The sequence below is a fragment of the Taudactylus pleione genome, unplaced genomic scaffold (assembly GCF_031769625.1).
Source record: "Taudactylus pleione unplaced genomic scaffold, aTauple2 ptg000017l, whole genome shotgun sequence".
NCBI classification, from domain to species: domain Eukaryota; kingdom Metazoa; phylum Chordata; class Amphibia; order Anura; family Myobatrachidae; genus Taudactylus; species Taudactylus pleione.
In genome coordinates, this window is record NW_028284419.1 from 2,252,369 (window position 1) to 2,396,547 (window position 144,179).

Below are 144,179 nucleotides of genomic sequence, written 5' to 3' on the forward strand. Positions count from 1 at the left end.
ACAGCCCAGATGCAGTCGTTGGTCTGGATGGTAGGAATCTTTTCTCAGTTCCCATTTCTTTCCAGATTCCACCTATACAGTTAACTTTTGTTGCTCTTCATCAAGAAGAACTTTCATTTCTTCTCCGCCAGTGTCCATTGGCCCCTGTTGTACTGGGTTTGCTGTGGCTTAAGAAGCATAACCCAGTTATCCAGTGGCTGACTGGGGCGATTCTACTGTAGAATTCCTCCTGTTTTGTTTATTGTTTGTCTCATCTAGTTCATCTTGCAGCAGTCATTTCAGCAGAAACTCCATTGCTTCCCGCTCCGTATTGTGATCTGGTGGAGGTTTTTTCTAAAAAGAAAGCCGATGTTCTACCACCTCATTGGTCCTTCGATTGTGCCATCGATATGTTACCTGATGCCAGACTTCCCAAAGGTAGTTTCAGGTTGCTGCCTAGGATCAGCCGTTACTCACAGTGGTGCCAGCTTCCCCTGATTCCTCGAATAGTCAAATGCCAAATGCAGAGGTGGGTGACGCACAGAGCATTATCCCTGGTGTCATGTGGACAGTCATGTACCACGCCGTACCTTGGTCACTGTGGTCACCATCATGGACGCGGGCATGACAGTTCACATCACCTGACTGCCCTTTACCCAATGGTAGCATGGTAGTGGTCAGCTGATGCTGTCCACCTAGGGTATAAAGCCTGTCTCCGGATGGAAGGAAGTTGCCTGTGCTATGTTGTCGCTACCAGTGTTACTAGTGCTACCTCATTCCAGGTTCCCTTCTCATGATCTCCTTGTGTCTAAAAGCCCCAATCCTTGTGCAGCAGTGAGTCATAACATCTTGCCTGTGTGCCGATAAATACCAACTCCTCAAGCAACAGTGCATCATACAGTAACATCTTGCCTGTGTGCTGATAAATATCAACTTCTCGAGCAACAGTGCATCATAACATCTTGCCTGTGTGCTATTAGATACCAACTCCTTGAGCAACAGTGCATAACAACATCTTGCCTGTGTGCTGACAATTACCAAACTCCAGGTGCAACAGAGCCTGTGTGCAACTCATTGCCACTTCCGTGTGTAAAAATGCATCATATACACCTTTCCTGTGTACTGAGCCACTGCCACCTTGGTATGCAATTGTGCGTCTGGACCTCACTCCGGAGTATATTACCAGCGGCCCTTGGGGCAACTTTGCATCGAACCACCCTCCATGGGTATTACTTCAAGTGCCACCTCTCGGCGCAATTGTGCATCCAAAATACGTCTCCTGTGTATTAGATACAGTCTCTCTCTTGTACAGTCTTTTTCCACAGAAGTAGCTCTCTAGCGCCACGGTAGTAATGTCTCTATTCCCATGGGTACCAGACAACTGATCAAAGGATTGCAACCTGCCAGCTGGGTGCAGCTAAACCCATATCCTGCTTGGAGAGGTCACTGGTGAACACCTCTCAGCTGGTTATACTCCGCACCTTTGGTCAAGTCTCGCCAACATCTGGTATTCGTGGATGAGGAGATCGTACATACAGGCCCCACACCTCAGGTTCCTTCCTCAGCCCGGGAACCCAGCTTTCATCCCCTCAGTAGGGGAGTCCACTCAGCTAACCATGACAGGTAGGCTATATGCCTTGTCAGTCCCTGAAAGTAAGACAATGCAGGAATATATCCAGCATGCTCTAGAGAAAGGATTAATTCAGCCATCCAAGTCCCCGGTAGGTGCTGGTTTCATTTTTGTCCAGAAAAAAGATGGATGTTTCCGACTCTGCATCGACTTTCAAGGACTAAATAAAATTACCATGAAGAATGTCTATCCTTTGCCATTGATATCTGTCCTATTCGACCAATTATGGGATGCATCTATCTTTTCTAAGATTGACTTGCGCAGAGCCTACAACCTTATCTGCATCCACCAAGGAGATGAATGGAAGACAGCTTTCAACACCCACTCGCGGGATTTTGAGTATTTAGTTATGCCGTTTGGTCTGTCCAATGCTCCAGCCATCTTCCAGGACTTTATTGAGATCTTGAGGGATTTCCTTGGGGTCTTCACTGTTGTTTACTTGGACAACATTCTCATCTTTTCAAAGTCCATGGAACAACATCAACAACATGTAAGACTGGTACTGCAAAGACTCCTGGATAATAATTTGTACGCCAAGTTGGAGAAGTGCGAATTTGAGGTGGAAGAGATCATCTTCTTGGGTTACATAATTTCCTCTTGGGGATTCTCCATGAATCCATGTAAGGTGAAGGCTGTCCTAGATTGGAAACAACCCACATGCCTAAAGGCCATTCAGCAGTTTCTTGGATTTTCTAATTATTACCACCAATTCATCAAGTCCTTCTCCACAATTGTCTCTCCTATTGTGGACTTGACCAAGAAAGGGGCGGATGTCTGTAATTGGCCTCCCAAAGCTGTACATGCGTTCAATCATTTCAAGACGGCGTTTGTGTCTGCTCCTGTCCTCCGACATCCCAATCCTGACCTTCCTTTTGTGGCAGAAGTAGACGCTTCTGAGGTTGGAGTAGGGGCCATTCTTTCCCAGAGGGATTTGGAAGACAATAAATTGCATCCTTGCGCCTTTTTCTCTCAGAAATTTCAGTCAGTGGAGAGAAATTACGATGTGGGCAACTGAGAGCAACTGAGGCCATCAAGTGGGCATTTGAGAATTGGCAACATTGGTTAGAGGGGGCTAACCATGTAATGTCTGTGTTGACGGATCATAAAAATCTGGCTTATATTGAGTCTGCCAAAAGATTGATTGCCAAACAAGCGCGATAGGCCCTGTTCTTCACCGCTTCAATTTTACCATCTCTTTTCGGCCCGGATCTAAGAATGTAAGACAGATGCCCTTCCTCATAGTTTTTCAGTTGACCATTGTCCTACTGATTGGGAGGAAACCATCATCCCGTCACCTTGGATTCATTTGGTCTTGACAAAAACCTTGGCAGACTCTCTTAGACAGTGTCAGTCTGAAGCTCCTCCGGAAATGCTTAATTTTTGTTCCTGAAAGATCTCGTAAGGCAGTTTTTCAGGATTTCCACTCATCCAAGGCTGTGGGTCATCCAGGCATCACCAAGACTCTTGAACTTTTTTCCCGCTCCTTCTGGTGGCAGTCCCTGTCTCAAGACATTCATGAGTTTGTGGCAGCTTGTGATGTCTGTTCTAGAAACAAGACTCTCCGTACCTCTCCTGCTGGCCTGTTGTGTCCATCACCAGGTCCTCTCAAACCAAGAACACATATTGCAATGGACTTTGTGGTGGATCTTCCGTCTTCTTCCCGCTGTACTGTCATCTGGACCATTGTTGACATATTCTCCAAGATGGCACATTTTGTTCCTCTCTGCAAATTACCCCCAGCCAAAGAACTGCATGTTTTTAGACTGCATGGGCTTCCCTTAGACATCGTTTCTGACCGTGGTACTCAATTTGTTGCTCGATTCTGGAGGAGCTTATGTGCTAATCTAGGCATCAATGATCAATGTCAGCCTGTCATCGGGGTATCACCCGCAGTCCAATGGGCAGACGGAGCAGGCCAATCAATCTCGGGAGCAGTATCTCCGTTGCTTCATTGCCATATGTCAGAACAACTGGGTATCACTTTGCCATTTGCTGAATTCACCTACAACAACTCCTGCCATTCCACTTCCTCAGTATATCCATTTTTCTACAATTTCGGGATTCATCCTAGGAGCAATTCCTTTGAGACTTCATCAACCACAACTCCTTCTTCTTCGTCGGTCTCTGGAAGAGAGTTCATCAGTCTCTTCTTCAGGCATCTGGTCATTCCAAGGTCTGGGCAGATAGATATCATAGGGCTTGCAGTCTCAAAGTAATAATAATACACATAAAACAGCTACACAGACCACTGGTCATTCCTCTGGCTTATGTCCCAGAAAAATAGCACTTCAAGGTTCCAAGTGTATTTTAATCTATACCCTTTTTATTGGGTCAAGGACCAATTGTATAGCAGTACTTTTTGTCCTTGATGGTTGAGAGAGGCTTGATCATAGATATGTGTAACTACACGATCTCATATATTTTCTGTCCATTTAATAGTTCAAAAATTTCTCTTGGAGAGATAGGGATCCTCCCATCACCCTTAATGGGATATAGTGTCCAGCCAGGTTGGCATAATATCAGCTGTCATTCATCCATTTTGTATGCAGAAATAATTGGCAAAAGTCTTATTATTGCCAAGATGATGATATTCACTGAGAGTTGTTTTTAGTTGTTTTTAAGATTATACACAGTAAAGCTGATCCAACAGAGGATGATAATGTGGAGCTGAAGTCTGTAACGCATTTTTCTGCCTTGTGGTATACCTCAGCGGCTTCCTCAGACAGAAAAGTACTGCTATACAATTGGTCCTTGACCCAATAAAAAGGGTATAGATTAAAATACACTTGGAACCTTGAAGTGTATTTTTCTGGGACATAAGCCAGAGGAATAACCAGTGGTCTGTGGAGCTGTTTTATGTGTATTATTTATATGTATATTATTCACTTCCACAATACAGCAACATGTGTGGAGGTGTTGGTGGCCTGCTATATCTTGTGGCTGCTCTACAGTTATATGCTCAGATATTGTCCAGGGACACCAGGAATTTATCGTGGAAAGAATCTTGGGCTCCAGAATTTCCAGAGGCTGTCTCCAGTTTCTTGTGCACTGGAAAGGGTATGGACTGGAAGTGCACTCCTGGATTCCTGAAAGATCGCTGCATGCTCCTACCCTGATGAAATATATTTTTTTAAACTTTCCTGACAAACCAAGGTCTAGAGGTTCCTTAACCCCTCGTCAAGAGGCGGGGGGAGTACTGTCACAAGCCACTGCACTGCTAATGCAGTGCGAGGCGAACGCCTACCTACTGTCCGTCATTCTGGGACTGATCCGGATTGGCTCCTGTGTCCATATTCTGCTGCTGTGGACACTGCTCCAATGCCGGTGATAGCATTTTCATATGTTTCTGGTTGTGACCAGTCTCCTGTTTGTTCAGTGAAGTTCCAGTCTCCTGTTTGCCTTATTTCTTGTCTACCATTTGTTCCATCCAGGTGGCACGGTCCCCATAATATCTGCTGTTTGCCGCTTGTGTCATCTAGGAGGCACGTTGTGCATCTCTGTTCCCAGCCGCTTGTGATATTCCGGCAGCACAGAGTGCACTCACAGTCCTGAGTGTGCAATCCAGGTCCAGTGGCTTGTGTCAACTTGGCGGCACTGGTAACACCTCAGCATCCCAAGTGCACAATTCAGTACATCAATGGCTGTGTCAACCCGGCAACCTCAGCATCATCAGTGCGCAAACTGGCACCCCAATGCCAGTGTCAACCAGCCAAGACATACCAGCAATCAAGGCTGCCACACAGCCCAAAGGCTGCATCTTGCTCTCGGCCCACAGGATGCAACCAGCCAAGACATACCAGCCCTCAAGGCTGCATCTAGCTCTTGGTCCACAGGCCACAACCAGCCAAGATATACCATCCCTTAAGGCTGCCACACAGCCCAGAGGCTGCATCTTGCTTTCAGCTCACAGGCCACAACTAGTCAAGAGTTCAACCCTCAAGGTTGCTATACGGCTCAAAAGCCGCACCGTGGTTATGACCTTCAGGTCATTATCTGCCAAAGAGCTTCACCTCTTAAGACTGTGCTCAGCCTAAATCTGCCTCACTAACCCTCTGATTCCTAACAGTTATAAGACTTGGGCTGTGTAGGTGTATAAAAGTTTGTACAGTAGCTGCCAGATACTGATTGAATATTCCAATCTCATTATGAAAGTAAATCAATAGATGTCTTATCAGCGCTGCACATGGGGACCAGTCATCATTTAGCATACCTTACACCGATACGACTTCTATAATCTTGGATATCTTGTGAAATTAGTAAGTATACACCAATTTTCAATGTATTCAATCTGAACTTCATTTTCTCTCTGTAACAGTGCTTCCACCCAAGCCTTAAGCTGTGCACACACTAGAAGGTATATTGGATGATTTGTTGTTTTGGAATGAATCAGAGCGACAAATCATCTACATCGACCAGAATCGATATGATTTACCACTGGACCCAAGGCCGGCGGTTCAAATCCCGACAGCGGAAGCCCAACAAGGATGAAAATCCTGATCGTGCTAAAAATAAGTATTCACTAACCTATTCTACCCCCTAATACTCCCTTAGGGGTGCCTAACCTTAACCTTCCCCCCCAGTGCCTAACCCTAATCCCACGTCTAAGTGCCTAAACCTAACCCCTCCTTCCTCGCTGCCTAAACCTAAGTTCCCCAGGGGGGGTGTCTAACCCTAAATCCCCCCTGGGGGTGCCTAACCCTAAGCCTCCCTCCCCTAGCCTAACCCTAAACTCCCAGGGGGGGCGCCTAACCCTAAATCCTCCCTGGGAGCCCCTAACCTAACCCTCCCCCCCGTAGCTATCTGCACTCGGCGCCTGGCATCACTTCGATCGGGATGTCGGGCGCCGGTCTCCCGGCATCGGTAAAATGACAGACGCTTATCATTTAACCCTCACCGGGATTAAGCAGTCAGGAAGCCAGCTGTTGGGATTAGGTCTGCCAGCTTCCCGACTGCATACCCATCGACCTGTGTGTAAGCACTATTGCGGGCTCCCACACATTATTCATCGCATCTTCAGATCCGAAAATCCGGCAGCCAACACCATGTTTATGGATGCAGCGGTAGAACAATGTATTGGGCGGTCGTACACCAGATATAACCAGTGTGTACGAACCACACGATATATCATCCAGTCACATCTGCCGTCACTGGGTACACACATTCTCTAGAGTGTACCCAGCATTAGAGTAGTTCTCGTAATCCACCAAGGGTTGGCTTGGGGAACCTCAAGTAATCTATAGATTAGTACAGGGAAAGTACTTTCCAACTAATCCCAATAATTATTATTATTATTAGCTGGAGTACCCGGCATTGCCTGGGGTTTTAAGAATGTTTGTTTATACATCATCCTACCAAAAAAACTCTCCCTAGGCAGGCCTCACGAAAAGTGTGACAAACTTCCCCATCAACAGTCCTAAGGTCTTCGAAGGAAGTAGGACCTGTAATGGTGTAAAGAAAACTTCGGAGATAGAAGCATTCAAAATTTGTCGGTTGTACAGTGTAAACACGGCCAAGAGCTTCTGTTGCTCTGATACCAGGATAACCATCTACAGCGGCTCCCTGTTTTCTGCGCATAAAAACTTTTCGAGAATCATTCCATGTGTAATATTTTGGCAGCTCACAGTACAGCAGGGTCCTTGCAAAGTCATCATTTTGACACAGTTTGAAGAAAGAAGTCAATGTTGTTGCATAATTTGGTATAGTCAGAGAGCTGAGAATGCTGGGAAAGCCTGCTAAAGCTCTCTTCGATAATAAACATTAAGATCATGACAAAACATGACAATACAAAACACAGGCTCCGAGGCCCTACCCATATGCCGTGAGGCCCCACAATGAGCGTACAGCAAAAATGTGTTTTTTAATTAATTAAAAATGAACAGTAATTAATTTCAATTTCACATTTTTTTCGTTGCATCGGCCATGTTTTAATACACTTGTATGTAAAATTTCACGATCTTGGCTTGATAACTGTGGATTTGTATAGAAGGACACGTTTTCGCTTTTATATAGTAGATTATTCCATTTACAATTGCATAGACAATTTACTTAGATTACCTACCTTACAAAAACAACCCTTATACTTAGGCAGACTTTTCAATTCAAAGTTACTGTGTATTTTGCAATGCACAAAATACAGAACTCATTGCTTTATTTTAAAAACAATGCAATTGCAATTAGATTTTCTCCATCATGCTTATGTTTATTTAAAAGTGATTTCAGTTATTAAACTATATTTTAATTAAATTAAGAGCTCCAACTGGTCACGTCTGGGAGAGATACATGTTCAAAATTGTAAGCCAAACATCTAAGCGGGCAGAAAGCTGTATGCTCTGGGAGGGGTGCATGTTATATTTCCCAATATCCAATATGCCCTGAGCAGACCAGTCTAGGACTGGAGTTTACTATGCTGGGGTTATTTGAGTATTTGGGAAGGGGAAATACAGGTTTTTAATTTTTTTAATTTTTACAGGGCTGCTCCTGAACTAAGGACTAGGGTCAATGGTATTTAATTTTTAGAACCAGCCAAATGTTGCACTATGAAGGAAAAGTGTATTTCTAAGCACACTCCAACTGATGTGTAAACAGCTAGACAGAAGTAACACAACAAACTGTATATGTAAGCTATAAAAAAGGTTAAACCAAGCCATATTTTAAGAGAGAATTGATGGAGAACCGGTAACCACAGGTGACCATGCCACACACATGGCAGACATGGACTGGACCTCCACCAGTATTTGTGTTCAAAGTTAGGGGCAGAAATACTGATTGGTTCCTGGCCTGTCATTTGTGCACATGTTGCCCAAACTGGATTCTGTAAACATTACGGAGAAATTAGGTGGTTTGGTTTACATTATGTCACAGGATCCCTGCAGTCATTTTGCAGTTGTAATGTAAAAATGTGAAAACCCCATCTCCCAATGTGCTGCACATGCAGAGGTTTAAGAATAATTAGGCCCATATCCCCAGGGCCAGCGCTACCATTAGGCAATTTTTGCACAGCTGCCTAAGGCCGTCGGCACCTTAAGGGCGGCACTCACTGCGTCTCCCTAACAAGAAAATGAGACCTGCATTTTTTTCTCAGCACCCCTGCCATCTCCGAGTCGGGGATGAGGGATTAGCAGCTCCCAGCACTTATGTGGACATTGCACCCAGCCGCTCACCGCTGCTACAGTTGGGGAACAGCTGGCAGACAGGCTTGCTCCACAGGGCTGCCAGATGCACCTCCCCCAGCTGGTACCATTTTCTCTTACCAACTTCCCACTTGAAAATGCACGCACATGGCCCCTCCCCTGTGTATGCCTCTCTGCTCCCTATTGGTGAAACTAAGAGAGGAGACTTAGCAAAGCTGCGGACCCCTCCTGGCTCTGCTACACTGAGTTCAGTTTCAAATTATTTTGTCTTCATGCACCAGTACTGCTACCCCTGCTGTGACTCAGAGAGGCCCTCCTTCCTTTACCTGACCGCCGATGCCTGTTTCTGAGGAGCTGTGATGGAGCCGAGGAAGAACGTGCAGAACTGTAGGGGAACTAAAGGGGTGGCATATATGGAAAGAGGGGGATGTGTAATGAAAGGTGTAAACATGCAACCGGTAAGAGAGGTGAGGGGGGTCGGTGCACATTAAGAAACATGCCGGTGATGGGGGACTATAGCAAAATATGTTTGTTACTAAATGTTACTAACAAGGAGGGCGTGTCTGATACTTACTGATGGGGGCTGAGTAGCATGATATTGAACAGATGGGAAGGGGGTCACTAAACAATAACATCAGGAGGAGGGGGATATGTCTGTATGTGCCTCCTCCATATCTCTATGTGCCACCTCCATGCCTGTCTGTGCTCCCTCTGTGCCTGTCCGTGCCCCTCCATGCCAGTCTGTGCCCCTCCATGTCTCTGTGCCTCCACCATGCCTGTTTGTACCTCTACATGTCCATGTGCCTCCTCCATGCCTGTCTGTGCTCTCCCATGTTTCTGTCCCCCCTCCATGTCTGTCCCACCGCCATGTCTCTATGTGCCCCCTCCATGTCTATTTGTGCCTCCTCCATGTCTGTCTGTGCCCCTCCATGTCTCTGTGCCTCCACCATGTCTGTCTGTTCCCCTCCTTGTGCCTCCATGCCTGTCTGTGCTCCCCATGTTTCTCTGTGCCCCCTCCATGTCTATCTGTGCCCCTTCCATGTCTATCTGTGCCTCCTCCAGGTCTATCTGTGCCTCCTCCATGTCTATCTGTGCCTCCTCCATGTCTCTATGTGCCCCTTCCATATCTCTATGTGCCTCCTCCAAACCTGTCTGTGCCCCCTCCATGTCTCTATGTTCCCCTCCATGTCTCTATGTGCTCTGTGCCTCCACCATGCCTGTCTGTACCCCTCCATGTTCATGTGCCTCTTCCATGCCTGTCTGTGCTACCCCTCCATGTCTGTCCCCCCTTCGTGTCTCTATGTGCCCCTTCCATGTCTATTTGTGCCTCCTTCATGCTTGTCTGTGCCCCTCCATGTCTCTGTGCCTCCACCATGCCTGTCTGTACCCCTCCATGTGCCTCCTCCATGCCTGTCTGTGCTCCCCAATGTCTCTCTGTGCCCCCTACTTGTCTCTGTGCCCCCTCCATGTCTATCTGTGCCTCCTCCAGGTCTATCTGTGCCTCATCCATGTCTATCTGTGCCTCCTCCATGTCTCTATGTGCCTCCTTCATGTCTCTATGTGTCCCCTCCATGTCTCTGTATGTCCCCTCCATGTCTCTATGTTCTCCCTCCACATCAGTCTGTGCCCCTCTATGTCTCTGTACCTCCTCCATGTCTGTGCTCCCTCTATGTCTGTCTGTGCCCCCTCCATGTCTCTATGTACCCCCTCCATGTATTTTTGAATGTTTTTGAGATGCTCTTCACCTACCCCCACCAGTAATTACTATTTATACCCTCCAGACAATCATCCCCACTCCTGATTTTTTTGTTTATTTATTAACATAATTATTTAGCCGCTACAGACTCTCAATAGATTCATTCTGTAGCTGGCAGCTTTACTGAGGGTGGTGTGGGGGGGCTAGACGGAAGCTATGCCTAGGGTGCCAAGAAACCTTGCACCAGCCCTGCATATCCCAACCAGTTCTTTAGTGCTCTCAATCAAGTGGAATGTATTCCAGTGTAATGAAGAGTGTGGGGTGGTGTTCAGTTTATGGAACATTTTCTCATTACTCTGAGTATTATTTGTAAGACTTGGAATTTTACCATGCAGTATTATTTTGAAAATATGAGATACTTACTGTAATAATAAAATCATAACTCACAATTACAATTTTTACCAAGGACTGAAAAATTTGTGTAGCTTTTATTATACAGCTTACAGTTCCAATGATCAGAATGATTGTATAGTTGCCCATCACTATAGGAAAATTGGTAAAAAATAATAGTTCCAAATGTACAAAAGCAACATAAGCATATGGGATTTGCACCAAGCATTAGTATAAGTGGGTAATGCATCTTCCATCACTCCCTATAATTCCATTGCCCCATTTACAGCAGTGTCTTTTTAAGAGTTTGGATTTTTATGCATTAAATGTATGTTCTTGGTTATGTTCTACTATTTGTTCTTTTATTGTAAGGTCATACAGATTGGTGATGAGACTCAAATCTTCTTAATGGAACCAGCTTCAGAGTCGGGAAGAAATCAGGACACTGACCAGTACGGCTGTACACATTATAGACACAGAGGCCTGAAAGACAAACCAAGGACAAATTTAATGACTTAAGGGCAATCAGACACATTACCATGAAAAGTATTACTGAGTCACTGTCATAGTATTTACTGCTATATATTATTTTAATTATATGACCTCATAGAGAACCAGGACCAATCATGTGTAGCACTGGGCTTTTGCACAATGAAATGGGTAAATTCTATGTTATATATCTGGTGTGTCCTTTATCTCTATGCCCTTGTAGGCAGTGGAGCAGTGGGTAATATTTTAGGTATCAGTCCTACTCATTACACTCTTCTAGTACTATTTAAGGGAAATGGAATTGAAATTCCGGTGGCTGTTTAGCCCGACAGGAGGATATCCTGGGGTTGGTAAGTATAACCTTGTTGTTGAAGCATATTCCTGGCAGTACCTTGTCTATTGGGGAGTTAGTCCTGTACCGCAGTGTTTGTATGACTAGTTGTCTCTATTTACCATCCTGTATTGCTATTGTTAAGACTGGGGTATTATTTAATGTTTAGCCAGAGTACGCAACCAATATTTTACTCTCTCATAGGAGATTTGGATTAATTTTTACACTTCATAGATTATAGAGGTTTTAAACAAATTTAAAATAAATACCTACTACATCCTGGTATCCGAACTGTTCAACCAATTAAAGTTTTTTTTTTTTCTAAATCTGATTTCCATAGAGATTAGAATATTGTTAGGATTAAGGAAACTGATGAGTGGAAAACAGAATTGAATACACACACTGGACATTATGAATATCTTGTAATGCCATTTGGCCTTTGTTAGCCCCAGCAGTTTTCTTGGATCTTATTAATGAGGTACCAAGGGCTTGTCTGTGGAGGTTTATTTAAACAAAATCCTCATAATCTCCTGGTCCTGCTCTGAGCATTGCTAGGACATCAAGATGGTTCTTCAAAAGCTGAGAGAGAAACAGTTGTATGCTAAATTGGAAAAACAAACAGACCAGGATAGCAATAATTTACACCCCTGTGTCTTTTTCTGTATGTGGACAATTGTGAACTTGAAGTAACGTAGGCCTTCCAGAAATTCAGGAACTGTTTGGATAAGTATCGTCCAATTATTATATATAATAAATTACAGTATACTGAGTCAAAAAGGTAAAGTCCTAGACAGGCATGGTGAGCGCAATACTTTCTAGATTTAAATTTGTGATTACCGTCAAGATTGGATTAAAAAATATGAAAGTCAATGCTTTGTCTTAGAGTTTTCTACATGCACATATGGAAGCTACAGAATTTTCCTATTTTTCCTCAAATTCAGATACAAGTAGCCCTAATTTAGAATCCATCCAACCAGACATTAGCCCTGGTTCAGGCTCCTGTGGAAACTCTTCTATTGTCACTAAAGCACTTAGATGGGCAGTTTTATCTGAAGGACAAAAAAGTAAGCTTACAAGTCATCCTGATATTATTAAGACAACAAACATTCTGATGCTCATGCAAACAGGAATTCCAGTGATTGGCAGCCAGAGAGCAGTGCCACTCTCCAAATGGACATGACTTGTATCATTGGGCGAGTGTCTGAACTGCAAATACATACCTGTGACCTAAAGTGTACACCATGTATTAGATGTGTGCCTGAGGCATTACATGTCAGAATTGTATATTGAATGGGCATCATGCTTACAGTGAGCAGGGTTTTCCTATAGCAACTCTTCTTATGCCTCTAGAGATACCGCTCCCTTTATTGGGTGTATGGACTATAACCTAAATCCTGTTCTTTTTTTGGCTGTCCAAAACTCTCAGATTCATGAGGTCAGGCAACTCTCTTTATGGTTTCAGTGTATTTGTAAGATGGTTCATATCACTTTGCTTAATGCTGTTTCTCACTATAAGTATTTTCTTCTGCCATGGAAGACCATTTGCAGAAATTTGATTAAAAAACTTTAAGATCCAATAACTGCCAGGTAAATATGGAAGGGGAAAGGGAGAGGGAAAGGGAAGGACCACTTGTTTAAGCTTTTTCTTAAACAACAAAAATTATAGTGATTCTTTTAACCCCTCTTCAAAAAAGGTACTGACACACTTAGGCAACCCCCCATAGGCAGCTAGGCAATCAGAGAAGTGTGTTCAGATGATCACACTACAGCTAATACAAGAGTTTTAGAACAGTTTAATTTTTCCAGTTTTATTGAAATTTAACCAATTGGAGTAACCTGAAATTGTAAATGTACAAAGGTAAGCGGTAAACTGCTAGAGGTTAACAAAAATTGTATAGGTTACAAAAGATTTGTGTAAATTTGTTCAGAGGTCGTGGACCTGATTCAGTCTCCTGCTATGCCGATATTCATGCAAACGACCAATGGTTTTTTTTTAGTTGCATTTACCTTTTGTGACCATGTTTTGAACTATTGCTTTTATGTGCAACAAACACATTCAATATTAAGCATCAAGCAAATTACAAAGCTCTCAGTAATACATCTCCTTGCCTCTTGTACACAGTAAAAAATAACAGATTAGCTTAAACATGTTCACAAAATATAAATATATGTATACCAAGTGACAAAGAAATCCCACAGCCAATAACCCCCAATAATATGACTTTCACAGGCATATGTGTGTCTGGTCTGCATGTATTAGCAGTTGTGCAAACACTCGCTTACTGTAATTTACCTTCATAAGAAAACCTGATCAGCTCTAACTGGAAGTTCCCTCTTTCAGTTCTCTAATATACTGTAATGGGCTTTTATTCAGTCATTGGATTAACAATAAATACCCATATCTTTAGTACAGTAGAATCCATACTATCATGTAATGAACCAATCTAGACAATTATATGACTTTTTGAATAATATAAACAGACATTTACCTCAATTTTAATAACACTGTTTACTTTACTTTTCACATTAATCTTGAATCTTTTTATTTTAATATTTTGCCTTTTATGAAAAGCATTTATTCTCCATTTGATCAATTTAATGAAATTAATTAAATATTAATTTTAATGTCTGTAATTTTTTCCTTAGTGCACCATGGTAAGACTATTTATTTTCCCTTCTTTGTAGTAGATATGATGTTTATTAAATATTGCTGAGCGCACCCTCTAACATTATATATGTAATAAGGAATCTATAATTTAATAAAGGGGTAAAGGAGATGGGTAAGAAAATGGTTACTAGTGTAATAAGTACAATCTTGTTTTATAATAGTGAGAAATAATGCAAGATACTTTACACCAACTGGCATGGTATTCACGCTGCATGGCTACAGCTCCCAGAATATTCTTGCTGCATTGTATTTGTATGTCCCAGCCTCAGCTGTATTAGGTAAATGACTGCAGCTCTGAACAATTAACTTAGAAGTAATGTTAACTTAAGTAGTTTATCACTGCATACTATCTGTAATTGATGGTTTTGAATATAGTTTTTTGTGTTTTTTTTTCTTTGTTAGCTTCTAGATATATAGACCCAGATGTTAGCTTAATGGGATGTGCTCTTTGTTTGTTTAAGGTAATTTATTCCTAGCAATATTAGTGGGAGTGTTTTGGGGGTAGTTAGCAATCAGTGGTTTCACATGCCAGGTCTCCTATGTAAGGTTCAAAGGTTCATTAGTAGGCTGGATAGCCTATGGCTGGAGTGCCCTATCTCATTAGTGCCCTATTTAAAAGTGCCAATTACATTTTAAATCGATTATTGGTGTTATATCAATGTTAAACAGAAGTAAAACAGAAGGAAACCCACCGATCTACAAACAAACAACAACCCAAACATTAATTGGACAAAGTGGGATGAACAATTGTGAGTTCACATTCTCCATACTACAAGATCCTGTGGACTACATAACCAGGACCTTCATTACTGAACTCCCTGTTTGGTGGCTACATAAACCTGGTGCCTCCTTTGCTACTATTTGTGCTGGCTCTGTGCTTTACATATAATTCTAATGCATACTTATCTATTTTAATGTCAGTTTACCTCTATAATAATGTACTTTTACCTTAGCTCGTTTTCTAAGTCTTAGATCATCAAGCTCCAACCACTGTCTATTTTATTATTTAATTTCTGCTCCCACCAAATCTCCACTTTTATTATACTCAATAATAAACTTTTGTTTTACAGACACATTTTTCCCACACTTGCATTTCTGGAAATCTGCACTCTCTTACATTCTTTCTTCATTCCTACTTTCAACTTTTTCTTCCCCTTTTTACATTATCCTTACCATTGCCATGTTTTCTTCAATGCCCACCTTCACTCAGTGTCTACCTAATCTTTTGTTCTGCCCCTTGATTCCACCTTTATCCTATCCCCCTTGTCTCCTCCACTTCCTCTTCACCTTATCTCCTCTCCTCTGTTTACCTTCCTCCACATCTTCTCCCATTACTCCACTTTCATTCTCTTATAGTCCACCGGGGTCCTACTACCTCACTACTAATCCCTCCTCCCACCCCCCTCTCCATGTCACTTCACCTCACATCCATCCACATATCATTAATCTCCATTCCTGCCCACCTTCTACTGGCTCCCCTTCTAGCACTAGAGACCGCACCATCGCTACACTCTATTCATCTCGGTCCCCCAAATTAATCTCACCTCCACGCTACAGCAACCCTGATAATCTCATTGAAATCTCTCCAGCAAACTTTGTCCCTCTATCCTGTGCCCTCTGGAATGCCAGGTCAGTCTGTAATAAACTGGTCCCAACCCATGACCTTTTTATCTCCAACTCCCTGAATCTCCTAGCATTTACTGAAACCTGGATTTTACCCTCTGACACCACTTCTCCTGCAGCTCTCTCCTCTGGGGGCCTCACCTTTTCCCACACCCCATGACCTGGGGGTCACCATGGTCTTCCACCCAGTACACCTCCGAGTAGCTGTCATTTACCGTCCCCCTGGCCCTCCCTCCAAGTTCCTTGACAACTTTGCTTCCTGGCTCCCTCACTTTCTCTCTTCAGACCTTCCCACCATTATCCTAGGTGACTTCAATATTCCAATTGATGTCCCCAGAGAATCATCTGCTTCCAAACTCCTCACCCTCACATCTTCACTTGGTCTCTCCCAATGGACCTCCTCACCCTCCCATGTAAGTGGCCATTTGCTTGATCTGGTCTTCACTCACCGATGTGATATTTCTGATCACTCCAATTCCCCATTCCCACTTTCTGACCATCACCTTCTATCTTTTAGGAAAAAACAAAACAAAAAGTAACAGCGCTCCAATGTAAAATTAGAAATACAATTTAATTAGTGCATGAGCTGATAATAAGCCTATAAAAACACATTGATAACATATAAATGGTTAAAATAACAAACACTTCACTCCTTTACCAACTTGGGTTGGTCCCAATCATATTGGAAATATATTGAAAAAAGTCCATATATATTGGAAATGGACTAGTAGTTAGAGACAGGCCAACCGAATAATTACCCAGTCCATTTGTCAGCAGATGGGTGAGAACCATTCTACAATGTTGGCACGTGTTGATTCTGGTGGGGTACCCCAAGCCCAGGTAGATAAGGACCAAAGAATTGATGCAGTGTCCAAATATATGTAGGGTCCAATCAGCAAGGTGTGCACTTCGCAAATTTGAGGTCCCCAGGGCACAGGTCCAGTGCTTGGCTGGCATGGTGATTTGCGTATGTGGGAGAAACTCTTGGAGAGTTTCTACTGACAAATGGACTGGGTAATTATTCGGTTGGACTATCTCTAACTACTAGTCCATTTCCAATATATATGGACTTTCTCAATATATTTCCAATATGATTGGCACCAACCCAAGTTGGTAAAGGAGTGAAGTGTTTGTTATTTTAACCATTTATATGTTATCAATGTGTTTTTATAGGCTTATTATCAGCTCATGCACTAATTAAATTGTATTTCTAATTTTACATTGGAGCGCTGTTACTTTTTGCTTTGTTTTTTCCTGTCTGTGGAGGACTTACTATCCTCTTTTTATACAGCTGCTCTTTCCTACATAGTTGAGCACCCTCTATTGGCGCTCCTTCAGTATTTTTACTGGCCTCTCCACGTTACCTTCTATCTTTTAACCTGTCCCTCTCTCCTTCCCCTCCTCTACCTCCAAAAGCCACCATCACTAAGCGTAACATTGACGCTATCGACAGTTTTCTTTTCTTCCCTGCTTGACTCACTTCTCTCCCCTATACTCTCTCTCTCCTGCCCTGAACAAGCCACATCCCTATACAACGCCTACCTTACATCTGCTCTGCACTCTTTTGCTCCGTCAATCACTACTCACACTTGCAGATCTACACCTCAACCCTGGCATTCCAAATGCACCAGAAACCTGCAAAAGTGTTCTCTAACCGCCGAGCAACAGTGGAGACGATCACACTCTAAGCAGATTTTCTCCATTTCAAATTTATGCTCTCATCCTATAGTGCCGCTCTCTCCCTCTCTAAACAGTCATATTTCAAGATCCTCATCTCCTCTCAGTCCTCTAATCCCCAGCGTCTATTCACCACTTTCAACTCCCTCCTTCGCCCACCCCCTCCTCGTCTCCCCTCCTCGCTCTCTGCCCTTGACTTTGCTACCTACTTTACATCAAGGAAGGCATATTCTCCCTGATTTTCATGTTTGTAGGTCCAGCGGTGCGGGCTTAGCGTTGATGAGTCAGTGATACAGTCAGTCAGTGAGTCAGGACCTTTGATTTTATATATATATAGATGATATGAGGTTTAAAATAAAATTAACACTCATTAACTGTTTCTTGATCTTTTTTCCGGTGATTTGAAATATGTAGTAACACTAACTAAAGTAAATTTGGGCCCAACTAAATGTGGGACTTTTTATCCACTGTTATGATGTTAGTGATTTTAAAGGATAAAAATACTTTCAATACTGAAGTTGAAAATAACTCTCTGCTACAAGTAATACATATTTAAGCTAATTATAGAAACAGCTGATTTTTCATAAATGGATGAACACAGCTAAATATTACATTAATCTTATTGTATATTTCAATAAAACAATACACTTTAATTTATATTAGATACACAATCTGCCGACACTCAATACTGAATAATTTGCTCAGGTGCACTGTTAAATCATCATACAAGCTCCAACAAGTAACGGCACTTCTGCTATAACTCTCACTAATGTGTCTTGTTGTGGGAAAGAACATTAAATAGATTTTTGATATGACAGTAAATTGTCAATCCCTGTTATTTAGCTTTGTTTCTTCATGTGTTATTCACTTTAACAGTATATTATATATATAAATGTCCTGCACTCTCATCCACAATAAGACGTCTTTGGGGTGCTTCCAAAGACCTAAACAGTCCCTAAATAGTCATACATTTTCCACTGAAGGAAGGAAGCACTCGCCACTTAAATTGGTTAGCCAATTTCATTCATGATTGAACATCACACTTGTATTGGTGAATATACCAAAAAATATGGTATTAAGATCTGGTCGACGTTTTGGTTCCAGTATGAACCTTTATCAAGACCTCATACAATGGTAGTAATGAACCAACGAAATACAATAATACAATATGATCTGTGAAAGAAAGAAAACACAGTGACATGTCTATCAGGCTCCTATATATATTATTTTATATAAAATGGACAAATAAAAGCATCACCCCTTAAAATCCACTATCACCTAATGTATCAAATGAATGCATCGTGCCACATATGGGTGATTATATGCACTAAATGTCATATAGTGCAACCCCTCACACTATGACATCAAATAACAACCACATGTGGAAAATAATACCTCCAAATTGTGCTGGAATAGGCATCAGTAGCCTCATCATAGAAATAAACACTCAAGGTCCAAACAAACCTGCAAATATATACTAAAGGTCACTGCCATGCAGGGTGCCACATCACACCGCTGTGTGCCTGGACAATGCCTACCTCGAGTGCCAGATACAGCGCATAAGTGATATGTTGTAACAGCGTGTCATCCACCGTGAGTTCTGTATAAGAATCCGACCGGTGGCTCACGCTGCATGAACGCTGGTTGGCCTTACTCCAGCTTAAGAGCCGTGAAACCGGAAGTGCACGGAGATGATCATACTTACTTCCACGTTCCAGCCTGACATGCAAGCTGGTGTCTGTTACCATAAGACTCAAACATACAATACATAGGAGCCTGATTAGCCACAAACAGCACCAAATATGCATAGACTAAACTACATTATAAACATGCATAAAATAAATCCTAAGCCTTATGGAAAACATAAAGTGAATCTCATAATGTGAATAACTCACAGATGAATAGTTTCTAATAAAGAAAAGCTAAACAATATGTAGAATTACAGAAAGTAAAAATTTAAATTGAGCAGACAAATATAACTACATTACCCTCGTTGAGGGAAGATAAGGGCACCAATTGGCTAGAGAGAATGCAGACACAGGTTGATGCGTATAAAAGAGATCTCACTTCCTTTAAAAGAAAGAAACTTAGTGTTGTCACATCAGATTTTCAAAAATCATACAGTTTACTGATGGCTGTTGGGGGACAATACCCAATCAAGATCTAGGCAGATGGCTAGACCATCTCGATGTAAACGGATTCCACAGTTTCCGATAGAGTCTGGGTCCTCATTTTCTACATCTGACACTGATGCTAATAATGATATGCAAAAATCTAGCAGTCATTTTTTAGATTGAGGCATGGATCAGGAACAAATTCCCACAGACACAGACGAAGGGAGACCAAGAGACCACATCCAAGGCGGGGTGGTCACAAGAAGATGAAGACGAGGATTTAAACTCGGTTTTAACCTGTCCAGTTCTCCACTTGGAGAAACAGAATTGGGGTTATTGGCCAAAGGTCTATCATTTGTTCCCACATACAGACATAGTGATTTTAAGCGCTCCTTAGACATGTACAAGTTCTCGGATAAAGATACTACATTGGAGACCAAGAAGTTCAAAAGACCATCAATGTTTGACCCCCCATCCAACATTGCGAGTTTGAAAAAAATCTTAGACTGGTCAGTAATGAGGTCATTTCCAAATTGCACCGAAGCCATATAACACTTTGACAGGAAATGAGAAAAAGGCATTGCGGTCCCTTAGAGAAAATTCTGATCTAGTAATCTGATCCGCTGATAAGGGAGGGGCTATTGTAGTACAAGATTGGGCAGATTATGATGTGGAAATCATGTCACAGTTAAGTGACAGAAATGTATATATGAATATAGCTACCAGACCAGTTGATGAAATCAAAGCCCAAGTGGATGTTGTCCTGAGTCATGCCCACTCACAGAGGTGGATCGGTGATAATGAATTTAAGTTTCTAACGGTGGACAAACCACAGTGTCCAATTATATATACACTGCCAAAGGTTCATAAATCATTGGTGAAACCACCAGGCAGACCGATCATTTCTGCTGAGGGATCGGTGTTACAGCCTTTAGCTATCTTTATAGATAGTGAACAACCATTGGTGTGTGGTAATTCCACTCATCCCCGCGGCACTGGACATTTTTTTGCAGTCAATTAGAGACACTGGAGTCTTAGAGAATGTAATTTTAGCCACCATGGATGTGAATTTGCTCTATACTATCTACAGATATCCGGAACGGCTATGGGCTCAAATTTAGCTCCGTCGTATGGCAATCTGTACATGTCCAAATATGAGAGGGAGCACATTCTATCCATCTATGGTGATAAGATTAAGGACCTGATTCAGACCCACTTGCTAGATGTGATCGCTCGCACCCAGCATATGCAAATTTGGCTAAGTGATGGCATGGCAGGCGCTCGTTCGGAAAGACATAAGCACGCCCACTTTGTTTTGGTGAGAGATCAATTTGTCTATTTAGATGCCCTTTAGCTTATGTAGAAACATCCACTAGCGCACGTCATCTCCAGGAAGTGTATTAAAGCATTGGTACATCAAGGACAAGCGGAAGCGATTGCAGCGCTTGTGGTTGCCGTACCCTAGCGCAAGCACTACGAGTACTTCAGTGTAAAAAACAGGCATGTGATGTGTACTGTAATGCTGTCTGTTAATTATGCACACCTCTGAAATGGCATTGAGACACTCAGGCACGCCTGCGTTTGCACCTCCACTCCCCCATTATTAGAGTCCTGCCCCTGTTACCACCCACAAATGGCCTCTCCTGTCACTCATTACACTGGGCTATCTTTGCTGGGTGAGCAAGCAGATACCATTTGCTCTGAGTAGTTTGCACACACGCAGAATGAAGCGTACGCATGCACGGTCACTTATCATCGGCTGCGAACAAACGAGCGGCCGCTTGCGAGCGGCTATGAATGAGCTCCTAAGTTTTATTGTTGCTTCACAGATGATATTTTTTTTCATCTGGCAGGGCACCATTGAATTTTTTGTGCAGATGGTAACCAAGTTGAATACACTAGACAATCCCATTAAGTTTACATATAAGATGGATGGCAGAACAATCAATTTTTTGGATGTTACATTAGGTGATAGTGGTTTTTCAGGGGTGATGCTTTTATTTGTCCATTTTATATAAAATAATATATATAGGAGCCTGATAGACATGTCACTGTGTTTTCTTTCTTTCACAGATCATATTGTATTATTGTATTTCGTTGGTTCATTACTACCATTGTATGAGGTCTTGATAAAGGTTCATACTGGAACCGAAACGTCGACCAGATCTTAATACCATATTTTTTGGTATATTTACCAATACAAGTGTGATGTTCAATCATGAATAAAATTGACTAACCAATTTAAGTGGCGAGTGCTTCCTTCCTTCAGTGGAAAATGTATGAATATATATATATATATATATACAGTATATGTCACAAAGTTAATTAGAGTATAGGCACCAACCGCATTCTTAAAAGGTCTAACTTGATTGCAGTACCGACAAACCACACAATCTCTAATTGGTTCAGTCACACCCCTGAGGAAGCCATTAAACGGCGAAACACATTGGGTGTATCCTCCTCTCCATCCTGTAAAGAGTTTATTCCAGAAAAGTGACTACTGGTGTAGAATCACGGACCTGGTAACTAAATCATCGTGGATAGGCTAAGAAACCTCATTTCGGTTTTTATGCACGTTGTTATCCAGCCTGCTTATGTGCAAAATAAATACTTTAGTTTATAAAAATACTGCACTATGGAAACTTCTTGTACTTTTTGAGGTTGTATGCTGACATTAATTGAATCAGAGGTCAGAGAGTTCCCATCCTGGGCCATCGTCGGTACGAAGTAATAAAGATCTCTGCTGATATGCTTTCCAATAGCGTCATTACGGTACGCATAATTTATTCTTAGTGTGCTACAGTGATTGGTAAGTTACTACACTATTAGGCGCTCGCTCTTTCTCTCTCACTCACAACATTATATATATATATATATATATATATATATATATAAAATTATATATATATATATATATATATATATATATAGTGTGATGAGGGGGGTTGTCTCTCTCCTGAATTGCCCACATTCATGGGATCAGCTCACTCCAGGGGAGGCTGGAGGGAAACCTGTATGTTCTGCGTTAGCAATGGTGGTGTGGAATTCCAGGTTTTCCACAGACCCAACTGGAATAACCACTGGAGCACAGGAAGGATTTAAAACTCTCACATGCCTGATGCTCCTTGCTTCTCATGCCAGACGAGCTGGCCAGGCGATAGGCCAGGGGCTGGTGGTTAGCATTAGGGTGGTAGGACCTGGAAGGTCCACAGATATCGTAACTGTTGACTGTTAAGCACAAGGAGTGGTGGGACATTTACTTTTACATGTATTTGCTTATTTTCTGTTATGTGCCTGTGTGCATCCAGGCCTTTGCTCACGTATGCTAAGGTGCAGTGTTTGCTGCCATTAAAAGCCACTGCTTTAACAAGTACCTGCCTGTCTGGAGTCTTCATTTCTATACTCCGTGTTATATGTGGTGACACCTACGGCGTAGCAAAGGAACTGACAAGGCAAAACATTTGGTATACGTGAGTATGGTTGGCGAACCAGAAAAACTGCAGTTATAGAAAGGACATTGTGTAACTTACTGTGCACTGAAAGAAAAGTTGTTTGTGTTTCTACTAAAAAAAAAAGTGACTTTCTTTTTTTTTTACTAAGGCACTAAGACACATTAAAATGTTGATTAGTGTGTTCACCAGCTAGCGTTCAAGCTGTGTAATTAACTTAACCTGTTGACTGAGAAGAGCAAAGCACACATACTGCGTATGTGTTCTGTTTAACCCATGCATTGCTGAAGATAAAAAAAGAAGTTCTTTCTTTTTCTGTGTTAAACTTGCTTTGCTGAAAGAAAGAAATATATTTATTTGTATACACTGGCTTGTTATCTAAAAGCACCTATACTTGTACATACACCTCCCACTATAAAAATGGAGGAAGTTTTTCATACTATAGTAAATTTGCTAGCCTCCCATCAAAAAACAGAGGAGCAAATGTTACAATTAGTGACCCAATCAATGGGCACAGCAAATACTACAGGGCTTCTGAAGAAAATATCTGCCTCAGATGACCTAGAGACATATTTGTTAATATTTGAAAGGGTCGCACAGCACTTAAAGTGGCCAGCAAATACTTGGGCTGATAGACTTGCCCCCTATCTCACTGGTGAGGCTCAGAAAGCCTTTGCTGATTTGTCCTCTGCTGATGCAGAGAAATATGATCTAGTCAAAAGTGCCATTCTAGCTAGGTCAAGTCTCACCCTTCTGGGAAAGTGCAGCGCTAACATGAATGGGCCCTACTACCAGTGGTCCCTATTCAGACACAGGTTGCAGAACTCGCCAGACAGGGGCAGAGTTGTCTCCAGCCAGAAGACCGCGCTTCCGCTCAGATTGTAAAGATGGTGGTTGTTGACAAGTGTATAAGAAAGAACCCTAGGATGGAATATGCAGCGCTGGGTCATACATGCTGATCCTCAAAATCTAGAGGAATTAAGTACAGTGTTGGACCGGTATGAGACCGCAGGAAATATGACAGAAATGTCAGAAAAGAAACCAGGGAATGAGCAATCTGTTAAGATGGCACCCCATTGGCCTGTGACCCCAACTGTCACCCCTCCTCAAGTAAACACGGCTGGAGATGCCAAGGTAATTTGCTATGAGTGCAGAGAACCAGGTTATATAAGATGGGACTGTCCCAGAAAAAAAGAGTCTTTGGAGTGTGGGGTTGCTAGTGTGGGCGTGGCCATGGTGGCACTGAGATAGGACGCTGGTTCCTGGGCTTTCCTGCTTATTCTCCATACCTTCTATCCTGTTATCCAGAGCCGGACAGATGAGTAGCGGCAGGGCTGTGTGAGCCTAAGGGGCACCTGGAGGTAGCGTGTGGCGGCGTTCCCAGACCCGTGGTGATCGGGACCCGCCGGTAATATCCTGAGGCTGTCTGATCACCTGCGTCACGTGACCACACCGGAGGTCTCAGGCGGCTTTTGCTGACTGGAGGGGTGTGGTCGGGAGCCTGAAAACTGCTTGCTGAGGTTTGGTAGCCTGCATATTGCAGCTGCCCATACTCCTAGAAGTCCGTGCTCTGTATAGCTGCATATAATATACTGTGCTGCTTCTCACCTCCATCACATGGCCCTGTAGTCACATAATTCAGCCTGTTGAATGCCTGCTGGGGCTTGCCAGAACGTGGCTTGACACTGCCAATATGGGAGACTTTGCTATATAAGCATATACTGTGGTATACCCTGTGCCTGCTTTAAACTATTATACAGGCACTATCTAACCTGGTAGCTGCTTGCTGGAGCTAAGAGGGCGGCTTGAAGCTTTCTGCCCTGGAGGACCCTGTTGTATGCATAAGACTGGAATGTGCTGATTCCTGTGCCTCACATATTGTTAGGTTTCAGCTGCCCTGCAGTATATCCACATTTTTTGGTGTTTTTTTTTGCTTATGCTTTTTCAATTGGTTGGTGCCACCCACTTTGATACCTATAGTCATTTTCACTATGGGAAAGACAAGTCAGGCTACAACTGCAGCAAAATTAGAGTGCTACTCGCGTTCTTCTACACCACAGCCAACTGTAGGGGGTAAGGCTTCTGATCCATCATTATCTGTTTCATCTGCCCCTACAAGCCCATCAGATGCAGCTACAGTCCCTGAGGTCACACTGCAACAGTTAATGGAAGCTGTTAAGGGCTGTGAAACTACACTATCCGATAAGATTGGGAAAGTGCAGTCTGATGTATCATTGCTAAGGCAAGATCTTCAAAAAGTCAGAGAATGAGTGGGGGAGGCCGATGACTCAAGTGTAGTCATTGGTCGCTCAGATATCTATCATGCAGAATAAAATATCGGATATGGAGGGCTGCCCGAGATGCAATAGTATGTGTTTTTTGGGCTTAAAAGAGAAGGAAGAAGGCTCTACCCCTGAAACATTCTTAGAGGCCTGGCTAATCGATACATATGGTCAGGACTCTTTTATGCCCCAATTTGCTGTGGAGCAAGCACATCGAATCCCTAGCAGACCTTTACCGCCAGGAACTCCACCACGGACGTTTATTCCTAAGTTCCTGCACTATCAGGATAGATATGCAGTTCTCCGTCTGGTCCGTACTAAAGGACTATTGTCAAGGAATGGAGTCCAGATATATCTACGTTTCCAGACTTTGCTATGAATGTACAGAAGGATAGGGCTCAGTTCTTGCCAATTAAACAGTGTTTGAGGGAGTTGAAACTGGCCTATGCTATACTCTTTCCTTCTAGGCTGCAGGTCGAGGTGGATGGGGCAATAAAATTTTTTGCAACACCACGTGAGGCTGCTGCCTGGCTGGACTTGCGTGCACCTGGGCACAGACAAATGTCTGCGGACTGATTGTTATACTTTTTGGGGTCTCTACTGTGTTTCATCAGATCCGACACGTAAATATATTTAATGTTGAAATGTTAGTCTGCTCATATATATCTGGTTAGCCCTTTTTTGCTTCAATCGTTGCACAGGCAAAATGCTGAGGTGGCTGTGTATAAATATATAGAGTAGGCTCTATTGGTTAAAATTTGCTGTTTAGGTTTAACATTTTATACTGATATTTTTGATATTTGAAAAATGTGCAAAGCAAGTGGATACAGGAGGTTTTGTGTCTATATATATATATATATATATATATATATATATATATATATTTATATAATCAATCCAATGTGCTGCATCCACGTTCCAGAGTGACACCTTTGGGGTGCTCCATTAAAGACAATACCATCCAGAGTACAAATAGAAATAGAATGTGCACTCACCAGTTAGTAAAAATGGCTTTTAATTACTCACACGTCACTTAAACATGGTCGACATTTCAGTCACATACGGACCTTTCTCAAGACTACTGTCCATCGCAAAGCTGCCACCTTGGTAGCTTTGCGATGGTTCAGTAGTCTTGTAAAGGTCCGTATGTGACCGAAACGTCGACCATGTTTAAGTGACGTGTTAGTAATTAAAAGCATTTTTTACTAACTGTTGAGTGCCCATTCTACTTCTATTTATAAATATATATATATATATATTGAGTCAAAGCTGTTTGGCTCCATTTAGCTGAGTGCCACCATGCTTGTGTGGCTATTATTATTCATTGCCTCTCCTATATAATAGGGGTTAGTTAGTTAGTGTACTTAATTGTTTATGGCGGCCTGGTAGGCCAGTAGGTTTTGGGTATGCCAAAAGTTCGGGGTAGTGTACAGGGAGGGCAGGGTGTGGGCTATTTTTGTATGTAAGCTGTAGAGCATTGGTTGCCTCATGTCTTTGGTATAGGGGAGTATATTTTGGGTGTGTTACTGCAGTTGATATTAATAATCAAGTGTTATTATGACCAAATTCTTTACTTGGAATGTTAGAGGGAAACGATAAAATTAAGCGATCTTTGGTACTTTGGCACCTGAGACGATATGACCCAGATGTTGTATGTCTTACAGAGACACATTTGGTGGGAAGTAAATTATTTTCTCTTAGGAGGCCGTGGGTGGGTTGGGGATATCATGCCTCCCACACGATGGCTTCTAGGGGGGTGTCAGTATTGATTAAAAAAACAGTCCCTTTTGTCTTGACTGCAGTATCCACTGACCCGAGCAGACGCTATGTATATTTAGAATGTGAAGATCAATGCAACTCCTATATTTCTTTTAATCGTATATATATTCCTCCTCCTTTCTCTTATGAGGTGTTACGAAAGGCTGTAGAGTTTATAGTGCACTCCCCTGCCACTCCAGTTATTTGTCTAGGGGATTTTAATAATGTTATGGATTTAGCTCTGTATAAATGGCGGGAAGTGGCTGGATCACAGTTGCCAGGTGGGAGTGGATTTTCTAATTTTGTGGCTGGACTGGGTTGGATTGATGTGTGGAGAACCAAGCATCCAAATGTTCGTCAGTTTCCTGTTTTTCACACACCTACCACTCCTTCTTGAGGATTGATCTGGCTCTGGCCTCACATGACCTGCTACCCAGGATCTTGCATATAGCTTATGAAACCAGGGGTATATCCGACCATTCCCCACTTAGTATGGTAGTTGATATTGTTTGCCTCGAGGCCAATCCTTTTGGAAGTTAAACCCATACTGGTTACAACAGATGGGGGCGGGATCTGAATTGGAGGCGCTGTGGTTCAACTATGTCTCTGATAACAAGGGCTCAGCTACAGTAGCTATAACATGGGATGCCTTTAAAGCTTATTTAAGAGGCACATTGATAAAGTGAATATATGAAATTAAATTATTCTATAGAAGGAAGGAGGAGGATCTTGAGGCTACTAGGGTTCTCTGGCTGTCCTTCCAGGCTGCTTGGACATCATACTTACAGGATAAAGCCAATTGTAGACTATTATATGCTTCACATTCACAATACTGTACTTATGCCTTATAGGACGGGGAGCTGTTTAGCTCGCTTGGTAAATACAGACCACCGCACTAATATAGTAGCAGAACTAAGTAATGATAGCGGTTCTGTGATGTCTACTACCCCTGAAATAGTGGAAGTATTCTTATCTTGTTTTCAGTCTGTATATCCCTCGAGATTGTCCAGTAGCCAAGCCGAGTTAGTGTCCTAAGTTAGAGGTCCTTCCTTCTTTGTCAGCGGAAGATATTGAATATTTGGATGCTCCCCTCACAGCAGAAGAGATTGATATGGCCATTAAATCTTTTCCAGGTGGAAAGGCTCTGGGACTCCAAATTACTGATTATATATAAATACATTATGCAATAAAATTTTATTGCATAATGTATTTATATATAATCAGTAATTTGGAGTTGTGCACCTGTGATTTGTCTGTTCCTGTGCCTGCAAGAAGTCTCAACAGGTAGCATCTCCCATTATATATATTCAGGGTGTGCGGTCCAGGAATCTTTCCTAGACATGCCCACAGGTACAGGTTTTTTGGAATCAGGTGATTCGTGTGATTGCCGTTACTGGTATTTCTCGGTCTGTTCTTACACCGGTAGTTTGCATATTAGGTATATTGAACGAGGATACCAGTGATTAATATACCAGACAGTATGTTATTAATTTGTGCTCCCTGGCTAAGGTAAGCATAGCGCGTAAGTGGATGGCTACCACAGGTCCTGAATTTTGGGAATGGGTGTACCTTGTAAATATAACGGTGTCCCATCAACGATAGCTATATACTGCCGCAAGGATGAATTTAAATTCAATCTTATATGGCAGAGGTGGCTAAAATCCAGGTATGCTAAAGTATAAGAGGATAGGTCTGATGGTAATATAGTCTGACTAGTAAATAATGTGAAGGATTTGGGGATGGAGATATATTGTGGCTATATACATGTAGTTTCTTTATGATCCTTAAGTTACCCTGAATAGAGGTACTGGGGTGATTTACAATGTGCTATAGTACTGCTATATGTAAGAGTTTTGGGTATAAATGTTCCATTACAATTATATCAATATGTATTGAGGATAAGTTTGTGTAGAAGGGTACCAAGCCTTTGCAATTTGTGCTGATTTTTCTGCTTAATGGTAAATTTGTTGTTTTATTTATGTTATGTGTTTTATTTTATGTTTATGTATATGTTGTTTATGAAAATCAATAAAAGAATACTCAATTTAAAAAAATTTTAGGAAACTGTTTTACTGAATGGCCGAGAACTCCCAGCTATTATAGACTCACGGAGTGAGCTAACCCTGATCTCAGAGGCTGTCCTGCCTATGCCAGTGGAAAAGCTGTCAGGGTTAGTTGAAGTACTCTGCATTCATGGATCTACAGAAAACATTTCCTGAATGCGAGTGAGCCTCACCATAAAGGGGTGCACTTATGAGGTGGTCGCCGTTGTTGTTCCTAAGCTCCCATATCCTATCATATTGGGACGCAATTTCCCAGGATTTGTTGAGCTTTTAAAGGAACCACAGAGACAACGATAAAGTAAAGTCTCCAAGGCCCTACCTTGGAAAAGGGAGGAGAGTGGAATAGCAGGCCTAGTCCTCTTTGGAGAGAGAACCTCTGTGCAATTAATGTCAGAAGAAAGAAATCTGCAACACTTTGTCCAGTTATGGAAAAACAAAATTTTGGCAGAGATGTTATACTCAATACAGATGTTGTCATGGATGTGCAGGAAACTGCCACCCTCAGGTTTCTAGGGGCCACTCTAGTTTGCTTGGTCCTACAAAAGTTCCGCTGGTGGGCACCTTGTCAGCAAAATGACGCAAAGAAGCAGAAGCCTTAGTTCGCAATAATTACGATTTGATTTCTTCCCTGCCTGGGTGCACTGTTTTAATAGAACACGAGACAAATACACTTGGAGGAGTAGGCATAAGCAGCAACCGTATCGCATTCCTGTGGCACGTTGATAAGCTAAGTCCTGTCCCTGCATTTCTCGCTATATATATATAATTATATAGTACCTGAAAAACATTTTTTGTTTGATTGTCTAGAGCACAGGTTCTCAAACTCAGTCCTCAGGACCCCAAACAGTGCATGTTTTCCAGGTCTCCTCACAGAATCGCAGGTGAAATAATTAGCTCCACCTGTGGATTTTTTAAAATGTGTCAGTGAGTAATGAATACACCTGTGCACCTGCTAGGTTACCTGCAAAACGTGACCTGTGTGGGGTCCTGAGGACCGAGTTTGAGAACCTCTGGTCTAGAGATATGTTTTTGGATACATTTGTAAGTAACATGCATATACTGTAAATCATCCACATCCTCTTTTACAGATGAAATTTTCCAGTAATTTAATTTCATTCTTATACAGTACGTCTGATAGGCAAATGCAAAAACATTACACGTAAAACAGAAACATTTTAAGATTTGCTTACCAACATCTTGGATCCTCCGGAGCCAGCATATATGAGCTTTTGACCAACAACATTTGTCCAGTAAATAGACAGATTACTCACGACTGTGGCTCTATAAAGAAGTAAGTAAAATGATTATATGAAAGAAACCAGTGACTCTTTTCCTTTGTTCATTTTAAAGTCTGCTGAAGTTCCATAGTAAGGTCTGAGAGATGTTTGTGTTACAGGCCATCCACCAATATTTTCAGGATACAATTTTCAGCTGTGAAACTTGCAGCAAAGCATAATATACATTTATGCTGGGACACTGATAACCTCAAACTAACCCTTATTACAGCACAGATGTTTAATTGTACAACCACACTACAAATAAAATTAATTTTCAGATACAAGATTTCCATATGTCCATTTCACTCCATCACCTGAGCTGGATGTTTGAGATGTTGGTTCTTGGCGCTACCCAGGTCACCTCTACAACACTTTTTGCGATGTCAGACGTGTGACTCACTGCGCTCTGCAAAATAACAAAAATTACATTGACTATCAGTTTCTTTATCTAAAATGTTACACCTTAAAATAACTGGAATGTTATGAAAGTGATTCTAACCATATGATTTATACTATTGTGGGAGTGAATATACTAACTGTTAAACCTGCCTATTTTATCCATTAGGGGATATATTGTTAATGATTAAATATGATCACCACAAGGTAATTATTTCATACACAATTACAGAATGTCTAATATATTTATGTGTGCTTATTGATGGATATGATATTTATGTGTGCTTATTGATGAGTGACTCTATCATTTTTTCATAATCAGAGTCATAATAATTCCCAATTTCTTTTAACGAAGAATCCGATTAAAAGTTATGTTTTAATTATGTTCATATTCTGATATCAACTATATGGTATTTATGGATGTTTATTGATGGGTGACTCTGTCATATTTTCACACTCAGAGTCAAAATAGTCCCCAATACCTTTAAAGAGGGAACCGATTATAAATTATATTGTAATTATGTATATTTTCTGATATCAATTAATTTATTATAAAAGAGGGCCCCACAAAGGAATCACTTGCTGCACATTGGCCGAGGCCAATGGAGGGTTTTTCTCTGAGTACTTGATATTCGATTCCAGGGAGCACCTCCAGCTATATACAAAATTTGGTAACTAATTATTAGAATGTACTAAATTGCTGGTGTATAAATTGAATAAAATTCTTGTCCTGGGCAGGATGTTATTTGTGTTTCTTGTGAAGCTATACACAGATCAGCCATAACATTAAAACCATCAGCCTAATTTTGTGTAGGACCCCTTGTTCTGCAAAAACAGCTCTGAATCATTAAAGCATGAACTCCTTCAAAGGTGCCCTGTGGTATCTGGCACCATGATGTTAGCAGTAGATCTTTTAAGTCCAGTCAATTTATGAGGGGCCTTCATGGCTCAACTATTTTCCAGCACATCCTACATATGCTCAATCAGATTTAGATGTGGGGAATTTGGAGGCCAAGTCAACACCTTGAATGCTTTGTGATGTTCCTCAAACCTTTCCTGAACAAGTTTTGCAGTATGGCAGGGCGCATTATCAAGTTGAAAAAGGCCACTCCCATCAAGGAATACCATTTCCATGAAGGGTGTACTTGATCTGCAACAATGTTTAAGTAGGTGGTATGTGTCAAAGTAACATCCACATGACCGGGCCGTCCACATGACGTAATAGAAAGTATGATTCATCAGACCAAGCCACCTTCTTACATTGCTTCATGGCTCAGTTTTGATGCTCACTTGCCCATTGTAGGCACTTTGGATGGTGGACAGGGGTCAGCATGGGCACTCTGACCGGTCTGCACCTACGCAGCCCCACACTCAGCAAGCAATGATGCACTATGTGTTCTGACAACTTTCCATCATATTCAGCATTACATTTTTCAGCAATTTGTGCTACAGTAACTATCTGTGGGATAGGACCAGTTAGGCTAGATTTCGTTCTCCATGCACATCAGGGTGGCATAGAGCATTGTTCCCGGCCCAAGACATAACTGAGAGATACTTTGTGGGAAATGTATTGTGGGTAGAATAACTTTTTGGATTGCTGTGGGAGAATTTTTTTATCATTACTGTTTAAACTAAACTATGGACAAACTTTATATTTTGCATGCTTACTTGTACTTTGAGGGACTAGTTTCATGTTGAATGTAAGACCATGTTGACCATATAAAGGGCCCGATTTAGAGGTGGAAGCTCACTGAACACAATGTCGATGTTGATGTTGTTTAGCGATTATTTGCTACTACGCAAAAAAATCTGAAAACCCCTATGGAACATGTGTACCACTGATTGTATGCTGGTGTGTATGGAAGCGCTGGCATTAGGAACAGCGAGGCAAAAGTGGTGACTGGGAGGTAGCCTGAAGTGAACACAAAAAAATAAATTTTTTAGGGCATTATAGGATTGTTGTGGACGTGTCAGTGCAATTGACTGTGTTCTCAGATGCACAGCCACAGCCACAGAGGCCATGTTTATCCAGAGTTCAGAAAAGAGACACTGCACACCTCATAGGCAGGTGCAAGTGTTAATGTATAATGTGATGATGTGAAAAATGTGTTTTTTTTAGTACCACCAGGGTGTATTACTTCATCCACGGGCATTGAAAGTGGTTGTCTCAGGGCTTCCACATTATTGTGTATGCTTGTACATGATAAGGAGGCTGAAACAAGCATTTGCATATTATCACCGCTGTGAATATGTGAAACCGAGGCTGTGATATCATCCATTTCTGAATCAGACCCAAAATTTGCTTTGACAAAGTGCACATGCACTAGAGCATGTTTCCCAAATTCACACCTAGAAGCATCCAAACAGTCCTGGTGTCAAGAATATCCATGCTTGAGTACATGTGACATGGGATGCAGTCAATAGACTGGTGGACGAGATGCCGCCGATCTATATGTTGACTGCAGAAGCCCAGCACGGGACTTAAGATAGGCGTCAAAATACTGAAAAAAACCATGAACGCCAAATGTCAGCTCGAATGAGGTAAGTCCGGGGTGCCCTTAGCGTTAGCCGTGGGAGGGGGGAGATTTAGGGTTACAGTAGGTTTAGGCACCTCTGGGGGGGTTAGGGTTAGACAATAGAGGGGGATGTTACTGTTAGACACCACTGAGGAAGGGTTAGAGGGGGGAGAGGGATAGGGATAGGGTACTTACTTTCTCCCTACTGGCTACCGGCGTTGTGATACTTCATATCCATTCCGTGTGTTCATGTATGTTTTAATAAACTTTAACTTTATATGGAGTGTGTGTCTTGTGTTTATTTTAATATTTTTTTGCTGTGGAACTACAGGTACCAGTGGGCCCGTAATGCCCTGCATGCTGGTACTTGTGGTTCTCCAAGTACCAACATTAGGGGGAAGCTTGCTGGGACCTATAGTTCCACAGCAAGACAATGGGCCTGATTCGGACCTGTTCGCTGGATATGTACGCTCACTCCCAGCATATGCAAATTCGGAAAACACCCAGCAAAGCAGGCGATAGCACGGCAGGGCATAAGCACACCCACTATGTCCTGGTGTGGAATCGCTTTGTGTATGCAGATGCCCACCAGCCTGTCTTAAGACGCTCAGATGTGCATGTCATCTCCAGGAAGTGTATACAACCATCGGTACATCAGGTACCATCGGGAGCATTTGCTGCACTTGTGGTTGCCTTTACCCTACCGCAAGCACTGCGAACAGTTCAGTGTAAAAACCAGTCAGGTGACGTGTACTATGACACTGCCTATTAATTATGGATGCCTCTGAAACGGCATTGAAACACTCAGGCACGCCTGTGTTCGCACCTCCACTCCCCCGTTACTGCTGGCCTGCCCCTGTTACCACCCACAAATGGCCTCTCCTGTCACTCATTCCACTGGGCTGTCTTTGCTTGGCGAGTGACTGCTTCCCGATTGCTCGGACTAGTTCACGCACTGCGATGCATATGCATGCGTACATTAGCAAACGTCGCCAGCAACAAGCGTATGCTTGCTAGCGTACGGGTCTGAATCAGGCCCTATATTTGGCACTATTAAAAAAAATAATAATAATCCCATTCCAGGTCTCAAACCTGGGATGCCCACTCTTCAAAGCGGTGCCACAAGTGTGCATTTTAAAATGCACAGTGAGTTTGTGATCTAGGGACCTGTCTGTGACTCAGACCCCACTATTAGTTTCTAAGACATGTATTCACTACAGTATCTGTCTAGGACAGTGCCGCAAGTGTGCACCTTAAAATACACAGTCAGTTTGTAATATAGAGACACGTATTTCTGGGTTGACTTCTAGTTCAGTGATGGTTTTATGCACCACTGTTAAGACAACACTACAAATTTCAAAAATATGCCATCACCGATGTGCTGACAGTGCCGCAAGTGTGCGCGACTGACACATTCATTAGTTGTACTAGCAGATGGGGGATGGTGTCCATGGCAATGGCCACCATTCCTCATCTTTTCAGGACACAAGGGCAAACCTTGAGCTGACTCGTCCTTTATTGTGGTAATGAAAGGCTCTTGTTGTTTTGGGGGAAGGGACTTGATGCACTGTGTGTGACTCCCGACCAGCTCAACTGGGCATGCACCACAACCTAGCGTGACTAGCAGGGAGCTAAATGGCATATGGAGCGGTTCCACTGGGCATGCGACAGAGATCCCAAAAGCAACCCCCGAAGTTCGCAGCCACCACAGCGCCAACATGCTGACAGTGTGGCAAGTGTGCGGATTAAAACATATAGTCAGTTTGTTAGACCCCACTTTCACTCAGAGCCCACTACTAGTTTCTAAAGACACAAAATCACTATAATGTCTAAGTCTGGGATGCACTGTGCATGACTCCCGACCCACTGGGCATGCGCAGTACTATGAGCCTCCATAAGCCACAGCATAGCATGACTAGCAGGGCGCCACATGGCATATACAGCGCCACACATAGCTTTCTTGTGCACACAGAGCATCAGCAGTACTGTTGACATAAAGTAGCATAGAAATGCCAGGTGGTGGGAAGTTGTGTATAATGTATTGAGTTCAGTAAGGGTTGGATAACAATACTGAACTTCAATAGCTTGGTCTTTATGCAATGCTGGGACTGCGTCTTTTTGGTCAACACAGTGGTCAACACAGATATCTGTATAATTGACAGAACTCACATACCACCAAGTGATTTCTTTTTAATCCTGTAGTGAAGATTTAAAAAAGAAAAACAATGTTCTTTTCCAGGTCTCGAACCCTGGACAAGCACTGTGGCAAGGTGATCACCTAACCTCTAGCCCGCACGCCAGCCATATCAAGAACTGCACCTGTCATGTATGTGATGTGACATCTGCAAATTACAGAAGGCAATGTGTACAATGTCAATAGTGGGCTCATCTTTGTGCACTTCACCCACCCACTGCTGTTTTTAATAATAAATGTGTCTTGCTTTCAAAATATTATACTAGTACATTTATACACAGTATCCCACCATTAGAGAATAATTCATCCCATCTTATTGAAAGCTGTGTGTGCTTCTCATTAATGTATGGTATCGGTTATACCATCTTAAGAACATGGCAATTACACTACTGTACAGTTATAGTATGTGTACTGATTTGTGTCCCGTTCTAAGAGCTTATATGATATTAAAAAGATATGTTTTGCGAACATGCAATATGCAAATACACTGCGTGAATGTGATATCCATCCAATTTAACAGTATGGTATTCAGTACAATCTACATCAGTGGAGCACTCGCCACCCAGCAGTTAATCATTATATTACATGCCGTAGCGTATCTTTAGTTGGAGAATACCACAGTACCCCAAAGTACAGACATCACGTAACGTTCCATGGTGTGACACAAAGGCCTGAATGGCGCGCTATGAGCAACAACTAGCTGGGCCCATCTGTAAAGTAATACATCAGTCAGTTTGATTTAACAATGTGTGTTCAAGTACGGATATCCATAAAAACTGAAGTTTGGGAAACACTGCAATGTAGCATGTAACCGAATTTACACTTACGTGCTTCTTGCATTAGTGAACCCAGACTGGATAGCAGATTGGGACATTCATGTGCGCAGTATAGTTAGGTTTACTAAATCCTCCTTTTAAACTGGGACACTCATGGATTACACAGGTTCTGTGGCTCATGAAACCCAGGTGTAATCCAGGCTTGAAGTTGCTCAGTGTCCAGGTTTAAAGGGATAGTATTGTAAGCCTAAGAATAGTAAGAGAATGCACAGGCAAGCAAATGCAAGGCATTTTGGCATCATAGTTAAAGTGCCTCTTAGAATCATCCACTGATGATTGTTGCAGCCTTTATTGATGTTCCCAGTCAATTGAAGACAATGTTATTGGACTGGGTGGTTTTAGGCAGAAATTATTGCTGTGTATTAGAGGTTTTGTTTTATTTTTTCTTGACTACAGTATATTGTGGAAAACAATTCTTGTTGGACTACATTGTGGAAGAACATTTTAATTTTGAAGGTAAAATTATCACAGTCTTTATTGAAATAACATTTTGTTTCTATTATCTACTTATAATATAATAGTATTATAAGTAAGTATATTTAAGTATAATAGGTTAGTGACCTCAATCCCACTATACTGGGTCATTAGTGTAGCAAAATTAGCACTTATGAGTCTTAATTGTTATTACCAATACCATGATACTCAGAGCCCAAGAGTGTTGTAAAATGCCGCATAGCATTTCAGCATGGTGCTGTCGGTTTTTATGCACCCTACCATATAGATTAAGTCTTGTACTGAGCAGGCTGGGCCTTGTTCTCATATTAACAGGGGGACTCTATGCCATGGGTTTCCTGGTTATAGTGTGACCAGACCAGCCCGTGTAGCCTAGTGCTGGCTATCACTTTATTATTTGTTATTCCTCTACTATACTGGCAGCCAACCCAGGTTGTATAGCACTGTGGATGGTTACTGTTTCAAGGGTCTATGTCAATGATAAAATATATTTATTAGAGATGTGAGCCGACCCCCCTGTTTGAGTTTTGGGTTTGGATCTGGATTAACAATCGTGTTTCGGTTTTAGTTGTGCAAAACCACCCTCACGTGTTTTGGTTTTGGATCTGTATTTTGTTTTTGTTTTTCAAAAATTTATAAAAACTGCTAAAATCATATAATTTGGGCTTTTTTTGTTCCTATAGTATTATTAACCTCAATAACATTTACACTCATTTCCAGTCAATTTTGACCACCTCACAGCTCACAATATTGTCTTCATCCAGTTTAGGCCAAAAAATTGCACCAAGCTATCTGGCTGACTAAACTAAGTGGCAGGTCCGGTGCTAGGTGTCTCGGCACCCAGCATCATCTCATGCTTCCCCTCTGCCCCTTCCCTCACTGTGCCCTCCCCCTGTGCTTCAAATACTAACAGCAGTGATTGGGTGGAGGCAGGGATCTTCAGCAACCTGACCCCGGTGCCCTTGTGCAGCCGCACGCACGGAGCATGTCTGGAGCTGGCCCTGCTAAGTGGCAGCCATGCACAGCACAAACACATAGCAGTTCAACTTCCAACATGGCACATCAGGAAACATACGTTTTCATTAAACAAGAGGCCAGAGAGAGATGGAGTATGTATGTAGTTGAAGGCAGGGACAGGAAGGGTTGATTCGTAGTAAATTTTATTAAATTTTTTTATCCGAAGCAAATTTATGAGGTAGGAGGGAGAAGGAGGTGAGAGCATGGGTGAATATGTGCCCCTTATTTTGCTGGTTCAGAATATTTTTTAAAATAAAGGGACATGCAGGAGATGCTGTCTGTGGCCATAAACATTTCTTGACATTTTCGGCATTCAGCAACCACATGTCAAAGATTTCAATGGCTGTGGCTGTTGAACTTCCAACATGGAACATTAGAAAAAAAAATGTTTTTATTAATCAAGAGGCCGGAGGGAGTTGGAGTATATATGTAGTTGAAGGAAGGGAAAGGAAGGGTTGATTCATAGAAAATTTAATGTAAGTTTTGGATTCCAAAGCAAATTTATGAGGGAGGAGGGGAGGAATTTACAAAAAATATTTTAATCATTCACATCAGTCCTTGCCCCAGTTGAGCTCTTTAGTGGTTCCGCATTTGTTTAAAAAAATTAAAGGGGCATGCAAGAGATGCTGTCTGTGGCCATAACATTTGTTGGATATTTTTGGCATTCAGCAACTGCATGTAGAAGATTTCAGTGGCTGTGGCAGTTAAATTACCAAAATTGCACATCTAGGAAAGAGAATGGTACTGCAGTGGCAGACAGGATGGCAGTTTAATAAACTATAACAATAATGTTTGTCATCTACACAAAAAGGCAGTCCTCAAAGCCAAAAATAGTGCATAATGCAAAGAAAAGAGGTGCAAGATGGAATTATCCTGGGGCACTCCCAATGACGGGAGTAATGCCAGTAATTCACCTGCCCATTTTGATTCTTGAATGGGTGGATAAACTATTAATGTGGCAGCACACAAAACAGAAGCTCTGAACAGGAAGGGGGCAGAGGGATTTAAAGTCTAGTACTAAACAACTCTTATTATTGTGCTCCTGGAATTATGTATGGGAAGGCTGGGAGGGGATGAGTAAGAACATCTCCAGACACCATCACAAAATAGCCTTTCCATTTGTTGCTTGAGTTGCATCTGACCAAACACGGCTGTTATGATCAAAGAAATCCAAGCCCATCAGATTGGTATCTATAGATCAAAGTTGAAAAATGGCATAAGAATATTTTGCAAATATACGTATTTGTGATTTTAGTTTAAATAATTACAGTATGAAAAAAAAATGTGTCAGAGCAGCGGCACAAATGCACAGTGCTTATATGAACACACTGGGGTATGGCCTGCAGTGTCACAGTGCTTATATGGATACACTGGGGTACAGAAGCATACACTGGGGTATGGCCTGCAGCATCGCAGTGCTTATATGGATACACTGGGGTGCGACCTGCAGCATCACAGTGCTTATATGGATACACTGGAGTACAGAAGCATACACTGGGGTACGGCCTGTAGTGTCACAGTGCTTACATGGATACACTGAGGTATAGCCTGCAGCATCACATTGCTTATATGGATACACTGGGGTACTGCCTGTAGCGTCACAGTGCTTATATGGATTCACTGGGGAGGTATGGCCTGCAGCGTCACAGTGCTGATATGGATACACTGGGGTACAGCACAAAAAATATTTTCTTTTTAAGTCTTTTTTTATGTATTATTTAAAAAAGATGTTTTAAAATGTTCTTGACTTTTTTATACAGCTCCTGGATGGACAGCACAGCCCATGGATGGACTACACACCCCTGGATGGACAGCACAGCACACCCCTGTATGGACAGCACACCCCTGGATGGACAACACAGTGGATGGACAGCACACTCCTGGATGGACAGCACAGCACACCCCTGGATGGACAGTCTACCCCTGGATGGACAGCACACTCCTGTATGGACAGCACAGCACAAACAACCTGACAGCCCACCCTCCCACCATGAAGACTCAGCAGGAAATGGTGCTGATCTCCGTGGGGAGGGACTTATATGCAAATCAAAACCCGTGAGAATCTGACATGGGATTGATGATGTTTTTCCAGATGTTGGAATCAAAGTCAGGCGGGAAAACTCAAGCCTCACATGGATCCTGCTCAGATTAACTATGAACCAGACCCACTCAACTTTAATATTTATATTTTTTTCTTCATATAGTCCAAATAATATCAACTTCTTTCCTGAGTCATTCATACAGTTTTGACTGGGAAAGAAGTTACTCATGATGATGACGGTTGTATCATTGTTTTGGACACATTTATACACCAGACATAAGTTGATAATAATTATTGGTGTACTTGGCTCCTGGCACATTAATGACTCTATATGACACATATTTTAAGACTGCAATTCAAACTGCACATGTGCAGAAGCATTGTTATATGTACGAAAAAAGCAAATCTTTATGTTCAACTTTAAATCAAGCCCTAAGCGGTCATTTCATATTTATAAATACAATGGAATGTTAATGGTATAAGTTAAAAAACTCACCGCAGCAGTAGTGCAGGTTAGGGTCTGTACTGTGGAGCCACTTATCTGGAATGAGCCCAGTGGGGTACTACTGTTCTCTTCTCGAGCTTGAATCATGAAACCTTCAATTGGGTAGTCGGCTGATGTATTTTTAAGTGTGACTGTTAATAACAAAAAACAGAGATTATGATAATAGTTTGCATGTTTGGAGCATTAACATGAGCAATTCTCCAAAGTTACAGTATACGTAAACTAGTTCCCTGTCTGTGGAATATTGAACTTTGTTTATTACAGATTGCAAAGGAAACTTGTCTGGAAAAATCCCTGTTGGATTAAGTGACATGCTAAGACTTTCACATACCTTCATTTGCAGCAAGGAGAGCCAGGACAAAATGTTAGATAGATAGTAAATAGGAGTGGTAAAATATAGCCATATGTTTCATAATTACTTATCCTGGATACTATCTTATAACTGGTGGGCTTATCCTCAAATCAGAAACTGCTAGTACAGAACTTCATTACATAGGGATGTAGAAAGAAATAATATTATTGCCATCTCAACTCAAAATTTGCAAATCAACTATTTTTTTTTAAACTTTGGCTATCTAATTAAGGCTTTCTTAAATACTGGGAGGGGGTCAATAGCCAGTCAGAAGTGGATAGATAGCTGCTCAAAATCATCAACATCAGTGTGTATTACTGCACCACCATACATACCTGGGGATGAGTAATAGTCTAATTATGTCACAATTACAGGAGTACATCCTTACTGTCATGAGAGACTTTCTAAATATGATAAATAATTTAACATGGAAAGAAAACTTTTGGCTAGTGAGTGTGGACATAAGTTCACTTTATACGAACATAGAACATACATTAGGACTGAACGCAGTTTGGGATAGCTTATTAACAACAGAATTAAGTAGTGAATTGCAAGATTTTATTTTATCTAGCATCACTTTATTTTATAACAGCATTATTTTTTATTCAAATATTCTTTTTATCTTCAGAAGATGGGCACGGCCATGGGCACCAGATGTGCTCCAAGTTATGCAAACATTTTCATGGGTCTATAGGAGGAGAGCACCGTGTGGCATATAAACCCAGTTGGAACAAGTAATGATAGAATAGGCACTTATTTTCACTCAATATGGTCCACAGTTACAAAAGTAAATATAAAGAAAAACAGCAATAATTAAGAAAAAAATATGTTTAATAAATAGATATAAATAAATATTAAACTTTTAACTAATTAAATGCATAAAAAAACACATAAAAAATAGCACTGGTTGGTATTCTCAATTAAAAAAGCAAGTATTATTTTATGCAAGCCCCTTGCACTCCTTTCATTTACCACAGTTACAATATTTTCAATAATTTGCTTATCTGCTCCCTTATACACCAAAAAATATATTTATACACTGCCAGATAATTCATTGGTATGATAAGGCTTTATAGTTTCATAGTAAGTTGAACTTTTATTACAATAGAACCCACATTCTCCAGCAATAATTGAAACAGCAGTGATTCATTGTTAATCCAGTATTAGTGCAGCGACAATAATTGTCATTGAACAAGGTTTAGTATAGGCACTTTCTATGTTAGCACAAGCAATGTGTATTGCAAAAATAAATTCTAAATAGGTATAGAAAATATCTGTTGCAAAAGAGGATACAAAGTATTCAGCTGTTTGCAAGAAGCAGTTCCCAATAGGTAAAGGGAAATATTGTGTCAACACAAACTGTTTGTTTAAAAAAAAAGGGGCAATTCCCAGTATGATACAGATGTTTTTCATGAACAAGCAAGAGATGAAAGAAACATGGCCTGGAGACACACTCCCTCTCAGCCCACTGCAAAAAGGAATATAAATGTTCAATAGAAGAAAACAAAGCTTTTATTGGCATCAAACATGTTAAAGGTAGTGAAAGATTTAATGATTTGAAGAGCCTTATTGCTAAGACAGAAAGGAAATTTATATATACAGTATGTTCAACACTTTAATGCCAAATGGATTAAGTAATGATTTCGGACTTAAGTGGTTCCTTTAAGATGTTTTATTGAAGTAATTCTCTTTTATTGGAATAATTCTCTTTTAATTTATGTATTTTTAACAATATTGTTTTATGGAATTAATGCCTTTAAGCTAATAGTGTATTTTTAACTGTTTTTAAAAGAATGAAATATATATTAGAAATTAAAACATAAAGGAGGATTATATAACATAGTTTCTATATCTTTGCCCATTTTTTATCTTTTATTAGCATAACATATGAACTTTCTATATGTTATACAGAAAATTCTTGTAAGCACAAGAAAAAAAGCTAACTCCTTTGTGGGGCACTTTTAATAAAAAATAATTTTATATTGAGAGATAATGATAATATTAAAATATTAGTTTAATTAGTATGCTCTTAAAATATGTGAATAGTGTTATAAAGATGAACACTATTTCTATGTGTAATTATGTACAAGGTGACAAAGAGTCCACAATTGACTCTTCAATGTTAATCAAATATGGCGAAAATATTCATAAGAAATACTCCTACATTGAGACATAATGATCAAAATGAGTGTGTCAGGAGCTTGGTGGGCACATAGCCCTAATGGCTGGGTATACTCACGGCCCCCGGTCTTGTGAATCAGTCAGCTGAAGTGCTGGATGCCGGCGCTGTAGTCAGCTGATTTACCCCGGAATAGTGGGCTCAGCTAGTGGGGAAGTTCCCTCAGTCATGCCGTACTATATCACCCTGGTCATTCAGCGGGGTCGCGGTCAGTCAGTCTGCACCAAAGGAGGAAACGGCCAGCGTGTCATGTATAAGTCCTCCATCCTGCATGTGGACACACTCATTTTGATCATTATATACAGTAGTGTCTATAGGAAGCGTTGATCATGGATGGCACTATAGCTCTATTAGAAAATAGATCACCGTGAGGCCGCCGTATTTGGCCTTGCGCGAGAGGTTAATACACACTGATTCCGCAGTTCTCGTGGAATCAGTGTGTTCTCGCGCTGGAGTCCCGGTCTAATGACGCGGAGAAATAGCTATTTAATTGAATATGCCCCTGTATATGTAGGACAATGTATGTGTTTTCTATTATACAGGTTAAGGGGTATAGTGAAAAGCAGCTATTGGTTGATTGTTTATCATTGCCAATTAGTGGGGTTTATAAGGATTTTCATGCCAGTCATCCCCTACAGCTTTAAAAAGACCCATTGAAGGGTCGAAACATGTTGGTGGGGACAACTAGCTGCACTGTTGAATTACTGCCTGGTGGGACAGAAGGACGCTGTATACCTGGACTCTTTTGGAATCCCTAACATATATTTATCCAATATTGAAACTACTTCCACCCTTCAGGTATATACCTTTCACTTTTATCTGGAACTTGATGCTTGTTGTAATAAAAGGCTTTTACTATTTATAACCTTTGTTTTGGAATCAATAAAACTTCAAACTAAGTCCATGAAAATAAGGTGTTTGGATGCTGTCATTCAAGATCATTTGATGTGCCTACTACCCAGGGAAAATCTGTGAGCGTGATATACAGTGGGCAACCCCGAATTATTAACTAAAGTGGTGTGCTACATTAAAATAAAGATACTACTATATTCCTGATTACAAGCTCATGGCTGTGAGTTAGATGTGTGGGGGCATCCCAATAAATTGTTTCTCCACATATTTAGCAGATTATTTGACCAATATAAAGGAGGATCCATTTATGAGACTTTATGTGTACTTCTAAAACAGGATCACACAATTGTATTTTTTTTTCTCTTTTACATGTTTATTTCAAAATCATTATGGAAGAGATTGGTTCACATTAACAGGGGAGTACATTTTATTTATATTCAAAGTGCCATTATATCTGTTACATCCTTTTGTTTGCATCCTTACTGTACTGCTTGGCTGCATCTACCCAAATGTCAATGATACACAAAAATGCTGGCACAATACAGAAATGCATATCTGATATTGAAAAAAATGGTGTACATACAATTTTAAATTTGAACCATTTTTTTACTCCTAGAGACAAGTACAAAGGTTAATATTAGTGTATTAAGTTTGATAGCATATTTCATTTTTATCTAAGATGACAACCTCATCTAGCAAAGTTTATTTTATATAAAATTTACTACAAGACGCCCTCCATTGTCTAAATGAAGTTGAATTTGGCTACTTAACAGTTTTGTCACCACACTGCCCGATCCTTTACACCCTTCCCAAGGTACACAAATCTCTATCATGACCTCCCGGAAGACCAATAATCTCTGCTCACAGTTCCTCACTACAACCATTAGCCATTTTTGTTGATAGTAAGTTGCAGCCTCTGGTCCTTAAAAGCAGAAGCTTCTTCCGTGACACAAGTAACATACCTGTTACAACAAATAAGGCTGATTGGCCAATTGGATGAAGAGACCATCCTAGCAACCTTGGATGTCACTTCATTGTACATGGTGATCCCAGAAGAGGGCCTTGACACCCTTAGAGATGCACTGCTGATTAACCAACCTCAAGATTGCACACCATCTGAATTCATTGTAGAGTTGGCTAGACTTGTCTTGCATAACAACCATTTTTGCTACCAAGATGGGTATTACATTCTAGTCACTGGAATAGCGATGGGCTCCAATTTGGCACCTTCATATACCAATCTCTTCATGACTGGTTATGAAGAAAACTATATCTTCCCTGGGTTTGGTAATAAAATAATATTCTGTCATTTTATCGACAACATGTTTATGGAATGGCGAGGTAGTCCTGAGACATTTAATGATATGGTGATTAAATTTAATCTTTTGAAAAGTCCCATCAGGTTTACCCATCAAGTGGATCTACACCCCATCAATTTCCTGGACATAACAATCGAAAACAAGAACGGTATCTTGGCTACCTCATTATTTCAAAAGACAACCAATAGAAACATGGCTTTGCTCCCGACAATTCATCATCCACCAGCTCTGAAAAATAATTTGCCAGTTTCACAATATTTGCATGTGATGAGAATTAACTCAGACAATACAACAAGGAAAGGACAATTAGATTAAATGACTAATGGATTTATAAATAGAGGATTTCAAATTGCCACCTTAAAGCAATGTTTAAACAAGGCCTATAATATATTGAGAAGTGAAGACAATGAAATGTCACACACAAGGAGCAAAAAATCACATCTTATATACACCACCATTTATGAAAAGAACTCCAGCAACACTCAGAAAACACTGGCCTATAGTTGCAACTGACCAGAGTCTACCCTTCAAGAACTTTGATGTTCCAATGACGGCTTATAGAAGGGGCCCTAACTTATAGCAACTGTTAATGAGGCCCACCTTTTACCCTGGTGAATGCAAGACCACCTTGATATAATGACCAAGAGACCTGGGAGCTATTCTTGTAGAAGTTGTATTACCTATATCATCTATGTTAGTTGGACCTTCTTTCCCACATCCTCATACTGGCAAGAACATTAATATAAAATATAAATTACATTGCACGTTGGACCATCTCATATATATTCTTGCTTGCCCTTGTGTACTTTACTATGTTGGCTTCACCTCTCAGAAATTTTGGGATAGAATGGCCAATCACCGAGCGATGATTCAATCAGCCCTGGCTTCTGGTTCTACTGACAAGCCTGTTGCTAGACATTTCTTAAAAATGGGCCAACAGTTGGCTACTCTCAAATGTAAACTCATTGATTTGGTACCACCGATGGAAGGTGATAGAGTGCTGGCTCTTAAGAAGCATGAAAGCTTCTGGATACACACCCTGGATACAGTATCACCACGTGGACTTAATGAGTATAACCCTTTGAACATTTATCTTTCATTTCTGTGATATTATAGGTATTCCACATGGGTGAATCATTTTTTGTATGTACAGATGTGTCCACATACACCTTTCTGAAAATTGTGTCATGGCTCTCAATTTGACATGACATCAATTCTCATATGTAGCTGTGCCATGCTGTCTGCGGTGCAGCAAAGGTGCAATTCATACTTTCACCACTGGGTGGCCAGTGTATCATGTAATGTGGCACTTTATAGTGTTCTACCTATGTAGCAAATATACAGTAGTGGTCTGCTTTGGATTTTAATAGAGGGCAAACGAGGGGTGTTGAGGAGTGTTTAGTTTTTTAAAGGTGCGCTATGTATTTGCAGCTAAATCACTGTACTAGCTGCTGAAACACTGTACTAACACCAAAAAATCTGTCACTAGAAAACTGTCATCAGTTCCTGAAAAGACAGATTCTGTACTTCCCATCCACTGGTATTGTGGCTTAGTGCTAAAGTCACTGCACATCACAACAGACAAGCAGTTATTGTAGGGTTTGAGTCTCTGTGTAATATTTTTTTGGCTCAAAAAATAAATGTATATAATTCAATAATATAATATTATCAGTAATATAATTTTAATAGTAAAACCTTTTAGAATAAAATAATATTTTCTCTAGAGGGTGTGAACATCAGTATGTGGGGATCAGAGTCATTGAGGATGGTGTGTGTGTGTGTGTGTGCGTGTGTGTGTGTGTGTGTATTTCATAGAGACATACTGTAGAAATAACCACTTCAAAACATGGCACCATACTGTATTTCATATACTGGGGCCATAAAATCACATTTTAGATTAACAACATAGAAAATAGCGCTTGGAAATATGGCTCTATATTTCACATGCTGAAAAAAACTGTTGCTATATTTCTAGCTGAAAACTAGAATTCTATAAGATGTTCAGCAAGCAGGAATATGATATACTTGTGAGCAAGGTGAAACCAAGGGTTGGTGGTGGGCTGCAGGGAAGTGGAGTGTGTGTAGAAAGGCTGTTGCTATGTTTTGGGTAGGGGAGAAGGCACACAGAGCCACTGCAGCTATGATCAGAGAGGGGGGAGGGAGGAGGAGAGCTGCTGCTGTCACTTTGCTGTCGGTAGGGGAGGGGAGCACACAGAGCCAATTATGGGGATAAGAGGAGGATAGCTGCTTGGAGTGTGTGCACTAGATATAGGATATCAAAATAAATCATTGGAAATTAAGTACCAATGTTTTTAACATTGACTACAAAGACTGTTTAGACCTAAACATTGATTCTGGAACATCAATGTTAACTGATGTTTCTATTTTTAACCACTTGCCTGGCACGGTCATATCAGATACAACCACACCAGGCTGAGCTTTCCCTGACATGGTCGTATTTGATACGACCAGTCAGAAGTGCCCACTAGGCAGCTGCGGGAAGCTAATATTCCCACAGCCGCCTATGTCAGAGGGACCTTCTGCTTCCTCAGATTCCCCGCCAGTGTGTCCCAATCATTGCTGGCCACAGTGATCGGGCACCCAGCGGGACCTCCTCCTGGCAACCTGTTTTCAATAGAAGGAAGCAGCAGCTGCTGCCGGCGTGAACCCCCTCTCGCTGCAGCTTCCTGTACCTGACAGCTGGCCTGACCACCACCTCCACCAGCTCTGTCCAAGGCCACTCCCACCTCTTCCTTCCCGGGGTGACTGCTGCACTATGTCCCCAGCTGCTCCCACCCCTTCCATCCCAGAGCAGCTGCTGCGCTCTCCCCGGCCGCTCTCACCCCTTCCATCCCAGAGTGGCTACTGTGCTGTCCCCGGCCGCTCACACCCCTTCCATCCTGGAGCGGCTGCTGCACTATGTCCCCCGCCACTCCCACCCCTTTCTTCCCAGCGTGGTATACAAGTACTGTAGAGAAGCAGCAGCCACTCCAGGATGGGTGCGGCCAGGGACAGAGCCTGGCTGCTGATTCTCTATAGTACTTGTATGCCACACCGGGAAGGAAGCAGTGGGAGCAGCCGGGGACAGCACAACTGCTGCTTCTCTGACTTGATAGCAGCAGCCGCGCTTTGTCCCTGGCCGCTATCACCCCTTCCATTCTGGAGCAGCTGCTGCGCTCTCCCCAGCCACTCCCACCCCTTCCATCCCAGAATGGCTACTGTGCTGTCCCCGGCCGCTCCCACCCCTTCCTTCCCAGTGTGGTATACAAGTACTGTAGAGAAGCAGCAGTGGGTGCGGCCAGGGACAGAGTGTGGCTGCTGCTTCTCTATAGTGCTTGTATGCCACGCCGGGAAGGAAGCAGTGGGAGCGGCCGGGGACAGCGCAGCTGCTGCTTCTCTGACTTGATAGCAGCAGCCACACTCTGTCCCTGGCCGCTACCACCCCTTCCATCCCAGTGCAGCTGCTGCTCCTCTCCAGTACTAGTTCCATGCACAGCTGCCAGTGTTCTGTCCCTGGCCCCTGCTTCCAGCTACAACCACCCCTGTCCATCCCCCATGTCCTGATCACTGCTGGTCACAGTGATCAGACATTGTATTTTGTATTAAAAAAAATCATGCATATAATATATATATATATATATATATATATATACTGTATGTATATATATATACATATATATATATATAGTCAAAAATCCACTGCACTCGCCTCTCCCAGATTTGGGGTGCAAACCTGCATTCACCATTTACAGGCCTGGGGTGCAAAGTGGCATTGCTTAAATAAATAAAAACAGAAAACTCAGCACTCACCATTTTTAAATCACTCACAATAATGCATAAATAATGGGGGTTTGGTTCATGGATTGATCAATGCATTTAAGCCTGCAGCCCACATCATGGGACCCCATTTCTCTGCAGGTCCTACACTATCCGTCATACTTATAGAAACCTGGTAGCTGCTATCACAGAGTTTAAACTGAAAACATGTTAACTGGTTTAAAGCTCACCTGCCAACTAACTTATGGCTTTTCAAGGCAAGGCAGTCACCAAACAGCTTCTATCATACTACCAAAAAGGCAGCTGACACAGGTTAATATAAATGAGCTTGTACAGGGGTGCATGAGAACGCTGTGATCTAAAACTATTGTACCTGTAGGTACTTAAACAAATAATACACTAATAGACTTCTGAAATCATACTTATTTTATGTTTATTTTATAGAGGCTTACAGTATGTACAGTCCAGCAGTTCAAAAAAACAGCAGCACTCAGAGGATTTAAAAAAATGCAAAACTACTTTATTAGATCTGTAAAGACCTGGTACTTCTTAGGCAGCATACTACAAGTAGAGATGTGCACCAACCCTTGTGTTTTGGTTTTGATTTTGGATCTGGATCTCCCCTGGTTTTGGATCTGAATCTGGTTTTGGATTTCTTTTCCTTGGTTTTTTGTTTTTCGGTTTTGTTTTTTCTTAAAATATCATAAAAACAGCCAAAATTCACATAAAATGGGCCTGTTTTTGTTTTTATAGTATTATTAACTTCAATAACATTTATTTCCAGTCATTTCCAATCAATTTTGACCACCGCACAATATTATTTTTGTCATCTAGTTAAGGCCAAAAGGTTGCATCCAGCTAGCTGGCTGACTAAGCTAAGCGACACACTAGGTGGCACTACAGTGTGTTATACAGTGTGGGTTGGGTACACCAATAGTGCACTTACTGTGACAGCAGTGTTGGCAGAGCGGGGCTGCTGATGGTACAGTACATGTGATGGCAGTGCTGCAGTGTTAGCAGTGTCCTCAGTGCAGGGTACCGGTGGTGTCAGAGAGCAGGGGTACCAGCAGTGTTTTTAGCGCAGGTTTGCTGTCTGTGTCGCTACTGCAGGGGTTGCTGACTGTGTCCTCAGTACATGGAATGGCAGTGCTGCGGTGCTGGCAGTGTTCTAAGTGCAGGATACCGGCGGTGTCAGCAGAGCGTTGGTGCCAGTGGTGTCTTCAGTGCAGGTTTTCAGGCTGTGTCAGCAGTGCAGGGGTTGCTGATGGTTTCCTCAGTACATGGGATGGCAGTGCTGCGGTGCTGGCATTGTCCTCAGCAAAGGGTACTGGCAGTGGAGGCAGTGCGGGGGTGCCAGTGGTGTCTTTAGTGCTGGTTTGCTGGCTGTGTCAGTAGTGTGAGGGTTGCTGACGGTATCCTCAGTACATTGGATGGCGGTGCTGGTTGTGTCCTCAGTGAAGGGTACCAGCGGTGTCAGCAGTGCCAGTGGTGTCTTCAGTGCAGGCTTGCTGGCTGTATCAGCAGTGTGGGGGTTGCTGATGGTGTCCTCATTACATGGGATGGCAGTGCTGCAGTGCTGGCAGTGTCCTCAGTGAAGGTTACCGGCGGTGTCGGCAGTGCGGGGGTGCCAGTGGTGTCTTCAGTGCAGGTTTACTGGCTGTGTCTGCAGTGCAGGGGTTGCTGATGGTGTCCTCAGTATATGGAATGGCAGTGCTGCAGTGCTGGCAGTGTCCTCAGTGAAGGGTACTGGTGATGCTGGCAGTGCGGTGGTGTCTTCATGCAGGTTTGCTGGCTGTGTCAGCAGTGTGGGTTGCTGACGGTGTCCTCGGTACATGGAATGGCAGTGCTGCGGTGCTGGCAGTGTCCTAAGTGCAGGACACCGGCGGTGTCAGCAGAGCATTGGTGCCAGTGGTGTCTTCAGTGCAGGCTTGCTGGCTGTATCGACAGTGTGGGGGTTGCTGATGGTGTCCTCAGTACATGGGATGGCAGTGCTGCAGTGCTGGCAGTGACCTCAGTGAAGAGTACCAGTGGTGTTGGCAGTGCAGGGGTGCTAGTGGTGTCTTTAGTGCAGGTTTGCTGGCTGTGTCAGCAGTTTGGGGGTTTCTGAAGGAGTCCTCAGTACATGGGATGGCAGTGCTGTGGTGCTGGCAGTGTCCTCAGTGAAGGGTACTGGCGGTGTTGGCAATGCAGGTGTGCCAGCGATGTCTTTAGTGCAGGTTTGCCGGCTGTGTCAGCAGTGTGGGGGTTGCTGATGGTGTCCTCAGTACACGGAATGGCAGTGTGGGAGTGCTGGCAGTGTCCTCAGTGCAGGTTACTGGTGGTGTCGGCAGAGCAGGGGTGCCAGTGGTGTCCTTAGTGCAGGGGTGTTCTCAATGCAGGATGCTGGTGGTGTTGGCAGCAAGGGGGAGCCAGTGATGTCAGCAGCGGGGTTGCTGGCGGTGTCAGCAGTGGCTTCCCCCAGCACTCTCCTGGCACCGAATGGATGCTACCCGTATGCACACAGCATCCATTCAGCTACTCTGGGGTCCAGCACCGCCAAACAGCTGCAGCAGTGGGGGTGCCCAACCTCCCGACCAGAGCACCCGTGGGACACTTTGGCCCACGGGTTGAACAGCGGATCAGTGCTGTCCAACTAAAAGTGGGATATTGGGAGGGGTCCACCCACTACGGGTCGGTGCCCCTGTTTGACCATACTGGTCCAACACCCCAAGAGCCTGCTCTGATTAAGGGGGTCCCTAGCTCCCCAGGGCTGAATAGCAGTCAGGGTTAATGCTTCAACTGGGGGCCCAGTGAAAAGGCTCCCCTGGCTGTGGCATTAGCCCCCTCGCTAGAAAAATTCAGGTGCTGGTTCTGAATAATACAGGGGGACCCTACTAAGTTTTTCCCCCTGTATTTCCAGAACCAGGAGCAGATCAGTGCCCAATGCTGGTTGCTGACTGCCCCTATGTCGTTTGTCACCCGTATTTTGGCAACCAGGGCTGGTTCTGACTAGCCCAATGCTTGTTGTGCACTGGGCACAACAAGAGGTCCCCTCTATGTCATTTGTCCCCTTTATTTAAGCAAAACCAGCACTGGGTCACTAAAAGCCCAGGGCTCTTTTGTGGAGGGGGGGCACGCCATTTTCTATTTCTTTTTTTTCATAGGTTTTTTTTTAACCACAGCAGCACAGATGGATCTCTCTGATCCCGTCTGTACTCTGTGTCAATGACACAGATGCAAGAAGCATGGATGTCCTGGTCCGTGCGTGCATCTGTGTCATTGAAATACATAGCAGTACAGAGGGGTCTCACTGATCCCGTCTGTGCTTCTGTGTCAATGACACAGATGCATGTAGCACCGATCTCCCTTGTCCATGCTACATTCATCTATGTTATATCCCACTCGATCTAATGATTATGCAAATCATTAGATCGTGCACCATAGATTGGGTGAACATCGTGCAGTTTTTCCTGCACATCGTTCACTTCAGCTGCCAGAGAGAGTTCAATGGTGATTGGTGTGTATAATCTACTGTAATAACAAAGTGGAAAGCAAAACATTGTGCAGCTAGCAACATTACTGGTCAATGAATGTACAATGTAACCATGGAAAACAGGTGCTATTTTTGGAGGAACGGAGGGACCAAATGTACAAAAGTGTCGCAATACACAAAGGGCAACATTAATGAGTAGTAACAAACACAGGGGGGGGCTAATGAATATATGCTTTGTTGTCTGTCTGTGGAAAATGTGCAGCCTTTACAAATGAATTCCTCCCCCCTCCCCCTCTGTGTTGAGAAAAGCAAAGAGTTAACCTGGAGAAGGACATTAACATACTGTAAATTACTGATGGTCAGTTTTTGAATTATACTGTATATCTAGCACTACAATATGAAATATGGAGCCATATTTCCAATCATTATTTTATATGTTGTTTATCTCAAATGTGTTTTTATGGCTCAGTATATGAAATATGGAGCCATATTTTCATGGGGAAATTTGTACAGTATATCACTAAGAAATTGCTACACACATGCCATCCTCACTGACTCTGATCCTCACATACTGTACACGCTGTTTATACCCTCTAGATGAAATATGATTTTATTCTAAAAAGTTTTATTGTTCTTAAAATTATATTATTGATAATATTATATTATTGAATCATAAATTATTATTTTTGGAGAAAAAAAAAATGTTTACACTGAGATTTAAACCCTAATTTTCTGGTGTGATGTGCACCTACACTATAACACCTACAGGCAAATACTGAAGTGTTTCACTTCTTACATAGTGAAAATGAACTGAAACTGACAGCTTCTGTTCTAGTTCCAGCTAGAAATATAGCAACAGTTTTTTTCAGCATATGAAATATGGTGCTATATTTCCAAGTGCTATTTTCTACTGTATGTCGTTTATCTAAGAATGTTATTTATGGCTCTAGTATATGAAATTTAGAGCCATATTTCCAAGCACTATTTTCTATTCTGTAGGACCTTTTACTATATATGTAGCCAAAGTATGCAGGGCATTTTGTAAGCCTGTCTGTCACTGCAATGGGAGGCAGCTTACTATACAGGATCTTCCTCTCCAGCTTTCTACTTATGAAGCCGCAGTATACTTTTCTAAAAATGCCACCTGCTGTAGTGATGGCACTGCACTTATATCTCAGACTCCTTACACATGTCCCAACAGTATCTTGGCGGGGCTGGTTATCTGATGCCATGAATGGCAGGCCATGGCACAATTTTCACACAGATGTGTATGTGGACACATCTGTATATATGTATGTGTATATATATATATATATATATATATATATGTGTGTGTGTGTATATATATTTTTTATATATTATTTTTCCACATAATTTCATTTTTTTTTTTTTTTTTTTTTTATCTTGAATTTATTCTATTCATAATCACTTCTGTAATTTCACTTTATCATAGGTCATTCTCTTATTGTATTTTTCCTTATTCTATGATTGTCCTATTTTGGTGATTGGAGTCTACACAGTATATACCTATTTGCATTGTTAATTGTATATGATGCTATTGACATGTTCTTTTTTGTTTGTTTAATGTCTACATTCCACCACTGTTTAAGATGTGTTTCTTTAGTATCACACTGTTATAGATACTGAATATTATTTGAGTATGTGAAGTACTTAGACTCCACCCCATACATTAGATTGCCATCCCAGTTCTAAGATACATGATCTCCCTTTTCCTGCCCAGGCTCCACTATAACGAAGGTGCATTATTGACACCTCTTTGCTTATGTTTTTGTTTGACTAACACGCCCACGTTTGGTCTCCATGGTGGTGGCACCTGAATGTGTCAGGATGTCCTCCACAGATGGGGTATAATCAGTGGTGATTGCGCGGCTGTTTCCTTCCAGCCGCTATTTAAAGTAGCATGGGTGTGTGCTTGTTTTCTTATGACAAACGTCACACATCCACTTCTGCCCGGCGCAGCTAGCATGGAGTCTTCTTCCAGTACCTTGGTATTTGCTAATCAGGTAAGATTTGATCATTCTGACTAATCAGTTATTTAGCTGCAGCCACTGAAGCATAAAGCTTGATCATGTTATCCCTTGTGTATCTGTATAGACCCACGCTGTCCATAGACTCAAGGTGCCTTGCTAGTTGTGCACACTTTAAACCTGGCCTTTAATGCTTGATACTTTTGCTAGTTACTTTCTGTCTATTTATGTCCACAACTTATATGGTTGGTAGGGCGCTGATTTTTTTATTTTTTTTATATCAGTCTACATTCTCTCGCTTTGTATACATCATGCATCACATATAGTCAAGCTGTTTTTGTGTTATTTTTCAGTATTATACAGTATGTATTTCTCTGTTTTCTATGCAAGATGTTTTTATTAGACAGATCAGTGGAGCCTGTCAGACTCTGTCATGATTATTATTTCATTTCTATCCTCAGATGTATTGCATTATCTTTGTCAAGCATGTATTACGTATCACTCCTGCCTTGAGAAAGGTTCTCATGTAGAACTGAAATGTTGATTCTTAATTAGACAGATTATTAAAGATGCTTTTGGTGGCAGATTATTAGTAATGCTATTTGAGGCGAATTACATATATTCATTATTCTAAACAAATGTTGGTTGTTTAAACCAAATTGGTGAGTGCTTCCTCCCACACTTGTGGGAATACGGATGATATATATAGAAATTGATAGAAGATAGAACTGTGGCGCTTGATCCTAATTCCGGTTTTGTATTTTACACTAGAATCCTTCTTATCAGAAGTGTCAGCTCAGTCCTAGTCACCGTTAGGTTAGGCAGTATAATCTAGGGATAAAGTAAAAAAGAAAGGACAAGCACCCAATATTGTGGTATCTCGTGATACAATTGGATAAAATAATATAAGCGTATAATACAGAATCCCATCATCCAAACATAGTTCAGAGTGATGAAGCGCCTCAGGGAACCCTCAGACTCCAGAATGCCCCACGTGTAATCTTGGACAGCAACCTTTTGAGTGAATGGTGTCCACAATGTGATGTAATTAGCATTCAGTTTTATTCATATAAATCTGAAACACAAATATTACATACGGTTTAAAATGAAAAAAAAAAAAGGTTGCATATCGGGGTGGTGGCTGGTCTTGCAGGGGGGACCCATAAGTACACAGCAGGTAAGTAGTGGTAGTTGTTGCAGACTGGCATCAATGCCCTACATGTTTGACCAATATAGGCTTCCTCAGGGGTGAGGGATGTGTTCATAGAGACTTCTTATATACTAGTAATGGACCTCAAGCCCATCCAGTGCAGTTTTGGCGCAAAAATGACGTTGTTTCTGTTTTTTTGCGCCAAAATGATGTCACTTCCGGTTTAGAGGCAAAATGACATCACTTCCGCTTCGTGGCATCTGAAAACCGGAAGTGACCATTATATGGAGACTACAGGCTCCTAACAGTGCTTCTAAATGAGGGCATAGTGCCCAGTGTTCACTAGAGCTAAAATTGCTCTGGTTTTACTACAGGGCTACTGCCATTATATTCATATATGTCTCCTTTACAATTGGTGCCATTTTGTTGGTTAGATAAGGGGACTATACACACTATGAATGTTTATACGTAAATATCTAAGGGGATATTACTTTAAATCCACATAGTGACTATCTGCAGCAGAAATCTATATTCTATTAAAGTCCATTCATGGAAATCAACAAGAAGATGCCTATCTAATATACAATTAGATCAGGGCTAATAAAACCACACATTTTTTTATAAAATAGCGCACCCGGATATGCACTATAATAACATGGTGTACACAATAAATACAAAGGGTTAACACACTATAAAATACTTAACTCAAGTATTGGGGACAATGTAAGTGAAATCATAATAACAATAGCGTGATCACAAAATTATGCAGGATATTAAAATAATTTGTGATATTAAAATAATCCAATATAATTAAAAATACATAATATATATATATATATATATATATATATATAACTGTAATTATAAAACCATATAACATAAGTTTAAAACTCATGTGGTAAAAAAAATAGGTGGAATGATATAACCAGATAAAAGTGCATCATAAGCCTGGAGGAAGGGGATAAAAGAGATTCAGATAATGGGATTATAAATATGGTACTATTTCATAGCTCTCATTGTGTCCAAAGGGGGATATCGTATTCAGTTAATAAATCCAGAACATTTCTCGTTGCGACAGGCGTTTTAGCAGGTCCCCACCTCTAGGTCCCAAACTCACTGGTTCAATAGCCTTGTATGTGAAACTGTCTTGAGGAATTATGGTGGGTGCAAAATTGTCTTGAAGGTGGATGACTCTCCACTTTATTCTTTATGTTCCGTAAATGTTCTTGGATCCTTAATTTTAATTGTCTTTTCGTTTTCCCGATGTATTTCATCTTGCAGCCACACTCTATAATATACAGTATATGACTGAGGTAGTGTTACAGTTTGTAAACTGTTTAAGTTTATATTCCTTGGTGTCATTAAAATGATAGCACCTTCTGTTTGGATGAACAAATTTACAAACATTGCAATGTCCGCACTTGTAAGAGCCCACACACTTTATAAATGATTCCTTCTTTTTTGGGCTATCTTTCTTCCTCAATCTACTCGGTGCTAGGATGTCCTTAAAGTTTTGGGATTTATTGAATACTACATCTGGTTTTGTGGGTAGTAAGTCTCCCTGAACCGGATCCATTTTCGGGATGTTCCAATGTTTGTTTTGGAACATCCCGAAAATGGATCCGGCTCTGGGAGACTTACTACCCACAAAACCAGATGTAGTATTCAATAAATCCAAAAACCTTAAGGACATCCTAGCACCAAGTAGATTGAGGAAGAAAGATAGCCCCAAAAAGAAGGAATCATTTATAAGGTGTGTGGGCTCTTACAAGTGCGGACATTGCAATGTTTGTAAATGTGTTCATCCAAACAGTAGGTATTATCATAATTTTAATGACACCGAGGAACATAAACTTAAACAGTTTGAAAACTGTAACACTACCTCAGTCATATATATTATAGAGTGTGGCTGCAAGATGAAATACATCAGGAAAACGAAAAGACAATTAAAATTAAGGATCCAAGAACATTTACGGAACATAAAGAATAAAGTGGAGAGTCATCCACTTTCAAGACAATTTTGCACCTACCATAATTCCTCAACAGACAGTTTCACATACAAGGCTATTGAACAAGTGAGTTTAGGACCTAGAGTTTTAGACCTGCTAAAACGCCTGTCGCAACGAGAAATATACTGGATTTATTAACTGAATACGATATCCCCCTGTGGACACAATGAGAGCTATGAAATAGCACCATATTTATAAACCCATTCTCTGAACCTCTTTTATATCCTTCCTCCAAGTTTATGATGCACTTGTATCTGGTTATATCATTCCACCCAGGGCCGTAACCAGGGTAGTGCGGCCCGTGCCTTCGCACAGGGCACCACAGGACAGGGGGAGGTGTTTGGGCCTGTCAAATTTCTGTTTATTATCATTCTCACTTGTAGCTTCCCCTTATTTCATCCCCAGCATCTCCTGGCCTCTCCTATCTTTTCCCTGGCCCTTCCCCATGAGGACATGCCCCTTTTTTGGGTGCATTATTTCCCTTTGAAAAATGAGGGGGACACCAATGCTCTTTCTGGTACAGGGCACCAAAAACTCTACTTACGGCTCTGATTCCACCTATTTTATTTACCACATGAGTTTTAAACTTATTTTATATGGTTTTATAATTACAGTTATATATTATGTATTTTTAATTATATTGGATTATTTTAATATCCCAGATTATCTTAATATCCTGCATAATTTTGTGGTCACGCTATTGTTATTATGATTTCACTTACATTGTCCTCAGTACATGAGTTAGGAATTTTATGTTGTGTTAACCCTTCATATTTCTTGTGTACACCGTGTTATTCTAGTGCGTATTCGGGTGCACCATTTTATAAAAAAATGTGTGGTTTTATTAGCCCTGATCTAATTGTATATTAGATTAGCATCTTCTTGTTGATTTCCATGAATGGACATTAATAGAATATAGATTTCTGCTGCAGATAGTCTCTATGTGGATTTAAAGTAATATCCCCTTATACAGTATATTTATGTATAAACATTCATAGTATGTATAGTCCCCTTATCTAACCAACAAAATGGCGCTGATTGTAAAGGAGACATATATGAATATAATGGCAGTAGCCCTGTAGTAACACCAGAGCAGTTTTAGCTCTAGTGAACATTGGGCACTATGCCCTCATGTAGAAGCACTGTTAGGAGCCTGTAGTCTCCGTATAATGGTCCCTTCCGGTTTTCAGATGCTGCGAACCGGAAGTTACGTAATTTTGCCACTAAAACCGGAAGTGACATAATTTTGGAGTCAAGAAACCGGAAGCAACGTAATTTTTGCGCCAAAACCGGGCTGGCCTGACTTGAGGCCCATTACTAGTATATAAGGAGTCTCTGTGAACACATCCCTCACCCCTGAGGAAGCCTATATTGGTGAAATGTGTAGGTAATTGATGCCCCTCTGCTATAACTACCACTACTTGCCTGCTGTGTGCCTATGGCGCACATCACGGCGATCAGGTGACCAAGCCTGTAGAGGCGAAACGCGCGTTCTACCCATGGGCTGTTTACACGCAGACAGTCCTAGATGATACACCGCGAGCAGCTGATTTCTGCAGCCACATGAAAACGGGCCAACTGATTAATCCAACTGACACTATCTGGGCGGCCGAATTTGTATCCGCTATCATATAAGGTATCTTTCCTTCTTCTATTGCTCTAGCTCTCTCTCATCCAAGCCAGACTGACACTCTACCTCTGCAATGCTTTAATAGCAACAGAAGAGAGACACAGTCAGGAGCAGGGACAGTAGAAGTGTTTAAGCTGTTGTTTCCCGGAGGATCTGATTTGCCCCTCTCTCATCCCTTGTCTGATATTTTTAAGACAAGGGAAAGCAGAAGGTGTATAACACAGCTTATCCTTAGGCCTTTCTACTATTTCTGGGGTACATTGAACTTTCTTTAAGGGTATCTATGTAAATGGTTAGTAGATATCACTTATACCAGACTGTGATCACATGTTAATGTTTTATCAAACAGGTATAAATTATTTGCTATGCTCTTAATTCACCTGATAATAATGTTGAATGTGAGATATTATCAAATCAATGTTTACTGTGATCAATGAACTACAGAATTGACATAAACTGATATTAGAATATGATGTCTTTATAGTGCAAGCTAGTTAGGGTGTGCATTATTGATTATATTAATTTGAGCTCAGTTTAACTGTATGCCTTGTTTTGTTTTGTCATCTCAGGGAAACTGTTTTGTTTCAGATTTAATAGCAATGTGATAGTGTAAAAATGTATATACCTGGTCCAAACGTATATGACTGGGGACATTAGTGGTAATTACCAACTAATGGCTATTATAAAATTATATGTGTTCTAATTGATGAAATCACAGCTGCTCAGACCTTGATGTATTGGAATCATTCTCATAATTAACGAATTAAACTTTATGAGGGAATACATTTTTTGCATCATACAAAGGTGGTGTATCTACTCGGGTTCTCTGACAATATTTGTTTATGTGATTACATAAGGGGACTTTGAGAGATTAATATTTTCACCATACCTTTATAATTAATTACATATTTTAATGATTTATCACTGTTGGTGATCCCGGACAGTAAGAAGCGTATCTGTAATACGCTTTGAGGATTATTTTATTATATCAATTATATTAAAGGTTAAGTATTATTGTGTAAAAATATTTTTCTATTTTTTTTTCGACTATTCTTCTTTTACTCCCTAAGAGTGCACCAGTAAGACTTAATTTGTCCTTTTGCGTCTTCGCAAACAGTTAAAATTGCCTATGGGTCCCCCCTGCAATACCAGCTACCACCCTTTTCAGATAAGCGACATATTTGTTTTTTAATTTTAAACCGTATGTAATATTTGTGCTTCACATTTATATGAATAAAACTGGATGTTAATTACATCACGTTGTGGACACCATTCACTCATAAGGATGCCGTCCAAGGGTACACGTGGGGCTTTCTGGAGTCTGAGGGTTCCCCAAGGCCACTTCATCACTCTGAATTGTGTTTGGAAGATGAGATTCTGCATTATACGCTTATATAACAAGCGTACTTAGGGTACGGGCAATAGCCAATTGTTCTCTATTTTATCCAATTGTGTCATGAGATAACACACTATTGGGCGCTTGTCCTTTCTTTTTTACTATATATATATATATATATATATATATATATATTATATATACATAAAGCAGGTAAAATAAGTATTGGACACGTCAACATTCTTCTCAGTTAATATAAAGGTTGAGTCTCCCATATCGAAAATGTTTGGGACCAGGGGTATTTTGGATATTGGAATATTCCGTATTTTGGAATAATCGCATACCATAATGACATGTTTTAAAAATAGGGCCCAAATCTAACCACAGAATGCATTTATGATTCATATACACCTTATACACACAGCCTGAAAGTAATTTTATACAATATTTTGTGGTTCAAACAAAGTTTGTGTACATACATGAAATTAATTTATGTTTCATATACACATTATACACAAAGCCTATAGGTAATTTTATACTTTATTTTTAATGATTTTGTACCTTAAACAAAGTTTGTGTACATTGAACCATCAAAAAGCAAAGGTGTCACTATCTCAGTCATGCTGAAAATATTCCGTATTTCGGAATATTCCGTATTTCGGAATATTTGTATATGGGAGACTCAACCTGTATTTGTAATGGAGCTAATTTTCACCAAATTTCAGCAACAACCCATGCAATCCACACATGCAAAGAAATCAAACCATAGATGTCCATAAATTAAGTTATGTGTAATAATGTGAAATGACACAGGGAAAAAGTATTGAACACGCTTAACGAAATTTATTTAATACTTAGTTCAAAGGCCTTTGTTAGTAATGACAGCTTCAAGACGCCTCCTGTATGGAGAAACTAGTCGCATGCATTGCTCAGGTATGATTTTGGCCCATTCTTCCACACAAACAGTCTTCAAATCTTAAAGGTTCCGTGGGCCTCTTCTATGAACTCTGATCTTTAGTTTTTTCCATAGATTTTTAATTGGATTCAAGTCAGGTGCTTGGCTGGGCCATTCTAGCAGCTTTATTTTTTTTCTCTGAAACCAATTGAGAGTGTCCTTGACTGTGTGTTTGGGACCATTGTCTTGCTGAAATGTCCATCCCCGTTTCATCTTCAGCATCCTTGTAGATAGCAGCAGATTTTTATTAAGAATGTCTCTGTACATTTTTCCATTCATCCTTCCTTCAATCAAATGAAGTATGCCAATACCATATGCTGAAAAACAGCCCCACAGCATTATGTTCTCACCTCCAAACTTCACTGTTGGTATGGTGCTTTGGGGTGATGTGCAGTGCCATTTCTTCTCCAAACATGGCATGTATTATGGCATCCAAAGAGTTCAATTTTGGTATCATCTGACCAGACTATATTCTCTCAGTATTTCACAGGCTTGTCCAAATGTTGAACAGCAAACTTTAAACGAGCTTCAACATGCTTTTTCTTCAGCAATGGAGTCTTGCATGGTGAGCGTGCATAGAGTCCATCCTGGTTGAGTGCATTACTTATTGTTTTCTTTGAAACAATTATACCTGCTAATTCCAGATCTTTTTGAAGCTCTCCACAAATAGTCCTTGGCTCTTGAACAACTCTTCTGATAATTATTTTCACTCCTCTGTCAGAAATCTTGTGAGGAGCACCTGGTCGTGGCCGGTTTATGGTGAAATTATGTACTTTCCACTTCCAGATTATGGCCCCAACAGTGTTCACTGGAACATTCAGAAGCTTAAAAATCCTTCTGTAACAAATGCCACCAGTATGTTTTGCAACAATGAGGTTGCAAAGGTCTTGAGAGAGCTCTTTGCTTTTACCCATCATGAGATGTTTCTTGTGTGACACCTTGATAATGAGACACCTTTTTATAGGCCATCAGTTGGGACTGAATCAGCTTATATTAATTTTCACTGATATGGGGCAGGATTGCTTTCTAATTACTGATATATTTCAGCTTGTGTCTTGGCTTTCCATGCTTGTTTGCACCTCCTTTTCTTCATGTGTTCAATACTTTATCCCTGTGTCATTTCACATTATTACACATAACTTAATTCATGGACATCTATGGTTTGATTTCTTTGCATGTGTGGATTGCATGGGTTGTTGCTGAAATTTGGTGAAACTTCATTACAATAGCCCCATTACAAATGTATTTACTTAGAAAAATTTTGATGTTTTCAATACTTATTTTACCCGCTGTGTATGTATATACATATATAGGAGGGAGTTACATATTTAGTTCACACATGTCCTTATGCTCTATAAAGTAAACTGATCTTCTATAGCAGTGTTTCCCAAATTCATTTCTCAGGCAGCACTAACATTGCACGGTATACATTTTACCTAGTTGGAGTACATGTGTATTCATTACTGGCTGACACATTTTAAAAGATCCATGGGTGGATGCAAATTATTTCACTTGTAATTCTGTGAGAAGACCTGGAAAACATGCACTGTTAGTGCTGCTTGAGGAACGAGCTTGGGAAAGAAGAACAATACACTTGATACTGGAAATGTTAAACACAATGAGTACAGTACTTCAGTTAGATGGGTTAGACAGAGGAAAAAGCAATATTGACAATATAAAAATACTCTAGTTTTGATGGCAAAATGTAGTGCTGGAGATCTTCCTGGCACATCTAGGTTGATAAGTTGTAAAGTGATGGTGATTGTTAAACAATAGGGGCACTGGTGGTAAATATGCTAGAAAGAGGGGATTTATTGTATTGTTTAAAACATATTTGGAGATGCTTGATAAAGGTTTAAAACCACTAAGGAGTAATTGGAAGAAATTTAGGGTCCCATTCATTATAAATAGCAGTGGCCACAAGGAAATTAGGAACTAACTCGTGGCGGCAAACACTAGTGTATCGGAGCATTTTAGCATTGCTCCGGTGCTGTGACAGCTGCCTACCACTACTACTATTGCTTCTAAATGGTAGCCTCCCGGCAGTGTTACTGCACATGCTTGAAATGAGGCCACACACAAGCACATCAAGGGGATTAAAATCTATCCCTCTTTGCAAGGTGGACATCCTTCCAGTTGGTAAAAGTGGGGCTCAGTGAGCTAACAAAAGATGGCTGAAGAAAGTGTCAGTTTCTACATTCTACCTTGATGAATGGATGTAGGCCACATTAGGACAGCAATGATGAATGAGTCCATTGCATAAAACATGCAGAAACTACTGTTTCCGCATGTAGAACAGGCTCGTTTGCCTTGATAAATAAGCCCCTAGTGAAAACTAAGTACTCGGAACATGACAAAGGTATGTAACAAGAAAGAGGTTGACTTAAACTTATAACATATATAAAAATCAGTACGATTTTCAGTGAATCAATTAACAGTGTGTTTACCTGTGATTTTCTCTCCATCCAGGTAAGTGGTCTTTGACATGGTTATAGAGTAAGGAGCAGTGGTGTTTTGGGTTGAGTATGGATGCCGAGGCACCATGTCAGAGCAGGCTGCCTCTACCTTTCCATTGGCATAAGCAGCAACGTGCAGAGGGAAGAGTGCGACCAATGCTGTGACCACGATGCTCCGAACTCGAAGATCCATCTGTCACAGAAACATTATTCTCAGTAACATTTCTGACATATAATATGGAAACACTTTGTTGTATAATATTCAATAACATTGCCCTTTCCGGTTCATTTAATTAGGAGAAATAAATAACATCACAATTCATTTTGAATAAAGCTGTCCTTCCTGTCTGGTGTATCAGGACATATGCCAGTGAGGTTTCTGGAGATCTATTCCCATTGACTGATTTTCTGTATGATGAAAAAAAACTATATGGTGATATTTATGCAATTTGGTGCAAGGGTGGTATTGCCCATAAATCATGTAACCCTGGTAAAGGGTTAAAGACCATACTATATTAATAAATATATATATATATATATATATATATACACACACACACACATGAGGTAAAATATATATATGAAATCACAATTCATGAGGTAAAATACGTATGTCATGTATTGTATTGTAGTTCATGATAAAAAAAGAGGAGGGTTAGGGTAGGGAGAGTGGGAGGTATAGCATACCGACCAACAAGTGTCGGTATGTTAACCCTGTCGGGATCCCGACGCCGGGATTCTGACCGCAGGGATCCCGACTGCCAGCAACACGTACCCAACCTGAACGTGAGAGTGCCCAAAACTATTTAACTTCCAGGATTCTCCAGGAACTACAACCCTTGGCAACAGTTTAAAGGAATTAATTATATTTACCTACTATTAATGTAAGTATTAATGTAGTAATGTAAGTCTGTAAGTATTAATGTAAATCAAGGACTTGCCTTTTGCATTCACTAATCTGCAACAGCAGGAGTTACAAACTTCATATACCGTGACTATTACTTTGTTCTGTTAAATACAACCACTCTCAGGGGTAAATATACTCAAGTGTGGGTTTTTAGAAGTGAAGATGTTGCCCATAGCAACCATTCAGATTCTAGCAATTATCTTCTAGTAGGTGATAATTAAATGTTAAGTAGAATCTGATTGGTTTGCTATGGGCAACATCTCCACTTCTAAAAACTTCTAAAATTTACCCCATATTGTAATGCATTTATGTATTCTGTGTGTGTGAAGGTAAAATATTAATATTTGCAAGTGACAGTTTGTGAACTTAAGTAACATTCTATATATACTGTACTGTGATATAATTTGAGCATGAGTCTACTTTAGGGAAGTGGTTGGGAAAATACCAGGAAATAATAATTCACATAACTACTAGAAGTTTATGACTTAAGCTGGGTACACATTTAACGATGTGTACCCAGCCGACCTATCGTGCGATGGGACACAGCGGGGGTTCCGGCATTGGCAAGTGCATACACACTTGCCGATGTCGGAAGCGACATCGCGGCAGAGTGGGCCGTGCTGCATTCAGGAGCATGGCCCTCGCTGACAATGTCACCCGTCGGACCTACATGCAGGTCTGATGGGCAATGTCGCTAACAATCCACGAGGGCGGGCATCATCAATGACATTGAATGTACACACTAGACTATGTGGCCGACATCTGGCCGGATCGGACGACATATCGTCTAGTGTGTACCGGCCTTTAGACTTCTGGTTAGGCTTACCCATGCAAGCCTAAATTGCTTAATATGGTTTTTCCTAAGTAGGCCCATTACTACTTACTTATACTTAGGGAGGAGGCACTGTTCAGCGGATGTACACCACTTAGCGGGAGGTGGGTACATTAGACCAAAAGGGAGTTAGTAACCTAGGGTCCCTTTAGAGGTTGAAGGGGGGTTACAATGTTATGGTTTTTTTTTATTTTCTAAATACTTTCTATCTGCTACAGGTAAAAGGCAGGTTTCACTTAAATGAAGCTTGTTCCACCCTTTAATTATGTGGCTGTAAAGTGAATGTGTACACTTTGCTAGTATAGCCAAAAAATATAGAACATCAACCAGCATTTATTAATAACACTGCACTTGCAGCACCAGATATGGTTGTCAGTCATCTATCTGAGTATTAGGGATCCTGAAAAGTCCCTAAGAAGGGGGTGAGGGGTATTAGTTAATTTCAACATTAATGTGAAAGGCTCATTTAAAAGGCGAAACTGCTGCACCATTTTACTTTGCACCAGTCTTTCTTCATACAAGACAGAAAACTGTCACAGTACAATTTGTAAAAGAATAAACAAAATCTATCTTGATCACGTCAGAGAGGACATAGTCACATCCAATACTCTCCTATTCTAGATAGAAAATTGATAACAGAAAGTGTTATATTAGAGCATTATTCAAAGCTTCAACTTCATTAGCAGATTAAGTATGAGGATAAATCGAATTTCTGGGAATTCATTGTACACTTGAAAACTGTTATTTTATAATATATATTAGGCATGAACAAGTTCGGATTTTAGAAATCCGAACCCCTCCGAGCCCCCCCGATCCGAGCTGGGAACCGAGTCCGGCTCGGGTTTTCCAGCCAGGCTCGGTTCCCGGAACGAGGCAAAACATCATCCTCGGATTCTCGCAGGTTTTGGATTCTATAAAAGGTCCCTGCGTCGGCGCCATTTTTCACTCCGGCTGTGGACAGTGAAGAGGGAGGGTGGGGGTTGCTTTGTTGGTGCTGCTGTTGTCCATAGGGGCTGTGTCCAAAGTCCATAGGGGCTGGCTGGGCTGTGTTGTGCAGTGCTGTTGTCCCATAAAGGCTGTGTTGTCCATAGAGGGAGGGTGGGGGTTGCTGTGCTGGTGCTGCTGTTGTCCATAGAGGCTGGCTGGGCTGTGTTGTCCCATAAAGGCTGTGTTGTCCATAGGAGATGTGTGCAGACAGAAGAGGGGGGCTTCAGTGGCTCCTGTGCCACTGTAGTCCTAAAGGGGTGCTGTAGTGTTGTCCAGGGGGTGCTCTGTCCATCAGGGGTGCTCCCCCCAAGTGCAAAAAAATATTTTTTTTCTCTGTGTTTGTGTGCGCGTTAGCCGAACGTGCATCAACAAAGTAACAGCTCCAAGCGTGCGCCTGTGTCATAAGTCAAGGGCCGGCTGGTCTGTTGAAGGGTGGTGTAACCCCCAAAGTGCCCCAAAAAATTAAAACATTTAAAAAGTGTTTATTTTTCTGTGTTTGTGTGCGCGTTGGCTGCAAGGGATGAGGATGACATCTTGCCTCTGTAGAGCCAGCTTGTGCAGGGAGAAATTAGTTACCAGCTTGCTTTGTGGGGTCCCAAATGAATCAATCATTTCAGCCACAGTTGTGTGGCAGACCCTGGCGCTGAAATGATTGGTTTGTTAAAGGACAATTCCATCTTGCACCTCTTTTTTTTCTTTACTGTATGTACTCTTTGGGGCCTAGTTTTCAACTGCCATCCTGTCTGCCACTGCAGTGCCACTCCTAGATGAACCACGTGTTTGTACAGCCCACTTGTGTCGCTTAGCATAGTAATCCAGCTACCTCGGTGCAACCTTTTGGCCTAAAAATAATATTGTGAGGTGTGAGGTGTTCAGAATAGACTGGAAATGAGTGGAAATTAATGTTATTGAGGTTAATAATAGCATAGGAACAAAAAAAAAGCCAAATTCTGTGATTTTAGCTGTTTTTATGCTTTTCTTCCAAAAAAATACAGATCCAAAATGAACCCAAAACACGAAAGGGTGGATTTGGCAAAACCAATCCAGATCCAAAACATTAAGAAAGATCCAGATCCAAAACCAAAACACGAAAAGTGGCCGGTGCACACCCCTATATATATATCTACAATACTGTGCAAAAATTTTAGGCAGGTGTGAAAAAAATTATGAAGCATAAGAATGCTTTCAAAAATAGAATTGTTAATAGTTTATTTTTAGCAATTGAAATGCAAAGTAAATGAACAGAGGAGAAATCTAAATCAAATCAAATCAATATTTGGTGTAACCACCCATTGCCTTCAATACAACATCAATTCTTCTGGGTACACTTGCACAAAGTTAGGGATTTTGTAGAATTATAGTCAGGTGTATGATTAACCAATCATACTAAACAAGGTGATAATAATCATTTTGTGTAGGTTGAAACACAGGCATTATCTGAAACAGAAACAGCTCTGTAGGAGGCTTAAAACTGGGTGAGGAACAGCCAAACAGCTACAAAGGTGAGGTTGTGGAAGACAGTTTCATGTCACAGGTCATACACCATGGCAAGACTGAGCACAGCAACAAGACACAGGGTGGTTATATTGCATCAGCAAGGTCTCTCCCAGGCAAAGATTTCAATACAGTCTGGGTTTTCAAGATGTGCTATTCAAGCTCTTTTGAAGAAGCACAAAAAAACAGACAATGTTGAGGACTGTAGATGCAGTGGTCAGCCAAGCAAACTTAGTGCATCAGATGAAAGACACATCATGCTTACTTCCCTTCCAAATCGGCCATCAGCTCAGAACTGGCAGAAAACAGTGGGACCCAGGTACACCCATCAACTTTTCGGAGAAGTCTGACCACAAGTCATCTTCTTGGAAGAATTGCGGCCAAAAATTCATAACTTCAATGTGGAAAGAAGGCAAAGTGACTCAACTATGCCTGAGAACATAGGAACTGAAGTGTGGAAAAATGGCAGCAGGAACTTTGGACTGATGAGTCCAAGTTTTAGATATTTGGCTGTAACAGAAGGCAATTTGTTTGCCGAAGGGCTGGAGAGTGGTACAATAATGAGTGTCTGCAGGCAACAGTGAAGCATGGTGAAGGTGTTCATTGTAGCACCCTTCACTTGTCACAACCCGTGCAGTTCCTCTTTCCTGCCTGGGGTGTCGCTCTCTGTTCTGGTGCTTCTAGTATACTATGGTCTGTATCTCAGCAGTTTGTTGCATCAGCTTAGTGTGCTAGGAGCACCAGAGCAGGGAGTGGCACCCCAGGCAGGAAAGAGGAACTGCAGTGGTTGTGACAGGTGCAGGGTGCTACAATGAATACTAGGTACCTTGCAAGTTGTCATTAAGAATTATCTTCAGCGTAAACAAGAACAGGAGTCCTAGAAGTGATGACATGGCCCCCACAGAGCCCTGATCTCAACGTCATCGAGTCTGTCTGGAATTACATGAAGAGACAGAAGGATTTCAAGTGAACCTAGAAGAATTGATGCTGTTTTGAAGGCAAAGTGTGGTCACACCAAATATTGATTTGATTTAGATTTCTCTTCTGTTCAATCACTTTTGTTAATTGCTAAAAATAAATTATTAACACTTCTATTTTTGAAAGCAATCATGTTTTCCACAATTGCCTAATACTTTTGCACAGTAATATATATATATATATATATATATATATATATACATACACTTATATTTTTGGTAGCTGAAACAGGGAAAATAGTTAGAAAGCTTATATAGGCAGTTGCCACCTCTCTTCAGACTAATATAGTGTATTATTTGTGAATCACTGGTTTAGAGTTCGCTACGCTCAAACAATTTATGGTATGTTAGCTGGGGCACAACTAGACGTAGGGGAGCCCCATAGCAAAATTTTCATGCCCAATCCCCCCTGCCGCTCACCTCCCAATCCCCGTGGATGGCTTCTCCTTGGCAGTGTGCTGCTGCAGGCACATGTGCTCTCCCAGCCAGCTCTATCTTTGCATTAACTAAAGCTGGGAGGAGGCATTGCCGTGGTCTATGGATGTCCTAGCAGGCTCAGCATGGCCACGCCTCTTCCCAAGTTTGGTTAAAAGAGAAAAAGATGACTGGGAAATGAGATGTGCCTGTAGTGCAGCAGCACAATGCTAAGAAAAAGATAATGAGTGTATGAAATAGAGTATTTGCAGTGTATTTTGTGAGATATTGGCATATAATGGATCTGTTCTTAGGTGTATGTAGCATTATGTGGATAAAGAACGAATGTTGTGGACACTTTCAGAATCAATGATGACACCCAGGCAGCGAGATTGAGAGGTAGGGTTTATTGTATGTGTTGTCAACAGAAATAGACAGGTCATGTCAGTAACTACTATTGACCTGTGGAAATATTTTATTAACTCTGCTTTTGAAAGATTGAGGTGGTGAGATGACATCCAAGATAACATAATTGTAAGACATTCAGTAATGCGGATGGTGAGAGATCTGGAGAGGATAAGTACATTTGGGTATCATCCACAAAGATGATACTGAAATCCGAAAGAGCTGATTCTTTTTCCAAGGAAGGTGGTATATACAGAGAACAGATCACCTAGGACTCAACCTTGTGGTACTCCAACTGATATAGAAAGTGAAGATGAGGTGGATCCAGTGAGATGAACACTGAAAGAGTGTTTGGTAAGTAGGATGACAACCAGGATAGGACAATGGGGGTCATTCAGACCCGGTCGTTAGCGCCGATGCGCTCGGACCGGGTTGATGGTCCCCCACAGCACATGCGCACGACGGCGCCGGTGCCGGCGTGCGCATGCGTGTGACCTGCTACGACCGACAGCGCTGGTCATAGCGGGTCTCGATCCAAAGGGGGCAAGCTGTCGATGTTGATTGACAGCTCGCCCCGTTTGGAAGACGGGCCGGGGGGGTGGCAGCCCAAATGGAGGCGTTCCCATGGGAACGCCTACCATTTGGGGGAGGCCCCACTGACATCACTAGTGATGTCAGTGGAGAGCTTCCAGCTCAGACAGAGCCAGAAGCTCTCCGGGGCTTACGACAAGGGAGACCCTACCCTGGGGTCTCGTCGTAAGCCCCGATGGTCGCGATGGTCTCTGACCATCGTGACCATCACCCGAGCGGTCGTTAGCGCTGTGGGTGTTAACCCACAGCCTAACGACCGAAACAGTGGCGGGCGGTCAGGATGCAAGTGGCTGCCCAGTTTCTGAGCGACCACTTGCATCCTCCGACCGCCTCTGAATGAGGCCCAATGTCCTTAAGATATAGGGATTGTAGAATTTGTATGAGAATAGAGTGATTGACAGTGTTAAATGCAGCAGAAAGATCCAGAAGAATTAGTAGTGAGTAATAGCCTTTAGTCTTAGCAGTGATCATTTCATTTACCACCTTAGTCAATGCAGTCTGTGTGGAGTGTTGGACACAAAAGCTGGACTGAAGTGGGTCTAAATTGTATGAGTTAAGAAAGTGTGTGAGGTGAATGTAGGCAAGTCTCTCACACAGCTTGGAGGGACAAGGGAGCTGATTGATGGGATGATAATTTGAGAGAGAGAGAAATGGGGTCAGAATTTGGTTTTAATCAGAATAGAAGTCCTCACGGCATGATTTAATAATGATTGATATATGCCAGTAGAGATAGAGATTACATATTTCAGTTAAAGTTGGGATGAGCACAGGAGACAGAGCTTGGCTAATTTGTGAGGGTATAGTATAGAGATGAGAAAAAGAGTTAATACTTCATCTTCACTTGTGGGATCCCATAAAGAGAAAGAGTCAAAGGGTTCAGGGAAAAAATTGAGCAGGTAGCTGGCTGAGGAAGAGCATAATTTTTCATGTTTGATATTATCAATCATGTCCTTGAAGCAGTAAGCAATATATTGGGTACTTGTAGAAGCCAGTGGGCTTCTACAAGTGAGGGTGGGGCGAGAAGAGATTTAAATGTATTCAAAAGGCTCTTGGAGTTAGAAGCTTATACAGAGATGAGAGATAAGAAATTATGCCATTCTTTACAAGAGAAGTTTTGTAGATGTCTTGTTACTTTAGAATACCATGACTGATATCTAAGTCTATGTGGGGTGTGACAAGTAGCTGGAGCCACCTCATCAATTACTAATTCTGTGGTGTGTGAAAGATGCAGTACAGAAGTATTAGGAGAAGTGAATGTAGAAATTGATGAGAGAAGTTGTTGCATAGAGATGGTAAGTTGTTGAAAATTAATTGAGTTACAATTACTGTGAGTTTGAGGAGGTTTAGTAAAGTTCAATAACATGAATTAATGAAAGAAAGTTTGCATGTGATAAGGTTGTGATTAAATTGAGGGAAAGGAGTGTTAAGCAAATCAGAAACTGAGTATAGTCTAGTGAATACAAGATCACAATGCACAAAATTGGTATCTGTATAGTATACTCTGAACTTTCCATAATGGTTAGGTAACCTGTTACAGTGTATAGTTTTTATCATTATGTCTTCACATAACTCAAATTCTTAATTTAACACCCACATCATCAGACAACACCTTCCTTTTGATCTTTACATAATAGACTATGATCTATGATGATGCTCCTATAACTCTGAACAAGCAAACCAGGACACTACAATCAAGTAATGTTCTTCTTATGGAACAATAAAGGGATATCCAATGTCTGAGAAATACAACTATGCAGCAGATTTTGTTTGTACTATGTTTCCTACCCCACCATGAAAATAAACATCTAATTTATGTGCAGTTAGATTATAAATTCCCTTTAAAATTACTATAATAAAGATTTAAATGGTACCAAAATAGCAAGTTATAATTATGAATTGTCATGAAAATCAGTACTGTAAAATGTGATATATCAGTCCGAAGTAAAAACAATATCTGCATGAATATCCAAGTACAATTCAAAATATAAAGTAAAACAAGTAAATTACAAAAGCATTTAGCAACCAATCAGACATTTGCTTTCACTGTCTTTCTTGCAGCATATAGATCAAAGGAAACTGCTGACTGACTGCTTTAAGTCAGTGAATATTTTAGCTTTTAACTTAAGCGGTAAGAGGGGCGATTCAATTGCAGGAAGTGCTGCCGGACATTGCTATGATGCCTGACTGCATACTGTACATATTGGTAGAGCCGACATCACAAGTTTTCCTTACCGCATTGATGTTGTTAATTGTATTCTGACTTTAGTGCAGAGGTACCCAAACTAGGTCCTCAAGGCACCCTAACAGTCCAGGTTTTAAGGATATCCATGCTTGACCACAGGTGACTTAGGGCTTGATGTATCAAGCAGTGATTAGAGTGGAGAAGTTTCCCATAGCAATCAATTAGCTTTCAGGAAGAATTTAACAAGTACATTCTATAAAATGATAGGTAGCTACTGATTGGTTGCTATGGGCAACTTCTGCATTGGTCCACTTCTCCACTCTTGATACATTAAGCCCTTAACTAGCACCTCAGTCAATTTGGTTAACCACCAGTGCTCAACCATGGCTATCTCTAAAGCCTGAACTGCCTTGAGGACTGTGTTTGAGAACCTCTGACAGTACGTAACCATATTGTGTAATCATAAACATTCCCAAACTACAGATTTTATAATATAACCTCATGACTCATATGAGTATTCTGCTGTGAGAAAGAACTCAAAGGACCAGCTGTCTATTATTATTATTATTATTATTATTATTATTATTATTATTACAGGTTGGGGTCTCCCATATCCAAAATGCTTGGGACCAGGGGTATTTTGGATATCGGAATATTCCGTTATTTGGAATATTTGCATAAAATAATGAAATATCTTCGGAATGGAACCCAAATCTAAACACAGAATTAATTTATGTTTTATATACACCTTATACCCATAACCTGAAGGTAATTTTATACTATATTTTTAATAATTTTGTGCATCAAAAAAAGTTTGTGTACATACATGAAATTCATTTATGTTTCATATATACCTTATACACACAGCCTGAAGGTTATTGTATACTATATTTTTAATAATTTGTGCTTTAAACAAAGTTAAACCATCAGAAAGCAAAGGTTTCACTTTGTCAGTCATGCTAAAAATATTCTGTATTTCGGAATAATCCGTATTTCGGAATATTTGGATATGGGAGACTCAAACTGTATTATTATTATTATTATTATTATTATTATTAATCACAACATTTTGTATAGGGACATACTCTATGAATCAGTGTTTCCCAACTCCAGGCCACAGGGAACTCTGACATTACATGTTTTCCAGATCTCCTCCTTAGAATTGCATGTGAAATAATTAGTCAACCTGTGGATCTTTTAAAATGTGTCAGTCAGTAAAGAATACACCTGTGCTCCAGCATAGCATAGTGTTCCCCGAGGACTGGAGTTATGAAACACTGCTAGTGTCAGACATAGGGCGGAATTCAATTAAGTACAGAATTTGTAATGCTGGGAAAAGCACTGGATTTCACGTCCAGAGTTAGTCAATTATTTGCCCCCCCCCACACGGTGAAACCTGGGTTTTTGCTCACTAACCCATAGATTCTGTGCAAAGTGCTGTGCATTAAATGTAGAGTCTGCATTTTGATGCAGAAGTTTTCCCGCAGCTCCTGAGGCTGTGAGGAAAAGTCCATCCTCTGGGGCTTAGCTAACTGAATCGGGCAGCGCGTTCAATTCGCTGCAGGATAAACCCCGCACTTAACTGAATTCCCCCTTATATTGAAACATGTAACTACTGTAGGTAAGAAATATCAACATCATTCCTGATCATTTGTCTATTTATAAAAAATATATATATATTTTTCTATGAAAAAGTCTGTGGCAGTATAAAGTAGCAGGTTACTGCAGTGAGCCATCATTTATATTTCTTATGTTTACAGAGTGTAAAAACATGAAAAATGTAAACAACAAATTGCAAAAATTAAATATATGCATTAATAAACACGGAAACATGAACAAAAATTAGACAGAATAATATACTTACTTTGTCATCCACAGGAGGACTCTTTACATATACATGATCAAGTTATCGCACACCTATTCTTAAGCAGACAAAGACAGTCTTATAAATCATGCAGCTGTGGGAGGGGCTTCTCGTGTATTGTATTTTCTATGAGTTGTTGCAATATAAAGTTACATTGCTAATGCTAAAAACAAATGATGTGAGTTATGCTTATTGCTATAATCGGGCAAAAGCACCTGGTGAACTGAAAATAGAGTCACAAGAATAAAGGTCTAATACCATTTCAAAATCTTTTTAATTTTAACAATTAGCTCCATGGTTACTAATGAAACATTTAATGTGTGAGTAGAAAAGAAAATGTGACAACAAGACCATGAAAGTATTATTTGGAAATCCCAGTAATTAATTATGTGCCTGCCATTGCACAGTATTTAAAATACAAGAAGAATTCTGATGTTTTTTATTTTTTCTTTAAATCTTCTTTCTGAGAAGGTGATAGCAGTTTATTAGACATTATCAGTTTACCTTAATTATATACAGCACAATGCTTCCAGAAACAGGGACATTTTCTCATGAAACACACAGAGGCATCTGCACGACACTTACTGCCCCCTCGCATCTGTGTGTTGTATGAGAACATTTTTCAGTTTCAGGAAGCATTATACTGTATATAATAATGCCAATTAAATGATAAGGTCTAAAGTTCAATCCTGTTGTGTTTATCTCTGTGGCTTACTCCAATATTAAATATACTCTACAGGCGTACCTGTCTGTACTGCTTTTGCTAGTCAGAATACCTGCCATCTCTAACTCCGACCAGCTTAACGCCTCATGTAATAGAGCACTGGCCATTTGTGTCCTTCCTCAAAACAACTTAGGGTAGCCTAGCTACCTTTCATGACAATAATGACACCACCCACCACCTCTGGTGCCAGGAGTGACGTGTGGCTGAGTACCAGCCCCAAGCCCAGTGTTGGGGAACCACATACTGTACAAGCTCATAATTCAATGTAAAGGGTCTTTATTTCATGCAAGCTGAATTCGTTCCCATCAATGGGAACCATTGTACTCATTTTCATGCTAAGAAGACTAAAATGTAAAAAATAAAAAACTTTTTGTTATACAACAATACCTAAATAACCCAGAACTAAACTTTGTGTGGCCCTATGAAAAATGTTTAAAAGTAATCTGTGCCACAAACAGGTCCTTCAGTAGAGCCATTAGCAGATCTGCCACTCACTATATGCCCTAAGCTGGGTACACACTAGATGATTTTTTACACAATTTGTCATTTTCTGATGGATCAGAGCGACAAATTGTCCAGTGTGTACACACTATGTGCGCTCCCTCGGCGCCATCCGTCCCATCCTCAGATCTGCATCCGTTTGGGCACCCAAAGTGCCGATTTATCACACATTTCTATTTGCAGCCACATGGGCTGCGAGCTGAAATGTATGCTCCTGCGTCTGTACGCACCTGTACAGAGCAACAATTGGATTGCTCTATCGGGTGCCCAGCAACTGCAGCCGCAGGTGCTAACAACTGAATCGCCCCTTTATACTGGAACAGACTGGCCAGCTTGTAGTTCTGCCAAATAGCAGATGGGCCAGTTACTTCATAGAATACAGGGCTGCACTTCTAGCTTGCACTTCATCCTGACCATGACTGGTGCAGATAGAAGCTGTCGGCCAGCCCATAAAGACAATGTGCACCCAATAAATTGACAGAAAATGGTTCATGGTTACTGCAGCTGCAATATTGTAATATTTCTAATATTTTTTGTAAAATATGTAATATTAATACAGCTATGCCTCAATAACACGCTAAATTTAATAGATGATGCATATTATTTGTTTGGCACAATTTTGTGGGTTCTAATATTAGTAGTTATAATGTGATATATCCACTGAAGCATTACAACGTTGCTATCTTAACTGCATTCCTTTGCTGTCTTAGATGTTTAGTGTTCTACATAATCTTCTAACTGCCTAAATATGGTAACTTTCTACAATCACCTAACATATTGCAATATTTCACTACACTGGGTAGAGAATACAAATAATACTGTTAGGCTGCTGGTACTATCTCTCTGTTTAAATTATGTATTAAACTGGAATCTTTTATCTTCTTGTGCTGGCGGTAATGTCAGCTTTTTCATATTGAGACTGTGATGGATGTATTTACATGAACAGGGGTTTCTCACATTTTCACCATATTATTTAAACAGTAGGGTTAATCGAATATATTTTAATTTGACCCTTTTCTTTTCACTTCATATCAACAAAAAATATTTTTTGTCTTATTGTGCTTATTGGTATAATTGATCAATAAAGATCTATCCGTGATGTATGCATTTATTTTAAGGGTAATTAAAGTTTTTAACTAAATTATCATTTCAAGTTGTGCCCCAAGCAAATAGTCTTCTGTTTCTCTGTTTGGTTGCCTTGTCAATCAAACTTACTGATATACTGGCTAAACTAAGGGCCAGAGCAATGGCACAAACACATGGCAGAATATAGCACTTCTATGAAACATAGTGGTGCAGCAGTGGCAGACAGGATAGCAGTTTAATACACTATAAAACCTTATAGAATGTTTTCATTAATAAAGAACTAAAAGTAAAAACCGGGGGCGTGCCTCCCTGACAAGGGCATTCCTAAGGGAACGCCTACCGTCAGAAGCCGGCCCACTGACATAACTAGTGATGTCAGTGGGAGTGATTTTGGCTCTGATAGAGCCAAAATCACTCCGGGCCTTGCGGTTGAAAACCTCAACCGCAGACTCCGGCTCGCAGTTTCGATGGTCGCGATGGTCACGACAATCGCGGCCGCCAAACTGCATGCTCGTATAGGCTGTGGGTGGTGACCCACAGCTATACGAGCGTCCAGGAGGATGCTCCATAGTTATGGAGGACGTCCCTCATTCAGAGCGTGCGCTCTGCTCAGAGCGTATGGCTCTGAATGAGGGCCTAAGCTTCCAAATGTAACTTTATAAATCCAAACTGAATCCAAACAGCAATTCACAGGTCTTAGGCCAGTAGAGGTGACTACTGCCAGAGTAAAATCTGGTAGTGTCATAAACCATGCTAGAGACCTCCGTTAGAGACCCCTGCATCTTCCCATGCGCTGGTGTCATCGCAGCTTGCAGGGTCGCCAGCCGCTGCTTTCAGGGGAATCCAGAGTGAGGTCTATGCCAGAAGGTGGTTCCTTGCATCCTCGCTGTTGCCTAGCTGTTCCTGCTGCCTCTCGATGCACTTCCTGTGCTTCTGCATGCCAGACATCCGAATCATGGGTTAGGCCATCTTGGATCAGGTCAGGTGATCCAACCCCATCCAGTCAGCAGCGCTCTCCAGTGACTCCAGCCAATCACCATCCAGCCAGGGGTATAAAAGCCCTTCCCTGACTCTGTCTCATTGCCAGTACAATAGTGCTCTTGCTCCAGCCAGACCTATGCTTCTGAGCACTGCTGTTTCCAGTTCCAGTTCACCTGTGACTCTGTTCCTGTGTACTCCAGCTGGGAGTACTCCTGCCCAATCCAGCACACTCCATCCCGGAGTTCTATTCCAAGTGCTCACAAAAATCCAGCACACTCCATCCCGGAGTTCTATTCAAAGTGCTTCCCCAATCCTGCATACTCCATCCAGGAGATATATTCTACTCTGCTACAGTATTCAACTCAGTATTCAACTCATCTACAAGTTCTACAGTATTTAACCTTGCAATAATCCACAGTACCCCCTGAACCTCAGAGACTTTTGTGTTTGTTTTAAGTATCTGCAGTTGTGCATCTCTGCACCAAGGACTTTATTTACCATCACTCAGTTAGTCCTCTTTCATCTGTATGTTAAAGAATTACATTAAACCATCTAAATTCAAAGTCCCTTCTGGTCCAGGTATCTCTGTCACTCAACCCAGCTTGGGTCCACCCCTTCCAATTTCCCAGACCATGACAGGTAGAAAACTACATCACCATCAAGCTTACTCCAAACAGCAAATCACAACCCCAAGGCCAGTACAGGTAAATGGAGATTGAGAAACAGGATAGTAGTCTTTAGATTAATACAGCAAGGTAATAAAAAGTGAGGCACAATGGAATGTCATTTGGCCCTCCCACCCACTCTTACTGTATGTTATATATCAAATGGATATGCATAGTTTAGCAAACCAAGCACTTCACTAAAAGGGACTGCAACTTTTGTGGCTGAAGTGCTTGGTGTTTTTGGGCACCCTCAAAAGAAAACATTTTGGTGGTTTGGTTAAACCAAACTACCAATGGTCTTAAAACTAATAGTGTTTATCATCCCCAAAGATCAAGCTGTCATCATCCTTATCATTACTGTTGATAATATCATCACACAATATTAGCTCATCCCCACTGTCCAACATACTTAGCAGAATCACTATGTTTTATTTCCTTCTTCAGATTCTTTAGCTACATTTCCAGTAGTTTAATTAAGGGTATGACATGACTCAGGATGACAGTGCCTGAACTCACTTCACAAGTTACAATTTCAAATGGTTTCAGTAGCTTGCATAAACCGTGAGTATTCGCCAGTGTGCTGCAGTAAGGTGGTAGCATGTCCCCCCTGCCCCTATTTCATGGCTTGATGTGTACATAATGATGGCTTGTTGCTGTTCCTCCAGTCGCTGAAACATATAAAGGGTGGAATTTCACCTGGTTATTACCTTTTGCTTAAGTTGGTGGCATGGCAAATTGAACTGTTCTTGCAGCTTCTGCAATGTTCTACATGCGGTTGCTCAATGCCGAAAATGGGCAGAAAGTTTACAAGCCACAGTCAGCATGTGTTGCATGGATTTGAAATTCTGAACAAGTTTATTGTGTGCACAAAACACGGTACATGTTGAAATTCACCAAGTTATAATGCTCATACAATGTTACTTGCATTATCAGAAATGACAAATCCTGAGGAGCATCATTAGAAATACAGGTCTCAGCGTGGTAGCACCTCTTATTATGTTTAAATTAGGATATGCAACCCAGCCCCCCTTTTTCCTATGTAGCTGTGTATTTAAGGTACACGTGAAGGTAAAACCCCTTCTCCTGGGCTAGCACTTCTGCCCCAATGATTTTAATTAGTATGGGTCCTGTGCATTACAATACACACATGTAATGGGCACTATTACAGGCAAGTCCTAGATAAATTTATATAATGTGTCAGTATTAGGTATGTTAGAGACCCACCTGATGAGGTTCACAGTGACATGGTAGGTGGGCAAACATTTTTGGCAAAACATGTATTAAGAACCTTATTATAAAACCATGTCAATTGTTAGGGTTTATTATATATATTTTGATTATCAGTATTCTTGGTGCTTAGAGTGTGCATCTGCATTTTCCCCTTTTTCTGCATTAGTGTCTGACCCTCACAGACACACAGATTAAAGATGCCTGCTTATTTTACACCCTATCCATCCACTCCAACCACCTACAAATCTCTCTTAATTGCAATTATTGCAATACAGCTACAGCTTACCAGTGGCATCACACAGGGGGTGCAGACCTCCTCAGGTGACACTACCTGAGCAGGTGACACCCAATATAGATTGTAAGCTTGCGAAAAAGGTCCTCTTACCATTATGTCTGTTTCTTACAACCCAGTCTTGTTCTAATAATGTTGTTTCAAATTGAAAAGCGCAACGGAATATGCTGCACTATATAAGAAACTGTTAATAAATAAATAAAATAAATAAGTAGCAGAGCTGCTTTGCTATTTGAGTGACCCTCTCAGATGGTGTCACCAAGCGGCTAGCATCCATTTCACCCCCCCCCCCGAAGCTGGAAAAGCTGGGTGCTACCGAGCAGCTCCTTGCGCGCTGGTCAAACTGCAGTGCAGCAACTCAGGGGGTGTGGCCTCACAGACATGAGGCCACAACCCCTTATGCATGCGCATTGTCAGGAGGTGCCGCACTGGGTGTGGGACCTTTGCAGCCCACAACCCACAACTTCATGCATTCTCCTGTGTGAAATGCCACCTGAAATGATGAGGGAGGCACTTATATGCAATCCAAAACATGCAAGATCTGAGATTTCTGGGAAATTCTGCTTTGCCCCGTTTTGGGAACCGAATTTGATGGGTCAAGCCATTCTCCTTGGAAAACCCCAAATTTGGTTCATCTCTAGTTTAAATTGTATACCATAGTATATGCATTCTGAATATCCAGAAGGTTTCATGAGAGCACAACTTGTGCTCCCTATATTGTCATTGGAACATGTTCCACCACACACACACTAGAAGGATCATCATTGTGTTTGTCTTCAAAGTGCCTTGAAATGCTATGCATTTGTCATTTATTATATTACTTTTTTTATGCCTTTCAAGGTAACAGGGTGACAGCTGCAAAAGAATATCATCAGGGCAGTGGCCATGATGCCCTCTTGCCCCTTCACCCTGGATAATAGCACAAGTCGCATATAACTTGTTATGGCCCTGGCTCAATGGTCTTTATGGTGCCCAGTTATATGTGTCTACAGCAGGGGTTCCCAACCACGGTCCTCAAGGCACACTAACAGTCCAGGTTTTAAGGATATCCATACTTGAGCACTGTAATTAGTACCGCAGTTTTTTTATTTAACCATCTGTGCTCTAGCATGGATATCACTAAAATCTGGACTGTTAGTGTGCCTTGAGGACAGAGGATGGGGAACACTGGCCTACAATAACAACATTATTTACTTTAAATTTATAGGTACTAAGATGGAATTTATTTTAGTTTTTTTCTTAAAAATACAACATGGCAGTGTCAAATTGGGGCATAAAGGGCTAATCAGGGGAAGTCAGTGTTAGGGGCCCATGTTTAAAGGCTGTGGCTAGCCACCAGAGACCACAGAGGCTTGGCCAACCATTATAGAAGACACAGCCTCCAGACAACATGAATATTATAGTGCATGGTCTGTTCAACCATGTTCCTGCTCTACCAGGTAACCGACTCTGTAATAGAGTAACAATGTATAATTTAAGTGCACTGTCTTAAACCTGACATTAGAAGAAAAGGTGGGGCCGTCAGGGAGTGGGACCCACCAGGGATATTCCCTGTACCCCTGACAGCCAGTCAGACCCTGCACCTTGGTCTATCTTCTAATATTGATCTCAAAATATGATCTTGTTGGAGTACATGATGATTTATTTTCATGTTATGTTGGATTTTAGTTGATCTAGAGTTGAATTAATATATAATTGCTACATCACCTTGTTCACTATTCACTATTCATAGTATCCACTGTCCAATAAATGTGTTAATCATTGTATTTATTCTGTCTATATCTTTTGCTATTTTTCTTGCTGTGAAAAATGTTGGCGTTGTTATATATAAGTGCTAATAATAATAAAAATGCTATCCGGTTACATTCAGAAAGTTTTGGGGAGTCCCACAGACTTCCAGTGGAGCGGTTCACTCTCCCATATCCCACTTACTTTATAGTGAAATGGGCAGGATGGGGGGCAGGATGAATTTCCCAGCAAATTGTGCCATCATAGCCCTCCCCCTCTGTGTGATTTTTGACATTACACTGCAGGGTGTGGGGCCATAATGATGCAATTCACCTCACCCCCCACAGTGGTTGCCTACAGCTATCCTCTGTGAACTATCATGCAGGAGAAAGAATAAATTGTACAAGAAATGCCCCCATTTCACTCTGTCCTGCCCATCCAGGTGTAGGCCATTGGAGGCAGGCACAAGTGGCAGAATGCCATAACTCTGCATGGAGCATGTGCATTCGCTTACTGTTCTTGGCATACACAAACCTCACTACAGAAGCGTCCACATGCATCTTACCTCTGAGCGCTACAAGTCATGTTAAATACTGTATATTGTATTTTTCATGCTGAATTGTTTGGTCTCATACAATCCAGTGGTGACTTGCTTCTGCGTCCAGGCAACCCATCTGTCCCTTCATAATAGCATCTAAAGTCAGTTTGAATTACAGTAAGATGACACAAGAGCTGCCAGCAAGTGCTTTCTTATTAGAGGTGAGTCGTTTGGTTTTGCTGAAAACCCAACTGTTATGAATCTCTGGGAGGATTCACAGTAGGAATAGTGTATCAGGAATAAAAAGCTCGTAGTAAGAGGTGTGAATTGATTGATAAAGAAGCTTTGAGGAGTCTATTGATAAGAAAGCTTTGATGAGTCAATTGATAAAGAAGCTTTGAGGAATCGATTGTTGAGGAGTCAATTGATAAAGAAGCTTTGAGGACTGGAGTTTACTTGACTGGAATATGGCCTTGTTGCCAAGTTGCAGCCTTGAGGGCTGATATGTACTTGACTGGGATGTGGCCTTGTGACCAAGTTGCAGCCTTGAGGGCTGATATGTACTTGGCTGGGATGTGGCCTTGTGGCCAAGTTCCAGCCTTGAGGGCTGATATGTACTTGGCTGGGATGTGGCCTTGTGGCCAAGTTGCAGCCTTGAGGGCTGATATGTACTTGGCTGGGATGTGGCCTTGTGGCCAAGTTGCAGCTTTGAGGGCTGATATGTACTTGGCTTGGCTGTGGCCTTGTGGCAAAGTTGCAGCCTTAAGGGCTGATATGTACATAGTTGGGATGCATATGAGACAGCCGTGATGTAATAACTCAGATGCAGCAGTGCGACTGAAACAGTAGCAAAGTTGGAAGCAAAGAGTCCACTCAGACGCAGCAATGCAAGTTGAGACAGCTGTAAGGTTGATAACAAAATAGTCCAGTCAGACGCAGCAGTGCAGCTGAGACATCTGTAAAATTGATATCAAAGAGTCCAGTCAGACGCAGCAGTGCGACCGAGACAGCTGTAAATTTTGGAAACAAATTGTCCACTTGAACATTGCAGTGAGGCTTGTCATAAGGAATAGATATATAGTCCCCTCAGATGGCACAAAATGATAATGACTGTCAGGATACACGCTAGACAGGAGAGACTGGAACACACCACAAGGATGATACCACACATGGAACCAGAAGCCCAGTGGTGTCACAAGGAGGGTGCGGGTGGTGCGGGCCACACCAGGTGTCACCTTCCAAGGGGGTGACACTAAAAGCCTCCCACTCATTCCCGCAGCCCACCCCCACCTCACTCCTGTGCGCACCCCCCCGCACACGTTGCCGCATCCACAGTCCTGCCTGCACCCACCAGTCCGCAGCGGAGGCGGGGGGCCGCCATCATTGGTTTGCTGCAGTCCCCCTGTTAGACACAGTCTGTGACTAGAGGACCAGGGCAGCTGGGGAATGGTCTGTCACTCAGGCCTGCATAGCGCTCCTCCCCTCTGGTCACCATTGCCAATCTCTCTCCCTCACAAGAGGGAGCCAGCATTGGGGCTGCCAGAAACTCTGATGAGAACTGGGAAGTAGTGGGTGACGCCTGCACTGCTATCACAGGTGAGAGTGCAGGCTGGGAGCCAGGAGAGAGCATTGCTGCGGGCACACACCTCCACCGCTCATCACATACACTGGTCTACCCTCATTTAGGGTTCCCCCGGGACCAGGAGTGATCTCAGTGTGCTGCCTTAGAGATCTTAGGGCCTGATTCAGAGCCACTCGTAAGCGGCCGCTCGTTCGCTCCGAGCGATGTTTGCCCAACTGCGCATGCGTACGGATCGTTATACGCATGCGCGAACCAGTCAGTGCGGCCGAAATTCGTTTGTTTGCTAAACAGCGAATGCCTGCTATTTTGAGTGACAGGAGGAGGCGTATGTGGGTGGTAACAGGGGAAGGTGCTTGAAAGCGGGGAGTGGAGATCTGAACGCAGGCATGCTTAAAGGTCAAAACGGGCGTTTTAAGGGTGTGCATAATTAATACAGGAGCGTCAATGACCACATCACTGGGTTATTTTATAGCCAGAACTGCTCGCAAGATTGTGGTAGCAAAAACCAACCACAAGAATAGCGAGCAGTTCATACGCTGGTCGATGTACTCGATTAATCTAATAAATAGCGGACATGACGTAGGATGCGAGCGGCCAGGAGGCGTATTTTTCAAAAAAACGACAGCAAGTTTTGTTCGCTCGTTCAGACCTAGAGGCGTGAACAGACCGCAAAGAGCGAACGGTTCATTTGAATAGCCACCCCTATTTTCTGGACGAGCGAGCGCTAATTGCGTCCGGCTCTGAATCAGGCCCTTGTATCTTCCCTGTTCACCTAGCCTCTGGCTTGGGAGTTCACTTCTCCACTACTTTTCCTCCTCTCTGCCTCTCTCTGCTTTCTCACTGGCCAGAAGGGGACTTGTGTGAACCGCATAGGCACACAGCCCACAAAGAATGCTACAAATGCAGCACAATAAGTAGTGCAGTAATCTCACCCCCTATGTCTGCAGTTCTGTCTATGGGCCTGATTCAGCAAGGATCGCAATTGCAAAGCTGCACGCAGGCAGCTTTGCAATTGCGATCCTTGCAATAATGCATATGCAACAGGAGGCGTACGACACCCCTGCTGCATTTTCAGTACCAGCACTGCAACGGAGGTAGCACTGCTGGATCAGGCCCTTTGTCTCTATATTATGTACAGTAGCTTAGTATGTGTGCCTCTGTTTCCCTCCCCCCCCCCCCACATGGCTGATTCTGCCCACTCCTCCATGAGTGCCTCTACCCCTTCCACTCCCCATGGGTGCCTCCATTTCCTATGTGTGCCTATGCCCTTCTTTACCACCTCATGAGTGCCTCTGCCCCTCCTCCACTACACATGTGTGTTTCTGCCCCTGTGCCTTTTTTCTTCCTCTTTTCACATTATCCCATCTTTATCACTATCCCATCTGTTCACCAACCTTCTTCTTCTCCTACCTGCTCCCACCATTCACTTTATTATTACACCAGACTCCAAGTTGTCTTCCACTTTTCCCCTCTTTATGTGTTTCCATCCTCATCTTCTGAATGTTGTACACAGAACCATGGCTGCTGAACAGAAGCAGAGCCGAATTTAGACCTCATGGGGCCCTAGGCAAGATACCGGTTTAGGGGCCCCCTCTCTCAAACAATCCATAGCACTATACTTTCATTCCTAATTCATGCTGCTGTACAGCACCCTGGTGCACCACGGCCTTGAAACGTTGGCTAGATGAATGAATAATACAAGTATTGTTTTTCTTAAGACTCAGAGAGTCGCCATTATTTTCACCTGCATATAATATATATATATATATATATATATATATATATATATACACACATAAACTCCAAAGAGCAGCACTTTGATAAAAAAAACGACTACTCACAGCTTTACTGAAACAACGTTTCAGGCTTTAATGCCCTTCGTCAGGCTGCATACATATCAATGTATGCAGCCTGAGTGCTGCACTTTGGAGTTTATGTATATGAATACTACAGCGTGCACCGCGGCAGCCTGTGATTATATGGGAAGGAGTGTGCCGCGCAATCTGGAGTTTAATAAATATATATATATATTTGTACACACACATATATGTATGTAAATAAATATATATATATATATATATATGTATGTATGTGTGTATATATATGAACATATGTGTGTGTATTCATATATTTATATGATTACACACACACATACGTTCATATATATATATACAGTATATACACATATATATATATATAGATATATATAGAGAGAGACACAAACATACACACACACATATATATGTATATTTTATATATATATATATACATACACACACATATATATATACACATATATATATATAAATAAATATATATATATATGTGTGGGTGCGTAGATATATGTGTGTGTATATATTAGGGGTGTGCACCGGCCACTTTTCGTGTTTTGTGTTTTGGTTTTGGATCTGGATCTTTCTTCGTGTTTTAGATCTGGATTGGTTTTGCCAAAACCATCCTTCGGTGTTTTCGGTTCTGGGTTTTGTGTTTTGGATCTGTATTTTTTTTTAAAAAAAGCATTAAAACAACTAAAATCACAGAATGTGTTGATTTTTCTAATCCTATGCTATTATTAACCTCAAAAACCTTAATTTCCACTCATTTCCAGTTTATTCTGAACACCTCACACCTCACAATAGTGTTTTTATGTCCAAAAGGTTGCACCGAGGTAGATGGATGACTATGCTAAGCGACACGAGTGGGCGGCACAAACACGTGGCCCATCTAGGAGTGACACTGCAGTGGCAGACAGGATGGCAGTTTGAAAAACTAGGCCCAGAACAGTACATAATGCAAAGAAAAAAAAGAGGTGCAAGATGGAATTGTCCTTGGGCCCTCCCACCCACCCTTATGTTGTATAAACAGGACATGCACACTTTAACAAACCAATCATTGCAGCTCCAGGGTCTGCCACACGACTGTGGCTGAAATGATTGGTTCGTTTGGGCCCCCACAAAACAAGCTGGCAATTAATCTGTCCCTGCACAAACTGGCTCTACGGAGGCAAGATGTCGTCCTCATCCTCCTCATTCACCGATTCCTCACCCTGTTCAGTGTTGTGTACATCCTCATCCTCACAGAGTATTAATTCGTCCCCGCTGGAATCCACCACCACAGGTCCCTCTGTACATTCTGGAGGCTGGTCTCCCTGGAAAAGTTGATAATTCATTTTTATGAACATCATCTTCTCCACATTTTGTGGAAGCAACCTCCTACGCCTTTTGCTGACAAGGTTCCCGGCTGCACTAAACACTCTTTCGGAGTGCACACTGGAGGGGGGGCAACTCAGGTAAAATAGAGCCAGTTTGTACAGGGGCCTCCAAATTGCCTCTTTATCCTGCCAGTACATGTACGGACTGTCTGACATGCCTACTTGGATGCTGTCACCGATGTAATCCTTTAACAGACAAACGCACGCTTGTCGCTGCTGCTTTGAGGATGCAGGTGCGGCTACAGCCCACACAATTCACAAAGACAGAAAAAAAAGAAGAATTTTTTTATTGTTTGTGGAGCGCACTTTGAGGGTTACACCACCCTTTAACAGACAGACGCATGCTTGTCGCTGCTGCTTTAAGGATGCAGGTGCTGCTACAGCCCACACATTTCACAAAGACAGAAAAAAAAGAAGAATTTTTTTATTGTTTGTGGAGCGCACTTTGAGGGTTACACCACCCTTTAACAGACAGACGCACGCTTGTCGCTGCTGCTTTGAGGACAGTATCATATGCAGTGACAATAGACTTGTCAGAAATTGTTGGCATGTCCTTCAGTCCGGACCAGATGTCCAAACCGGCCCTTGACTTATGACACAGGCGCACGCTTGGCACTGCTTCTGTGTTGAAGCACGTGCGGCTACATCGCACACAAGTCGCAAACACATAAAAAAAATAGATTTTTATTTTTTGGAGCACTTTGAGGGTTACACCACCCTTTAACAGACAGACGCACGCTTGTCGCTGCTGCATTGAGGATGCAAGTGCGGCTACAGCCCACACAATTCACAAAGACAGAAAAAAAAAGAAGAATTTTTTTATTGTTTGTGGAGTCCACTTTGAGGGTTACACCACCCTTTAACAGACAGATGCACGCTTGTCGCTGCTGCTTTAAGGATGCAGGTGCGGCTACAGCCCACACATTTCACAAAGACAGAAAAAAAAGAAGAATTTTTTATTGTTTGTGGAGCGCACTTTGAGGGTTACATCACCCTTTAACAGACAGACGCACGCTTGTCGCTGCTGTTTTGAGGATGCAGGTGGAATCTAGATGGGATTTGGAACCGGGGACACACTACCTCCATCAATTGTCTAAATCCCACTGCACTAATGGCGGATACCGGACGCACGTCTATCACCAACATAGCAGTCAAGGTCTCAGTTATACGTTTTGCTTCAGGATGACTGCTGTCGTACTTCATCCTCCTCGCTAGGGACTGTTGGAGGGTCAATTGTTTAGTAAAAGTAGTGGTGTTCTTACTTCCTCTCTGGGATGATGAACAACTCCCAGCAGCAACAGCAACAGCACTAGGAGGAAGTGGTTCTTGATCTTTTCCTATTTTATTTTTATCGGAGAAAGTTTGGTCCTCCATTTATGTTATATTGATATATACGTGCGGCTAAAGCGCACACAAACACAGAAAATATTTTTTTATTTTTGCTGGAGAGTAGTGCACTTTGTGGGTTACACCACCCTTTAAGAAATGAGCCAGCCGGCTCTTTACTTATGGGACACAGGCGCACGCTTGGCGGTGCTCCTTTGTTGATGCACGTGCGGCTACAGTGCACACAATTCACAAACACAGAAAATATTTTTTTATTTTGTTTGGAGTGTACTTTTGGGGTTATAGCACCCTTTAACGGACAAGCCAGCCGGCCCTTTACTTATGGGACACTGGCGCACGCTTCGCGCTGCTCCTTTGTTGATGCACGTGCAGCCACAGTACACACAATTCACAAACACAGAAAATATTATTTTTTTTGTTTGGAGTGTACTTTGGGGTTACAGCACCCTTTAACGGACAAGCCAGCCGGCCCTCTACTTATGGGACACAGGCGCACACTTGGCGCTGCTCCTTTGTTGATGCACGTGCGGCTACAGTGCACACAATTCACAAACACAGAAAATATTTTTTTTTGTTTGGAGTGTACTTTGGGGGTTACAGCACCATTTAATGGACAAGCCAGCCGGCCCTTTACTAATGGGACACAGGCGCACGCTTGGCGCTGCTCCTTTGTTGATGCACGTGCAGCCACAGTGCACACAATTCACAAACACAGAAAAAAATTTTTTATTTTGTTTGGAGTGCCCTTTGGGGGTTACAGCACCCTTTAGCGGTCAATCCAGCCGGCCCTTTATTTATGGGACACAGGCGCACGCTTGGCACTACTTTGTTGATGCACGTTTGGCTACTGCGCACACAATTCACAAACACAAAAAAATATTTTTTTTTATTTTGCTTGGAGTGCCCTTTGGGGGTTACAGCACCCTTTAGCGGTCAATCCAGCCGGCCCTTTATTTATGGGACACAGGCGCACGCTTGCCACTACTTTGTTGATGCACGTGCGGCTACAGCGCACACAATTCACAAACACAAAAAAATATATATTTTTATTTTGTTTGGAGTGCCCTTTGGGGGTTACAGCACCCTTTAACTGACAAGCCAGCCGGCCTTTACTTATGGGACACAGGCGCACGCTTGGCGCTGCTCCTTTGTTGATGCACGTGCAGCCACAGTGCACACAATTCACAAGCACAGAAAAAATATTAATTTTTTTTGCACTTGGGGGGAGCACCCCTGACGGACAGAGCACCCCCTGGACAACACTACAGCACCCCTTTAGGACTGGGACACTGCACAGGACTTTGGAGTGGACACAGCCCCTATGGACAACTGACTGCACAACACAGTCCAGCCAGTCCCTATGGACTTTGAAGTAGTGGACACAGCCCCTATGGACAACAGCAGTACAGCACAGCACTACACTGCACTACACTACACTACACTACAACACTACACTACACTAAAAAAGAGGGATTCAAACAAACGCGATCCAAATTAAATGGTGCAGCACTGGAACTCTGGTGATTATCACAAATCACTCCAACAATAGTAAAACAAAAAGAAATGTTCCTATACGCTCCAAATGGGAAAAACTTTTACAGAATGTTCGCAGTATTCATAAAAAGGGAATCCAAAGCAATGAAGCACTTATAATGTCACTGTGCAAACAATCCACTGATATATATAGATGGCCAAAATGTCCAACTGTAAAAACATGTAAATCCAAATCCTCAAAAAATAATCAGTCACCGTAGATCTTTTTACTCCAGTAATTTTCGTGTATATTCCTTAAAGGTGGTTTCTCTTTAATGTGGTGACATGTAAGATAAAAAAGAGAATTGCCACCATAGCATAAAATCTTTTTAAATTTTATTAGAATATACAAAGTAGACAAATGGAAGCGTACCTTTTATGACCTTTTGAGAAAGGTACACGTTTAACACATATAGGGGTATTATTGTGCTCCCCTATAGAGCGTTACCTTTCCTGGTCAGCGTGCACTTCCCAATATAAAATCACCAATGCGTTTCAACCGCAGTATAGGTCTTTGTCAAGGTATACATTAAACTGGAGTGACTGAGTATTTATAAGATAAGAAAGCCCGCCTTATGTGTTAATAGATATTATCTAATTTACCTTAACAGCATGGAGCTGTCTGTAATCCTGTAGGTGCTGATCGGCGGTAATCCCCACTACTTTGAGCGTTCCACGCGGCTTGCACCGTAATGCGGAAGCGCCCTACTATGTCACGTGATGCGTTCCACGTATGTTACCTTCCGCGTCACGTGATGCGACTATGCGTTCCACACGCTGAGGAATGCCTTAGCCCTGCTTTTCAGCATCACATGGTGTTGCTATGCGCTACATGTATATAGCGGCAATATACAGTTACTATGCTGCTGGTAAATTGATAGATTGAGAGCAGCAATGCGTTCTAGGTTCAATCCATGTCCCTATGTGCAGCATGTAATAATCTGTGGAGTGTATTCTGGTCTTTACTACTAGATTATTGCTGCATATGAGAAGGATTTATATGAATAATATTATAAAAAAACATATGGTGATAATTATAAAAACCTTATGGTGATACATATATAAATCAAACAATAAAATACTAGAGTTGTGACAATATGACTCTAAAAACATACAAGAGAATTAGGTAAAACAGGACAATATTTGGGTAAAAAAATAAGTAAACTTAATTAAATCCATGTGAGCATCATCTAGTGGTGTATAGGATATGTTGAGATCAATATGCAATGGGAACACTGTCATTAAAATCTAAAACTACCTACTTTTGCACATATCCACTGGGAAGATATTTTCTTAAACCAATAAAAATAATAATAATAACAATACATATCAACGCCGAATGGTAAAAACCTTAAAAATGTTACCGTATTATGTACAAATCATGCTAAAAGCGGATATGATAACATAAAATCATATATAGCCATAAAAGAAACCCGTATAATTGTTAAAAACACACTTTTGAAGGAAACTGCATGATAGTATTCATAGGAACCACTTGAGCTCAAAATCTATATTTAGCCCATGGGGTTCTAATATTTTTACATCATAAATATATTTCATTTCTGCCTTTGCTAAGAATGTTTCTATTCCCTTAGTCCGCCAGTTACCTTCTACTTTTTTGATACCTGTAATTAACCTTATTTCATTGACTGAGTTGTTGTGCTTTTCATGAAAGTGATTAGAGAGGGCATGATTAGTTACTCCTCTCCTTATATTGCGCAAATGCTCACCCCATCTTTCTTTCAGTTTCCTTGAGGTTTTGCCTATATATTGTAACCACAGCTGCATTCTATCAAATAAATACAATTTTTACTGTTACAGGTCATAAATTCTTGTATGTTAAAATTTTTTAAATTAGATTTAGATTCAAAAGTTTCGATCTTCGGGTTTTGTTTGGTGTGTGTAATGCAGGCTATGCAAGAACCACATCTGTGGAAGCCCTTTGTTTTGATCCTTCCAGTTCTTTTTTCCGGTATGGCACTTTTTACTAGCCTATTTTTAATATTAGGAGCCCGTCTATATGTGAAAAACGGTTTCTTGGGTATCACATCCTTTAATATGGGGTCTTGTAGGAGAAGAAACCAATTTTTCTTAATTATATTCTCCATAGTTTTATATTGGTCATGAAACATGGTTGTGAAAGTTATAGGTCTTTTTTCTTCATCATTGTTTTCTTTATAAGTCAGGAGATCATTTTGTGGTATACCCTCCATCTCCTTTATAACTTTCTCTATATTTTCATTATCATATCCTTTGTTTACAAATTTACTCAGCAACATATTTGTTTCCTCAAGGAAATTTTTATCATCCGTGCAATTCCTCCGAATACGTTGAATTTGGCTTTTCGGGATATTCCTTAACCATTTGGGGTGATGGTGACTTTTTATATTTATATATGAGTTGCTGTCTGTGGGTTTATTGTAATTTTTTGTCTCTATTCCCTTATCTGTACAGTAAATGACTAAATCCAGAAAATTTACCTCTTTTTTGCTAATGTTAAACGTGAGATGAATGTTAAAATCATTATTATTTAGGGTTTCACAAAATTTCTTTAGATCACATTCATCACCTCTCCAAATAAAAAATATGTAATCTATGTATCTGATCCACACAATGATGTTATCTATAGATGAATTATTTTCCCAAATATTCAAATCCTCCCATAATGCCATGAATAAGTTCGCATACGATGGTACCACGCGACTCCCCATCGCGGTTCCCTTCTTCTGTATGTAATATTGTCCATCAAACCAAAAAAAGTTATTATTAAGAATAAATTCCAATGAGTCTTTAATAAAATCAATATTGTCTTCACTAAAATTATTAGGATTTTTTCTCATTGCGTGTTCTACAGCTTTGATGCCTAATTCATGATCAATAATAGTGTACAGTGCTGTGACATCCGCCGTGATTAAAAAGCACTGTTGGGGTATGGGAGTTTGCTTAAGAATTCTAATAGTGTCTATAGTATCTTTTATGTATGATTTTACCTTTAAAACTTCAGGTTGTAGTTTAAAATCGATAAAATGTGCAAGATTAGAGGTTATAGAGTCCGTGTCCGCTATGATGGGCCTTCCTGAGGGGTTTATGGGGTCTTTATGTACTTTTGGCAGTATGTATATTACTGGCAGAACAGGATGTTCTTTAATTAAGTAATCTTTTTCTTGTTTATTTAGAATCCCTTTTTCCTCATATCGAGAAACCAAATTAATAAAACTCTTCTCAATACGTTCTGTCGGGTTTCCCCTCAGTATCACATGGTGTTGCTATGTGCTACATGTATATAGCGGCAATATACAGTTACTATGCTGCTGGTAAATTGATAGATTGAGAGCAGCAATGCATTCTAGGTTCAATCCATGTCCCTATGTGCAGCATGTAATAATCTGTGGAGTGTATTCTGGTCTTTACTACTAGATTATTGCTGCACATGAGAAGGATTTATATGAATAATATTATAAAAAAACATATGGTCATATGGTGATAATTATAAAAACCTTATGGTGATACATATATAAATCAAACAATAAAATACTAGAGATGTGACAATATGACTCTAAAAACATACAAGAGAATTAGGTAAAACAGGACAATATTTGGTAAAAAAATAAGTAAATGAATTAAATCCCTGTGAGCATCATCTAGTGGTGTATAGGATATGTTGAGATCAATATGCAATGGGAACACTGTCATTAAAATCTACAACTACCTACTTTTGCATATATCCACTGGAAGATATTTTCTTAAACCAATAAAAATTATAATAATAACAATACATATCAACGCCGAATGGTAAAAACCTTAACACTCGAATAATGTGAATACAACTAACCAGTTCAAACCTAAATCCAAATTCAATCCAACATTCAATAGGGGATGTTTCTCCTCTCTGCCTCTCTCTGCTTTCTCACTGGCCAGAAGGGACTTGTGTGAACCGCATAGGCACACAGCCCACAAAGAATGCTACAAATGCAGCACAATAAGTAGTGCAGTAATCTCACCCCCTATGTCTGCAGTTCTGTCTATGGGCCTGATTCACCATATGTTTTTTTATAATATTATTCATATAAATCCTTCTCATGTGCAGCAATAATCTAGTAGTAAAGACCAGAATACACTCCACAGATTATTACATGCTGCACATAGGGACATGGATTGAACCTAGAATGCATTGCTGCTCTCAATCTATCAATTTACCAGCAGCATAGTAACTGTATATTGCCGCTATATACATGTAGCACATAGCAACACCATGTGATACTGAGGGGAAACCCGACAGAACGTATTGAGAAGAGTTTTATTAATTTGGTTTCTCGATATGAGAAAAAGGGATTCTAAATAAACAAGAAAAGATTACTTAATTAAAGAACATCCTGTTCTGCCAGTAATATACATACTGCCAAAAAGAACATAAAGACCCCATAAACCCCCCAGGAAGGCCCATCATAGCGGGCACGGACTCTATAACCTCTAATCTTGCACATTTATCGATTTTAAACTACAACCTGAAGTTTTAAAGGTAAAATCGTACATAAAAGATACTATAGACACTATTAGAATTCTTAAGCAAACTCCCATATCCCAACAGTGCTTTTTAATCACGGCGGATGTCACAGCACTGTACACTATTATTGATCATGAATTAGGCATCAAAGCTGTAGAACACGCAATGAGAAAAAATCCTAATAATTTTAGTGAAGACAATATTGATTTTATTAAAGACTCATTGGAATTTATTCTTAATAATATTTTTTTTTGGTTTGATGGACAATATTACATACAGAAGAAGGGAACCGCGATGGGGAGTCACGTGGCACCATCGTATGCGAACTTATTCATGGCATTATGGGAGGATTTGAATATTTGGGAAAATAATTCATCTATAGATAACATCATTGTGTGGATCAGATACATAGATGACATATTTTTTATTTGGAGAGGTGATGAATGTGATCTAAAGAAATTTTGTGAAACCCTAAATAATAATGATTTTAACATTCATCTCACGTTTAACATTAGCAAAAAAGAGGTAAATTTTCTGGATTTAGTCATTTACTGTACAGATAAGGGAATAGAGACAAAAAATTACAATAAACCCACAGACAGCAACTCATATATAAATATAAAAAGTCATCATCACCCCAAATGGTTAAGGAATATCCCGAAAAGCCAACTTCAACATATTCGGAGGAATTGCACGGATGATAAAAATTTCCTTGAGGAAACAAATATGTTGCTGAGTAAATTTGTAAACAAAGGATATGATAATGAAAATATAGAGAAAGTTATAAAGGAGATGGAGGGTATACCACAAAATGAACTCCTGACTTATAAAGAAAAAAATAATGAAGAAAAAAGACCTATAACTTTCACAACCACGTTTCATGACCAATATAAAACTATGGAGAATATAATTAAGAAAAATTGGTTTCTTCTCCTACAAGACCCCATATTAAAGGATGTGATACCCAAGAAACTGTTTTTCACATATAGACGGGCTCCTAATATTAAAAATAGGCTAGTAAAAAGTGCCATACCGGAAAAAAGAACTGGAAGGATCAAAACAAAGGGCTTCCACAGATGTGGTTCTTGCATAGCCTGCATTACACACACCAAACAAAACCCGAAGATCGAAACTTTTGAATCTAAATCTAATTTAAAAAATTTTAACATACAAGAATTTATGACCTGTAACAGTAAAAATTGTATTTATTTGATAGAATGCAGCTGTGGTTACAATATATAGGCAAAACCTCAAGGAAACTGAAAGAAAGATGGGGTGAGCATTTGCGCAATATAAGGAGAGGAGTAACTAATCATGCCCTCTCTAATCACTTTCATGAAAAGCACAACAACTCAGTCAATGAAATAAGGTTAATTACAGGTATCAAAAAAGTAGAAGGTAACTGGCGGACTAAGGGAATAGAAACATTCTTAGCAAAGGCAGAAATGAAATATATTTATGATGTAAAAACATTAGAACCCCATGGGCTAAATATAGATTTTGAGCTCAAGTGGTTCCTATGAATACTATCATGCAGTTTCCTTCAAAAGTGTGTTTTTAACAATTATACGGGTTTCTTTTATGGCTATATATGATTTTATGTTATCATATCCGCTTTTAGCATGATTTGTACATAATACGGTAAAATTTTTAAGGTTTTTACCATTCGGCGTTGATATGTATTGTTATTATTATTATTTTTATTGGTTTAAGAAAATATCTTCCCAGTGGATATATGCAAAAGTAGGTAGTTGTAGATTTTAATGACAGTGTTCCCATTGCATATTGATCTCAACATATCCTATACACCACTAGATGATGCTCACAGGGATTTAATTCATTTTACTTATTTTTTTACCCAAATATTGTCCTGTTTTACCTAATTCTCTTGTATGTTTTTAGAGTCATATTGTCACATCTCTACTATTTTATTGTTTGATTTATATATGTATCACCATAAGGTTTTTATAATTATCACCATATGTTTTTTTATAATATTATTCATATAAATCCTTCTCATGTGCAGCAATAATCTAGTAGTAAAGACCAGAATACACTCCACAGATTATTACATGCTGCACATAGGGACATGGACTGAACCTAGAACGCATTGCTGCTCTCAATCTATCAATTTACCAGCAGCATAGTGACTGTATATTGCCGCTATATACATGTAGCGCATAGCAACACCATGTGATGCTGAAAAGCAGGGCTAAGGCATTCCTCAGCGTGTGGAACGCATAGTCGCATCACGTGACGCAGAAGGTAACACACGTGGAACGCATCACGTGACATAGTAGGGTGCTTCCGCATTACGGTGCAAGCCGCGTGGAACGCTCAAAGTAGTGGGGATTACCGCCGATCAGCACCTACAGGATTACAGACAGCTCCATGCTGTTAAGGTAAATTAGATAATATCTATTAACACATAAGGCGGCTTTCTTATCTTATAAATACTCAGTCACTCCAGTTTAATGTACACCTTGACAAAGACCTATACTGCGGTTGAAACGCGTTGGTGATTTTATATTGGGAAGCGCATGCTGACCAGGAAAGGTAATGCTCTATAGGGGAGCACAATAATACCCCTATATGTGTTAAACGTGTACCTTTCTCAAAAGGTCATAAAAGGTACGCTTCCATTTGTCTACTTTGTATATTCTAATAAAATTTAAAAAGATTTTATGCTATGGTGGCAATTCTCTTTTTTATCTTACATGTCACCACATTAAAGAGAAACCACCTTTAAGGAATATACACGAAAATTACTGGAGTAAAAAGATCTACGGTGACTGATTATTTTTTGAGGATTTGGATTTACATGTTTTTACAGTTGGACATTTTGGCCATCTATATATATCAGTGGATTGTTTGCACAGTGACATTATAAGTGCTTCATTGCTTTGGATTCCCTTTTTATGAATACTGCGAACATTCTGTAAAAGTTTTTCCCATTTGGAACGCATAGGAACATTTCTTTTTGTTTTACTACACTACACTACACAGCCCAGCCAGCCCTAACTCCCACCCTCCCTCTTCACTGTCCACAGCCGAGTGAGAAAATGGCGCCGACGCGGGTACCTTATATAGGATCCAAAACCCGCGAGACCCGGAAGGCGGGATGATGACGTTTTGCCTCGATTTCAGATCCGAGTCAGGCGGGAAAAGTCGAGCATGACTCGGATCGGCCTCGGATCAGGGGGGCTCGGGGGGGATCGGATTTCAGAAATCCGAACCCGCTCACCCCTGGTATATATATATATATATATATATATACAGTCAGGTCCATAAATATTGGGACATTGACAGAATTTTCATATTTTGTCCTCTATTCACCACCAAAATGGCTTTGAAATGAAACAAACAAGATGTGCTTTTACTGCAGGCTTTCAGATTTCATTTGAGGGTAATTACATCCAAATCAGGTGAACGGTGTAGGAATTACAGCGGTTTCTATATGTGCCTCTCACTTTTTAAGGAGTCAAAAGTAATGGGACAAACTAAACAATCCTAAATCTAAATTTCACTTTTTAATACTTTGTTGCAAATCCTTTGCAGGTAATTACAGTCTGTAGTCTGGAATGCATAGACATCACCAGACGCTGGGTTTCATCCCTGGTGATGTTCTGCCAGGCCTCTACTGCAAATGTCTTCAGTTCCTGCATCTTCTTGGGGCATTTTCCCTTAAGTTTTGTCTTCATCAAGTGAAATGCATGCTCAAGCGAATTCAGGTCAGGGGATTGACTTGGCCATTGCATAACATTCCACTTTTTAGCCTTAAAAAACTCTTTGGTTGCTTTTGCAGTATGCTTCGGGTTTATTGTCCATCTGCACTGTGAAGCGCCGTCCAATGAGTTCTGAAGCATTTGACTAAATATGAGCATATAATATTGCCCGAAACACTTCAGAATTCATTCTGCTGCTTTTGTCAGCAGTCACATCATCAATAAATACAAGGGAACCAGTTCCATTGGCAGCCATACATGCCCACACCATGACACTACCACCACCATGCTTCACTGATGAGGTGGTATGTTTTGGATCATGAGCAGTTCCTTTCCTTCTCCATACTCTTCTCTTCCCATCACTCTGGTACAAGTTGATCTTTGTCTCATCTGTCCATAGGATGCTGTTCCAGAACTGTAATGGCTTTTTTAGATGTTGTTTGGCAAACTCTAATCTGGTCTTCCTGTTTCTGTGGCTCACCAATGGTTTACATCTTGTGGTGAACCCTCTATATTCACTCTTGTGAAGTCTTCTCTTGATTGTTGACTTTGACACATATACATCTAACTCCTAGAGAGTGTTCTTGATTTGGCCAACTGTTGTGAAGGGGTTTTTCTTCACAAGGGAAATAATTCTTCTGTCATCCACCACAGTTGTTTTCCATGGTCTTCCGGGTCTTTTGGTGTTGCTGAGCTCTCCGGTGCATTCTTTCTTTTTAAGAATGTTCCAAACAGTTGATTTGGCCACACCTAATGTTTTTGCTATCTCTCTGATGGGTTTGTTTTGATTTTTCAGCCTAAAGATGGCTTGTTTCACTGATAGTGACAGCTCTTTGGGTCTCATATTGAGAGTCGACAGCAATTGATTCCAAATGCAAATGTCACACCTAGAATAAACTCCAGACCTTTTACCTGCTTAATTGATAATGAAATAACGAGGGAATAGCCCTCACCTGTCCATGAAATAGCTTTTGAGTTGATAGTCCCATTACTTTTGGCTTAAATAGTGGGAGGCACATGTAGAAACAGTTGTAATTCCTACACCGTTCACCTGATTTGGATGTAATTACCCTCAAATGAAATCTGAAAGTCTGCAGTTTAAGCACATCTTGTTTGTTTCATTTCAAAGCCATTGTGGCGGTGAATAGAGGCCAAAATATGAAAATTCTGTCAATGTCCCAATATTTATGCACCTGACTGTATATATATATATATATATATATATTTATATATATATTCAGACACACTCACATATATATTTTATATATATATATATATATATATATATATATACACACACAGCTATAGGACCCCTGTCCTTTAATTAATTACATCTTAATTGGTGAAAAAGAAAAAAACTGTTTAACACTGTCTCTTACTTTTGTGATGCTGGCACACTGGCTCAGCCACAGCCACCCTCAGCTGCATCGCGGCCGGTATGTTACAGCTTCCACCCACCTCTCTTCCATTTGCGGCTGTGTGTCTGGCGACCGCCCGTTCTTCCCAAGTCACGCCCTCTTATTCCATGCAGCCTGCGCGTCACCCAGTCACTTGGAGTCGCAGGCTGCAACTTGGTATTTGATTGGTCCACCGTCGGCCCGGCAACTCAGCACTGCTCTGCGGCGCCGACGGGGACTGGGGACTGTGCGGCTGCTACTACTGGGATGGTTGGTTGCGGATCACGGGATTTGATATGTGGCATTGGGCCCAGGAAGACTTGCCCCCAACTCAAAACTCTACACTGCAGGATCTGTCCGGGATCGGATTACCGGGGAGCCCTAGGCGGCTGCCTAGGTTGCCTAGCGGTAAATCTGGCCCTGATCAGAAGAGGCATGGATGAACACAACCACATTCGGTGCCACATAATTGAACCTAAGGATGGCAGGTAAGCACAATTCTCTTTTATTAAATCACACAGCACTCCACGCTACACCTTTGCACCCACCAGGCCTTGGGAAGGGTGCTTGATTGGGTCAAGGGGTGGGGCCTTGCATGATCGACTGGTACTGGGCCCCATGATTCATGATGGCAGCTCTGGGGGAGAGGTGCGGCCTAACTGGGGGTGGTAGTATTTTGGTCCAGTCTGTCGGACCATCCTCTCTTCTCTACCAAGGTCCAAGAATGCAGGGCATTCTGGGAGGAGCACTGCAGTATGAGTGCTGGGCTGCTAAGGGGAGAGAGAGAGTGGAGCTTCGTATACCTTGGTTCTGATTTTTTGGGGGGTCACTGGGAGTTACAGCACTGGGTGACACTAACCCTAGTGACGCCTCTGCGGAAGCCACGTAATGTATGCTATGGATGGCATCTGAGTAGAGACTCAGCAGAGGTAAAAAAGGAGAGGGATCCAATCAGGACAGGATGGAGATGATGGAACAGCCAGCTAGGAGGATCTCACGGAGTAACAGCCCTGTGTTCCGGTCTCTTAGCAACGGGCCTGAGAGAACTGCCCAGAGCACTATTGTCAGACAAGATGCAGCTTGTGACACCAACACACTTGGACTTTGGGGTTCTGAATCGAACCTACTGTAGTCCTGGCTTGGATCACTTTGGGGTGGTCAAGATTGACTGGAAATGATTGGAAATTAATGTTATTGATGTTAATACTACTATAGGAACAAAATCAGGGCCAAGTTACATGTTTTTAGCTGTTTTAATAATTTTTTTAAGAAATCTGAAACCGAACCAAAACACTTTAAGGTTGGTTTTGCTAAAACCAAAACATGACGAAGATTTAGAACCAATAACCAAAACACAGGGGTCTGCACACATCTCTTATACTAAACAACTAATAAAGCCAGCAGTACTTTTGAGTCAACACAGATCAGACGGTGAACACGGTTTGTTACTGTAATACTCTAAGGAGATTGGTCAAATAAAAATATACATCTACTCTCTACCCATCTAACCAACATATAGTATCATTGCATATTGTTTGTATCATGTTTTTTTATTTGGCACAATTTACAGAAAAAAAATACATTCAGCAATAATGGAAAAACAAATATATTTCTTGCAACAAGGTGAGCAAATTATATGCTCTTTGTGTTGTGAATCTATTATTGCACACATGTCCAATGTTCAAAAGAATTACTACAAAAATCATGAAAGTTCTTTATCATATTTCAGTGTTGAAGATAAAGATGAATATTTAAGCTTCATGTGTCTTATGAAAAACAAACCAGTCAATGTACTTGAATTTATAAAACATCAAAAACCAAAAGTAAGCTATACAGTAGACGTGTATTTCATGGAATGAAATTCTTTTACTAATTGCAAATTTTAGAAAAAAAAAAATTCAAACAAAAAATACATAATTGTTTAAATCCAAGATTTTGGCTCAAACTGTTTAATGTCATATATGTGACAGAAATTTTTGAAGAACAGATGAAAATCAGTCTAGAAAAATGTGAAGATTTTAGGGGCCTATGTATCAAAGCTGGGAGAGAGATAAAATTGTGGGAGATAAAGTACTAACCAATCAGCTTCCAATTTACATTTTGCAGGCTGTGTTTAAAAATGATAGTTAGGTGCTGATTGGTTGCTAATTTATTTGTTACAATTTTATCTCTCTCCTAGTTTTGATACATAGGGGCCAGAGCACAGACATAAATGATGTAACCCTTTTAACAGATCTGTACAAGTTTATTAACAGAAACACAAATCTGTTGTAGAAGAAGTTTGTAAAGTTGTCTTAATGAATGGTACTACAAAAGTGATAGATGTTCTCAAGATCATTATAGGCATTGATGAAAAGTATGACTTTAAAAACAAATTGTTTTCTGTACTTATAGGGCAATGGCATTGGGGGCGATTCTCTTCAGCGCAATGCTGAATAGCCCTGAGAGGGAGCTCCTGGAGCTGTTCAATTTACCATGCTGTTTCCCTGGTCGGGAATTGGTTGACCAAGCATAACCAGCTCCAGACTTGCCAGCCAGTTCTGGTTCCTAAAATTATGGGGAACAAAATGAATAGAGTTCCACCATAATTTAAGAACCAGCACCAGGCAGCAGGGCCAGACCTGGTATTAAATATAGGGTTATAAAAAATTGCGTGAGGTTCACCCTATATTTAAAACCAGTTCCAGACCCTTTTTAGCTGAATGTGTATAATGAATGAGATGGATGTATTGAGTGAGAAGGATGTTGGAACTCAGTGACATTTTTGTGGTGACTGAATGGGAAGATTGTGGGCACTGAGTGGGATGTGGGAGTTACATAACTGCTCAGACCTCAGTTGCATAGACTGCATGTGTGTATTCCAATGAGCACACAATTCTGTGAATTAGCAGCTCTACCATTTTGTGAGTGACAGCAATCTCACTCTGTGAGAGTGCTGAATCTGCAGTTAACCACATGGTGTCATGGCATACCATATCTGTATTACGCAAGGAACACCTCCGTTAAGGAGTCAGCCTTAATTATCATAATTTCATTGCTTTTTGGAGTTTGAGTGGCAGAAATTTAATAGGTTTTGTGAATTTTCAGATCATGTCTAAGCAGCCTTAATGAGACATGTGAAACCGTAATGTTTTTAGTCTATGGAATTTCATAGCTTTTTAAAAATGTGTTAACTATCAGGGTTTGGATGAGCAAACCAGGCCACCTGCAGGGGAGAAGGGCAACAACATGGTACACTAGCGCAGGTGCAAGAGGGGACAGCACCAGGAGGTGGTTTGGGAGGTGCAGAGTGCGAGACGGCTGTAGGCATGCGGGGTAGCGGCAGCAGCGGTGGTGCAAAGCAATAGCAGCGGTGCAGTGCAAAGGGGGCATCAGTGGGTGACAGGGCTCACTGGTAGTGCGTATGCACATGAGAAAATCAAATCAATAAGTCACAGATGCACGAACGCAACAGTGAGATCCATCTATGCATCTATGTTAAAAATTGAATGTGTAAAATAAAAATAGATGCCCCCCCAAAAACACAACAAGCACCAGACTTTTAACAGCCAGTCCTGGTTGTGTTTAAATACAGGGGAAAAATGACATAGGGGTCCCCTGTACTTTAGCACAACCAGCACCAGGATAGTCAGAACCAGCCCTGGTTGCCAAAATACGGGGGGGACAAATGATGTAGGGGTCCAGCACAACCAGCACTGGGCTCTGAGATGGCCCTTGTTCTGGAAATACAGGGGAAAAAATGTGTAGGGTCCCCCCGTATTTATGAGAACCAGAACTTGACCCTATCTAGCGGAAGGGTGATGCCACAGTCAGGGGAGCCCTTTTACCGGGCCCTCCAGCCAAAGCATCACCCCTGGCCACTAGTCAGCCCAGGCCGGGGATCCCAGGGGAGTTGGGGACCCCCCAAAAAAATCGGTCCCCCTCTCCAGGGCACCCCAGGCCTAGGCTGGTAGCCTGGGGCTATCCCTGGCACCCATGGGCAGTGGGTGCCAGGTTGATTATGTACAGTGTGGTGCAAGTAAACTTTGAATATTGACTTTTGCTATGGAACTACAGTTCCCAGCAAGCCTCCCCCGCATGCTGGTACTTGGAGAACCACAAGTACCAGCAGGTGGGGCATTATGGGGCTGCTGGTACATGTAGTTCCACAGCAAAAGCAATATTAAAAAACCAAACAACACACACACCGTAGAAAAGTAAAATTTTATTAAAACATACATGCACACACACGTGTACTTTTCTACGGTGTGTGTGTGTTGTGTGATTTTTTAATATTGCTTTTGCTGTGGAACTACAGGTACCAGCAAGCCCGTAAAGCCCCAAATGCTGATACTTGTGGTTCTCAAGTACCAACATGCCGGGCAGGCTTGCTGGGAATTGTAGTTCAACAGCAAAAGTGAATATTTGAATTCTTTCATATGTACCACACTTTACATATTCAACTCTGCACCCACCGCCCAGGGGTGCTGGGGATAGTCCCGGGCTATCAGACTGGGGTGCCCTGAAGAGGGGGACTCCTTTATTTGGGAGTCCCCAGCTCCCCAGGGATCCCCAGTCTGGGCTGACAAGTGGTTAGGGGTGATGCTTCAGCTGGGGGGCCCCGTGAAAGGGCTACCCTGGCTGTGGCATCACCCCCTGCTAGAAAGAGTCCGGTGTTGGTTCTGGTAAATACAGGAGGGCCCTATGCATTTTTCCCCCTGTATTTCCAAAACCAGGACCGACTCTGAGCCCAGTGCTGGTTGTACTGAATACGGGGGACCCTTACATCATTTGTACCCCGTATTTTGGCAACCAGGACTAGTTCTGAAAAGCTGGTTCTGCTTAATATGGGGAACCTCTACGTCATTTGTACCCTGTATTTAGCACAACTATTACTGGGTCTCCAAAGCCCGATGCTGGTTGTTTTTGGGGGGGCGGGGCCATGCCATTTTTTTTTGTTTAAAACACAGAAGCAGGTATCATGGATCTTCCAGATCCGAGCCTGCATCTGTGTTCTGCTACCAGGTCCTAACGCGTGCCCCACCGCTGGCCGCCCACACCGCCGCTGCTAAGGCCCGCTGCCGTCCCGGGGTCCTGGCTGCAGCTAACTCCCGCTACCCCCGCGCATTTTCCCACGGGTCCTGCTACAGCTGACGCCAGCTTCCTTCCCCCCGAGCCCACCACTGCTAAAGCCCGCAAACGATGGCCATCTTTGTGCACCCAAGTGAAGCCACAGTGATTACACCTGCTGGAGGCTCATACTGCGGCTGCGCAACAAGTTCAAAAGTCCTATCTATTCAATGGTGCATTCTTAAGGTAATAGTTTAAAAAATTTACCTGCACCCCAAAAGCACGTACCCTGGCACAATAGCTACCTAATAAAACTAACTCCAAGTCTAAATTCACCCCCTACCCTGAGTTATGCCTTCCCCCCAAAAAAAATGTAGACTACAGAAGAAAAGTGGTCCTAATTGAGAATGTCAGAAAAATGTGACAGTTGGAACTTTAGATTACTCCCAAGTTTTAATTTTGAATGTTTTTGCCCTGTAATTTGGCATGCAGCACCGAGCGACAGTTCTACCTGACCAGGCCAAATTTCAGCTCAGAGCCTCCAATAGCTTTTCAGGTGTAGCCCTTTAAACACCATACCCCCCCCTTCTGGAATTCTCTATGGGAGAATTGCAGTTTTTTACATACAGCTTTAATATAAGGGCATGACTATGCCCTTATAATATATATATATATATATATATATTATATATATAGTGATAATGTGGGGTAATTGAGCTCAGCAGAGGGTCAGTGCTGCAGTGTCTAGGTGCATAATAAGGGTCCACAAACAGCTTGTTTAAGTTTAAATAAAACAAAATGGAGCTTTACAGTCAGCAAAAAGAAACAAAGTAACAAAAACAATCTAGCCCACAAGCAGTGCGCTATCTCATTACCTGAATCTGACTATAATGGACAGCTAGTCTGAAAATGTCATATAGTCTCAGTCTTTAGTCCTGTCTCTCAGAGGTATAAATGTGGCCTCCTGGTCTAACTTCCACAAAGTCACACAGTCTCTTTAGTGGTCATCTCTGCCTGGCTTGCAGGTCTGGACACTGGCCTCCGGGCTTGGCTTGGCTGCTACAACTTCACTCAACCACAGTCAGAGATTGGTGGCCCTCCTTGCCACTTGCAAGTCTGAACACTGGCCTCCTGACCCCCACTGGCTTCCAGGCACTGGGATCTATAGCTGCCACAGTCTCACTTGGACTGTCTCCATTGGCAGCCTGTCTGGTCTCATTAGCCTCATCTGAGCTCTATACATAAGGCAGCCATTAGGTGTGATTAAACTTACCTCTTCTACCCTGTGTGGGCGGATCCCTCCAGCTCCACACAATATCCATGGCTCACTATTGCCACATATATACAGTAATGTCCGGCACTCAAACACAACAGCAGCGACCAGTCTCCAAAATAATAAATCCAATATTTCAGCCATGAAGGACAACACTTAAGACGCAAAATAATGTTACAACAAGTAAGTGGTGAAGGTTACATTTTGTAATGGGGGTGACACATATGACACCCAAAAAGAAAAATATTGGCTACCCCTGCTATAGTCCTTTTAGAGTTTTCACTGCATAATGTAAGTTTCTTGTTTGTAATTAAATCACTGTTGATTTTTGGTGTTTATTTTATGTAGTAATTATGTGTTAGCAGTATTTCCCAGGATGGATTAAGTGTAGGGTTCTCATTCCTACATTACCGCAAAATACAGCACATTCTGTACAGTGTAGTCATCATTTAAATATCATTTGAAAGCTCCAAGGTGAATCCTGAATGTGGTTCTGCTTCAGTGACATTAAGGAGTATATTTACTAAAATGCAGGTTTTTAGAAGTGGAGTTGTTCCCCATAGCAACCAATCAGTTTGCTAGTATCTGATTGGTTGCTATGGGCAATAGCTCCACATTAAAAAATCGCATTTTAGTAAATATACCCATTATTATCGTTCCAAATGTTTCATGGAGACTGCACAGGAGTATCAGTAGTGCACCCAGGGGAGGTTTCTGAATACCCGGAAACCCCTCCTGACAGAGGGGACAGCGAGCACCTTGTCAATAAGACCCGCCCTATCATGGCATTTTGCCGCGATTCAAAGGAGAGGAGGCGGAGCCAATATGATGCAATTCCTTTAGAATCACATAATTTGGCTCTGCCCCCTCCCTATCGACCCACAAGGCTTATTGATATGGTACCTGGTTCCACTCCTATCTACAACCTGCAGGTAGGTAGGTGTGAGTGTGACGTATGTGCAACATACTGTATATGTGTGTGTGTATATTATAAGGGCACAGTCATGCCATTATATTAATGCTGAATCTAAAAAAAACTGAATTCTCCCATATATATATATATATATATATATATATATAAGGGGTGAGCGGGTTCGGATTTCTGAAATCCGAACCCCCCCGAGCCCCCCCGATCCGAGGCCGATCCGAGTCAGGCTCGACTTTTGCCGTCTGACTCGGTTCTGAAATCGAGGCAAAACGTCATCATCCCGCCTTCCGGGTCTCGCGGGTTTTGGATTCTATATAAGGTACCCGCGTCGGCGTCATTTTCTCATTCGGCTGTGGACAGTGAAGAGGGAGGGTGGGAGTTAGGGCTGGCTGGGCTGTGTAGTGTAGTGCAGTGTAGTGTTGTGCTGTGCTGTGCTGCGCTGTGCTGCTGTTGTCCATAGGGGCTGTGTCCACTCCTCCAAAGTCCATAGGGGCTGGCTGTGTTGTGCTGTTCTGCTGTTGTCCATAGGGGCTGTGTCCACTCCTCCAAAGTCCATAGGGGCTGGCTGTGTTGTGCTGTGCTGCTGTTGTCCATAGGGGCTGTGCTGTGTCCACTCCTCCAAAGTCCATAGGGGCTGGCTGTGTTGTGCTGTGCTGTGCTGCTGTTGTCCATAGGGGTTGTGTCCACTCCTCCAAAGTCCATAGGGGCTGGCTGGGCTGTGTTGTGCAGTCAGTTGTCTATAGGGGCTGTGTCCACTCCAAAGTCCTGTGCAGTGTCCCAGTCCTAAAGGGGTGCTGTAGTGTTGTCCAGGGGGTGCTCTGTCCATCAGGGGTGCTCCCCCCAAGTGCAAAAAAAAATTAAATATTTTCTGTGTTTGTGAATTGTGTGCGCAGTAGCCGCACGTGCATCAACAAACTAGCACCAAGTGTGCGCCTGTGTCATGAGTAAAGGGCCGGCTGGCTCATCCTTTAAAGGGTGCTGTAATCCCCAAAGTGCACTCCAAATAATATTTTTTTTTTCTGTGTTTGTGAATTGTTTGCACTGTGGCCGCACATGCATCAACAAAGTAGCGCCAAGCGTGCACCTGTGTCATAAGTAAAGGGCCGGCTGGCTCATCTGTTAAGGGTGGTGTAACCCCCAAAGTGCACTCCAAACAAAATAATAAAATATTTTCTGTGTTTGTGAATTGTGTGCACTGTGGCTGCATGTGCATCAACAAAGGAGCAGCGCCAAGCGTGCACCTGTGTCATAAGTAAAGGGCCGGCTGGCTTGTCCATTAAAGGGTGCTGTAACCCCCAAAGTGCACTCCAAAAAAAATAAAAAATTATTTTTTTTTCTTGTCTTTGTGAATTGTGTGGGCTGTAGCCGCACCTGCATTTTCAAAGCAGCAGCGCCAAGCGTGAATCTGTCTGTTAAAGGGTGGTGTAACCCCCAAAGTGCGCTCCACAAAAAATAAAAAATAAATCTTTTTTTTTCTGTCTTTGAGAAATGTGTGGGCTGTAGCCGCACCTGCATCCTCAAAGCAGCAGCGACAAGCGTGCGCCTGTCTGTTAAAGGATTACATCGGTGACAGCATCCCAGTAGGCATGTCAGACAGTCCATACCTGTACTGGCAGGAAAAAGAGGCAATTTGGAGGCCCCTGTACAAACTGGCTCTATTTTACCTGAGTTGCCCCCCCTTCAGTGTGTACGAAAGAGTGTTTAGTGCAGCCGGGAACCTTGTCAGCGAAAGGCGTAGGAGGTTGCTTCCACAAAATGTGGAGAAGATGATGTTCATAAAAATGAATTATCAACTCTTCCAGGGAGACCAGCCTCCAGAACGTACAGAGGGACCTGTGGTGGTGGATTCCAGCGGGGACGAATTAATACTCTGTGAGGATGAGGATGTACACAACACTGAAGAGGGTGAGGAATCGGTGGATGAGGAGGATGAGGACGACATCTTGCCTCCGTAGAGCCAGTTTGTGCAGGGCCAGATTAATTGCCAGCTTGTTTTGTGGGGGCCCAAACGAACCAATCATTTCAGCCACAGTCATGTGGCAGACCCTGGCGCTGAAATGATTGGTTTGTTAAAGTGTGCATGTTCTGTTTATACAATATAAGGGTGGATGGGAGGGCCCAAGGACAATTTCATCTTGCACCTCTTTTTTTTCTTTGCATTATGTACTGTTTGAGGCCTAGTTTTTCAAACTTACAATAAAAAAAGAGTTCTGAATAGGCGCTGTTAATAGTTCAAACAAGAGATAGATGGAGTAATGGTCTCTTATTTTCTCATTACAAATTTTCTTTCAGAGTCCATAAATTAATATTTTTTCTTCTTTATTTCCTTTGTCCTTCAATATACCTTTTTCTTTCCATTAATTTTCCCACTTGAGAGAGGTCTTCGTGGTCCTTAACAGATAAAGCTTTAATGGTCACATTCATTGAGCCATTTGTGAAGAACCCAAATGTGTTGAGATGCACCTTCTGTCGTATGTCATCCTTCAGCGTGAGGTGGTGGACCCGGGCCGAGCACAGCTGCACAGCCAGAAGCACACTGCAGACCAGCAGCGCCAGACGCTGCTGTTTTTATTGTCAATTGGTTAAAGGTTTATAAGGAATCCTTTGGAGTTTTGTTGTGCAGCAGTTATTGCGCCAATTAGTTTTCTTTCTATTTATTTTTGTCTAGTTTTTCAAACTGCAATCCTGTGTGCCACTGCAGTGTCACTCCTAGATGGGCCACATGTTTGTGCCGCACACTCGTGTCACTTAGCGTAGTCATCCAGCTACCTCGGTGCAACCTTTTGGACATAAAAATACTATTGTGAGGTGTGAGGTGTTCAGAATAGACTGGAAATGAGTGGAAATTAAGGTTATTGAGGTTAATAATAGCATAGGAGCAGAAAAACCAACACATTCTGTGATTTTAGCTGTTTTTATGCTTTTTTCAAAAAAATACAGATTCAAAACACAAAACCCGGAAGGGTGGTTTTGGCAAAACCAATCCAGATCCAAAACACGAAGAAAGATCCAGATCCAAAACCAAAACACGAAAAGTGGCCGGGTGCACACCCCTAATATATATATATATATATATATATTTATATATATATATATATATATATATATATATATATATATATATATAGCCAACAGTCCGGCACTCCCACAATCACAATAATGTCCACCGGTGCCTTCTGGCAAAATGTGAACCACTTCTATACAAAAAAGCAGCTGCACTCGGTGTAATTTCAATGTTGAAAATTTGTATTGATTACATCAATATGACATCCGACGTTTCAGGGTTCAGACGCCCCTTTGTCAAGGTAAAATGTCGGATGTCATATTGATGTAAACAATACAATTTGATTTTTTGATTACATCAAGATGACATCCGACATTTTTTAATGAGGGAATACAAAAGCTTGTTGACAAATGGACAAAATGTATGGAAAGCAGGGAGATTATGTTAAAAAACAATGTATTTGTGTAACACACAGGAAATATGGTAATAAGCTGGGTGCTGGGCACAGAAACTTGCTTGAAGAATCTTGATGTTCTCTTCATTTCTCTTGACCCGAAGTTCCTGACACACCCCAGGCAGAGAGGCAGAGACCTCACCAACAATATACAGACAGTAAGGCCTCACAGAAATTGGGGACACTTGAATATTAAATTATGTTTCTTTATTAATCGATTCCTGGCCATTGTTTGTCTGCTAATTGAAACCTAAAAAGTTCTGCCAGGTTTCCTTTTAATAAACTTATTATTAACTCATAGGTGTAGCACAGCCACAAGACCGATATTGAAGGAATGTAAATATGTAAGAACCCTTTCTTAACACTATGTTCAATAATTATATATATATTAAAAATAATTGTTAGTTAAAACACATTAGATGCCTAAGAATTCAATGAATATGTAAATGATGCTACAGCTATACAGTATTCAACTCCATAAATACCTGTAACTATCATAAGTTAGTGTCGAAATCATAAATAAAATATAGTTCTTTTCAAGAGTCTCGTTAGTAAACTCATACATCTGTATATTTGTGAGTGTAATCAGTTCGGTGCCGGCCTTGGGGTGGTGCACATATTGTCTTCTTTATGCTGCGGCCGGTCATTGGATTCTTTTTGCAAAACTTTTTCCTGTAGCGTAAACAGTCCCTCATGTAAACAAGGCCTCCTAGTGTGTAGGTAAGTATTAGGCCTGATTACTGCTGATTTACATCCAGTGAGTACGTTACTGCACAGCTCTGCGAGTCTCAGCTACTCTGGTCAATGCGCCTGTCTGTTCTCTGTGCTTTATATTTACTTCTGCTGCTGTCTCTTACTGCATGTAACACGTTCTCTCTGTGTCTCACCTGCCTGACACCGGTGCACACACGCACACACACACACACGCACACACACACACACCTCCTCCCTCACACCTCTCCTGCACCAACTGCCACTTGCTTCAAACGGTCACTTCTCATACCATGTGATGTCCTCCTGACTTCTTGAGCAGCTGCAGAGGCTGCTGGGAACTGTAGTCAGTGGTCTGTCTGTGTAATGACATTTGCATAAACTTTAGCAAGATACTCCTGATCATAAGTAATCCCTTGCATAGCGGGGTATTACATTTGTCTTTTCTGAAAGCTGATTAAAATAAATTCTACAGCCAGAGTGTGGATAATTTTTGACTTACCCTCGTATTTACTAGAAAACCCTCTTTAAAAATCTGTTTGCCCCTGAGTATAGCTGCTGTATGGCAATCGTTAATATTTTCTTGGATTGCCATTGCTCTGACATTACATTTACATGCTATTGCATTTCCTGGTGATTTTGCAATGTCATGGTGAATCATTTATTTTGCAGATATTGTCTTCAATATACATTCCATACAGTGTCTGCTGTTTCTTTTTTATGATTTCTTCCTGAAATGACTCAAACTTTTAACATTTTGTTGCTATAACAATAGAGAATCTTGTATCACCACAACTTAACAACTAAAAAATGTAGTCCAGGCATGGGGAAGATCTCCTCCAATCTGGCTGTTAATAATTAAGGGGCACCCTATTTAGAAATAGAGAGGCCTATGTTCTTATTGTCTGGTGATCACTAGTAATGTTAGCCCATGCTACAAAGAATGCATTGATATGGGGGAGGACACTGCATGCGATATTCCCCATAATGACACCTGCAACTATATGGGCACCCATATTTGAAAGAGGGAGGTCATTTAGTTCAAATTTTGTAGCCCACTAGTAGCTATTGTCTGGCAGTCACCTATGATCACCAGACAATATTAGTCTGCTATACTTAAAATAGACATTATGCGTATACACACCCAAAATTACACCTGTAAAAATGGAGGCACTCACATATGAAAAAGGGGAGTCCTACTTTCTAATTATGTGCCCCTTTAGCAGTTTTTTCCTGGTGATCACATGCAGAGCTGTAACTAGACTTTTTGGTGCCCCCATCCATTTTTTAAATAGGGACATAAGATAGTGTACCTGAAAAATGGCCATGGCTTCATGGGGAAGGGTCAGGGAAGAGATTGGGGAAGCCAGGAGATGCTGGGAATAAAAGCAGAGGAAGCTACAAGTAAGAATGATAATAAACAAAAAAATTGACAGGCCCAAACAGCACTCCCTGCCCTGCGTTTCCCTGTGCCATGGCACTGGTCGCACTACCCTAGTTATGGCCCTGATCACATGTGATAACCAGATGATATCGCCCTACACTACAGAAAAATGCAGTTTTCCATAGACAGGGAAGGGCACACTACCCCGTACAGGCCCGCACAGATATAGGAGAGTCTTCTCTTTCAAACAATGTGCCCCCTTTAGTAGTTATTGTCTGGTGATCACAGTACAAAAAAAAATAAAAACATTCACAGATGGGTGGGATCTAAAGCCCAATCTCCCCCAGCTTGTGTCAAATACAAAAGGGGTTCCTCCTTTAGGGCTCTATTTACTACAATCCGCGTATTGAATGCAGATTGTAGTATGATATTACCTACTGAATTCGCATTGCGAATTCAGGCAATATCACAGGAATTTGCTAAAATCCCTTGCAAGGCCAGAGCTTGCAATAAAGCTCTGTCCCTGCGAATCCCCTCCGCAGCCTTATCACGGTATTTTTGCAAAAAATACCGTGACAACTGCCCAAGCATGCGCCGACCAGCCGCCACTAAGCCCCGCCCCCGCTGCTAAGCCCCACCCCCCACAATAACAAACCCCCCGCCACCCCCCCTCCCTTAATTACACATACCTCCAGTGATCGGAGCACTGGTGATGTCCTCCGTGGCTCCTGTCAGTTGACATCCCATCCTGCACTGGGACCCAGTCAGGTGATGAATGGGCCCCAGTGCACGATGGGAGACCAGCTGACCGGAGGGAGGACATCATCGGAGCAACGATCACTGGCCCTGGACTCTGGTAAGTTTTTTTTTTTTTACTATTTCTTTTTCTTTCTTTTACAGTGTATCAGCATGTGGTCTGTTTAGACCACACAGCTGATCACTGGGGCCGGCTCCGGGCTCTGCTCTCCTCGTTAGAGCAGAGCAGGAGTCCGGTAACCGAGGGAAACCCTGGATAACGCCACATCCAGGTGGCGTTATTATCACAGGGCTTTCCCCAGTATTTTTTCACAATTTATTTTTAGTAACTTTGGCAAGATTCACATTTCCCATTAAAATTATGAGAAGTGCGATCTGCTTACTAAAAATAAGTGATAATTAGGGCTTGGAGTAGAATTTTACAAATTCTACTCCAATTGCCTTTTAGTAACTTTAGGTGATACTAAAATAATGTGAAAAGGGTGTGAAAACACCCTTTTTCACATTATTTTAGTAAAAATAATGTTAATAAATAGAGCCCATAATGTGGATTGTCTAATTTAGAAAATGGTATTTCTTGTTGGTCTACCATATTATTCCTACACATAATAAAGAGAAAAACAAAATATAAAAAAAAATAATAAAAACACATAATCCAGAGGTTTCCAAACTCAGGGCTTGATTCAGAGCCGTTCGTTAGCGGCCGCTCGTTCGCTCTGAGCGATGTTCGCACAACTGCACATGCGTATGGTTCGCAGTGCGCATGTGCAAACCAGTCACTGCGGTCAGAAATCGTGCGCTCGTAAAAACAACGAGGGGCTGCTAATTTGATTGACAGAATGTACCGTTTGTGGGTGGTAACAGGGGAAGGTGCTTGAAAACGGGGGAGTGGAGATCCGAACGCAGGCGTGCCTAACGGTCAAAACGGCATTTAATGGGAGTGCATAATTAGTAAAGGAGCGTCATCAACCACGTCACTTGGTTATCTGTTAGCCTGAACTTCTCGCAGTGATTGCGGTAGGAAAATCCTACCACAACCACTGCGAGCAATTCTGATGCCTTTCGATGTTCCCGATTAATCTAATAAATACCGGAGATGACGTGTGTTGCGAATGGCAAAGGGGCATCTTTACAAAATAGCGAGCGCATTTTTCATTCGCTCGCTCAGACATAGAGGCGTCAACACAACGCAAAGAGCAAGCGCTCAATTTAAATATCCGGCCCCTTTTTAAGAACGAGCATCCGCAAATAGCGTCCGGGTCTGAATCAGGCCCTCAGTCCTCAAGGCACCCTAAAGCTGGCCACACACTAGACCAACTTACATCCAACCAGCCAACTAGTTGATTGGCTGGAATGAAAATCTGGTAAGGGATGAAAAAAAATGACAATCAGCACTTTACTCCCAAACACCGGAAAATGGACTAAAAACTGTTGTTTGAACAAATTGTTTAAATCAAACATTTAACAAACTTGTCTGACGACCATTTTCATCAGTTTTCTGGCATTTAGGAGCAAATTGCTGATCATCAGTTACTCCCATACATTACCAGATTTTCATTCCAACCAATCAACTAGTTGGCTGGTTGGATGAAAGTTGGTCTAGTGTATGGCCAGCTTAACAGTCAATGTTTTAGGGATGTTTTAGGGATATCGTTGTTTGACTACAGATGACTTAATTAGTACAGCATTCATTTTGATTTAACCACCTGTACTTAACCATGGATATCTCTAAAACCTGAACTGTTGGATACCTTGAGGCCCACATTTTGGGAGCATTTGACATGATCCTTTTCAAGTACAATTTTGTTTTGGTGCAAATCTACAAGCAGAAGCCTGCTGTTTGCTATTTTGAAAAGGTGGGTTAATGTTAAAACAGGAACCACAATGTATGTCTTTGTGCTGTTTATAAAAATAATTTAAAAAAGAATCATGTTTGCATTTGGTTCACTTTATAGACATCTCAATAAAAAATATATACATTTTTTTTTGGCCACTTTGGTTAAATATGCTGCAATGAGTCTTCTGAAAAAAACAAGCTATAATTTCATGAGTGATATTAATGATGTAATGTGACAAGTGCCAACAAATTTAATCAGCAGAGGGGTGAGAAAACACTCAGCAGTGGAAGGATTAAACATGACTTATTTATATTGGCTTTATATATTGAAATGTATTTAAAGGCTGTAAGGTCCCTTTGTCAGGTAAACTATAGTGATGCTAAAATTATATATTTATTATATGTACAGTATACAGAATATCTAATATAAAATTGGAGCCTGATATAAATTAGGTCATTAGGTTTGATGTGAACGCGTGCGCTGGGAGAGAAGAGGACCGGGAACAGGGGTGCAAGTATAACGGGATGTGAGTAGAGCAGCGGTTGTGGGGGCGGAGCCACTGAGGTGACTCAGCAGGTGCCGGGTCCATTTATTTACTAGTATATACTGTATATATATATATTCAATGGTCTTCTAAAATGAAAATAGAGATACTCATGGATATAGAGAATAAATTAATAAATCTTGTTTTCCCATGAAATATATTAACTTTCTTATTATTTTTCTTTTATATTTCCCCAGATGTTGGTTCTCTTACTGATTAGAGTAAGCATCATCCTATTAAGCAGGGGCATATTTTTAATGGGTGCAGGGTGTGTGGTGCACATGGACATGGGTCATGGTTCCAGGGGGGCCCACACTACACACCCTGCACCCATATTTTCTAATACTTACCTCTCCGAAGTCCCGTGTTGGGTATTGCAGCCCTGTACAAATCGCCGGGAAATGGCGGCCGTGCCATTTTCACAATGACCTGCCCATGCACAGTAGACTCTGAACACAGACTAGTGCCCGGAGTCTACTGATGCAGGCGGCACTACACTCGCTGCCAGCCGTCGGAGAGAGAGGACGGGGCCCCGGACAGAGACTGCACACTGGTCTCTTCCTCTCTTAATATGCCCCTGCTATTAGTAGATGAACATTGTAAGTGGTGGATAGCTCACACATATACTTGCAATTGTATGCAAATAAGAGTCCTATTCATCATTGGGAGCCAGACAGTTGCAGCATTGGATACTTATTTACCAGAGCAATTCACTATTGCTCCCAACTGACATATAGCCACTATAGAAATGTCTTTCCAGAGGAATTATGATTCTAAAGGCCCCTACACACTAGACTATAGCTTGAGCGATTTGGCTGATTCCGACGCATTGGAACGACAAATCGTTCATATTGTCCAGTGTGTATGCACGATGCCGATTCCAACAAGCGCTTCCACGGGTCATCTGTCGCAACCTCAGATCTTTTGTACATGCAGAAAAATCTGAGAATGTGGCTAGCGATGCCATGCTGCCGAATGCAGCATGGCCCTTGCTACCCCCCACACTGACGCTGCCGGCATCAGCAAGTGTGTATACATTTGCCGATGCCAGCACCCCCTGCCGGGTCCCATCGCTGATGAGATCATGCTGGGTACACATCGTCTAATGTGTACCCAGCTTTAGACTGCAGTCTAGGCTATAGTTACTTAATATCCTTGCTGTATTAGTATTGTTGTTACTTTGATGGTGCAGATATAATTGTTTCTCTTATTTGTTGCAAGTCCATCTTGTTAACTCACTGTGGTGTGTTTCAACTGAAGATTACACTTTGGAACACTTTCATTATAGTCGTCAACTTGTATCCCTTTATAGCAATTATACTAGAGAGAAATCTTTGCCAACCAACTGTCACCTCACAGTGATTGCCTTATTAAAGTACATTTTCAGGTATCTCCTTCACTACTATACAGCCTTGGTATTCAGTACCCTACTAGTTGTGGTGAAGTAATACAAATATCTGACTCTACTCTTATTGAGGGGCCCATTTATCAATGAGTTTTATCATACGCAACGAGTTTTAAAACACATTGCATATGATAAATGGTGCTCAAGCCAATCAGCTCCCAACTGTCATTTTCAAACCGGTGAAAGTTAGGAGCTGATTGACTGGAGCACCATCATCATACACAATGAGTTTTAAAACTTGTTGCATATGATAAAACTCATTGATAAATGGGCCCCTAAATCTGTTGCAGCAGTGGTAATCTCTACACTGTCTAAATCCCACTTATCAAGTACAGGTATGATGGGCTGCATCTGAAATTGTTTATGAAGACTGGTAAAAACACTTTTCAGTTGGGTCCACCTTTCTCATACGCCATGCAGCACTGCTGTCAGTATCTCCCCTGAACTGGAACACAGAGGAGGTGGTCAGAAACTTTTCCAGCTGGCACATAGACACAGTCCCGCTGCCATAAACTTCACCCTACTGCTGCTGTTGCCACCACTTCATACAGTAGTGATGGGGGGTTGGTGAGTACTGTTTACCCAGGCCTGGGCTTGTTGGAGGGCCCCAGTGGGGCCACTCTGTCAATAGATAAAGCAGCACTGCTGTTGCCCATGCCTACCCCTTTCCTCTTCCCCACCTCTTCTCTCCTCCGAGCAGTTTGGCAGTCGCCGGCCATCTGGGGGCAGAGGAGGAGCAACTACATCAACGTTGGCCAAGTGACAGTTCTGGGGTACGTTGCAGTGTGGCTCCAGATCACCTCCAGATGGCAGCTCGCCTCCTGCATCCCATCCAGGCCACTGTGACCTTCCATAATGTATTCATTATGCAATTAAAACATGTACAAGAGTAATTATCCTTCATTTTGTTGAAATACTCCATGACAGTTGTAATGATTGGGTAAACTCCTTAGTCAGCTCAACAGAGACACAGAAGCTTACAGTAAATGAAAAATCCCCATTTTCTATCTTTTTTCCACCAATGAACAGCTATTGACACTCACTGTATCTGTGAAATGCTTTTTCCTGTAAGGGGTTACACAGGACTCAGCACTCAACCTTTCACACAGGTTACAGATTGGTTGAATCAACCCCAAAACAGTTCTTTTAGACCCATACACACCATTTTGTGCCACCACATACTGACAATGGGCACTCCTAATCACTTATTTACACAAATGTACCCACTGATACACACTATGCTCTTTGTTACACAACAGTTAACACACCAGCATTAAATGGTTAACACAGTTCATAACATGGAAAAGCAATGATTATTTTCGTAAAAGGTTATAGGTTGTTAGAGTAACAAGAACAAAACATATAATAATTTAGATTTAACAAGGTACAGGGCATGAGTTTTAATAATAAAAAGTGCAGATTAAGGCCCTCATTCAGAGCCGTACGCTCTGAGCAGAGCGCACGCTCTGAATGAGGGCCGCCCTCCATGAAAATGGAGCGTCCTCCTGGACGCTCGTATAGCTGTGGGTCACCACCCACAGGCTATATGAGCGTGCAGTTTGATGGCCGCGATGGTCGTGACCATCGTGACCATCGAAACTGCGAGCCGGAGCCTGCGGTTGAGGTTTTCAACCGCAAGCTCCGGAGTGATTTTGGCTCTATCAGAGCCAAAATCACTCCCACTGACATCACTAGTGATGTCAGTGGGCCGGCTTCTGACGGGAGGCGTTCCCATGGGAACGCCCCCGTCAGGGAGGCACGCCCCCGGCACGCCTACCAAAGGGGGCATGCTGTCAATCAACATCGACAGCACGCCCCCTTTGATCAGACACAATGAGCGAAGGACTTTCCTTCGCTCATCGCGTCTGGCGCATGCGCACGACGGAGCTCCCTCCGTCATGCGCATGCTCAGTGCAGAACATCGACCCACTTGCGAGCGGACAGCCGCTCGCGAGTGGGTCTGACTCAGGCCCTAAGTCATAAACCAAAAAGAGTCAAAATAATGGACAGTCTTTCAGTTTGATCAAGTGCCTATATCTGCCAAAATGCCATTTTATCCCAATGGTATATACATTTCCCCCTGTACAAGTAATAAAAAGGCAGTGTATGCTAATGTTGAGGCATAAATATGTGTTGGTCAAAAAATAGTCTAAACCTTCCAATAACTTTCCACTGATACCTAACACATACATAACCCCTCACATAACCACCTGCACATATTCATATAAAAAAAAATGTAAACATTTTTATGGCATTATTAAACTTTATTCCAGAGTACACATGATTACTATATCAGTCGCAATTCATACACTTATAGCTGCATACACACACAACGATTTTGTTACCAACGATTTTATGAACGATTTTTATGAACGATTTTCTGTCGGATTATCTGTCAGATTTTTTAAAGTGTAATGAACGATTTTTATGAACTACAAACGATTTTTGCATATTCCCTTAATGAAAATCGTTCAGTTGACAAGTCTGACTGAACTACAAACTACAAACGTGAACGCGCATGAACGATAATCGTTCATCATTTGACTCAGAAAGTGAACGATTTTTTTAAAACGATTATCGTTAAACGATATCGTTTAACAATAATCGTATAAAAAATCGTTGTGTGTGTATGCAGCTTATGTATTTGAATTTAAATTGACAACCCAATATCCAAAGTCATGAAATATGAAAAAATGTGAATTGAAGGTTCATATCTTCTTTTGAAAATTGCTTAAAATCACTGTGTTTTGCTCTGAGTGACATCTCTTTGTTAAATCTATCATTATAGGCTAGGAGGAAACTTATTTCCCAGCCCTGTGGCTGTATGGTAATGGCATACTAAGCTAATATCTGACCACTTGTTGCCATGGCTTTATATGGACAAGAAGAAAATTAGATTTGACAATACTTGTTGATCATAACATTAAGGCCCCCATTTACTAACGAGTTTTATCACCAAAACTAGTGATTCATTTTACTGTGTATGATAAATGGTGCTCCAGCCAATCAGCTCCCAACTGTCATTTTTCTAACAGATGACAGTTGGGAGCTGATTGGCTGGAGCATCATTTATCATACACAGTAAAATGAATCACTCGTTTTGGTGATTAAACTCGTTAGTAAATGAGGCCCTTAGATGGTAAATTGAATTCCTAAAATTGTACTGAGTTCTTTGAGAATGCATAGCATTCCACTAATTCCTGGGTTGCTGGAAGATAACTTAAAGAACGTTCAAAAGAGCTAATAATTGATTAATTGATATATTTTTAATATTAATTATTTAGTTAGATGAGATCCAGGGTCCGTGGGGAGCTAATTCATTCTTATATTGAGAGGGAAATGCCATGTTTTTTAGCTTTACTACCTGCAACATTCCAAGGGATTTCCTTTTGATATTTGTAAATCTGATGACACGATATAGAGAAGTTGGACTGTGATTTAGTAGATCCAATAAAAGACTATGCATATGCCACCTTGTCCAAGGAAATATACCTCTGGTTAGTGCTCGAAGTGGGAATTTTGAAGTGAGGATATGAACATTTTAGTTAATTACCCCCCCCCCCCTCTCCCCAAGCTTTAGGGATTTTTATACTGAGATTCAGCCTCTGTTTCCCTCTTAACCCCTGCAATTTACACTGCCTACTTCCCTCTCCCACCCCCAGCACCTCACACAGTCTGCTTCCCTTTCCCACCCCTGCAAATCACACTGCCTGCTTTTCTCTCTCATCCCCTGCACCTCACACTGCCTGATACCTTCTCTCACACCCTGCACCTCACACTACCTACTTCCCTCTCTCACCCCCTGCACCTCACACTAGCTACTTCCCTCTCCCACCCCAGCAACTCACACTGTCTACTTTCCTCCGCCACCCCCTCACCTTACACTCCCTGCACCTCACACTGCCTGCTTCCCTCTCTCACTCCCTGCACCTCACACTACCTACTTCCCTCTCTCACCCCCTGCACCTCACACTACCTACTTCCCTCTCTCACCCCCTGCACCTCACACTGCCTGCTTCCCTCTCTCACCCCCTGCACCTCACACTGCCTGCTTCCCTCTCTCACTCCCTCCACCTCACACTGCCTGCTTCCCTCTCTCACTCCCTGCACCTCACACTACCTACTTCCCTCTCCCACTCCCTGCACCTCACATTACCTACTTCCCTCTCTCACGCCCAGCACCTCACACAGTCTGTTTCCTTTCCCACCCCTGCACCTCACACTGCCTGCTTTTCTCTCTCATCCCCTGTACCTCACACTGCCTGATTCCCTCTCTCACCCCCTGCACCTCACACTACCTGCTTCCCTCTCTCACCCCCTGCACCTCACACTGCCTGATTCCCTCTCTCACCCCCTGCACCTCACACTGCCTGCTTCCCTCTCTCACCCCCTGCACCTCACACTGTCTATTTCCTCAACCACCCCCTCACCTTACACTACCTGCTTCCCTCTCTCACCCCGGCAACTCACACTACCTGCTTCCCTTTCTCACCCCCTGCACCTCACACTACCTGCTTCCCTCTCTCACTCCCTGCACCTCAAACAACCTACTTCCCTCTCCCATCCCAGTACCTCACACTACCTACTTCTCTCTCTCACACCCTGCACCTCACACTGCCTGATTCCCTCTCTCACCCCCTGCACCTCACACTACCTACTTCCCTCTCTCACTCCCTGCACCTCACACTACCTACTTCCCTTTCCCACCCCAGTACCTCACACTGCCTACATCTCTCTCTCACCCCCTGCACCTCACACTGCCTGATTCCCTCTCTCACTCCCTGCACCTCACACTGCCTGATTCCCTCTCTCACCCCCTGCACCTCACACTGCCTGATTCCCTCTCTCACCCCCTGCACCTCACACTGCCTGCTTCCCTCTCTCACACCCTGCACCTCACACTACCTACTTCCCTCTCTCACCCCCTGCACCTCACACTAGCTACTTCCCTCTCCCACCCCAGCACCTCACACTGTCTACTTTCCTCCGCCACCCCCTCACCTTACACTCCCTGCACCTCACACTGCCTGCTTCCCTCTCTCACTCCCTCCACCTCACACTACCTACTTCCCTATCTCACCCCCTGCACCTCACACTACCTACTTCCCTCTCTCACCCCCTGCACCTCACACTGCCTGCTTCCCTCTCTCACCCCCTGCACCTCACACTGCCTGCTTCACTCTCTCACTCCCTGCACTTCACACTGCCTGCTTCCCTCTCTCACTCCCTGCACCTCACACTACCTACTTCCCTCTCTAACTCCCTGCACCTCACACTGCCTGCTTCCCTCTCTCACTCCCTGCACCTCACACTACCTACTTCCCTCTCTCACTCCCTGCACCTCACATTACCTACTTCCCTCTCTCACGCCCAGCACCTCACACAGTCTGTTTCCTTTCCCACCCCTGCACCTCACACTGCCTGCTTTTCTCTCTCATCCCCTGTACCTCACACTGCCTGATTCCCTCTCTCACCCCCTGCACCTCACACTACCTGCTTCCCTCTCTCACCCCCTGCACCTCACACTGCCTGATTCCCTCTCTCACCCCCTACACCTCACACTGCCTACTTCCCTCTCTCACCCCCTGCACCTCACACTGTCTATTTCCTCAACCACCCCCTCACCTTACACTACCTGCTTCCCTCTCTCACCCCGGCACCTCACACTACCTGCTTCCCTCACCCACCCCCTGCACCCCACACTGCCTGCTTCCCTCTCTCACCCCCTGCACCTCACACTACCTGCTTCCCTCTCTCACTCCCTGCACCTCACACTACCTACATCCCTCTCCCACCCCAGTACCTCACACTACCTACTTCTCTCTCTCACACCCTGCACCTCACACTACCTGATTCCCTCTCTCACCCCCTGCACCTCACACTACCTACTTCCCTCTCTCACTCCCTGCACCTCACACTACCTACTTCAATCTCCCACCCCAGTACCTCACACTGCCTACTTCTCTCTCTCACTCCCTGCACCTCACACTGCCTGATTCCCTCTCTCACTCCCTGCACCTCACACTGTCTGATTCCCTCTCTCACCCCCTGCACCTCACACTGCCTGATTCCCGCAATCACCCCCTGCACCTCACACTGCCTGCTTCCCTCTCTCACTCCCTACACCTCACACTACCTACTTCCCATTCTCCCCCCTTGCACCTCACACTGACTGGTTCCCTCTCTCACTCCCTGCACCTCACACTGCCTGCTTCCCTCTCTCACTCCCTGCACCTCACACTGCCTGATTCCCTCTCTCACCCCCTGCAACTCACACTGCCTGCTTCCCTCTCTCAACCCCTGCACCTCACACTACCTACTTCCCTCTCTCACCCTCTGCACCTCACACTAGCTACTTCCCTCTCCCACCCCCAGCACCTCACACTGTCTACTTTCCTCCACCACCCCCTCACCTTACACTACCTGCTTCCCTCTCTCACCCCGGCACCTCACACTACCTGCTTCCATCACCCACACCCTGCACCTCACACTGCCTGCTTCCCTCTCTCACTCCCTGCACCTCACATTACCTGATTCCCTCTCTCACCCCCTCCACCTCACACTACCTGCTTCCCTCTCTTACTCCCTGCACCTCACACTAGCTACTTCCCTCTCCCAACCCCAGCACCACACACTGTCTACTTTCCTCAACCACCCCCTCACCTTACATTACCTGCTTCCCTCTCTCACCCCATCACCTCACACTACCTGCTTCCCTCACCCACCCCCTGCACCTCACACTGCCTGCTTCCCTTTCTCACCCCCTGCACCTCACACTACCTGCTTCCCTCTCTCACTCCCTGCACCTCACACTACCTACTTCCCTCTCCCACCCCAGTACCTCACACTGCCTACTTCTCTCTCTCACCCCCTGCACCTCACACTGCCTGATTCCCTCTCTCACCCCCTGCACCTCACACTGCCTGCTTCGCTCTCTCACCCCCTGCACCTCACACTGCCTGTTTCCCTCTCTCACCACCTGCACCTCACAATGCCGGCTTCCCTCTCTCACTCCCTGCACCTCACACTACCTCCTTCCCTCTCTCACCCTCTGCACCTCATACTAGCTACTTCCCTCTACCACCCCCAGCACTTCACACTGTCTACTTTCCTCAACCACCCCCTCACCTTACATTACCTGGTTCCCTCTCTCACCCCGGCACCTCACACTACCTGCTTCCCTCACCCACCCCCTGCGCCTCACACTGCCTGCTTCCCTCTCTCACTCCCTGCACCTCACACTACCTGCTTCCCTCTCTCATCCCCTGCACCTCACACTACCTGCTTTCCTCTCTCACTCCCTGCACCTCACACTGCCTGCTTCCCTCTCTCACTCCCTGCACCTCACAATGCCAGGTTCCCTCTCTCACTCCCTGCACCTCACACTACCTACATCCCTCTCTCACCCCCTGCACCTCACACTGCCTGCTTCCCTCTCTCACTCCCTGCACCTCACACTACCTACTTCCCTTTCTCACTCCCTGCACCTCACACTACCTTCTTCCCTCTCCCACCCCCAGCACCTCACACAGTCTGCTTCCCTTTCCCACCCCTGCACCTCACACTGCCTGCTTTTCTCTCTCATCCCCTGTACCTCACACTGCCTGATTCCCTCTCTCACCCCCTGCACCTCACACTACCTACTTCCCTCACCCACCCCCTGCACCTCACACTGCCTGCTTCCCTCTCTCACTCCCTGCACCTCACACTACCTGCTTCCCTATCTAACCCCTTGCACCTCACTCTGCCTGGTTCCCACTCTAACTCCCTGCACCTCACACTAGCTACTTCCCTCTCCCACCCCCAGCACCTCACACTGTCTACTTCTCTCTCACACCCCCAGCACCTCACGCTGCCTGATTCCCTCTCTCACCCCCTGCAGCTAACACTACCTTCTTCCCTCTCTCACTCCTTGCACCTCACACAACCTACTTCCCTCTCCCACCCCAGTACCTCACACTGCCTACTTCTCTCTCACACCCCCTGCACCTCACACTGGCTGATTCCCTCTCTCACCCCCCGCACCTAACACTACCTACTTCCCTCTCTCACTCCCTGCACCTCACACTGCATGCTTCCCTCTCTCACTCCCTGCACCTCACACTGCTTGCTTCCCTCTCTAACTCCCTGTACCTCACAATGCCTGATTCCCTCTCTCACCCCCTGCACCTCACACTGCCTACTTCCCTCTCTCACGCCCTGCACCTCACACAACCTACTTCACTCTCTCACCCCCTGCACCTCACACTAGCTACTTCCCTCTCCCACCCCCAGCACCTCACACTGTCTACTTTCCTCAACTACCCCCTCACCTTACACTACCTGCTTCCCTCTCTCAGCCCATCACCTCACACTACCTGCTTCCCTCACCCACCCCCTGCACCTCACACTGCCTGCATCCCTCTCTCACCCCCTGCACCTCACACTACCTGCTTCCCTCTCTCACTCCCTGCACCTCACACTACCTACTTCCCTCTCCCACCCCAGTACCTCACACTGCCTACTTCTCTCTCTCACCCCCTGCACCTCACACGGCCTGATTACCTCTCTCACCCCCTGCACCTCACACTGCCTGCTTCCCTCTCTCACCAACCTGCACCTCACACTGCCTGTTTCCCTCTCTCACCACCTGCACCTCACAATGCCGGCTTCCCTCTCTCACTCCCTGCCCCTCATACTACCTCCTTCCCTCTCTCACCCTCTGCACCTCATACTAGCTACTTCCCTCTACCACCCCCAGCACTTCACACTGTCTACTTTCCTCAACCACCCCCTCACCTTACATTACCTGCTTCCCTCTCTCACCCCGGCACCTCACACTACCTGCTTCCCTCACCCACCCCCTGCACCTCACACTGCCTGCTTCCCTCTCTCCCTCCCTGCACCTCACACTACCTGCTTCCCTCTCTCACCCCCTGCACCTCACACTACCTGCTTTCCTCTCTCACTCCCTGCACCTCACACTGCCTGCTTCCCTCTCTCACTCCCTGCACCTCACACTGCCTGCTTCCCTCTCTCACTCCCTGCACCTCACAATGCCAGGTTCCCTCTCTCACTCCCTGCACCTCACACTACCTACTTCCCTCTCTCACCCCCTGCACCTCACACTGCCTGCTTCCCTCTCTCACTCCCTGCACCTCACACTACCTACTTCCCTCTCTCACTCCCTGCACCTCACACTACCTTCTTCCCTCTCCCACCCCCAGCACCTCACACAGTCTGCTTCCCTTTCCCACCCCTGCACCTCACACTGCCTGCTTTTCTCTCTCATCCCCTGTACCTCACACTGCCTGATTCCCTCTCTCACCCCCTGCACCTCACACTACCTACTTCCCTCACCCACCCCCTGCACCTCACACTGCCTGCTTCCCTCTCTCACTCCCTGCACCTCACACTACCTGCTTCCCTATCTAACCCCTTGCACCTCACACTGCCTGGTTCCCACTCTCACTCCCTGCACCTCACACTAGCTACTTCCCTCTCCCACCCCAGTACCTCACACTGCCTACTTCTCTCTCACACCCCCTACACCTCACACTGGCTGATTCCCTCTCTCACCCCCCGCACCTAACACTACCTACTTCCCTCTCTCACTCCCTGCACCTCACACTGCATGCTTCCCTCTCTCACTCCCAGCACCTCACACTGCCTGCTTCCCTCTCTAACTCCCTGCACCTCACACTGCCTGATTCCCTCTCTCACCCCCTGCACCTCACACTGCCTACTTCCCTCTCTCATGCCTTGCACCTCACACAACCTACTTCACTCTCTCACCCCCTGCACCTCACACTAGCTACTTCCCTCTCCCACCCCCAGCACCTCACACTGTCTACTTTCCTAAACCACCCCTTCACCTTACACTACCTGCTTTCCTCTCTCACCCCGGCACCTCACACTACCTGCTTCCCTCACCCCCCCTTGCACCTCACACTGCCTGCTTCGCTCTCTCACTCACTGCACCTCACACTACCTGCTTCCCTCTCTCAACCCCTGCAACTCACACTACCTGCTTCCCTCTCTCACTTCCTGCACCTCACACTGCCTGCTTCCCTCTCTCACTCCCTGCACCTCACACTGCCTTCTTCCCTCTCTCACTCCCTGCACCTCACAATACCTGGTTTCCTCTCTCACTCCCTGCACCTCACACTACCTACTTCCCTCTCTCTCCCCCTGCACCTCACACTGCCTGCTACCCTTTCTCACTCCCTGCACCTCACACTACCTACTTCCCTCTCTCACTCCCTGCACCTCACACTGCCTGCTTCCCTCTCTCACTCCCTGCACCTAACACTACCTGCTTCCCTCTCTCACTCCCTGCACCTCACACTGCCTGCCTCCCTCTCTCACTCCCTGCACCTCACACTACCCACTTCCCTCTCTCATTCCCTGCACCTCACACTGCCTGCTTCCCTCTCTCACTCCCTGCACCTCACACTGCCTACTTCCCTCTCTCATGCCTTGCACCTCACACAACCTACTTCACTCTCTCACCCCCTGCACCTCACACTAGCTACTTCCCTCTCCCACCCCCAGCACCTCACACTGTCTACTTTCCTAAACCACCCCTTCACCTTACACTACCTGCTTTCCTCTCTCACCCCGGCACCTCACACTACCTGCTTCCCTCACCCCCCCTTGCACCTCACACTGCCTGCTTCGCTCTCTCACTCACTGCACCTCACACTACCTGCTTCCCTCTCTCAACCCCTGCAACTCACACTACCTGCTTCCCTCTCTCACTTCCTGCACCTCACACTGCCTGCTTCCCTCTCTCACTCCCTGCACCTCACACTGCCTTCTTCCCTCTCTCACTCCCTGCACCTCACAATACCTGGTTTCCTCTCTCACTCCCTGCACCTCACACTACCTACTTCCCTCTCTCTCCCCCTGCACCTCACACTGCCTGCTTCCCTTTCTCACTCCCTGCACCTCACACTACCTACTTCCCTCTCTCACTCCCTGCACCTCACACTGCCTGCTTCCCTCTCTCACTCCCTGCACCTCACACTACCTGCTTCCCTCTCTCACTCCCTGCACCTCACACTGCCTGCCTCCCTCTCTCACTCCCTGCACCTCACACTACCACTTCCCTCTCTCATTCCCTGCACCTCACACTGCCTGCTTCCCTCTCTCACTCCCTGCACCTCACACTACCTACTTCCCTCTCTCACTCCCTGCACCTCACACTACCTACTTCCCTCTCCCACCCAAGCACCTCTCACAGTCTGGTTCCCACTCCCACCCCTGCACCTCACACTGTCTACTTTCCTCAACCACCCCCACCCTTACACTCCCTGCTTCCCTCTCTCACCCCGGCACCTCACACTACCTGCTTCCCTCACCCACCCCCTGCACCTCACACTGCCTGCTTCCGTCTCCCACCCCAGCACCTCACACGGCCTACTTACCTCTCCCACCCCAGTGCCTCACACTGCCTACTTCTCTCTCTCACCCCCAGCACCTCAAACTGCCTGCTTCCCTCTCTCACCCCTTGCACCTAACACTGCCTGATTCCCTCTCTCACCCCCTGCACTTCACACTGCCTGCTTCCCTCTCCCACCCAAGTACCTCACACTGCCTTCTTCTCTTTCTCACCCCCTGCACCTCACACTGTCTGATTCCCTCTCTCACCCCCTGCACCTCACACTACCTGCTTCCCTCTCTCACACCCTGCACCTCACACTGCCTGCTTCCCTCTCTCACTCCCTGCACCTCACACTACCTGCTTCCCTCTCTCACTCCCTGCACCTCACACTACCTACTTCCCTCTCTCACTCCCTGCACCTCACACTACCTACTTCCCTCTCTCACTCCCCGCACCTCACACTGCCTGCTTCCCTCTCTCACTCCCTGCACCTCACACTACCTACTTCCCTCTCTCACTCCCTGCACCTCACACTGCCTGCTTCCCTCTCTCACTCCCTGCACCTCACACTACCCACTTCCCTTTCTCACTCCCTGCACCTCACACTGCCTGCTTCCTTCTCTCACTCCCTCCACCTCACACTACCAACTTCCCTCTTTCACTCCTTGCACCTCACACTACCTACTTCTCTTTCTCACCCCCTGCACCTCACACTGTGTGATTCCCTCTCTCACCCCCTGCACCTCAAGCTACCTGCTTCCCTCTCTTACCCCCTGCACCTCACACTGTGTGATTCACTCTCTCAGCCCCTGCACCTTACACTGCCTGCTTCCCTCTCTCACTCCCTGCACCTCACACTACATACTTCCCTCTCTCACCCCCTGCACCTCACACTACCTGCTTCCCTCTCTCACTCCCTGCACCTCACACTACCTACTTCCCTCTCTCACTCCCTGCACCTCACACTACCTACTTCCCTCTCTCACTCCCTGCACCTCACACTGCCTACTTCCCTCTCTCACTCCCTGCACCTCACACTGCCTGCTTCCCTCTCTCACTCCCTGCACCTCACACTACCTGCTTCCCTCTCTCACTCCCTGCACCTCACACTACCTACTTCCCTCTCTCACTCCCTGCACCTCACACTACCTACTTCCCTCTCTCACTCCCCGCACCTCACACTGCCTGCTTCCCTCTCTCACTCCCTGCACCCCACACTACCTACTTCCCTCTCTCACTCCCTGCACCTCACACTGCCTGCTTCCCTCTCTCACTCCCTGCACCTCACACTACCCACTTCCCTTTCTCACTCCCTGCACCTCACACTGCCTGCTTTCTTCTCTCACTCCCTCCACCTCACACTACCAACTTCCCTCTTTCACTCCTTGCACCTCACACTACCTACTTCTCTTTCTCACCCCCTGCACCTCACACTGTGTGATTCCCTCTCTCACCCCCTGCACCTCAAACTACCTGCTTCCCTCTCTTACCCCCTGCACCTCACACTGCCTGATTCACTCTCTCACCCCCTGCACCTTACACTGCCTGCTTCCCTCTCTCACTCCCTGCACCTCACACTACATACTTCCCTCTCTCACCCCCTGCACCTCACACTACCTAGTTCCCTCTCTCACTCCCTGCACCTCACACTGCCTGGTTCCCTCTCTCACTCCCTGCACCTCACACTGCCTGATTCCCTCTCTCACCCCCTGCACCTCACACTGCCTGCTTCCCACTCCCACCCCCTGCACCTCACACTACCTACTTCCCTCTCTCACCACCTGCACCTCACACTAGCTACTTCCCTCTCCCACCCCCAGCACCTCACACTGTCTACTTTCCTCAAACACCCCCTCACCTTACACTACCTGCTTCCCTCACTCACACCGGCACCTCACACTGCCTGATTCCCTCTCTCACCCCCTGCACTTCACACTGCCTGCTTCCCTCTCTTACTCCGTGCACCTCACACTGCCTACTTTCCTCTCTCACCCCCTGCACCTCACACAGCCTGGTTCCCTCTCTCACTCCCTGCACCTCACACTGCCTACTTCCCTCTCTCACTCCCTGCACCTCACACTGCCTGCTTCCCTCTCTCACTCCCTGCACCTCACACTACCTACTTCCCTTTCTCACAACCTGCACCTCACACTGCCTACTTCCCTCTCTCACCCCTGCACCTCACACTACCTAGTTCCCTCTCTCTCTCCCTGCACCTCACACTGCCTGGTTCCCTCTCTCACTCCCTGCACCTCACACTGCCTGATTCCCTCTCTCACCCCCTGCACCTCACACTGCCTGCTTCCCACTCTCACCCCCTGCACCTCACACTGCCTACTTCCCTCTCTCACCACCTGCACCTCACACTAGCTACTTCCCTCTCCCACCCCAGCACCTCACACTGTCTTCTTTCCTCAACCACCCCCTCACCTTACACTACCTGCTTCCCTCTCTCACTCCCTGCACCTCACACTGCCTGCCTCCCTCTCTCACTCCCTGCACCTCACACTACCCACTTCCCTCTCTCATTCCCTGCACCTCACACTGCCTGCTTCCCTCTCTCACTCCCTGCACCTCACACTACCTACTTCCCTCTCTCACTCCCTGCACCTCACACTACCTACTTCCCTCTCCCACCCAAGCACCTCTCACAGTCTGGTTCCCACTCCCACCCCTGCACCTCACACTGTCTACTTTCCTCAACCACCCCCACCCTTACACTCCCTGCTTCCCTCTCTCACCCCGGCACCTCACACTACATGCTTCCCTCACCCACCCCCTGCACCTCACACTGCCTGCTTCCGTCTCCCACCCCAGCACCTCACACGGCCTACTTACCTCTCCCACCCCAGTGCCTCACACTGCCTACTTCTCTCTCTCACCCCCAGCACCTCAAACTGCCTGCTTCCCTCTCTCACCCCTTGCACCTAACACTGCCTGATTCCCGCTCTCACCCCCTGCACTTCACACTGCCTGCTTCCCTCTCCCACCCAAGTACCTCACACTGCCTTCTTCTCTTTCTCACCCCCTGCACCTCACACTGTCTGATTCCCTCTCTCACCCCCTGCACCTCACACTACCTGCTTCCCTCTCTCACCCCCTGCACCTCACACTGCCTGATTCCCTCTCTCACCCGCTGCACCTCACACTGCCTGCTTCCCTCTCTCTCTCCCTGCACCTCACACTGCCTGCTTCCCTCTCTCACTCCCTACACCTCACACTACCTACTTCCCTCTCTCACTCCCTGCACCTCACACTACCTGCTTCCCTCTCTCACTCCCTGCACCTCACACTGCCTACTTCCCTCTCTCACTCCCTGCACCTCACACTGCCTACTTCCCTCTCTCACTCCCTGCACCTCACACTGCCTGATTCCCTCTCTCACCCGCTGCACCTCACACTGCCTGCTTCCCTCTCTCTCTCTCCCTGCACCTCACACTGCCTGCTTCCCTCTCTCACTCCCTACACCTCACACTACCTACTTCCCTCTCTCACTCCCTGCACCTCACACTACCTGCTTCCCTCTCTCACTCCCTGCACCTCACACTGCCTACTTCCCTCTCTCACTCCCTGCACCTCACACTGCCTACTTCCCTCTCTCACTCCCTGCACCTCACACTGCCTGCTTCCCTCTCTCACTCCCTGCACCTCACACTACCTGCTTCCCTCTCTCACTCCCTGCACCTCACACTACCTACTTCCCTCTCTCACTCCCTGCACCTCACACTACCTACTTCCCTCTCTCACTCCCCGCACCTCACACTGCCTGCTTCCCTCTCTCACTCCCTGCTCCTCACACTACCTACTTCCCTCTCTCACTCCCTGCACCTCACACTGCCTGCTTCCCTCTCTCACTCCCTGCACCTCACACTACCCACTTCCCTTTCTCACTCCCTGCACCTCACACTGCCTGCTTCCTTCTCTCACTCCCTCCACCTCACACTCCCAACTTCCCTCTTTCACTCCTTGCACCTCACACTACCTACTTCTCTTTCTCACCCCCTGCACCTCACACTGTGTGATTTCCTCTCTCACCCCCTGCACCTCAAACTACCTGCTTCCCTCTCTTACCCCCTGCACCTCACACTGCCTGATTCACTCTCTCACCCCCTGCACCTTACACTGCCTGCTTCACTCTCTCACTCCCTGCACCTCACACTACATACTTCCCTCTCTCACCCCCTGCACCTCACACTACCTGCTTCCCTCTCTCACTCCCTGCACCTCACACTACCTACTTCCCTCTCTCACTCCCTGCACCTCACACTACCTACTTCCCTCTCTCACTCCCTGCACCTCACACTGCCTACTTCCCTCTCTCACTCCCTGCACCTCACACTGCCTGCTTCCCTCTCTCACTCCCTGCACCTCACACTACCTGCTTCCCTCTCTCACTCCCTGCACCTCACACTACCTACTTCCCTCTCTCACTCCCTGCACCTCACACTACCTACTTCCCTCTCTCACTCCCCGCACCTCACACTGCCTGCTTCCCTCTCTCACTCCCTGCACCCCACACTACCTACTTCCCTCTCTCACTCCCTGCACCTCACACTGCCTGCTTCCCTCTCTCACTCCCTGCACCTCACACTACCCACTTCCCTTTCTCACTCCCTGCACCTCACACTGCCTGCTTCCTTCTCTCACTCCCTCCACCTCACACTACCAACTTCCCTCTTTCACTCCTTGCACCTCACACTACCTACTTCTCTTTCTCACCCCCTGCACCTCACACTGTGTGATTCCCTCTCTCACCCCCTGCACCTCAAACTACCTGCTTCCCTCTCTTACCCCCTGCACCTCACACTGCCTGATTCACTCTCTCACCCCTGCACCTTACACTGCCTGCTTCCCTCTCTCACTCCCTGCACCTCACACTACATACTTCCCTCTCTCACCCCCTGCACCTCACACTACCTAGTTCCCTCTCTCACTCCCTGCACCTCACACTGCCTGGTTCCCTCTCTCACTCCCTGCACCTCACACTGCCTGATTCCCTCTCTCACCCCCTGCACCTCACACTGCCTGCTTCCCACTCCCACCCCCTGCACCTCACACTACCTACTTCCCTCTCTCACCACCTGCACCTCACACTAGCTACTTCCCTCTCCCACCCCCAGCACCTCACACTGTCTACTTTCCTCAAACACCCCCTCACCTTACACTACCTGCTTCCCTCACTCACACCGGCACCTCACACTGCCTGATTCCCTCTCTCACCCCCTGCACTTCACACTGCCTGCTTCCCTCTCTTACTCCGTGCACCTCACACTGCCTACTTTCCTCTCTCACCCCCTGCACCTCACACAGCCTGGTTCCCTCTCTCACTCCCTGCACCTCACACTGCCTACTTCCCTCTCTCACTCCCTGCACCTCACACTGCCTGCTTCCCTCTCTCACTCCCTGCACCTCACACTACCTACTTCCCTTTCTCACAACCTGCACCTCACACTGCCTACTTCCCTCTCTCACCCCTGCACCTCACACTACCTAGTTCCCTCTCTCTCTCCCTGCACCTCACACTGCCTGGTTCCCTCTCTCACTCCCTGCACCTCACACTGCCTGATTCCCTCTCTCACCCCCTGCACCTCACACTGCCTGCTTCCCACTCTCACCCCCTGCACCTCACACTGCCTACTTCCCTCTCTCACCACCTGCACCTCACACTAGCTACTTCCCTCTCCCACCCCAGCACCTCACACTGTCTTCTTTCCTCAACCACCCCCTCACCTTACACTACCTGCTTCCCTCTCTCACTCCCTGCACCTCACACTGCCTGCCTCCCTCTCTCACTCCCTGCACCTCACACTACCCACTTCCCTCTCTCATTCCCTGCACCTCACACTGCCTGCTTCCCTCTCTCACTCCCTGCACCTCACACTACCTACTTCCCTCTCTCACTCCCTGCACCTCACACTACCTACTTCCCTCTCCCACCCAAGCACCTCTCACAGTCTGGTTCCCACTCCCACCCCTGCACCTCACACTGTCTACTTTCCTCAACCACCCCCACCCTTACACTCCCTGCTTCCCTCTCTCACCCCGGCACCTCACACTACCTGCTTCCCTCACCCACCCCCTGCACCTCACACTGCCTGCTTCCGTCTCCCACCCCAGCACCTCACACGGCCTACTTACCTCTCCCACCCCAGTGCCTCACACTGCCTACTTCTCTCTCTCACCCCCAGCACCTCAAACTGCCTGCTTCCCTCTCTCACCCCTTGCACCTAACACTGCCTGATTCCCTCTCTCACCCCCTGCACTTCACACTGCCTGCTTCCCTCTCCCACCCAAGTACCTCACACTGCCTTCTTCTCTTTCTCACCCCCTGCACCTCACACTGTCTGATTCCCTCTCTCACCCCCTGCACCTCACACTACCTGCTTCCCTCTCTCACCCCCTGCACCTCACACTGCCTGATTCCCTCTCTCACCCGCTGCACCTCACACTGCCTGCTTCCCTCTCTCTCTCCCTGCACCTCACACTGCCTGCTTCCCTCTCTCACTCCCTACACCTCACACTACCTACTTCCCTCTCTCACTCCCTGCACCTCACACTACCTGCTTCCCTCTCTCACTCCCTGCACCTCACACTGCCTACTTCCCTCTCTCACTCCCTGCACCTCACACTGCCTCCTTCCCTCTCTCACTCCCTGCACCTCACACTGCCTGCTTCCCTCTCTCACTCCCTGCACCTCACACTACCTGCTTCCCTCTCTCACTCCCTGCACCTCACACTACCTACTTCCCTCTCTCACTCCCTGCACCTCACACTACCTACTTCCCTCTCTCACTCCCCGCACCTCACACTGCCTGCTTCCCTCTCTCACTCCCTGCACCTCACACTACCTACTTCCCTCTCTCACTCCCTGCACCTCACACTGCCTGCTTCCCTCTCTCACTCCCTGCACCTCACACTACCCACTTCCCTTTCTCACTCCCTGCACCTCACACTGCCTGCTTCCTTCTCTCACTCCCTCCACCTCACACTACCAACTTCCCTCTTTCACTCCTTGCACCTCACACTACCTACTTCTCTTTCTCACCCCCTGCACCTCACACTGTGTGATTCCCTCTCTCACCCCCTGCACCTCAAACTACCTGCTTCCCTCTCTTACCCCCTGCACCTCACACTGTCTGATTCCCTCTCTCACCCCCTGCACCTCACACTACCTGCTTCCCTCTCTCACCCCCTGCACCTCACACTGCCTGATTCCCTCTCTCACCCGCTGCACCTCACACTGCCTGCTTCCCTCTCTCTCTCCCTGCACCTCACACTGCCTGCTTCCCTCTCTCACTCCCTACACCTCACACTACCTACTTCCCTCTCTCACTCCCTGCACCTCACACTACCTGCTTCCCTCTCTCACTCCCTGCACCTCACACTGCCTACTTCCCTCTCTCACTCCCTGCACCTCACACTGCCTCCTTCCCTCTCTCACTCCCTGCACCTCACACTGCCTGCTTCCCTCTCTCACTCCCTGCACCTCACACTACCTGCTTCCCTCTCTCACTCCCTGCACCTCACACTACCTACTTCCCTCTCTCACTCCCTGCACCTCACACTACCTACTTCCCTCTCTCACTCCCCGCACCTCACACTGCCTGCTTCCCTCTCTCACTCCCTGCACCTCACACTACCTACTTCCCTCTCTCACTCCCTGCACCTCACACTGCCTGCTTCCCTCTCTCACTCCCTGCACCTCACACTACCCACTTCCCTTTCTCACTCCCTGCACCTCACACTGCCTGCTTCCTTCTCTCACTCCCTCCACCTCACACTACCAACTTCCCTCTTTCACTCCTTGCACCTCACACTACCTACTTCTCTTTCTCACCCCCTGCACCTCACACTGTGTGATTCCCTCTCTCACCCCCTGCACCTCAAACTACCTGCTTCCCTCTCTTACCCCCTGCACCTCACACTGCCTGATTCACTCTCTCACCCCCTGCACCTTACACTGCCTGCTTCCATCTCTCACTCCCTGCACCTCACACTACATACTTCCCTCTCTCACCCCCTGCACCTCACACTACCTGCTTCCCTCTCTCACTCCCTGCACCTCACACTACCTACTTCCCTCTCTCACTCCCTGCACCTCACACTACCTACTTCCCTCTCTCACTCCCTGCACCTCACACTGCCTACTTCCCTCTCTCACTCCCTGCACCTCACAGTGCCTGCTTCCCTCTCTCACTCCCTGCACCTCACACTACCTGCTTCCCTCTCTCACTCCCTCCACCTCACACTACCTACTTCCCTCTCTCACTCCCTGCACCTCACACTACCTACTTCCCTCTCTCACTCCCCGCACCTCACACTGCCTGCTTCCCTCTCTCACTCCCTGCACCTCACACTACCTACTTCCCTCTCTCACTCCCTGCACCTCACACTGCCTGCTTCCCTCTCTCACTCCCTGCACCTCACACTACCCACTTCCCTTTCTCACTCCCTGCACCTCACACTGCCTGCTTCCTTCTCTCACTCCCTCCACCTCACACTACCAACTTCCCTCTTTCACTCCTTGCACCTCACACTACCTACTTCTCTTTCTCACTCCCTGCACCTCACACTGCCTGCTTCCCTCTCTCACTCCCTGCACCTCACACTACCCACTTCCCTTTCTCACTCCCTGCACCTCACACTGCCTGCTTCCTTCTCTCACTCCCTCCACCTCACACTACCAACTTCCCTCTTTCACTCCTTGCACCTCACACTACCTACTTCTCTTTCTCACCCCCTGCACCTCACACTGTGTGATTCCCTCTCTCACCCCCTGCACCTCAAACTACCTGCTTCCCTCTCTTACCCCCTGCACCTCACACTGCCTGATTCACTCTCTCACCCCCTGCACCTTACACTGCCTGCTTCCCTCTCTCACTCCCTGCACCTCACACTACATACTTCCCTCTCTCACCACCTGCACCTCACACTAGCTACTTCCCTCTCCCACCCCCAGCACCTCACACTGTCTACTTTCCTCAAACACCCCCTCACCTTACACTACCTGCTTCCCTCACTCACACCGGCACCTCACACTGCCTGATTCCCTCTCTCACCCCCTGCACTTCACACTGCCTGCTTCCCTCTCTTACTCCGTGCACCTCACACTGCCTACTTTCCTCTCTCACCCCCTGCACCTCACACAGCCTGGTTCCCTCTCTCACTCCCTGCACCTCACACTGCCTACTTCCCTCTCTCACTCCCTGCACCTCACACTGCCTGCTTCCCTCTCTCACTCCCTGCACCTCACACTACCTACTTCCCTTTCTCACAACCTGCACCTCACACTGCCTACTTCCCTCTCTCACCCCTGCACCTCACACTACCTAGTTCCCTCTCTCTCTCCCTGCACCTCACACTGCCTGGTTCCCTCTCTCACTCCCTGCACCTCACACTGCCTGATTCCCTCTCTCACCCCCTGCACCTCACACTGCCTGCTTCCCACTCTCACCCCCTGCACCTCACACTGCCTACTTCCCTCTCTCACCACCTGCACCTCACACTAGCTACTTCCCTCTCCCACCCCAGCACCTCACACTGTCTTCTTTCCTCAACCACCCCCTCACCTTACACTACCTGCTTCCCTCTCTCACCCCGGCACCTCACACTACCTGCTTCCCTCACCCACCCCCTGCACCTCACACTGCCTACTTCCCTCTCCCACCTCAGCACCTCACACTGCCTACTTCCCTCTCCCACCCCAGTACCTCACACTGCCTACTTCTCTCTCTCACCCCCTGCACCTCACACTGCCTGCTTCCCTCTCTCACCCCTTGCACCTCACACTGCCTGATTCCCTCTCTCACCCCCTGCACTTCACACTGCCTGCTTCTCTCACTCCGTGCACCTCACACTGCCTACTTTCCTCTCTCACCCCCTGCACCTCACACAGCCTGGTTCCCTCTCTCACTCCCTGCACCTCACACTGCCTACTTCCCTCTCTCACTCCCTGCTCCTTACACTGCCTGCTTCCCTCTCTCACTCCCTGCACCTCACACTGCCTGCTTCCCTCTCCCACCCCCAGCACCTCACACTGTCTACTTTCCTCAACCACCCCCCTCACCTTACACTACCTGCTTCCCTCTCTCACCCCGGCACCTCACACTACCTGCTTCCCTCACCCACCCCCTGCACCTCACACTGCCTAATTCCCTCTCCCACCTCAGCACCTCACACTGCCTACTTCCCTCTCCCACCCCAGTACCTCACACTGCCTACTTCTCTCTCTCACCCCCTGCACCTCACACTGCCTGCTTCCCTCTCTCACTCCCTGCACCTCACACTACCTACTTCCCTCTCTCACCCCCTGCACCTCACACTGCCTGCTTCCCTCTCTCACCCCTTGCACCTCACACTGCCTGATTCCCTCTCTCACCCCCTGCACTTCACACTGCCTGCTTCTCTCACTCCGTGCACCTCACACTGCCTACTTTCCTCTCTCACCCCCTGCACCTCACACAGCCTGGTTCCCTCTCTCACTCCCTGCACCTCACACTGCCTTCTTCCCTCTCTCACTCCCTGCACCTCACACTGCCTGCTTCCCTCTCTCACTCCCTGCACCTCACACTACCTATTTCCCTCTCTCACTACCTGCAACTCACACTACCTGCTTCCCTCTCTCACTCCCTGCACCTCACACTGCCTGCTTCCCTCTCTCACTCCCTGCACCTCACACTGCCTGCTTCCCTCTCTCACTCTCTGCACCTCACAAGCCTACTTCCCTCTTTCACTCCCTGCACCTCACAGCCTGCTTCCCTTTCCCACCCCTGCACCTCACACTGCCTGCTTTTCTCTCTCATCCCCTGTACCTCACACTGCCTGATTCCCTCTCTCACCACCTGCACCTCACACTAGCTACTTCCCTCTCCCACCCCCAGCACCTCACACTGTCTACTTTCCTCAAACACCCCCTCACCTTACACTACCTGCTTCCCTCTCTCACCCCGGCACCTCATACTACCTGCTTCCCTCACCCACCCCCTGCACCTCACACTGCCTACTTCCCTCTCCCACCTCAGCACCTCACACTGCCTACTTCCCTCTCCCACCTCAGTACCTCACACTGCCTACTTCTCTCTCTCACCCCCTGCACCTCACACTGCCTGCTTCCCTCTCTCACTCCCTGCACCTCACACTACCTACTTCCCTATCTCACTCCCTGCAACTCACACTACCTGCTTCCCTCTCTCACTCCCTGCACCTCACACTGCCTGCTTCCCTCTCTCACTCACTGCACCTCACACTGCCTGCTTCCCTCTCTCACTCCCTGCACCTCACACTGCCTACTTCCCTCTTTCACTACCTGCACCTCACACTGCCTGCTTCCCTCTCTCACTCCCTGCACCTCACACTACCCGCTTCCCTCTCTCACTCCCTGCACCTCACACTGCCTGCTTCCTTCTCCCACCCCAGTACCTCACACTGCCTACTTCTCTCTCTCACCCCCTGCACCTCACACTGCCTGCTTCCCTCTCTCACCCCTTGCACCTCACACTGCCTGATTCCCTCTCTCACCCCCTGCACTTCACACTGCCTGCTTCTCTCACTTCATGCACCTCACACTGCCTACTTTCCTCTCTCACCCCCTGCACCTCACACAGCCTGGTTCCCTCTCTCACTCCCTGCACCTCACACTGCCTGCTTCCCTCTCTCACTCCCTGCACCTCACACTACCTACTTCCCTCTCTCACTCCCTGCAACTCACACTACCTGCTTCCCTCTCTCACTCCCTGCACCTCACACTGCCTGCTTCCCTCTCTCACTCCCTGCACCTCACACTGCCTGCTTCCCTCTCTCACTCCCTGCACCTCACACTGTCAGATTCCCTCTCTCATCCCCTGTACCTCACACTGCCTGATTTCCTCTCTCACCACCTGCACCTCACACTGCCTACTTCCCTCTTTCACTCCCTGCACCTCACACTGCGTGCTTCCCTCTCTCACTCCCTGCACCTCACACTACCTACTTCCCTATCTCACTCCCTGCAACTCACACTACCTGCTTCCCTCTCTCACTCCCTGCACCTCACACTGCCTGCTTCCCTCTCTCACTCACTGCACCTCACACTGCCTGCTTCCCTCTCTCACTCCCTGCACCTCACACTGCCTACTTCCCTCTTTCACTACCTGCACCTCACACTGCCTGCTTCCCTCTCTCACTCCCTGCACCTCACACTACCCGCTTCCCTCTCTCACTCCCTGCACCTCACACTGCCTGCTTCCTTCTCCCACCCCAGTACCTCACACTGCCTACTTCTCTCTCTCACCCCCTGCACCTCACACTGCCTGCTTCCCTCTCTCACCCCTTGCACCTCACACTGCCTGATTCCCTCTCTCACCCCCTGCACTTCACACTGCCTGCTTCTCTCACTTCATGCACCTCACACTGCCTACTTTCCTCTCTCACCCCCTGCACCTCACACAGCCTGGTTCCCTCTCTCACTCCCTGCACCTCACACTGCCTGCTTCCCTCTCTCACTCCCTGCACCTCACACTACCTACTTCCCTCTCTCACTCCCTGCAACTCACACTACCTGCTTCCCTCTCTCACTCCCTGCACCTCACACTGCCTGCTTCCCTCTCTCACTCCCTGCACCTCACACTGCCTGCTTCCCTCTCTCACTCCCTGCACCTCACACTGTCAGATTCCCTCTCTCATCCCCTGTACCTCACACTGCCTGATTTCCTCTCTCACCACCTGCACCTCACACTGCCTACTTCCCTCTTTCACTCCCTGCACCTCACACTGCGTGCTTCCCTCTCTCACTCCCTGCACCTCACACTACCCGCTTCCCTCTCTTACTCCCTGCACCTCACACTGCCTGCTTCCTTCTCTCACTCCCTGCACCTCATACTACCTACTTCCCTCTCTCACTCCCTGCACCTCACACTACCTACTTCTCTTTCTCACCCCCTGCACCTCACACTGTCAGATTCCCTCTCTCACCCCCTGCACCTCACACTACCTGCTTCCCTCTCTCACCCCCTACACCTCACACTGCCTGATTACCTCTCTCAGCCCCTGCACCTCACACTGCCTGCTTCACTCTCTCACTCCCTGCACCTCACACTGCCTACTTCCCTCTCTCACTCCCTGCACCTCACACTACCCGCTTCCCTCTCTCACTCCCTGCACCTCACACTGCCTGCTTCCTTCTCTCACTCCCTGCACCTCACACTACCCACTTCCCTCTCTCACTCCCTGCACCTCACACTGCCTGCTTCCTTCTCTCACTCCCTGCACCTCACACTACCTACTTCCCTCTCTCACTCCCTACACCTCACACTACCTACTTTCCACTCCCACCCCCAGCACCTCACAGCCTGCTTCCCTTTCCCACCCCTGCACCTCACACTGCCTGCTTTTCTCTCTCATCCCCTGTACCTCACACTGCCTGATTCCATCTCTCAACCCCTGCACCTCACACTAGCTACTTCCCTCTCTCACTCCCTTCACCTCACACTACCTTCTTCCCTTTCCCACCCCAGTACCTCACACTTCCTACTTCTCTTTCTCACCCCCAGCACCTCACACTGTCTACTTTCTTCAACCACCCCCTCACATTACACTACCTGCTTCCCTCTCTCACCCCGGCACCTCACACTACCTGCTTCCCTCAACCACCACCTGCACCTAACACTGCCTACATCCCTCTCCCACCCCAGCACCTCACACTTCCTACTTCCCTCTCCCACCCCAGTACCTCACACTTCCTACTTCTCTCTCTCACCCCCTGCACCTCACACTTCCTGCTTCCCTCTCTCACGCCTTGCACCTCACACTGTCTACTTTCCTCAACCACCCCCTCACCTTACACTACCTGCTTCTCTCTCTCACGCCTTGCACCTCACACTGCCTGCTTCCATCTCTCACTCCCTGCACCTCACACTACCTACTTCCCTCCCTCACACCCTGCACCTCACACTGCCTGGTTCCCTCTCTCACTCCCTGCACCTCACACTGCCTTCTTCCCTCTCTCACTCCCTGCACCTCACACAGCCTGGTTCCCTCTCTCACTCCCTGCACCTCACACTGCCTACTTCCCTCTCTCACTCCCTGCACCTCACACTGCCTGCTTCCCTCTCTCACTCCCTGCACCTCACACTACCTACTTCCCTCTCTCACTCCCTGCACCTCACACTACCTGCTTCCCTCTCTCACTCCCTGCACCTCACACTGCCTGCTTCCCTCTCTCACTCCCTGCACCTCACACTGCCTGCTTCCCTCTCTCATTCCCTGCACCTCACACTGCCTACTTCCCTCTCTCACTCCCTGCACCTCACACTACCCGCTTCCCTCTCTCACTCCCTGCACCTCACACTACCTACTTCTCTTTCTCACCCCCTGCACCTCACACTGTCTGATTCCCTCTCTCACCCCCTGCACCTCACACTATCTGCTTCCCTCTCTCATCCCCTGCACCTCACACTGCCTGATTACCTCTCTCAGCCCCTGCACCTCACACTGCCTGCTTCACTCTCTCACTCCTTGCAACTCACACTATCTACTTCCCTCTCTCACCCCCTGCACCTCACACTGCCTGGTTCCCTCTCTCAATCCCTGCGCCTCAAACTGGCTGCTTCCCTCTCTCACTCCCTGCACCTCACACTGCCTACTTCTCTCTCTCACCCCCTGCACCTCACACTGCCTGCTTCCCTCTCTCACTCCCTGCACCTCACAATGCCTGGTTTCCTCTCTCACTCCCTGCACCTCACACTACCTACTTCCCTCTCTCACACCCTGCACATCACACTGCCTGGTTCCCTCTCTCACTCCCTGCACCTCACACTGCCTGCTTCCCTCTCTCACTCCCTGCACCTCACACTACCTGATTCCCTCTCTCACCCCCTGCACCTCACACTGCCTGCTTCCCTCTCTCACGCCCTGCACCTCACACTACCTACTTCCCTCTCTCACCCCCTGCACCTCACACTCGCTACTTCCCTCTCCCACCCCCAGCACCTCACACTGTCTACTTTCCTCAACCACCCCCTCACCTTACACTACCTGCTTCCCTCTCTCACCCCGGCACCTCACACTGCCTGATTACCTCTCTCAGCCCCTGCACCTCACACTGCCTGCTTCACTCTCTCACTCCCTGCAACTCACACTATCTACTTCCCTCTCTCACCCCCTGCACCTCACACTGCCTGGTTCCCTCTCTCAATCCCTGCACCTCAAACTGGCTGCTTCCCTCTCTCACTCCCTGCACCTCACACTGCCTACTTCTCTCTCTCACCCCCTGCACCTCACACTTCCTGCTTCCCTCTCTCACGCCTTGCACCTCACACTGTCTACTTTCCTCAACCACCCCCTCACCTTACACTACCTGCTTCCCTCTCTCACCCCCTGCACCTCACACTGCCAGCTTCCATCTCTCACTCCCTGCACCTCACACTACCTACTTCCCTCCCTCACACCCTGCACCTCACACTGCCTGGTTCCCTCTCTCACTCCCTGCAACTCACACTGCCTGCTTCCCTCTCTCACTCCCTGCACCTCACACTGCCTGATTCCCTCTCTCACCCCCTGCACCTCACACTGCCTGCTTCCCTCTCTCACGCCCTGCACCTCACACTACCTACTTCCCTCTCTCACCCCCTGCACCTCACACTAGCTACTTCCCTCTCCCACCCCCAGCACCTCACACTGTCTACTTTCCACAACCTCCCCCTCACCTTACACTACCTGCTTCCCTCTCTCACCCCGGCACATCACACTACCTGCTTCCCTCACCTCCCCCTGCACCTAACACTGCCTGCTTCCCTCTCTCACTCACT

The 144,179-nt window shown here is 44.2% G+C and overlaps 1 protein-coding gene across 1 annotated transcript; it reads right to left on the minus strand.

Moving 5' to 3' along the window:
• Positions 1-10,910: 10,910 nt before the first annotated feature.
• On the minus strand, positions 10,911-74,683 carry LOC148540751 (ferric reductase 1-like). The gene is made up of 6 exons (XM_088481595.1): positions 74,643-74,683; positions 63,981-64,182; positions 40,506-40,645; positions 30,871-30,962; positions 30,470-30,560; positions 10,911-11,308 (listed from the first exon to the last, which is right to left on the minus strand). Exons 2-6 carry the CDS (start codon positions 64,180-64,182, stop codon positions 11,246-11,248), a joined length of 588 nt encoding a protein of 195 aa, XP_088337721.1. The 5' UTR covers positions 74,643-74,683; the 3' UTR covers positions 10,911-11,245.
• Between the last annotated feature and the right edge of the window lie 69,496 nt (positions 74,684-144,179).

Bases quoted from the DNA above. Each gene is read 5' to 3' on its own strand.
- LOC148540751 (XM_088481595.1), bottom strand. From the start codon at position 64,182: ATGGATCTTCGAGTTCGGAGCATCGTGGTCACAGCATTGGTCGCACTC. The intron at 30,561-30,870 runs GTGATGGAGTGA...ACTTCTTTATAG, and splicing joins ATCTCAAACATCCAGCTCAG to AGCCACAGTCGTGAGTAATC. The intron at 11,309-30,469 runs GTAAGCAAATCT...TTTGTCTTTCAG, and splicing joins CCGGAGGATCCAAGATGTTG to GCCTCTGTGTCTATAATGTG.